The 137802-nt window shown below is 48.9% G+C and overlaps 8 protein-coding genes across 20 annotated transcripts; 6 read left to right on the top strand and 2 right to left on the bottom strand.

The window, feature by feature from the left end:
- Positions 1-2553: 2553 nt before the first annotated feature.
- Positions 2554-44166, top strand: SLF2 (SMC5-SMC6 complex localization factor 2). Of its 2 annotated transcripts, none has more exons than XM_059899976.1 (20): positions 2554-2794; positions 5390-5433; positions 5942-6666; positions 8012-8069; positions 12235-13220; positions 14206-14276; positions 16989-17111; positions 18088-18255; positions 19385-19487; positions 22557-22632; positions 23434-23575; positions 27787-27889; positions 28819-28995; positions 30137-30234; positions 30818-30905; positions 34033-34164; positions 34603-34680; positions 36350-36436; positions 38377-38445; positions 40856-44166. In XM_059899976.1, exons 1-20 carry the CDS (start codon positions 2655-2657, stop codon positions 40889-40891), a joined length of 3504 nt encoding a protein of 1167 aa, XP_059755959.1. In that variant the 5' UTR covers positions 2554-2654; the 3' UTR covers positions 40892-44166. The 2 variants fall into 2 exon arrangements, with proteins under 2 accessions (XP_059755959.1, XP_059755958.1); XM_059899975.1 differs by having other exon boundaries at positions 12232-13220.
- A 5002-nt stretch (positions 44167-49168) lies between these two features.
- Positions 49169-62745, top strand: SEMA4G (semaphorin 4G). 2 transcript variants are annotated; one of them, XM_059901006.1, is made up of 16 exons: positions 49169-49263; positions 52269-52747; positions 52842-52990; positions 53257-53319; positions 56040-56138; positions 56260-56353; positions 56503-56616; positions 56806-56975; positions 57059-57228; positions 57494-57638; positions 57767-57989; positions 58396-58511; positions 58653-58813; positions 59014-59075; positions 60453-61505; positions 61632-62745. In XM_059901006.1, exons 2-15 carry the CDS (start codon positions 52624-52626, stop codon positions 61277-61279), a joined length of 2517 nt encoding a protein of 838 aa, XP_059756989.1. In that variant the 5' UTR covers positions 49169-49263; positions 52269-52623; the 3' UTR covers positions 61280-61505; positions 61632-62745. The 2 variants fall into 2 exon arrangements, with proteins under 2 accessions (XP_059756989.1, XP_059756988.1); XM_059901005.1 differs by having other exon boundaries at positions 58653-58828.
- Positions 62746-63264: 519 nt separating this feature from the next.
- MRPL43 (mitochondrial ribosomal protein L43) lies at positions 63265-64481 on the bottom strand. The gene is made up of 3 exons (XM_059901009.1): positions 64297-64481; positions 64099-64205; positions 63265-63985 (listed from the first exon to the last, which is right to left on the bottom strand). The coding sequence occupies exons 1-3, from the start codon at positions 64425-64427 to the stop codon at positions 63759-63761; spliced, it is 465 nt and encodes a 154-aa protein (XP_059756992.1). The 5' UTR covers positions 64428-64481; the 3' UTR covers positions 63265-63758.
- Positions 64482-64542: 61 nt separating this feature from the next.
- TWNK (twinkle mtDNA helicase) lies at positions 64543-70633 on the top strand. The gene is made up of 5 exons (XM_059901007.1): positions 64543-66391; positions 66585-66825; positions 66961-67068; positions 67377-67518; positions 68601-70633. The coding sequence occupies exons 1-5, from the start codon at positions 65149-65151 to the stop codon at positions 68919-68921; spliced, it is 2055 nt and encodes a 684-aa protein (XP_059756990.1). The 5' UTR covers positions 64543-65148; the 3' UTR covers positions 68922-70633.
- Positions 70634-72832: 2199 nt separating this feature from the next.
- Positions 72833-82457, top strand: LZTS2 (leucine zipper tumor suppressor 2). Of its 4 annotated transcripts, none has more exons than XM_059899120.1 (5): positions 72833-72968; positions 78264-78713; positions 79346-79993; positions 80558-80815; positions 81635-82457. In XM_059899120.1, the coding sequence occupies exons 2-5, from the start codon at positions 78306-78308 to the stop codon at positions 82316-82318; spliced, it is 1998 nt and encodes a 665-aa protein (XP_059755103.1). In that variant the 5' UTR covers positions 72833-72968; positions 78264-78305; the 3' UTR covers positions 82319-82457. The 4 variants fall into 4 exon arrangements, with proteins under 4 accessions (XP_059755103.1, XP_059755104.1, XP_059755102.1 ...); XM_059899121.1 differs by lacking the exon at positions 72833-72968 and adding an exon at positions 74122-74142; XM_059899119.1 differs by lacking the exon at positions 72833-72968 and adding an exon at positions 75634-75760.
- PDZD7 (PDZ domain containing 7) lies at positions 80004-102142 on the bottom strand. 4 transcript variants are annotated; one of them, XR_009497867.1, is made up of 17 exons: positions 100534-100917; positions 96698-96838; positions 96219-96393; positions 95524-95700; positions 95140-95287; positions 93871-93931; positions 93056-93463; positions 92346-92543; positions 90704-90754; positions 89918-90093; positions 86805-86896; positions 86588-86679; positions 86365-86436; positions 84845-85432; positions 84429-84529; positions 80956-81094; positions 80004-80058 (listed from the first exon to the last, which is right to left on the bottom strand). XR_009497867.1 is itself a non-coding variant. In XM_059899115.1 (16 exons), exons 1-16 carry the CDS (start codon positions 100763-100765, stop codon positions 83792-83794), a joined length of 2928 nt encoding a protein of 975 aa, XP_059755098.1. In that variant the 5' UTR covers positions 100766-100917; the 3' UTR covers positions 82829-83791. The 4 variants fall into 4 exon arrangements, 3 of the variants coding, with proteins under 3 accessions (XP_059755098.1, XP_059755100.1, XP_059755101.1); XM_059899115.1 differs by lacking the exons at positions 80004-80058; positions 80956-81094 and adding an exon at positions 82829-84007; XM_059899117.1 differs by lacking the exons at positions 80004-80058; positions 80956-81094; positions 84429-84529 and having other exon boundaries at positions 85304-85428.
- A 248-nt stretch (positions 102143-102390) lies between these two features.
- On the top strand, positions 102391-110670 carry SFXN3 (sideroflexin 3). 3 transcript variants are annotated; one of them, XM_059900153.1, is made up of 14 exons: positions 102393-102598; positions 102685-102797; positions 103394-103569; positions 104046-104228; positions 104727-104890; positions 105548-105722; positions 106054-106148; positions 106482-106557; positions 106941-107026; positions 107241-107368; positions 107548-107597; positions 108461-108510; positions 108978-109025; positions 109299-110670. In XM_059900153.1, the coding sequence occupies exons 5-14, from the start codon at positions 104730-104732 to the stop codon at positions 109393-109395; spliced, it is 966 nt and encodes a 321-aa protein (XP_059756136.1). In that variant the 5' UTR covers positions 102393-102598; positions 102685-102797; positions 103394-103569; positions 104046-104228; positions 104727-104729; the 3' UTR covers positions 109396-110670. The 3 variants fall into 3 exon arrangements, with proteins under 3 accessions (XP_059756137.1, XP_059756136.1, XP_059756135.1); XM_059900152.1 differs by lacking the exon at positions 104046-104228 and having other exon boundaries at positions 102395-102598; XM_059900154.1 differs by lacking the exons at positions 104046-104228; positions 107241-107368 and having other exon boundaries at positions 102391-102598.
- Positions 110671-126487: 15817 nt separating this feature from the next.
- Positions 126488-131310, top strand: KAZALD1 (Kazal type serine peptidase inhibitor domain 1). 3 transcript variants are annotated; one of them, XM_059899494.1, is made up of 6 exons: positions 126488-126839; positions 127737-127776; positions 128184-128752; positions 129896-130056; positions 130137-130284; positions 130469-131310. In XM_059899494.1, exons 3-6 carry the CDS (start codon positions 128236-128238, stop codon positions 130561-130563), a joined length of 921 nt encoding a protein of 306 aa, XP_059755477.1. In that variant the 5' UTR covers positions 126488-126839; positions 127737-127776; positions 128184-128235; the 3' UTR covers positions 130564-131310. The 3 variants fall into 3 exon arrangements, with proteins under 3 accessions (XP_059755477.1, XP_059755476.1, XP_059755475.1); XM_059899493.1 differs by having other exon boundaries at positions 126491-126592; XM_059899492.1 differs by lacking the exon at positions 126488-126839 and having other exon boundaries at positions 127631-127776.
- Positions 131311-137802: the final 6492 nt, after the last annotated feature.

Genomic DNA, 137802 nt, shown 5'->3' with positions numbered 1-137802 from the left:
AATCTCTAATTCAGTCTTGTCTACTTTATTCATCATCTTCTTCCCCCAGCCCCACCCCAGTTTTTCTCTCCCCTGGTCTCCTCACGTGCAAATACCTGGTTCTTTAACATCTTTCACCTGGTGTACAGATTCCAGGCCATCTATTTCCAGCCCACTACAAAGTAATGTGTAAAAATCCCTTACATTAACCATGTGTGTGCACACAGTGTATGTACGCATGTGTGTATACACATACACAAACACACACAAATTCAAAGTGAGAGAAGGGATATAAACACATAATAGACCGACCAGCACTATTTGGTGGGAGGTGGGGGGGCGGGGGGGGGGGGCGGGAAGAGCCTTAGTAGAGGCTCCCGGCAGTTCCGGTTGGTATGTTGAGCATATTTCACCCTGCAACCCAAATCTGTATCATTCTCAAACACAGTTTAAACAAAGAAGAGCCTTAATGCTTATTGAGGATTTGGATAACTACTTCACTGTTAGGAAGAGATTTTTTAAATTGTGTTTTCATTATGACTCCATCTCCATTTATTGATCAAGGGATTTCTTGCCTCACTTAACTCCATAATCTGTTGCTCAGATTAAGAAAATCCGAAAACTATTGTTTGGTAGCACGAGTATAGACTTTAAAGCGACACCTTGGAAGCTGGATGATTCAAATACTATAATCCAAGAAAAGCAACTAATTGATTATGCAGAACATGTTTTTATGCATCTCTTTTTTATGATCTAAGCATGCAATGAAATGAATCAGATTAAATGTTTTGTAGATGTGCTGTTATAGAAACAGGAGCTTGCTAGTGTAGTAACATCCAACAGAACACGATAAGACAAGAGATTGGAAATAATATGTGTGAAACGTCCTTAATAAACAAACATATAAGTCACTATTCATTCAACACATTTTGAGCATTTATTATATTCTTTTTTTATCTAAGAAACAATGCTAGGTACAGTAACTTCTCAAGTATTAGGAGCAGAAAAATGCCCCTTATTTCAGTATTTCCTTTGTTGCATCCCTGCTACCTAGTATATACCTATGGATATATACTTTGGGGATGAATGAGAGACCTGTACGTTCAGTTTACCTTCTATCCTCCACTTTGCCACCCTGTTAGCCACTTTGTTCCTCATTAATTCTTCCTCCTGAAGGCTAACGGGGAAGGGAAGGAGGTGAGCTTGAGGCCAGTCAGGCATGCTTAGCTAGCAAAGCAGTTAAATCTTGAGTACAATAAACTTTAAAGACCCGTCTAAATTCCGTGTCATTTAAGATTTTGTTCCATCCAACTGATTGAACAGGCCTGACAGTTAAGGCTTGAACAACCTTGAGATTGATATTTTGGTTAATAGTTATTATAATATCTGATCTGTCTCTGGAAGATTTTGTAGTAAGTTAAAGTGTAAGAGTCTGTCTAAAGAACAAGGGAAGGGAACATTAATTTGCCCAGTACTTATTACATGAGAGACTCTGAGCTGTGCACTTTGCATTGCTTACCATTTTTATGGTTTACAATTGCCCAGAAAAGTAGAATGCCCATTTTATAGATGTGGAAACAAGCTCAGAGATACTCTGACCAGCCTCTCAGTTTGTAGGGAAAACGCTAACAGCCTCCAAAGCACAAGCCCTTTGCAAAGGAGGATTGGAGGCTGCTGGCAGTTTTCACTAAACTATGCTCTCCACACTTAACATGGGTAATTGAAAGCTGAGCCTATGTTCCTTTCAGAAATCTCCCAGGAATCTGGCTGCAGAGGTTTTATGGATAACTCATTTCAGCAACTGAGAAACAAAATGCGTTTGTGGAATAAAAATAGTCTTTATTTCAATGAGGTGTTTTTTCTTCTTTAAAAGAAAGAGAAAAAGGAGCCACCCCCAGCACTTAGCAAGAATCCTCACAGAATGAACAAGTCTTCAGATTGGGCTGTGCAGACTACCGAGGAAATGGTGACAGCATCAGGGCACTTTGGCCTAAGATGTTAAAGAGAAGATGTAATGAACAGCTGGGGATTTCTGAGGCACAACTGTGTGACACTGGAAGCCCAAATGTTGGCCATCTTCATTGAGGACAGCTACCGAGCTCCGGGTTTGCCTCCCCCCTCGCCCTCTTCAAGATGGGTGTCGCCAGCTGCCGCAGCGCGCTCTGCTACCCGCGCCTGCCAGCGCCTGCCCGCCCCCACGCGCCCGCCGAAGCCGACGCGGCCCGGAGGCCGCGGCGCCCCCACCCACGCCCCCCGCCCCCCGCCCCCCGCATCCCCGCGTCCCCGCGTCCCCGTCCCCATCTCCGTCCCCGTCCCCATCTCCGTCCCCGTCCCTGTGCACGTGATGGGGGGCAGTCTTCCTTCTCTCCTCCCCCTCCCCGAAACCCCGCCTTTCCCTGAGAGGCTGCGGCTTTCTATTGCGCCACGACAGGAATGACCGCCGTGCCAGCCAATCAAAACGCGACGCTTCAAGTAAGACCCGCCCCCTGTTGGTCCTCAGGTTCCTTCCCGCTCACACCGGAGTCACTTCCGAAGAGAGAGAACCGCCATGAAGAGAGAAGGGGGTGCCGCCCACCTCTGCTCCGACAGCCTCCCCGAGTCCCAGCAGCAAGACGGCAACCACGCACCCAACTTCTCCAGCCACAGCACATGCCGCCGTCGCCAGCGGCGCCGACATGACAAGGCGCTGCATGCCCGCTAGGCCAGGTTTCCCCTCATCCCCAGCCCCGGGGTCGTCGCCCCCGCGCTGCCATCTGAGACCCGGTAGTACCGCCCCTGCTGCAGCGGGAAAGAGAACAGAGAGTCCTGGGGACAGGTACCGTGCAGAGGGCTTGAGAAGGGGCCGGGGCGCGGGGGCAAGGGTATGAGGGAGGACTGCGGACGGCCGCTCTTCCAGTTCCCGCCATCCTCCGCGAGCTCAGGCCTCCGCGTCCGGGGCCTGGCAAACCACCGCCCCGCCTCCGCGCGGGGGCTGCTGGGAGCTGGAGTCTCCTTTTCTGTAGTTGGGACGCTGTTCTTGGTCTAGTGACCACAGCCTGGATGGCTACGGACCACCCGCCTTAGGTAGAACGTGATTTTTGTCCTTTACTTTAGCTGGACCCGGGGCCCTGACTGCTAAATGCATATTTAAGTGGTTTTCTGTACGCTCTCAGTTTTACTGATTCTAGTGGTTGAATAGTATAAGCCTTTTCTGTATTGTGGGTGAAATTATGTAAGATGTGATGAGGGAAACCCTTCCACGAATTGCTTTAAAGTCCACTATGCACGATAAGTCTTAATTTAAAAAACATACAGATTTGGAATGTGATATGTTTTCTCCTTCAGTAACTTTACGCCTCTCCAAGAGGCCAGGTTTTTTTGTAAAGATTTTGTGGGAGCTATGTAATGAGATGGGGAGTTTAATCAAATGAAATCCTCTGACAATAAAACATGTTTAAATTCTCTACGCACTTGGTACTGTCTTTTTTATTTTAAGTTTAAAAGCTTGTAACATAAGTTTAACAGTAAATTTATCTTCTAATATTGTGGTACAGGTCCACAACCCCTTATCTTAATTCAGAAAGCTATGAAAATCGAAAGTTTTCAATAAGTTTGGCACCACATCTAACTTGGCAGCCAAACCTGACCAGAACTAATGGAAGGCTATAGATGGTCTTTATCTCATTAGGTGTGAGTGTTCGTAAGTTTTGTTGGAGAAATATTAATGTGTTTGCTTACAGGGTGCATTCTCAGACCCCACTGGGGGCTTTACATAATGCATCTAAAAAAAAAATTTAGAATTCTAAAACACATTTGGCCCCAAAAGTTTCAGATAAGGGTTTGTGTGCTGTTACAAATAATTTTTTAATTAGTTATAATTAGTTTAATTAGTTATAAATAAGTAATGGACCTTTCTGTGCATATGAACTTAGGGGACTGTTCTTTCTTGAAAGTCACATTCATGGTTATTTTACAGGTTTCTTGTATGTTTTACCCAAAGCCATTTTTCTCTTAGGTGTATTAACCAAAAAGATGTAATACTTTACGGAAGAGATACAGAGTTACTTTTAGTAATTAACTTAAAAACATTCAGTATTGTTTTGAGTTAATTAGCTGCTTTTTAGTCCTTTCTCATCTCTCTTTACTCAACCAGTAACTGAAGGCATCATCCTTCTCCCCTTTGCAGACCTCTAGTATTTCTTCTTTTACCCTCTGATATAATTTATTTTATGAAAAAAATGCATACATTCCCACTCATTCATTTCATAGCTGCTTAGCTTTTCTACCAGCATCTCAAACAAACATTGTGGACTCTCAGTAAACCATTAAGAATGGGCATTGCTATTCTAATGTGGCAAGTAAAGAGTACAAGATGTAGAAGAAGCATAACCTTCAAAGGACTTGGATTGTTCAAGTTTCCTCTGAGCATTCCAAGCTCATAGTGGACAAATATTTAGGGAAACTCATCTACTGCTTATTTTCTTTCAGCTAAAATGAATACATTTTAGCAAAATTTGCCAGAAAGGTGATTTGTTGCTCAACATACAATAACATCCCTCTATGCAGCTGACAACTCTAAACACATGAACAAATCAGAATACAAATTATGGTAATATGGTCCTACTTCACTTTGTGTTCATTGTAGGATGCAGAAACCCTTAAAAATTAAAACAGTTTGGTTTTTGTTATTGTTAACTTTCTCCTTTTTCTCTGTTTTGTGTTTTTCCCAGGCAACGCATTATTTTCATAAATATCTTAAGAATTCTTAGTAAAAAATTAAGATTTTGAAACACTATTCATTCCAGTTTTTGCTGTTACTTAGATTAACATCTAACTGTAGTGTATAAAGAGTATAGTGTAAGGTTAGAACTTGATCCTTTCTTCCTTTTGCCCAGTACACTCTTCATCTGCCTCTCCAGACCAGCAAAATCACCCATATTTGCCATTCTACCATCTGCTCTTGTTATGAGTCTGTTCAGGTTTTACTTAGTTTTTATAATCTCCATTATTTGTTCAGCAAACATCTATTGAGCATTATTTTGTACCTGGCACTGGAGATATCAAGGAATAGGATCAGATACCCTCAAGTTCTTTTCTTCTCCCACACAGCAGCAAGCTTTTTAGTCCTAGGAAATACTCTACCAATTCCTTAGATCCACACTCCAGTCTTATCATTTTAGTACTATAGAGTATATAAACCTCAATACTGCTTTTATAAATTTACTCCTACAGGAAGTGCTGAATTTAATTTAAAAATTTTTTTATAATCAGCTTAGCAAAGCATTATTGTCATTGTCAGAACTTGATTAAACCAGATAGTGAAATTCAGCCTATAGTCTATAAATCTACTAATATTCTCCACTTAATCTGAATTATTGAAGTTTTAATATTTGCTAATGTGATCCCATATTAGTTATGCTTTTATTTTCAGGAAGCAGTCAATTATAGATTTCTTCAAACCAGCTTCAAAACAAGGTATGTATACTGTTAATGCATCTTTTGTGGGATCTTTTGGGGAGGAAGATGGAGTCAATTTTTAAATCTACTCTAAACTCTTATGAATTTGATTAAACATGGTATTCAAAATAGAAAATATAAAGAAGATGCAGTGTTGTTTACAAAGATAAGTTCTAAACATCATGAAGAAACTGTTTGCTGTTACGCTTTCTTAATTGAAAATATTCCAGTCAATAATGTTCATAATGTATACTATTTCGATTCTGTATTAAAGTAACTTATTTCATAAGTGGAGCTATAGGGAGCTTACATGATGTAACAAAAGGGAGCTTTGTGAAAGTAAGGCTATTAAATCATGTCTTAATTTCCGCCCCCAATAATATGTGTATCATTTAATTATCAATTTGAAAACTTTTGTGATAGCTTAATATTTTAAGTATAATAATTTATAATAAATATACAAATGTAATAGTTTGTGCTATTTTTAATAACATACAATGTGTATGTGTTTTAATTGGCTATTTAGATAGACATATGTTGGATTCTCCACAAAAATCGAACATCAAATATGGAGAAAGTGGATTGTCCATCAGTGGGACAGAGCAGTTTGAAAGGAAACTATCCTCACCAAAAAGATCTAAACCCAAAAGGGTGCCATCAGAAAAGAGCCCCGTCTTAGAGGCATTCATGAAAGGTGTTAAAGAGCACCATAGAGATCATGGTGTACATGAGTCACGTCAGCCTTGTGTGTCACTGGCCACCAAATGTCCAAAGGCAGTTACAAAATACGTTCCTCCTTCATATCTCTTGTCAAAAGAGACGAAGAAAAAACATCAGTCTCCAGAGGGAAGGAAGTCACATTTCATTCATGAAAATAGCAGGGAGAAGAATGATGGAGATCGAGGCAAAATCAGTGCAGATTCTAAAAAGCAGGCCGCGGTGACAGAAGCTGACATCTTCAAGAACAGCTCCAGAAGCCTTAGCAGCAGGAGCAGCCTATCCAGGCACCACCCAGGAGAAAGCCCACTGGGAGCCAAGTTCCAGTTGTCTCTAGCTTCTTACTGCAGAGAAAGAGAACTAAAGAGGTTGAGAAGGGAGCAAATGGAGCAGAGAATCAACTCAGAAAATTCTTTCTCAGCAGCAAGCACTCTTTCCTTAAAATCCTCTAGTATAGGAAGAAGATGCAAACCAAGGCAGGAACAGAGTAAACAGAATGATGTCACAGCCGGAAATAGTAATCTTTCAAACCTGGTATGTGCAATAAATGCTGAATTAGCTTGGCTACTGTTTTATCGTATTTAGAATACTAAATCCAAAAATGTTTGATAATTGTTAAGAAACAATTTGGTACCTTTTGTTAGGGAAATACTGATACACAGTTTGTATAGAAGCTAGTTTCATTAAATTTCCTCCAACTGTCCGTCGAACTTAGTAAAGCATTGTTTTTTGCCCATAATTTTTTCAGACCAGGAACAAAGATCTTTCTTAATCAGGAAAGTAAGCATTTTTTTTAAGACAAGTACAGTCATTTTTAAGTTAGGCTGCACTGAAGGGAGATTCTTAAGGGAATGGAAAATCTAAAACAACAGGAAATGGTTTAGAAGAGAGGTTCTCAAAATGTTCTTGTACTAGCAACATCAGCATCACCTAGGAACTTGTTAGAAATGCAGATTCTCAGGCCCCACTCCAAACCCAATGAACCAGAAACTGTGAAGTAGAGTCCAGCAATCTGCAATTAACAAGCCTTCCAGATTATTCTGCTGCACTTTAAAGTTTGAAAATCACTGGTTTAGGTTATATGTCTTAAGTAGTTGAGTATAGGTCTTAGAAAACTTAGAATATGATGAAAACTATCCAGATACATCTTAAGCTCATCAAACTTCTGTTTTGAGAATTAGCATAAAAGGTGTTCCTGTCCCCTGGAAAGTCAAGTTGTTAAGTACATCTGTATCAGAAAGCTTCTCTACATACAGAGCAACTAAAGGAAGATGAGATATCAAGAAAGTGCTATGTTGATAAGATACTATGAGATTTTAAAACCAGATGGACCAAAAATAAACCAAACTATGACATTCTAAGAGTGAATGGAGTTGTATTTTATACTGCTGGAAAATTATATTTGTAAACTCATGGGTTTGTTTGCAAGGAATTTGGTGCCTTTACCAGTGAGATTTGCTAATGATCAATAGAAGTTAGTAACATTTGGTCCATTTTCATAACATTTCAGTGTTTGGTGGTGTATCAGTACCTAAACAGAAGTGTTGAAGAGTGAGTTGTAGCCATTTGATAGGCAAATGTTAGGCTATTTCTTTATTAAAATAATAGTAGTACAGTGCTCTAATATTAATCTTGAGCTATTAATAAAAATTTCTAAATTTACATTATGAAAACTGACATTTTTACATATACAAATGTACTTCATTTTTATGAAGAGACTTAAGAATTTGAAATATTTTATTATAGAAGTTTGGGTTTACCTCCAAATTTCGTGCTTGCTTTATTCAGTCTAGAAATCTGTGTTTAAATATTATGAAGAAAAGTTCACATTCTTGACTGCTCCCAACTCCTAATTAATTTTTTCTCATTTTGCTAATAGGAAAATGGACCTCTCTCAAGAAAAAGATCCTCTTCTGATTCATGGGAACCTGCTTCAGGTAGAATCAAAATTTTCAGAATTTTAAGTAAATTTGCATCTTAATGGCACTGTTTTTTACTTAAATTTGTTTAAATATGCAGTTTCCTTCCTAGAGGTAAATTGGGTGTCTCAGATTAGTTAAAAGTTTGGTAATGTTATATTCAGAAGGAATAGTTCTTGAATTCAGTATGTGTAAACAGTGGTTTGTCTTGGCTCTTCTCTGCCTTCTTCGAGAGTTCCTAACAATGTGCTTCTCATATTGGTACTCAGTGTTCTATTTCTGAATCCTTGGCTACATTAAGAAGCATAATCTTAAATTCTTGGAATTATGGACTGAAGTCTTGATATTATAGATGCTTTGTTTAAGTTTGAAACTGTTATCAAGGTCCAAAACTGTTTCTTAATATTTCAAATACAAAGGTCCCTTTTTAATATCAAATTCAAGGACACCTACATGATATTAATTTGTACTTTCAGTAACTGTTGATTGAGAAAATACATAATAACAAACAGCTACTGTTAATTCAGTAATTGTTAAAGTATTCTTTTTAACTAGAAGATAGAACAGTGTAAAATTCAGACACTGCAGAAATGTATAACATAGAAAATGAAAGGCCCCCGGAAATGCCAACTGTTCAGAATAGTCTGGTGTGTCAAATTTCTTTTTCTGCTATAACTGCAGACTTTGAAAAATGGACTTTACAAATTTCCACAATCAGTAAGATACATTGGACGTACTGATAATAGCCAACATTTATTGAGCACTTACTGTGCACCATGCTTTTAATCATTTGATTCACATCCTTATAAGGTGGTTACTTTTAGAGATGAAAAAACAGGTACAGAGGGACAGTTCTGACTCATTCTTCTTCAGGTTTCATGTAAAACTTTGTTTTTTATACATTGTAGAGGTGTACTGCATTTTGACCAAGTGATCTTGAGTCTTAAAATCCAACTGCAGCCAAGGCTGAAATCATATTTTACTGTTGTAGAAGGACCTTCTAGGATAAAAGAATAAATTTGAGGTTTTATGTGTTTTTTTTTAATTTTTAAAAATTTTACAGTGTCGTTGGTTTTAGTGATCAAATTTTAGTGGATTTTGACATTATAGTACAAGAACAGTAATTTCTCAGCCATGAGCCATGAGATTGCTCCTGTACTGTGTTACATATTTGTAAAACTAAATAAATGATCACTTTGCACTGAGGTGAATGGAAAACAAAATGTCTTTAGGCTACCTCTGCTAGTATAAGGGACCACTGGTGGTGGTGTTGCCACCAAGCTGTTCAGCATTTTTTTCTCTGATAATGACTAAGATAAAAATTCTCTTCAGTTCATGGGTTTGCAGATTTCATCAGTGGTGACTAAAGTAGTTTCCCATACACTGTTTCCTGCATTCTTGAAGACTGCTTGAAAAGGATGCTTTCTACATATTTTCAGAGGCAGGTTTAAGATAATTGCCTTCACTTGCATTTTATTTCTAATATGTTTGCATGTTTTCATAATCCTCATTAATAATTATGGTGTTGTAACCTTAGTAAACATACATTTATACTTCAGTTGAATATCAACAGAATATAAAGGGCATAAGGGGATTTTTCACTCTAGATAACATGAAGAATGTTTATCTTTATATGATAGATAAATAATGAATAGATATTAATAATCCAAATATTATGTTATATTTATATTACTGCTAATTACACTTAACAGTTGTGGTGATACACATAGTCACACATTCATTAATCACACGCAAGTTCAGGGATTTCAAAAATGTTGGTAGGGTAGGCATTTAGCTCTTTGGTCTTCCAGAGCCCTGTCCTTTGGCTGAATTCTGAGGACCAACTTAATCCCTCCCTAGTTTATTCCATAATTTATTAATAACCAATCCCCTATTGAGCATTTGGATCTTTCCTTTTTTTCTTTTTACAAATTCAGTCCCTATCTTATCTGAGTATTTTATATATTAATAGATATTTGAAGTGTTATAAAACAAACATTCAGCCTACAGGTTGTACAAGAAGTATGAAAAGAATCATGAAATGTTTACAGTTACATTACTGCCCTAGAGAGCTTGCAAAAGGAGACCTGTAATACCAATTCACCCTCCTCTTAACACTAGATGTTAAAAGCTCTTAATAAGCTGATTTTTCGGGCTTCCCTGGTGGCGCAGTGGTTAAGAATCCGCCTGCCAATGCAGGGGACACGGGTTCGAGCCCTGGTCTGGGAAGACCCCACATGCTGCAGAGCAACTAAGCCCGTGCGCCACAACTACTGAGCCCGCGTGCCTAGAGGCTGTGCAGTGCAACAAGAGAAGCCATAGCAGTGAGAAGCCCGCGCACGGCAGTGAAGGCTAGCCCCTGCTCGCTGCAACTAGAGAAAAGACCGCACGCAGCAACACAGACCCAATGCAGCCAAAAATAAAAAAAAAAAAAACACCGTCACTTAAAAAAAAAAATAATAATAAGCTGATTTTTCCTAAACTTTGCACACAGTTTTTCTTTCCTCCTAGGTAAGTCTTTACTTCTTAAACAAAGCAGGAATTTCCCCTCATTACTAGCTGTGTATAAATTGTCTGTCTTCTCTAAGGAAATGGAGCAAAACTCAAATTAGCAGCTCTGTAGCTTTTTTGTAACCCCCAAACTTAAGATAATCAGTGTAAGTCTTCTCTTTTTCTTAGTTACCTGATTTCTCATCCTGCCCTATAAGGGACCTCTGTCCTTTTTTATAAGACATTTAACTCCAGAAAACTTAGCGGGCATGGAATGATTTCTCAGGTAATAAAAGTATCTGTAGAAGAATGTAGATAGGAGCATTTGTTTATTAATTGATTTATCATTCTTATAAATTGAGTTTTCCAGAGTATGTATTGATCAGGTTATGCAAATAATTGCTTAACTCTTGAGGTTTTTTGGTTTTTGTTTTTTAAATCAAGCTGTTAAGAATTTGGGGACATCTGTCCATGTGCAGAAAGAACTTGATTTAGGGAAATTTGATTTTGAGAATACTAGTTATATAAATAGTGAATTTTTAATGAATAATAAATTTTAAGAGTGAATTAATGAAACATCACATTTTTAAACACAGAAATTTTAAAAAACTGGTTAACTCAAATATATGTGCTTCTGGATGGAGCTCCTAACACAGAGACAAGTTGTATTAGTTTCCTAGGGCTGCCATAACAAAGTACCTAAACCTAGGTGGCTTAAAACAACAGAAATTTATTGTCTCATGATTCTGGAAGCTAGAATTCCCAAATTAAGGTTATCAGCAGGACCATGCTCTCTCTTAAAAACTATAGGGGAGACTCCTTTTACTTGCCCTTCCAGCTTCTGGTGTTTGTCTACAATCCTTAGCATTCCTTGACTTGTAGGTGCATCACTTCAGTCACGTGGCATCTTCTTCCTATGTGTCTTCGTATTATCTTTCTTCTGCATGTCTTTCTCCATGTCCAAATTTCCTCTTTTTATAAGGACACCAGTTGTATTGGATTAGGACTTACCCTAATGACCTCATTTTAATTTGATTGCCCCTATAAAGACCCTATTTCTAATTCAGGTCACATTCTGAGGTTCTGGGAGTTAACACTTCAACATATCATTTTGGGAGCTACAGTTCAACCCATAACACAGCTGAAGACTAGAGGGATACATGGGAAAGAAAGTAAACAATTTAATTGTAGGGAAAAAGACTTAGGGGAATTTTTTTTAATTGAGAAATTAAAATTTTTCTGCCTTCAACTAGTTCTTGTATATGTATTTTAAGGTACTATAAATTTAGATGTAAAAGTGTTACATTTCTAGAACCAGGTAGGCTTTAGTCTAAGAAAGAGTATATGCACTTTGAGGAAAAGTGCCTTTAGGATCCTTTCCTTGATACAGATAAGCAGTTTTTTAGTGTTTTGGGGTGTAACATCTCTAATTCTATTTGGTAAACTTTTAATAGCTTTTGAATGAAAATGAGCATTTGTCATTAGCTTTGGACTAAATTTCATGGACACTACTATTTATCAGTTAATAAATAAAATATTAACTCTGTTTCCTCATTCCATATGTGGTTAATCTCAGCCTAAACTTTTAGAATTTAAACATTTTGTCAGGGTATTCTAGACACTTACTGAATAAACTTTAATAAGATAGGAAAGTATACTTTTCACTAATCTGGCAAAAATTAAATTTTAGCAGGCTCTAAGCAGAATAAATTCCCTGACAAAAGAAAAAGGAACTCTGTGGACTCAGATCTGAAAAGCACAAGAGAATCTATAATGCCAAAAGCAAAAGAGTCCTTCCTTGAGAAGCGTCCTGATGGACCACATCAGAGAGAAAAATTTATAAAACATATTGCACTGAAGACACCTGGTGGTGTATTGCGCTTGGAAGATATATCCAAGGAACCGAGTGAAGAAGCTGATTGCTCCTCTGCAGGCTTGGCACCTTCAAATTCTGGGCACCATTCTTCCAGGAATAGTGACCAAATTCGTGTGGCAAGTACCAAAGAGACTAAGATACAGAAACCCCACTTATCTTTACCTCAGGAAAAGTCTGCAGTTAAAAAAGCTAGCAACCTTCAGAAAAATAAAACTGCTAGCTCTGTGGCATCACAGGAGACAAAACTTCTACCTTTACTTTCCCATGTTCCAAGTGCTGGTTCCTCCCGGGTTCCGTTAAATGCTAAAAATTGCACTCTTCCAGTTCCTAAAAAAGATAAAGAGCGTTCCTCATCTAAAGAATGTTCTGGGCATTCTACAGAGTCCTCCAAACACAAGGAACACAAAGCAAAGACTAATAAGTCTGATTCTAACGTATCTACAGGGAAAATCTGTGGGGGATCTTTGCGTTCAGAATATGGCACTCCTACAAAGTCTCCCCCGGCTGCTTTGGAAGTTGTGCCATGTATTCCGAGCCCAACAGCAGCTTCAGATAAAGCCCCTTCAGATAAAGAGAGTTCAGGAAATTCCAATGCAGGTAGCAATGCACTGAAAAGAAAACTAAGGGGTGATTTTGATAGTGATGAAGAAAGTTTAGGTTATAACCTAGACAGTGATGAGGAAGAGGAAACATTAAAATCACTGGAAGAGATAATGGCTTTGAACTTCAATCAGACTCCTGCAACTACAGGAAAGCCTCCTGCTCTTTCTAAGGGGCTTAGATCTCAGTCATCAGACTATACAGTAAGTAGTTTTATGACACTTATCTTTACTTGAGAGAAAGATGGATTGACTAGTGAAAGAGGGATAGATTGTTAGAACTTACTTTAAAATTCACTGTTTGTTACAACTTACAATTAGACTGAAAGCGGTATAGTTCTTTTTTGGTTAATGAATTTCCCATATCTTCAGCTTTATAACTGTAAATCAGTGGTCTCCAAACTTTTTTTGATCACACACACTTTTATTAGTAAAAAAAATTTTGAGCATGTACCCCAATATATATGTATACCTATAGATTATATACATGTACTACTATACTACTATGTACTTTCTAAAGCATATGAAGAAAACAGAATTTGAAAGGAAGAAGAAAAAAGTATTTTCCTATATAAGTTATATAGAAGTTACAATAGAGTAAGTTCTACTGGAGTTTCTATAGAAGTTCCATATAAATAGAAGTTCTATTATTTTCTTCCTGCACCCCAATGGATCACCTTGCACACCCCCTGCTTTGGAGACCACTGCTGTAAATGAAGGTAGAGTGTAGAAATGTTGTTAATTGTGGTGTGCAATTTTATTTATAAAGTGCTTCATTCTATCTTGGGAATAAGCTGAATTAAATTCTCATGTGCGTAAAATTTGGTGGGGAAGGTGTTAATGTTTCATGGTAACACCTAAAAATTAGTAGTTTAATTCCACTAAAATAGAATTTAAAAATAAAGACAGGGTAGCTGTGGAGCCCTTGGGTGTTGACAGTCAGTTCCTAAGGCTAGCACGGTTTTTATAAGTAGTGCCTTTCCTAATAGATGGTAAAATCAAATTGCCTGCAGTACAAAATTCTAGATTTAAAGCATGATGGTGAAAATTATCTTTTTAAGAAAGATATCCTCCTGGCCCAGGTTATTGAAATAGAAAACATTTTTTAGTGTTCTGAATAATTTAAAACATCCCAATTCTTCTACTAAGATATGTTATAAAGTATTCCCAAATTTTCTTCTTGTTTTAGGAACATGTTCATAGTGGAACTTATACAAATACTTTAGAGCGTCTAGTGAAGGAGATGGAAGACACACAAAGGTAGGTTAGCATCGTGACTATCTTGCTAAATTTAACATACTGTTTGTTTATATGGCTGGCTTTTAATTTACCTTAAAAAAACATGAGAAATGAGCATGTATTTTGTGCTAGTGCTGTTACAACAGTTTTGCTGTCAACTATGTTAGAAATAAGGTGTTCTTATTTACAGGCTGAATCAGAAGATCCTGGTTTTTATGGCATACTGCAATAATTAATAGTATGAATTCCTTTCTGCTTACCACAGCTGGTATCTGGTAGCTGAAGTTCTTGATCAAAAGCATGGGTAGAAATTTTTTTTTGTATTTTTTTTATTGTGACAAAAATATATAACATAAAATTTACGATTTCAATCATCTTTAAATGTATAGTTCACTGGCATTACCATATATTCGCATTGTTGTGCAACCATCATCACCATCCATCTCTAGAACTTTTATTTTCCATCTTCCCTAACTGAAATTTTATACCCATTAAACAATAAATCCCTATTCTCCCCTTCCCTCTAGCCCCTGGCAACTACTACTCTTTCTGTTAGTATGAAATTGACTATTCTAGGTACCTCATATAAATGGGATCATACAGTATTTGTCCTTTTATGACTGGCTTATTTCACTTAGCATCATGTCTTCATGGTTCATCCATGTTGTAGTATGTGTCAGAATTTCCTTTTTTTTTTCTTTTGAATTTTTGAATTTTATTTACTTTTTTATACAGCAGGTTCTTATGAGTTATCTAGTTTATACATATTACTGTATATATGTCAATCCCAATCTCCCAGTTCATCCCACCACCACCACTCCCCCCACCACTTTCCCCCCTTGGTGTCCATATGTTTGTTCTCTACATCTGTGTCTCTATTTCTGCTCTGCAAACGGTTCATCTGTACCATTTTTCTAGGTTCCACGTATATGCGTTAATATACAATATTTGTTTTTCTCTTTCTGACTTCACTCTGTATGACAGTCTCTAGATCCATCCCCGTCTCTACAAATGACCCAATTTCATTCCTTTTTAAGGCTGAATAATATTCCACTGTATGTATGTACCTCATTTTATTTATCCATTTATCTATTGATGGACACATTTGGGTTGCTTCTGTTTTTTAACTACTGTAAATTTTGCTGCTATGAACATGGGTGTACAAATTATCTCTTCAGGTACCCACTTTAAGTTCTTTTGGGTATATACCCAGAAGTGGAATTGCTGGATCATATGGTAATTCTATACATAATTTTTTGAGGAATTGCTGTACTGTTTTCCATAGTGGCTGTACCATTTTATATTCCTACCAGTAGTGCACACGGGTCCAGTTTCTCTACCTCCTCACCAGCACTTGGTTTTTCTGTTTTTTTAATGATAGCCATCCTAACAGGTATGAAGTGGCATCTTCATACTTGTTAAACATTTGTATGCCATCCTAGTCCAAGTTTTGAAATGAATATAACCAGAAGTGGTATTTCTACATCAAATTACTCTTTTGAGGAAGAAGTTTAGAATTATTACTGATACCCCCCCACCACACACACACATACAGAAATCAAAAAGTTTGGGAATTATAATAACCCCAATGAAATTTATGTAACTAGTTGCAAACTGCTTTTGCTTATGAAAGGGGAAAAATAATATTCCTTATTAGTTCAAAGACTATCCTTGAAACGAATGCAGAGAAATTCACTGAAACCTCAATTGGCTTGAAGTTGGTATATATGTGTCTTTAAGTAGCTAAGCATAGGAATTGCAGACAGTAAGTGAGGAGTATTCCCCTGTCTGAATTTAACTAGAGCAATTTGTCTCTACTATAAAATTATTATTATTATTATTTTTTAGCCTCACTGTGCGGCATTTGGGGTCTTAGTTCCCCAACCAGGGATGGAACCTGTGCCCCCTGCAAGGGAAGCATGGATTCCTAACCACTGGACTGCCAGGGAATTCCCGTCAACTGTAAAATTCTTTAAAAGTTTCATGAATTCATGTGATTTGTGATGTCAGATCTGAAGTTGCTTATTTAAAATTGAACATTGCACAGACCAAAGGCAGAGGTTCTAGTTTGATCTGATGATTAACTCTTTCCTGTAGTGATAGAGCAGTGCCTTCACTGGTCATTTACTGTTGTATTATACTTATCTACTGTGGGGCTGGAGCTGGGAATAAGGACCTTGGTTAAAGTAACTTAATCTTGGCAAGCAATATAAGCAAGGACTCCAGAGCTAAACTCTCTGGCTTTGAATCCCAGCTCCTTACATTGTGAGCTTGAGCAAGTTAGCTTTTCTAAGGCCTGTTTCCTCGTGTATGAAATGGGTAATAATCTACCTCATGGAATTGTTGTGAGGGTTAAAAGAGTTAATACATGAAGTCCTTGGTACACTGTCATAGTAACTGCTTAGTAAGTGTTGGGTGTTGTGATAATCACAGTGACAATGGTGATGACTACTGCTTCTAGAAAGCCTAGTTAACATTATCAGGTTGTTGGTCTACTGGAAGTCCAGTGAGCATTAAAGATTAGAGGGATAATCAAATCAGTGGTGTTTATTCTTTGTGATTTTTCCTCCCCCGATCTCTAAATGATTTGGACATCATTCTTGAAGTCCTAGCCGTAAAGAAATATTCAAATCTTTTAATAAGAGTTTTCTTTGGTGCTGCTTTTAGACATACCTTAAAAATAAAAAAATCTTTAGTTTAAGCCATTTATTATAACATTCTTTTGATTCTCAGGCTAGATGAACTGCAGAAGCAACTACAGGAAGACATAAGGCAGGGCCGAGGCATTAAATCCCCAATCAGAATTGGCGATCAAGACAGTACAGATGATGAAGATGGCCTCTTAGAAGAGCACAGGTATGTGGGGAATATAGTAAATAACTATATAATATCTTTGTAAACGGTGGTGTATCATAACTAGACTTATCATGATGATCATTTTGCAATGTATAGAGGTACAAAATCAATATAATGTTGTGTAATAGGAACTAACAGTGTTGTAGGTCAGTTATACTTCAAAAACAAACTCAAAGAAAATGATCAGATTTGTGGTTACCAGAGGCAGAAGGTTTGGGGGAGGGAGGGATTGAATGAAGGTGGTTAAAATGTACAAACTTGAAGTTATAAGATAAATAAGTACTAGGGATGTCATGTGCAACATGAGAAATATAATTAACACTGCTTTATGTTGTGTATGAAAGTTGTTGAGAGAGTAAATCCTAAGAGTTCTCCCCACAAGAAAAAAAAAAAATTTCCTATTTCTTTAATGTTGTATCAATATGAGATGGCGGATGTTCACTAAACTTGTGATAATCATTTCATGATGTATGTAAGTCAAATCCTTATGCTGTATATTTTAAACTTAAACAGTCCTGTATGTCAGTTATACCTCAATAAAACTGGATAAGTACATAAATAAAATCAGAGGAAAAAAGAGCACAGGTACAGCATTTTTCATGATGTATGCTGTATTAAAAATACATTTTAAAATTTTGTTTTCGTAAAATAAATGGGCCATTGATGGTTATTTACTCTGTGAATAATCTATGATGGGTTTTTAATCCATCTGAGGTGGATTTGAAAGGCAGATTTTAAGGCCAAGTTACATTTTTTGTCTTTTCTCCTATTCTTTTCACACAGACACATTTAGTGGCTTTGGACTATAACTATTCAATACTAGCAAAAAGTGGGAGAGCAGAACATGTGTTCTCATGTTCGTCTTCTAATGTGGGATTAATAGTGGTCCTAAGAAAAGGGTTTTTTGCACCCTATCTTTAAATACAAAATTATATGCAGTATAACTGTTCAGTATTCAATAACTTCTTTTTTTCAGAGAATTTCTAAAGAAATTTTCAGTTACAATTGATGCTATTCCTGATCATCATCCAGGCGAAGAAATATTTAATTTCCTTAATTCTGGAAAAATTTTCAATCAGTATACCTTGGATTTAAGAGACTCTGGTTTTATCGGACAAAGTGCTGTAGAAAAGCTTATTCTTAAGTAAGTATGAAAATAGACATTTTACTTTTTCTTGTATAAAAATTGAAAGATTTCTGACTGATGTAATCTTCTGAAAGGTTAATTTCTATTCTGACCTATCCAGTTTCCTCATCCTCTTACTTATTACTGTTGCTCTTTGTGTTTTATTATTTAGTTATAGGAAGCAGTGTAAGATAGTCACTTGGCATATTACATGCCTTTATTAGTTAGGGTTAAGATCAGTATCTAATAACAGGGACTGTCAAAATAACAAGGCTTAGGGAGGCGCAAGAGGGAGGGGATATCAGGATATATGTATACATATAGCTGATTCACTTTGTTATACAGCAGAAACTAACACAACATTGTAAAGTAATTATACTCCAATAAAGATGTTAAAAATAAATAAAATAAAATAACAAGGCTTAAAACAAGAAGTATATTTCTTTCTGATGTGGAAGAAGTTCAGAGGTAGGAAGTCCAGGGCTGGTGTTTCACCATATAATCTTTCTTCCCCACCATCCTTAGCACCTGGTTGCTTCAGGTGCTACTGGAGCTCCAGCCTTTAAATTCCCAGAAACCCCACACAGCATTTCTACTTATGGTTAGTTGGGTAGAACTTAGTCAACATGGCCACACCTAGCTACAAGGAAGGCTGAGAAGTGATTTTTATTTCAGGCAGCCAGTGTGCCTAGCTAAAAACCCCAGGGTTCAGTTACCAAGAGGAAAGACAAGAATAGATGTTGGGATTAACAGTCTCTACCACAATACCCAAACTGGTCTAATTTCTCTCAGTACATGATAGCTCAGATCCAGAGAGATCACATTAATTGTGGTGCTGAGTTTTATGGAAGTACAAACCCAAGCTGGCAAAAGCAGACGATACTCTGAGACTTGATAGGCTCTTCAACACTGCCAGCTACTGTAGATTTGTCCACCAGATAAATCTGGAGCCAAGCCAACAGATTGGTTCAGCTTTAGGCCACTGATTGAATTTCTAATGAGTAACCCATCCACATTGGGGTAGAGTCCACCTCCACGGACTGCGATGGTTTGCTTGCTCATTTCCCTGATTATGTCAGATGTGGGTGGTAGAAGTTTCTTGCCATTGAAGATAACAGTCATATTGCTTTCACTGTATTTTTTTCAGATCAGGAAAAACAGATCAGATTTTTTTGACAACACAAGGCTTCCTTACCTCTGCTTATCACTATGTCCAGTGTCCTGTACCTGTGTTAAAGTGGCTGTTTCGGGTAAGAGAAATATTTGGGGGGTATAGTTGCCTCTTTCTATATTTCGCAGTCAAAAATAAACTTTTAAAATATAATCTTATTTGCACATTACTAGAGAAAAAATCTAGCATATCAAACCCATGATTTTAGTGGGCTAGAATGAAGCAAAAAGAGTCGTATAAAGAGATTATAAAAGGAATGCTAATGCAGATAGTGTGCAGGATAGGCAATAATGCTAGTTGTGCCTAAGACGTTTCATCACACTGGTAAATCACTATTGTAGTTTGCTTTAGAAGAAGTCTTCTAATGCTTGCGTACCTGGGGGGATTTTTTTCTACCTTTTCCCCCCATTTTTGTGGAGGTGCCTACATACATTTTTAGGATTTGACTTGTATACTGATATTTCTCCATTCATAACTGGGTACGGGGAGTGCAAATCCAACTGAATATTTCTTTTCCCCATTCATATTTAACTTTTAAATCCACTTAAATAATTAATTTTGTACTATCTACATGGTAACTTTATAAATATCAGTGGTATCAGAGAACTGTAACTACTATATATGTGAAGTGAGAAGTGGGGAAAATATATGCAGTTTCTAATCTGGGCTTTAAGGTTACATTTCAAAGAATCTCATATTTGCAAGAACTAGATATTCCAATATAGTTTTTCATTCATTTTTCATATAGCTGCCATGTTTGAGTGCCAACTGTGCCAGGTGCTGGAGAGAACAGCAATTTAAAAAAATCATTGTTTCTGATTTCATGAAACCCACATTCTCGTATAGAGGAGATAGACAATAAACAGGTGTGTGTATGTTTATAGATATGTCAGATGGTAAATGGGCGAAGGGCATTCTAGGCAGAGAGAATAACAGGTGGGACAGACTGTGGGGCAGGAGCATTTGCTTCCAGTGGTTAGGAGCTCACTACTTGGATCCCAGTGATTTTTTTTTTTTTTAAACAGTCCTAATTAAATCAAAATTTGCCTCCAAATGGTTTTTTAAGTAGTAGTACTAATTATCTTTTCTATAGCTTCCCGCAGTATGCCTCATCTGTCTAACAGTCCTTCAGTTAAACAACTATCATGACCCTCATCACTCCCCACACTAAACTTTCTCGAGTCACTAAATATCCAGTCCCTTTACCGATCACCTTTCTGAATGACCTTTAGCTTGTCAGTTTCCCTCCTAAAGTGTTCCTCCTTCCCCCCCAGTAAATGAATATATGCTCCAGATAAGGTCTTTCCTACCAGCAGTTTCCAGCAAGGCTCTTACGCATCTACCCCCGCCCCCACATACTTATGTTTACTGCGATTCAAAACTTCATTTGTTGTCACACCAGGACTTCATTATTCTCTAATTATGTAATATATCTTTTCTTAAACTTACAAGTAGGACTTTGCATTTATCTGTGTTTTCATCTTGTTGGTGTGGGCCCATCATTATAGCCTTTAAAACCCTAATGATGACATACAAGCATATCTTCATGTAAGCAGCTTTTTGTACTCTTTATATTTATTCTTTGAAAAGCAAACTAATAATCATTTGTTAAGTGCTTTTTCTGTGTAAGACACTTTGTCTCGTTTCTCCTTTTCAATTCCAAGTCCATTTTTCATGATGGAGAGACTTACCAACTTCTAATTTTTTTTTTTTTTATAAAGTATGTCAGAATTCATTTTAATGCTATAGTCCTGATAGTTTGAAATTTAAGTGTTAAAATGTAATTGAAATGTTTGCATCTTCATGATTTTATCATGTGTCTAAACATAGTTGACCAGAAAGACAATGTGAGCAGAATATGTGCTGTTTTATAACTTTTTTTTCAGGTAACAATAAATTATTGAGTATTTTCATTTCAGTATAGACATGTTATCATTCTTTTTAATGGCTTTATATTGTATACTATATTGTAATAGTAATAGTATTCCTTTGTAGTGCTGTACCATGATTTATTTATTTATTTAACCCAATCTCAATTGACAGACATTAGATTGTTTTATATGTATGTATGTATCTCTTTACATATTTATGTATCTTCATGTACTGTATTGCCCACCTTAAAATTCATCACCCCCCCCACAAAAAGATTCTTATGCAGGACTTGTCCTGTGTCCAACATGCCTTTGAATGGTGCTGCCCCTAGTGGCAGAGTGTAATGACTCAAACATCATAGCAAAGACATTTTTTCACATAGGTTGACTTCAAAATGACACAAGTTATATGCCTGATTGAAACCAGAGTTTGGACTATTCACCCTTATATTTTAGATTTAAATTTATTATAATCATAATCCATGGTTTCAAAACAAAAGAGAAATAGAAATACAACATGTTTTTCTCTACAAAACCACTTTAAAATAACTTTCAATATGTTATGATTTTTTAACGTCTTTTAAACTTGAGATTTTGTTCCCAAAAAGTTGTCTTATAAAATTACATTAATTATATGCTTCTGTATATAAATTCCTGTATGTTAAAAAGGCTGAGTAGATCAAAGTGTAAGGACAATGACTCTGCATAAATATTACCAAATGACTTTACAATTTTTACCAAATTACACTCATGCTGGACATACTCCCTCTTCCCTAGTACTCTTGTGAACACTGGGTATTATGAAAACTCTTAATCTTTACCAGTCTTGAAGTCAGCTGATGATATCATGTCATTTTTCTTTGCATTTCTTTGATTACTAGTGATACTGAAGAGCTCTTTAAAATATACATTGGTCTATTAATTTGTATATTTGTATCTTTTCAAATATTTTTACTAGTTTGTGGTTTGATTTTTGCCTGTGATGTGATCAATTTAGTAGCCTTCTCCTTTATGGTCTTTGGGTTTCATGGCATAATATGAACTAGAAAGGTATTTTTGATAGTTTTTAAAGTTATATTTATCTAATTATAGATGAAAGTTGTAAAAAAAAAAAAAAAAACAAGCAGCATGTTAGAATGGAAAGGGCTCTGACTTACAAATCAGACCTGGATTTAAATTCCAACTCATGTATTATGTTGGGTGGAGTATGTTCATCTCTCTGAGCCTCTTTGCTCTTTCTTCTCTCTTAATACTCTATCATTTATCTACTTTGGCAGATGATGTCAGTTCATACAGACTGTATTGTGTCTGTGCAGATTTTAAGTACATTAATGGAAATAACAATAAGAAATGGTGAGTTGATAAATTTATTGTGATTAACAGTGTGAATTATTGGTTGCTTTGTACATGATCTCTTTCATATTACTAAACAATTAGGATATTTGGATATATAGAATAAAAAATTATTTTTGTAATATAAAGTCTTTAATAATGAAATTAAACTCTAATAAAAAATGAGTGCATTTTTCTAGTTGCATTGAGAAAAAGGGTATAAGATCTTACAAGTGGCATCCCTTACCTAATTTTTACCAAGACATAGCTTACTGTGCTGGATAAGTGGAAATAGTTGCAAGTTCATTTAGCCAATTAACTTTGATGGCTTTTTGGTGAGCAGCAGTATTGTACTGATTATGCACTGAGAAGATTGAACGTATCCACTGCAGAACTATGACACTTGCATTCTTACCTTTGAGATCCCTTATAATGAAACAAGCATTGTGATTTACCTTTTTCACTTGTTTTAAGGCTTGGGACTGTATAGGCACTGAACATGGTAAAATCTTTGTGTTAGCAGTAGTTGGTTTTTCACTCTTGTTATTTTCCAGTCTTTTGAAAATGTTCCTCCTGAGTTACACACTTTTATCCATCACTTGCAGGTATTTTGTTCATAAATGTCATTTCCTTCACATTTATTTGAAAATCTGTAATTCCTATATGATCATTCTAAATAACTATATGGTTAACATATCATTACCAGCTGCCATTTCTATAAAATCATAGTAATAATCCATGTTTCATGTGCAGACTGTCATCTTGCAACTATGGGTTTGTGAACCCAGGATTTGGGATAAAATATTTTCTTCTGTTAACTAGATACCTTCAGTGATTCACCAGTTTGGCCTTGGATTCCGTCATTGTCTGATATAGCTGCTGTGTTTTTCAATATGGGAATTGATTTTAAATCTTTGTTTCCTCTGGAGAATCTTCAGCCAGACTTTAATGAAGATGATCTAGTGTAAGTGTTCTTTTCATAATTAACTCCAAAAATTGTCTTTTAAACAATTTATATATAAACAGTTAATATTCATTTGATAAATTCAGTATTCATTCTTGATTTTTTTTAAATCTTAAAGTTGAAATGGATCTTGAATTAGATATATTCTTTTTTTTTTTTTTAATTTATTTATTTATTTTTGACTGTGTTGGGTCTTCGTTTCTGTGCGAGGACTTTCTCTAGTTGCGGCGAGCGGGGGCCACTCTTCATCGCAGTGCGCGGGCCTCTCACTATCGCGGCCTCTCTTGTTGTGGAGCACAAGCTCCAGACGCGCAGGCTCAGTAGTTGTGGCTCACGGGCCCAGTTGCTCCGCGGCATGTGGGATCTTCCCAGACCAGGGCTCGAACCTGTGTCCCCTGCATTGGCAGGCAGATTCTCAACCACTGCGCCACCAGGGAAGCCCCTAGATATATTCTTAATATCTAACTTAATCTAAATGCCATCAGTATGTTTAACAGGGAAAACATGGGAACATTTTTTAAATTAAAAAAATTTTTTTAAATAAGACTGCCCATTGTGTTTACCATTATTTTGGAGCTACTGACCAAAACAATTAGACAAGAAAAAAAAAGAGATATAAAGATAGGAAATGAGTTGGTGAAAGATTCATTATTTGCAGAAAAAGTGATTTAATGTATACATAGAAGCCTAAGAATCAACTGAAAAGCTATGGCAAACCAGTAAGAGAATTTGTTATGGATGCCAGGGTACAATGTTAATAAAGAGAAATTAGTAACCTTCAGGTATATGAACTGTAGCTAGTTAAAAGATACACTTCATTTGCAATAGTAAGAAAAATATATTAAATACCTTGGAATAAACTTAAATAGAATGTGTGTGTGTGTGTGTGTGTGTGTGTGTGTGTGTGTGTGTGTGTGTAAACATTACTAAGAGACAAAAAAGAAGACCAGATAGGAAAATTCAACATCATAAATACATTAGAGCTACCCCTAAGGTAAACTGTGAACTTGATGAGATCCTAATAAATGAAACTAACACAACATTGTAAATCAACTATACTCCAATAAAATTAAAATAAAATAAAGAAATGCCAGTCAGATTTTTGTGGGGACGAGGGGAGTTGGGGACTCTACAAGTGATTCTAAAGTCATGTAGAAAAAATAATACCCAGGAAAGTTTTGAGAAAGAAGAGTTTTGAGGTGGGACTGACCTTAGCAGATAATAACATGGGACAAATGCAGGTATTCATAGCTCCATCAGTGGAACAAAATAAGTCCAGGGCCAACTATACTTTATACGAGGATTTTGACTTTGCAGCAGGTGGGTGCCCCGACCCCTGCATTGTTTAAGGTCAACTGTAGGGGCTTCCCTAGTGGCACAGTGGTTGAGAATCCGCCTGCCAATGCAGGGGACACGGACGGGTTCGATCCCTGGTCTGGGAAGATCCCACATGTCGCGGAGCAGCCAAGCCCGTGCACCACAAGTACTGAGCCTGCGCTCTAGAGCCCGTGAGCCACAACTACTGAGCCCGCGTGTCACAACTACTGAAGCCCACGCACCTAGAGCCCGTGCTCCGCAACAAAGAGAAGCCACTGCAATGAGAAGCCCGTGCACTGCAACGAGGACCCAACACAGCCAAAAATAAATACATACATACATACATACTAAAAAAAAAAAAAAGGGTCAACTATATAAGAATGGAACTCTGGTCACAGACAAAGGCTTAATTTCAAATTAATAAGATCAATAACCTATTAGAAAAATAGACAAAGGAAATAGGCAGAAAAAGAAAAGAAATTAAAACAGTTCTTAAACTTTATGAGAATATTCTCATCTTCACTTTTTCAAAAAAAAAAAAAGCAAATTTTTGTTGCTTGGTATATCCAGAACCAAACTCTTCATCTCTCCGTTTCTTTCCACCCCATACAGGATCCCTCCTTGTTGCTCAGATGTAACCTGTATCTGAAAATATGTTGGACAGCAAATTTTCACATAAAGGCTGTATTCCATCATCCATCCTATTCCATTTAAATAGGAAAAATAATGCGTTCTCAGACCATTCAAAAACCCCAAACATGACCAAAATACTCAAATACCTATATTTAGAAAGTTAAAATACTATTATTTAACATTTAATGAACTGAATAGTATGTGGTGATTTTGTATGTTGTATGCAACAGATTTGTTTTCCTTTCTTCACTGTAGTGAACAGGTACTGTAGTGGAAATAGTGAAATAAAGATATATAATTATTTCATTAAGACATAATAAATGCAAATAATATTTAGCAAAATTGTTTTTTTGATTGATTATTTACCTACTGAAGAGTTGCCTCAGTCAGGTTTGGGAGCTGGGAGGTGGTGGCTGTAAGTCACCACCGTTGCTGTGTAGTGGTAGGCGAAGATGAACACAGGTAAGCAAGAGTAAGCTGGTGAAGGGATGAGCGAAACATAATCAAATACCTGTTTAAACAACATGAGCACAAGAGTGAATTCTGTTGAGATATCACAACTCACTCTTTTCTCACTAGGACTCACATGCAGCTTATCCATTTTTGCTGGTATATATATGTGCATATTCACAGTAGCAAGTTTCTATCCAAATAGGAGGTTTGGAGTGAAAAATGTTTAAAAGTTGTTAGAGTAAATATTCAGGTAGGGAGAGTAAGATGTTAAAGGATACTAGGACAGTTCTTTTCTTTACCATTCTGCAGGAAATACAGACCTAGTCCTAACCTCTTTCTAGTCTGTATTCCATCAATTGTCACATCCCTGTGTTCCTCTTCCTCTACCTATCTCACAGCTATTCTTTCCTTTTCGTTCCCGGTGTCAGTCTAACTCAGATCCTCGTTTCATGCCTAGCCTGGCAAAAATCTCCTTTCCCGTGGGGGCTTTACACCTCCAAGATATTTATTCCTTTCATTGTTAGAGGATTCCTTTTATGAAAGCTTGTTTCTCCACTATTAAACCTTTACACCTGTATTTAAGACTCTACAGTTGACTCTGACCTGTTTTCTATTTTGTTCACCCTTTTGTTCTAACCAAATTGATTCTGTTGCTGTTCCTCCACATTAGCCGTTGCTGCATTGGATCTTCCTCATGCTAGTCCCTCACCTCCATCCTCAGTGTCTACTCACCAAAATATTATCTGTCTCACTTGCTGAAGCACTGTTTATAAGAGTAGAATTACCAACATTACATATTGTTTACTATGTGCCAGACATGGTTCTGGGGGCTTAATATATAGTACTTCATTTAATAGTCACTACAACTACTAGATAGTATTTTCATTCCCATTTACAGGTGAGTGAGGCACAGAAAGATTAAGTAACTTGCCTGAGGTTGTATAGCTAGGAATGGACACAGGACTACTGAGCAGATATTTTAAAAAATAAGAAAGTTCTTCCCATGTAGTTACAGGAGTATCTGTAAGACGTATTAAGTGACGAAAGAGAGGTGCACAACCGAGTGTATAGTATGCTACCATTTGTATTAAAGCAGTGGGGAGAGGTGTATTCATATTTATTTGTATGTATATAAAATGCCTGTGGGAGGAAGGACTAAAACTAGTAGTGATTGTCTGTGAGGAGGGGAAATGAGTGGCTGAAGGCCTAGACTGGGAGGACAATTCTCTTCAGCACACTGTGCCTTAATTTCTTTTAACTGTTTTTTTAACCATATGAAAGGGTTATTTATTCAAAAAAAATTAAACAAGAAAATATTATCTATGTTTTGAAGGCCAAATTCATGTGTCTCCTCTTCCATGAACCTTCACTGATTCCTCAACCAAAATTGGGGTGCTTAGAATTGTTTATATTGCTGTGGAAGTTTTGTTGGGCCACTTATGAGGCCTTTAAATATTATGAGTTCTTTGTAGTCAGAGCCACCTTCTACATAGCTCTCTGACACCAAGAGCAACAGAGAGAATGCCTCATAAAAAGTAGCTGTTCAAGGGAAAACTAATGCATAGAAATCACCTGGAGTGGAGATAGCCAACTGACTCGGATCTGACATGAAGGGACTTTTGAGGTATAATAGAAATGTTCTATTTCTTGATTTGGATGGTGGTTACACTAGTATACATATCATCAAAATTTTAAATGTGTGTATTCCTTTTATTGTATGTAAATTATACCTCAGTAAAACTTTTGTTGTTCAGTACTTCTCACAATTTTGTGCCTAATTTCACATTGCTTTATTCACTCTTCCATAGTTCTGAAACACAGATGACACTGGGGGTGAAAGGAAGTGAAGATTCATCTTGTAAGCCAATATTTTCATCTCTCCCTGAAACCAACATTTTAAATGTGGTCAAGGTAGGAGAAAACTCTTTTTTGTATGTCTTTAGCACAGAGCTGGAACCACTTAGTTTTTTGCTTAATGGTTTTAAAACAAAATCAGGGACTTCCTTGGTGGTCCAGTGGTTTAAGACTCCATGCTCCCAATGCAGGGGGCCCAGGTTCGATCTTAGTCAGGGAACTGGATCCCCGCGTGCCACACTGAAGATCCCACATGCAGCAACGAAGATCCCGTGTGCCACAACTAAGACCCAGCACAGCCAAATTAAATAAAAAAAAAAAAAATTCACTAGTGTTTTACCATGGGATTTCTAGTCTCTGAAATTTCTTAGCAATAATCTTCATATTAAAGGTTGTTTTTGCTGTTTTATTTTTGTTTTATTTATTTTTTGTTCTGTTTTTTGGCCGCACTGTGCGGCATGTGGGATCTTGGTTCCCTGCTTGGAGTCTTAACCACTGGACCACTAACCCTAACACAAACCAGGGAAGTCCCTTATTTTTGTTTTAATATTAGGAACGAAAGGGAACTTTGAATCAGTTATGTGATTAAAATAGTTCTAGGAATACCTTTACCAAGAAGCTTTTTGCTACTAGTAGTTTTGAAACCAGTAATTTTTTAGAATTAGAATATATGAAGAAAAAAATTGTTACTTACAGTATAACTTAGTGACCAAGAATTAATAACATTGTTAAAACATTTTTAGTGGCTGAATCAAATCAATGATATTGAACTGTTAAGAAAATTCTGAAAATTAAAAATGGGGAAGAAAACACTTATCAAGTCAACTATTAACATGAGTATTTCTTGCCTTCTTTTTCCTAGACAACTGATGTTTCAATTTCTATATAGTTCTCTTTTGCATTTTTTGTTAAAAAGTTTTTATAATGTAAACTCTTCAAGCAGAATATATCTCCTTAAGTTGTTTTGTCTCTGATATGTGTCAAAGTTTCTAGGCTTGTGTACATCTATACATCCGGAAGGTTACCAGGATTGTGAAATAATGTTACTGATTTTAATGTTGTTTAAAATGAGTCTGGAGAAACAACTGAAACAGATTCCTCTAGTGGACTTTCAAAGCCTCCTGATAAACCTGATGAAAAACATCAGAGATTGGAATACAAAGGTAACATTACTTAAAATTTTAATATTGTTTTTTGTATAGCATCACAATTTGACTTTCATAGTGCGTGCAGAATTGAAAGTTTCTAACCTCAGTTAAGATCTTCAGCAGATGAAAAATAAACTGAAGAAACGACTGTCTGTGCTGGCACTGTATTTAAATTCATGAAACTGAATCTTTTCTAAAACTGCAGTTAATTCATTCCACAAAAAATGTGTTATGTTTACTGGGGATTTACTGTGGGGCAAGCATTAATGCAGGTGCTAGAGATAAAGCTGTGAAGAAGAAGAGCCCTTGCTCTCCCAGCACTTCTATTCTAGTCAAAGGGTTAGGTTATAAACAATGTAAATGTAGATTATAATATCATGTTAAGTTATAATAAGTGCTACAAATTACAGTAAAGCAGGACAAGGCAGGGATGCTCTACTATTTCATATGAGGCAGTTAAGGAAGCCCTTTCTGAAGTGACCTTTGAACAGAGACCTAAATGAAATGGTAGAGTGAATCATACATACAGCAAGAATTTGAGTTGAACTTCTGCAGCCATTGGTGGTAAACATGTATAGTTTTTGTTAGGTTTTTTAAAATTATATTTTTCAGCCTTTTTTGGTGGAAAATGTCAAACATGCAAAAGTAGAGAGAAGAGTTTAATGAACCCCTAAATACTTATCACCCAGCTTCAACAATTATCAAAACATAATCAATCTTATCTCTTACCCTCATCCCATACTTCCCTTCCCTACTCGGATTATTTTGAAGCAGTTCTGTTAGACTTTAAATACTGGAATAGTTGAGGATTCCTAAAATTCAAGAAATCCCAGGTCAGGAACATGTATTATCTTGTGCAACTCTCATTATATACCTTTGGAAACTGGTATGTGTACTTAGATTACCTTATTCTTCAAAGGACTGTTTAAATACAGATAGATATGATGTAGCACAAAACACAAAAGCCAAATGAAATTCTGGTAAATATTCAGTCTATTCTAGAGTTTAAGATAAAACTGAATATGTGTACTCCATGCTGTTTCTAAAAATGAATGCTTTTTATAATAATGCTTCATTAAGAAGGAATGTGGATGATCTGTTAGATATTTGATTCCACTGACCTATTTGAAAAATCTTGCTCACTGTTTGTTTTCAGGTGCCTGAACTCTGTCTGGCCATAAATGAACTCTCCAGCCATCCCCACAACCTTCTGTGGTTGGTACAGCTGGTCCCTAACTGGACATCACGTGGAAGGTATTGAAAAGTGAGAATTAAACACTAAGAAAAATGTGTGTTTACATTAATGAAATGCTTTTAGGTCCTTTATTTCCTTTAATCATTCCTTGAATGTTAAATCAGAGTGTTTTATTTCATATTCAGTTGTGGGAAAAGGCATTGACAGCCTGATTCTGATACTTAGATCAGTTTGTAATATTCTTGATTTTTGATTTTAGCTTATCTGATAACTTAATATAGATAGCATATACCATGAAAATGAATCAGTTTGTTTTTTGTTTTTTTGTTTTTTGCTTTTTTTTTGGCTTTAGTAAAAAGAAATCCCAGCAGTAAAATAGATTTTCTAACAGTAAATCATCAGGGTCAAAGATAAAGGCTCTTAATGGTTTTCCTGAGCTTCAGGCAACTTTAACTTTGTGTACAAATATTTTACATGAAAATTTTACTGTTCTAGTATAGCTTATATATTCTTGTATAGCCTTCTCTTGAAACATTAGCTAGCTATGTTTCGAATTACAAGAACTTCTTTTGGCAAACTTCATTTGCTTCTTAAGCAGTATTGATTAAACACATTCTAAATATTTTAAAATTCTAATTTCAGGCAACTGAGACAGTGCCTCAGCCTAGTGATTATTTCAAAGCTTTTGGATGAGAAACATGAAGATATCCCTAATGCGAATAATCTGCAGGTATAAATAACATTTTTGTTTTTTTTTTTTTTTTAAATCTTTCAAATTCCTAGTACATTTATTTTTATTTATGTATTTATTTATTTATTTTTGGCTGTGTTGGGTCTTCGTTTCTGTGTGAGGGCTTTCTCCAGTTGTGGCAAGCGGGGGCCACTCTTCATCACGGTGCGCGGGCCTCTCACTATCGCGGCCTCTCTTGTTGCGGAGCACAGGCTCCAGACACGCAGGCTCAGTAATTGTGGCTCACGGGCCTAGCTGCTCCGCGGCATGTGGGATCTTCCCAGACCAGGGCTTGAACCCGTGTCCACTGCATTGGCAGGCAGATTCTCAACCACTGCACCACCAGGGAAGCCCTTGTTTTCTTTTAATAAATGGGAGAGCTAGTGATGTGTAGAGAAAATTGATGGATCCTACGTCAAAAGTACTGAGGTTAGAGCCTAACTCAGGCATAATACTATTCATGTAATCTTTAGCATGGTACTTAACTAATGAGACCCTGTTTCTTTATGTGTGAAATAGAGACAGTATCACACCCTCTACCACATAGGATGGTTGTGGACAATTAGATGAATTAATGTATAAAAAGTACTGGGAAAGGGCTTCCCTGGTGGCACAGTGGTTAAGAATCTGCCTGCCAATGCAAGGGACACAGGTTCGAGCCCTGGTCCGGGAAGATGCCACATGCCGCAGAGCAGCTAAGCCCGCGAGCCACAACTACTGAGCCCACGTGCCACAACTACTGCAACCCGCGTGCCTAGAGCCTGTGCTCCACAACAAAGAGAAGCCACCGCAATGAGAAGCCCGCACACTGCAACAAAGGGTAGCCCCCGCTCGCTGCAGCTAGAGAAAGCCCGCGCGCAGCAATGAAGACCCAATGCAGCCAAAAATAAATAAATAAATAAATAGATTTATTTTAAAAAATAAATAAATAAAAAGTACTGGGAGAGGGCTTCCCTGGTGGCACAGTGGTTAAGAATCTGCCTGCCAAGGCAAGGGACACAGGTTCAAGCCCTGGTCCGGGAAGATCCCATATGCCACGGAGCAACTAAGCCCGTGCGCCACGACTACTGAGTCTGTGTGCCACAACTACTGAAGCCTGCACACCTAGAGCCCGTGCTTTGCAACAAGAGAAGCCACCGCAATGAGAAGCCCACACACCACAACGAAGAGTAGCCCCCGCTTGCCACAATTAGAGAAAGCCTGCACGCAGCAACGAAGACCCAACACAGCCAAAAATAAATAAAATAAATAAATTAAAAAAAAAAACGTACTGGGAAAATCATAATGTGCTATATAAATATGACATTATTTAATTAGTTCACCTTGTCAATGTTAGCAATTTTATCACAAGATTAGAAATTGCAGAACTATTAAACATTAATTGCATCTTGTACCTATTTTAATATTAAACAGTCTTTAAATTATAGAGCTTAAATGTGGTTGCCCAGTAGTGAATATATCTTGTATATATGAGTGTGTATAAACATGTCCTATAGAAACCCCACAATGAGAAGTCCTGAAGGCTTTTTACAAGCATAATAGCACTAATGGGGTTATTCATAGTTGAATCTGAAAATTCAACACAGAACCTGATCTAGATGTGGTGTTCTTGTTTGAATTGCAGTTCAGTACAAGATAGTCCGTTAGGTCCTACAGATTAAGAAAAAAAAAGTGAATAACATAGAGACTCTGACCTTGAAAACATAATGTAGTGGTTGAAACAGAATTAAGCAACCATTGTGGTACAGTGTAGCAAGAACTGTGATGGAAGTATGCACAAGGTGCTGTGGGACAGAGAGATTGAAAAGGTCAGCTGGTTTCTACATTAATAGAGTTGATGTAGATTTCATTCTAGATTTTTTTGGGGGACCACACCTGAGCCACCAGGGTAATTAGCAAATAGCTCTCAGTCCTTTCAGTGATATTTACTGCCATCAAAAGGGAATTCTTGGACTTCCTTGGTGGCACAATGGTTAAGAATCCGCCTACCAATGCAGGGGACACGGGTTCAAGCCCTGGTCCGGGAAGATCCCACATGCCGCGGAGCAACTAAGCCTGTGCTTCACAACTACTGAAGCCCGCATGCTTAGAGCCCGTGCTCCGCAACAAGAGAAGCCACCTCAATGAGAAGCCCCGCGCACCGCAATGAAGAGTAGCCCCCGCTCGCTGCAACTAGAGAAAGCCCGCATGCAGTAACGAAGACCCAATGCAGCCATAAATAAATAAATAAATTTATTTATTTAAAAAAGAGAATTCTTTTCAGAATTCAATAATGCTACTCACGGGGAGGAAGATTCAACTCTGCTGCCTTTCAAATAATTTCTCAAAGGAAGTCCTCCCTTTGACCTCTATTGTAATGCCATTTGGTCTCCTCCTTAAGTTTTCATCCTCAATTACAAGTACTAAATCTTTTTTTTTTTTTTTTTAATTTTATTTATTTATTTTTGGCTGTGTTGGGTCTTCGCTTCTGTCCGAGGGCTCTCTCCAGTTGCGGCAAGCGAGGGCCACTCTTCATCGTGGTGCGCGGGCCTCTCACTATTGTGGCCTCTCTTGTTGCGGAGCACAGGCTCCAGATGCGCAGGCTCAGCAGTTGTGGCTCACGGGCCCAGTTGCTCCGTGGCATGTGGGATCCTCCCAGACCAGGGCCCGAACCCGTGTCCCCTGCATTAGCAGGCAGATTCTCAACCACTGCACCACCAGGGAAGCCCCACAAGTACTAAATCTTTAATATCCCTTTTAGGGAATTCCCTGGTGGCCCAGTGGTTAGGACTTAGCGTTTTCGCTGCTGGGGCCTGGGTTCAATCCCTGAACAGAGAAATAAGATCCTGCAAGCTACATGGCACAGCCAAAAAAATAAAATAAGATCCCTTTTAAGCAACTGGGGACTTTTTTTTTTTTACTCTCATTTTATTGTAGTGAAGTTTAATAGTACAAAAAAGTCACATGACCTTGGTGGGTCATTTGGGGACTTTTAAGTAAAGAAGTGAATATCACTGGACTATAAGAAGCTAAAGGGGCAAAATTAGAGAAGGCAAAATGAACAGAGGACACACTGAAAAAAAAATAGCCTAAGAAAGAGCAAGTGTATTGCCTAGTATTATTCAGTGTCTCCTCTTTCTTTTGATAGATATCAGTCTTGCATCGCTATCTTGTGCAAATGAAGCCTTCAGATTTGTTGAAGAAGATGGTCTTGAAGAAAAGGGCTGAACAACCAAATGGCACTATTGATGATAGTCTTCATTTGGAACTTGAAAAGCAGGTATCCACGGCTAGATCAGCTCAAAAGAGTACATATGAGCATAACCAATGACAACTTCCTAACCATAGACGTTTCTGGGTTTAGAGACTAGATACATTCTAGCAAACACAACTATATAGTGAATGATATTTTTGTTTATTGCTGTCATGAAATTCTTCAGTTAACTTGAGGATTGAGGTAAAAGGATGGTTGTTGGTAATTTAATACTGAGAGTATTTTTTGTAGCCCTTTACTAGGGCAGTCGTGAGGTGGTAAAAGGAATGCACTTGAGTTAGAAATCAGAAACCTGGGATAAATGCTTGGCTTTTCCTTACTGACCAGCTCAGTTAACTTTAGCGAATCCTTAATCCTTCCTAGGCAGCTTTCCTAATGTATAAACTGGGATGACATGTATTCTAGCTAATTCATGGGTGTTGATTTTATTCATTTCTCTACCAGGCATATTACCTGACCTACATTCTTCTTCATTTAGTCGGTGAAGTTAGTTGTTCTCACTCTTTTTCTTCTGGACAACGGGTAGGTATTTTTTAGTGTTTTTTGTTTTTAATAAGTGTCACTATTGATGGAATAAATGAATATTCTTTATATAGGAGAAAACTTAATAAAATAACTTATCAAGTTACCTTTGGATTCACTATAGAAATCCCAGTGTACACTGGAAAGAGAGAAGTAATAGTAACCTTGCAGCCATGTCACTGACAAAAATTATTTGTCTGCACATGTTAGTTCTGTTTACTGGAGTGGAACTTAACTGTGATAACTTGGCAGTAGTGTAATACATTAATAAGATATCAAGATCACCAAATACCAAATGGGCTAGCTCTTAGCTGGTTTCTTCCCATCTCTGCTCCCACTCCACTTCCTGTTTCTTTAGAAATAATGTTTGCCTTCAAAATTAAACTGATGGTAAGTCAGGCTACTTCAGATATGCATTTCTAAATTATCTCCCCATGTTAAGATTTTCATTTTGAATTATTTTATTCTTCCTGTTCTATCATGTTCCATACTCCTGGGGAAAGTTCTTGTTTAATTCTTCATGTTTCACACCTTAGGTAATCCAACCCCTGTTTAAAACTTTGTATCTCCTTAGGCATGATCAGAAGGACACAAGACTGGTTCATGTCTTTTTATAAACACTGCTGTACATAGAACTATGTTTGCTCTCCTGATTGGAACCTAACATAGTCATCTATCTGTTCTTACATATGGTCTTTACATTTTTAAATTATTTTTTTCTGATTAGAAAACAATCAAGGATTATTGCTTTAAAATTCAATTATTATAAAACCATATAAGGTAGAAAGTGAAAGACTTTATAATCCAGTGCCCTCCTATAAATTTCTCCATAATTTATGCATATACTAACATAATTATTTTTTTAATGAGGTCATGTTATTCATATTATTTGCAACTTGTCTTTCTTTTTCCCCCACTGTAAATTACTGGCACATCTATCTAATAACTGTAGTATTTCAAAACCTTTATGGATGAACATTCCTTTCTGTATGATCACATGAACCTTTGGAACCTTTGGAAGCATTACATGAACCTTTGGAAGCATTTCTCTAGGGTAAATTCCTAGAAGTAGAAATGCTAGATCAAAGGTTATAAATTTTTCAAATTTTAATTATTTTAAAATGGTTGTTATCACATTTCCCCCCCAAAAAATGTCCATTTACATTCTCACCTTAGTATATTCAACCTTAGTATATATATATATGAGTGTGACTGTTTTGGACCATACACTTCTAAAACTTAAGACACTTAATTTTTCAAGGAACTACCACTAAACCTCCTTTTGTTCATAGAGAAAAAAATAGGTTAGCTGTTACTTGAATATTTCATTAGAGAATGTGTTAATGGAAAGACTCTTAAATTTCTAGGCACTACTTCACAGTCTGAATTCTAGGGTTGATTTTCATTAATGTGCCTTAATACATAGCAAAACAACCTTTATTTTTGTGTATATTTTATGCATTAACTAGCAATAAACCATAACAGTCTTACTGTGTGGCAGTTAGTACTTTTTACTGATATGACTGCTATTATGTTGGATGGTTAATATTAGAAATTGCTAAGGTAGATTTTTTAAAATGATTGTTAGCTGTTCTAGCTATATGATCTTTTCTTTGTTAATTTGTAATGCTTCAGAGTTGTTTTCATCCCTTGCATTTGTTTTACACAGAAACACTTTGTGCACCTCTGTGGGGCTTTAGAAAAGCATGTTAAGTGTGATATTAGGGAAGATGCAAGACTGTTTTATAGAACTAAGGTAAGTGTGTGTTTTTCTTACTTATTGTTAGTTTTTTGTTTGTTTAACCTTGGTTTCATTAATACTTGAGTAAGAAAAGCATATAAGCCTCTCTTTAAGAAGGAACATATAAGATTAGAGATATGACTTTCTCCTTTAATAACAAATTAACTTCTACTAAGTACTTCTAGCTAGATTGAAAGTAAAGGAGGGGAAAAACTCTCAAAGCAAATACATTTTAAGACAAGCCGAATAGAAAAGCTGAATATATGAGTATGGAGTTAGGAAAGCAACTTTGGTATTAATAAAACAATTTGACGATTTTTCCTGAAACAAAACAGGTTTTTCTGGAAACTTTTTCTTCTAAGGATTTTTTTTATTCTAAATCATCTTTTAGCTTTTGTAGTGTAGAGCCGATCCATTCTTGCCATTTGTGTTTGGATAGTTTCGGCTTTGTAACTTTATATTTTACATTAATTAGCTGTAAAGGTCAGATATTTCAACAATGCTCATTTAGATTTAGTATCTGTATTTATTTTACTAGATTTAAGTTAAATAAAAAATGAGCAACTAATGAAATTGTATCAGATTGCAGATTTTCAAATACATGTAGGGGATAGCTCTTTGCCTTAGAGTGGAAACTGTAGTTTCAGAAGCACATTCTTTTGAACATTAAAGTTACTGGCCCATAGAACTTGGTGGTAGTGGCTACTGCTGACAGACGTGCTAAGGGGGACCACCCAAGGTTTTTGTTTCTTAAAGCCAAGAGGCTGGGCATAGACTGCTGCCAGGGCTCCTCTTACTTAGAGCAGAGAATGACACAGAGGTCTGTGGCAGTTGCTTTCAGGGGATGGTCCTGCTGAAATAGATGAATTGCATGCTTCTCCACAAGCATCTGGTAGAAAAGGTGGTGATTGTTTTAGAGAAACCGAATCTGCTGAACTCTAAATGGAGAAAAAAGCAGACCTTGAAATTTACTTTATAAACTTAAAGCAACTATAAAATTCCTGACCTGTTTAAAACATTTTGTTGTGACTTCCCTGGCAGTCTAATGGTTAAGACTCTGCGCATCCACTGCAGAGGGCATGGGTGCGATCCCTGGTCAGGGAACTAAGATCCCACATGCCATGTGGCACGACCAAATAAATAAATTAATTTAATTAAATAAAATATTTTGTCAAGCAATTATGTCCAGGAACTAACTGAGAGTCTCTAATGTGGTAGGAGTTTAACACAGAGACTTGCTAAACCTCCAAATATAGGAATAGATCAGGTATTTAAAGAGGATTCATAGTGTAGTCTACCTTTGAACAACACGGATTTGAGTACTGATTCTGTCCAAATTGTTTCAGCTTCCTGCCCTTGGGTGAGTCATTTATCACTTTCTTTGTTTTTGAGGCAGAGAGAGCAGTATGATTTTCTGCTGTGCGGGGGCTTGGCACCACTAACCCCTGCATTGTTCAAGAGTCCGCTGTACTTTGCAAAAACGTAGAGAGGCTTAGCATTGAATTTTGGATCTCCTAATAGTGTGAAAAGGAACAAACGACAACCCTTTTTTGTGGCCTTGAGTCTTTCAAATAGAACTTGGAAGGCAGGGAACAGCCAAAGCTTTGGGTCCTGTAACAAAGGCCACTCTTCAGCATCCCTTTGTGGGTGTTCAAAAGACAGCAAGTTGAAAATATAAGTGTCTTGAAGGCAGGGAGTATGTTTTTCTGGATGATCTTTAGTAACTAATGGGAAAATGGAGTCCTAAGCATTCAGTATTTTAGATATGGTGATGAAGGAAGGTCTTAGTAATCACTATGACTTGAAGGCCCCTCCAGAAGTTGAGGAGTTTATTCTCTCTTAACAGAAACCACATTGAGTTGTCGGGTGTGGGTCTGTCACAGCTATGAGGTCTTTTGTATCAAGCATTAAATTGTTTTGCTCTGATCCCTTTTCCCCTTCTTGATATTTTTAAGGTAAAAGACTTGGTTGCCAGGATACATGGAAAATGGCAGGAAATAATCCAGAACTGTCGGCCTACTCAGGTGTCGTTTTATTAAACAGTTTCATTTATTCTCAGTAGTTTTGCTAAATGTTATTTCTTCATACTATTCAAAAACAGTATGACAGAGCACTTGCTTCTAGGTATCCTAAAATGAACTGAAAGCCCCAGTATAATATTTTATGTATGTTTTTAAATTTTTGTTTGCTCTTATATTCATTAATTTATTTCCAAAGGTGTTTGACCCCATTTTAAAATGTTACATTGCATCAGATGGAGGTTATTTCACGTGGAGTATTTTTCTTAATGTCTTTATTAAGATAAAATTCACATATCATTCATTTCACCCAAAGTGTACAGTATTTTTTAGTATATGCACAGAGTTGTGCAATCATCACCACAATCTAACTTTAGAACATTTTTGTCACTCCAAAAAGAGATCACATACCTGTTAGCAGTGACTTCTCATTCCCAACCACCTGCACTCCCGTCCCTACTCCACGCCCTAGGCAACCACTAATCCACTTTTGTCTGTATAGAGTTGCCTGTTTTTTATATTTCATACAAATGGAATCATATATGATGTAGTCTTTTATGACTGGCTTCTTTTATGTAACATATTGTTAAGTTAGTCCATATTGTAGCATGTTGTATGTCCTTTCTATTGCCAAATAATATTTCATTATATGGATATATCACATTTTATATATCTACTTATTAAATGAGTTGTTTCCACTTCCTGGCTGTTATGAATAATGCTTCCATGAACATTTGTGTATAGGTTTTGGTGTAAATGTATGATTTCAAATGAAAACATTTTGGGCATATACCTGGGAGTGGGATTGTTGGATCATATAGTAATTCTGTGTTAAATGTTTTGAGGAACTGCCAGACTGTTTTCCAAAGTGGCTTCACTGTTTTACTTTCCCACCAGAATGTATGAGGTTTCTAATTTCTCCACATTCTTGCCAACACTTGTTATTATCTGTCTTTTTGATATAGTCATAGTAGGGGATTGGACATGGAATGTCATTGTGATTTTAATTTGCATTTCCCTAATAACTACTGATGTTGAGCATCTTTTTATGTGTTTATTGGCCACTCATGTAGCTTCTTTGAAGAAATGTCTGTTCAAATCCTTTGCCCATTTTTAAATTTTCTAATTTTAAGAATTTTCCATGTGTTCTAAATACAAGTCCCTCATTAGGTATATAATTTGCAAATATTTTCTCCCATTCTGTGTGTTGTCTTTTATTGTTTTGATAATATTTGTAGAACAGAAGTTTTTCATTGTGATGAAGTTCAGTTTTATCTTTCTTTTTCTTTTGTCACTTAGGGTTTTGGTGTTATATCTAAGGAGACTTTCCTTAAGAGGGGCATTGTTTAAACACCTGATGTTAAGTTTGCCATCCTGCTTACTTACAAACCAACTAATATGGGATTGTCTAAAATGCTTCTCGAATTTTATTTATTTTTAATTTGGCCACGCCATGTGGCTTGTGAGATCTTAGTTCCCAGACCAGGGATTGAACCTGTGCCCTTGGCAGTGAAAGCACAGAGGCCTAACTGCTGGACTGCCAGGGAATTCCCTGCTTCTCAAATTTTAACGTACATAGGCTTCAATAAGGAACTTGTTGAAATACGGATTTTGATTTAATAGATCTGGAGTGTAGCCTGAGATAATTCTGCATTCCTAACAGGTTCTCAGACTGATGCCAATGCTGCTGATCCGGAGACCATACTTTCGTTAGATAGGGCCTAGAAGTTGCTCATATTTTATATAAAAGTAGCAGGAACACTGAAGATGAGTTAAGAAAAGCAGTCTCGCTGTGTTATGACACTTTGACTCTTTTGCTGTTGGTGTTCTTCATAAGATAGAGAAGTCTTTGAGAAATCTTAAGTTAACGTTTTGTTGTTCTTGTTTTAGTTTTTAATCTCAGTAGACTTTTTTTTTAGGCCTGCCATTTTTGTTGATGTAACATTAAAACAGAAAAGAATTTAATACCAAAACTTTGTATTAATCAGCTTAACAGGGACTTCCCTGGTGGTCCAGTGGTTAAGACTCCGCACTCCCAATGCAGGGGCTCCGGGTTTGATCCCTGGTCAGGGAACTAGATCTTGCATGCCGCAACTAAGACCCGGCACTGCCAAATAAATAAATAATTTTTTAAAAATCAGCTTAACGTTTTACTTAATCTTTTTAAATATGTCCCTCCACATGTGTGTGTTACTGAGGAAAACATCTTGTACTTACTTATACTTTAAAAAAATTTTTAGACTATAAAATGTGAAACTTGAATCTGATTACCATAAATTTTCAGAGCAATGTATAATATCAAGACTTTATTACTTTCATTATCAAAGCCCATTGTCTGATGATTAGTGGTTTTATAAGGATTAATTCATAATCTGATTTTCCTTTATTCTGTTTTTTTCCCCCTTCCCTTTTCTAGGGGCAGCTTCATGACTTCTGGGTACCAGATTCTTAACAGGAGTTGCAGCAGAAAAATTATGAACCAAGAGAAATTCAATAAGAGCCTTTCCTAAAGGAGTAGAAAGTAGTACAGAACCCAGTGGAAGGCTAAGAAAATGTTCAGCAGATGTGCTACTTGAATATCTAGTATGAAGCTGGTAATGAAGAAATTGCCATTTCTGAAGCAGATACGAAATGCGATCTGCTTAAAAAGGCAACCGGCCTTTTAAAAGAGCAGAATCCCATAACAAGAGGGGAGGGGTGGAAGCAGCTAATAGTTGCATGTCTAACCTTCCCCTGTTAACTCTTGTTAAATTGTAAGCCAGTTATCTTTTTTGTTTGTTTGTTTGGATTGTATTTGCCGCACTTGGATAATCACAGAAAGGATGTAAGAAAGGGTTTGGATGAACTTGAGGAGATGGACATGGAAACCAAGATCAAGTTCCAGTTGGTTTAATTTTCCATCTTGGTTATTTTACGACTCAAAGGGAACGCTTAGAACTGAGTTTACTAATAGAAAGCATAAATCTCTTCTGTTACTCCTGTAAACCACTGGCGGGTTTTAATCCATGCATTTTTCTTGGCTATTCAAGATTATAAATCTGTTGGGTTTTTAAAATACATCAGAACAAACAGTTGAGAAACAGAAGTTTGGTATATTGTCAGATCCCCTTAAGGGGAAGAGTTTAAGCTATAAAATAGTGGCTCTGTTTTTATTCCAAAACATACATATGCAGTTTGTTTTGGATTTTCTTTAAGTGCATATATATATATATATATTTTTTTTTTTTTAATACTGGTTAAATTTTAGAACCTTGGCTAAATCTTAGAATTCTGGCCCTTTGTAGCCATATTACAAAAGTCTATATTGTAAAACCTTAAAGATCTGGACAAGTTTCCAAAAACCTTACTTTCATGAGTATATAACCTTGGCAGAGACCTGAATGGCATTTATTCTTTGGTACACTACGCACGCGTGTGTATGTGTGTGTGCGCGTGTGTGCTTGTATTTTAAATTTGTTGCACTTGAAAACCACAGCTGCTCTAAATTCTTAAACACTGGAAAGCCATCCTTTGGTTTAAATGGTGGAGGGTTAGTAGAAGTGCACATGCTGGTCTTAGCCTAAGGGCCTTTTGAAGCCTTAGGTAGTAATAGCCTCTTACTAACTAACTGAAAAATTCTTTTGTTGACTGAGTGTCCCTTTTAGGAGGGTTTGTTTCTTGAAAGATAATGCCAGCTTTGTTTTCCTTTCTTTCAATATTGACTTGGATGACACTGCTCTCCTGAGCATTCTGCCTCCTCCAGTTGTGAGGGAAGGATGATGGAGGGGAAGGGAATTGGGCTTGACGTTCATGGTTTGAGAGGGGAGAAAATAAATTTTTTGAAATAGCTTTCTACCTCTAAATTGAGGCTTAGGAGTAAAAACCATTTTATCTTAAATTTATCATTTAAAATAGTATCTAACTTTTGAGCCCATGTCAAGCATTGAGCAGTTAGAGACTTTATAGGGAAGACTAAGTTAATCCAGTTCCCAAGAACCCAGGCTGAATGAGGCTTCAAGAGTCAGACCAACAAAAGTTTTATTCTGTGTTGAGTTTACTGGTAAGAATATTATTATCTTGATACTACCTCTCAAGGGTATTGTTAGAAAATGCCACTTATGGTTAATGAGATAGATATAAAGAGTTATATTGACAGAAGCTTGAAACTCTGGCATCTATCTGCCCAACGATGGGGGCTTTCACTCTCTGTAATTTAATACTTTGTAGATACATTATTTGTGTGTAATTTTATAAGTGTCCATATTTTTCTCATTTTGCATTGTGTAAAGTGTACAATATCTCAAAGTATAAAATACTGCTTATATTGCTTGTAATTACAGTGTGTAAATATTTTCTAATTGTGTACATTGACAGGGGGACAAGTGGGTTATTCAGGTTTTTTTTTTAAGTGACCCTTTTGTATTGCAGTTTCAAAGGATAACTGCCCATCAAATTTAAAACCACTTTGATACATGTTTATTTAGCAGTTCCAATAAGAAAAGTCTCTATTTTTAATTGTCTTTCTCCATTAGAGAAAAATACTTCATCTGTCCCTTTAAAATCAATGGCCAAACATCAGTTTGGACCCTTGTATTTATGACTTTGGTAGGTGTCTTTAGTCTCCAGGTCATATTCCAGCCAGTATTTGCATTGGGGTTCTCAAAAATTTTTGTGAGTCTCTTTAGCACAATTAGCCCATGGTTTTTCTCCCAAATTAAGTATTATCCTTTTCCCTCTGAGTCCCCATGCTTTGTCTCCCTCCTGCTGCTGTTGCCCAGTGAATGGGATGGTAGTGGGGGAGAATATGTTCATTGCACAGAGAATGTCAGGCCACTTTTTTGGACTTGGCAAACAAAGCTTGCACTGAGTGGTGGTGTGTTTGGCAATATTACTCGGCCAAAAATCACCTTGTCTAATTTTCTGGATATGTATGTCAAACTTATTACCCTTACTGCAAGCTGAAAAATAAGGTACTTGTGTTTATGCTTCTGTGTGTAACTGTTTGCCTTTTCTAAACTGCTTTTCTTGTTATCCTAAAATATAATTCTGTTGGTTATATCATGTTAAATGAAGAGGCTTTCCATGCACAAAATGCATCTATGTAGCAGTAAAGTAACAGCATTTGTACATTTTCTGTCTATCTCCTGAGGGCAATGGTGCCTTTGTCACCTTTTAGAAGGCTGGCATTTTGTTTTTGTTTTGAAGTACAAGTAATAGCTTGCTTTGGACTTCACAAAAATCTCCCCAGATGCAAAAGAAAATGGTGTGTTGTCATCCAGGCTCAGTTGGAGCATTTGTATTTTTATTTCTGTCAAAACAAGTATAGTTGGTGGGGACTGGCCAGTAATAATGTGTGGAATCTTTAAACCAAGAGTAGTTTTGAAATTTAAAAAAACAAAAATTTAAGAGGTGACCCATTAACAAGTGACTGAGTTGGAGAATTAGGGGAGGACTGTTCTGGTTTGTCTCTAAGGAGACAAGTTAGGGTACAGGTGGCTTGGGCATGTAGAGCATGATCTGCAGTTATTTCTTATTCATTAACAGTGTTGGTGCACCTCCTTATCCGTGTGTTTGTTTTCCCTGGGCAGTCCTATCAGCCAATTAATCCACCAGCTTTTATGAAGTTTACAAGTAAATGCAGATTTCCTTTTTCTTTCCTCTTTTTTTTTTTTTTAATTTTATACTATTTACATCTTGTTTTAAGTCCTATGAATGTATGTGTCTGTTATTAAAATGGCTTTTTCTTCACTTTGGACAAGTGTTTAGTAATATTTGTTTGGGAGTGGGGATGGTTAAGTATCTGGAATGTCCTGATTCTTCCCCTGCCCCACCTAGTTTTTTTTTTGTTTTTTTTTTTAAATCTTTTATTTATTTTATTTATTTATTTTTGGCTGTGCTGGGTCTTCATTGCCGCACGCGGGCTTTCTCTAGTTGCAGTGAGCGGGGGCTACTCTTCGTTGTGGTGCGCGGGCTTCTCATTGTGGTGGCTTCTCTTGTTGCAGAGCACAGGCTCTAGGTGCGCGGGCCTCAGTAGCTGTGGCTCGCGGGCTCTAGAGCACAGACTCAGTAGTTGTGGCGCACGGGCTTAGTTGCTCCGCGGCATGTGGGATCTTCCCGGACCAGGGCTTGAACCCGTGTCCCTTGCATTGACAGGCGGATTCTTAACCACTGCGCCACCAAGGAAGTCCCCCACCTAGTTTTTAAACTGATTTCTTCCTTTCTTCCTCTTGCATTGGATTCTCCAGTCAGTTTTTTAGCTTGATGTTTCCTGTTTCTGGAATACATAAAGCCATAGTTGTACATAGTTCACTTTTATATAACCCAATTAATAATTTGCTGCATACTTTGCAGTCAGGAATTTGGTAATCTCATTTTTAGATTACCTCATTCACTATGTCCATTCAACAACTGTTGAGTACCTACTGCATGCTAAGCACTCTTTTTAGGATTCGGTGGTAAACAATACAAACAGAGCTGTCATGAATCTTACTTTCTGAAATCCAGGTGAAAATATTTTCTGTTATTAGGCAAAGGGGACTGGAAAAGAATTCCCTCGGCCTGGCTCCCTTGTTCTAGAGCTCAGGGCAAAGAAAGGGGAAGCCATACAGTGCAGAGGCAGAGCTTAGGACCACTTCCAACCTGCCAGGCAGATACAGCTCTGGATATGCCAGCTGAGAGGAGACATAGGTTGAGACCTCCTCACAGGAGAAACTGTTCTTACGAGCTCAAAGAAGGGCTGGGCATGGTTGCCAGAGGCTTGAGTTCCAGAACCATGCCAGTATTTCTTTCTCCCTTCTGACAGGCTGGTTAGGAGGAGACCAACCCGCCTGTGAGCACTTTTCTCCAGACGTGGGATGGAGGGGTAGGGGGCAACAGCCTAGGCAAAGCAGAGAAATTGCCTTAAATACTTACTGGGAGACAGGCAGTATAGCCTTTACAAGTTAAGGGCTTTGACCTTGCCCTTAGTCCTGACCTCAGATCCCAGATTCACCATACCAGCCATGTGATCTTTGACAAGTTACTTAGCTCCTCTGAGCCTTAGTTTCTTCATCTGTTAAAAGGAATAATAACAGTGTCTACCTCAGGATTAGTGAGGGCTAAATAAGCTAATTCATGAAAAGTGCTTAGCAAAGTGGCTGGCATATAGCAAGAACTCAATAAATGATAGCTGTTATTATTTAGCTCTACTTTGAGGCTCTTCTCAGATGACAAAATTGATCTTGGCACTTTGGGGTTCACTGACATCTGAGCAAACCATATCTCTTAATATTATAGTGTATGTGTGATTATTCCTTCTGATACAGGGACCTCCAGAAGCTGCTCTGTCCAGCTCTGTCTCTGCTGGCAAAAAATTGTGATTTTTTTTTTTTTTAAACCCAGCATGCTAAAGCTAAGAAAGGAATGGTGGGTGGTGATTTTCCATCATTTGTGGACATGTCCTAACACTCCCTTTTCCTTGCTAACCATTCCCCAGGCTGGAGTCAAGAGAGGGCAAACCAGAAGGCCCAGCTTTGGGTCTGACTCCAAGACGACTGGCTGGGAGGAAAACTTAACAGGCAAAACAGGCTTCTGAGGCACAGTGGGACAGACTACAGCATTATTGCACTGGTGACAGTGCCTACAGAAGAAGCACCTCAGCTGTATGTGTGGCCAAAATAAAGATCACACCACCTAAAGGGAGAGTACTGGGCAGACCAGAGCTGGAGATGGCAAAGTAGGAACAGAAATGCTGCCACAGTGAACAGGAAGCAGGACAACTTGACTAAGCCAGAGTTCTCTTGCCTCAGGGAACCTCTGCTCAAGTTTCAGGATTTCATACCCACCCCCTTCACCTAGGATCTCTGCTACAGTGAGTAAATGCTCTTTGCAAAGCCTGGAGCCAAACGCTGGTGTGTAGGTGGCTGAGGACAACCAGCACTGCCCTCTGCCACTCTCTTACAGCGGAGTTAGGGAGAATAGCCTAGCAAAAATAAAACCCATATTTGTGTTCTGTGTTTCTGAAGTACACCAGAAGGTTTTCAGATGGGATCCTCTCATAGCCACCCTATGAAGCAGCCAGGGTAGTGACTTTAGGGGTAAGTAACAACCCACTCAAAGAACGACCTTCCTATGTCCCAGGATACAGATTCATGGCTAGGTTAGGATTAACTGCTTGGTTTGATTTTGAATCTCTTTCACTGTCACTATCCCCTCATTCGTATTTTATCAGCTTGATTTGTAGAGAGGAGTATTGTCAATCGAAGGGGCTTCCTATAGAAAGTTCCATTAATTGCTGTTACATCTGATCATTTCATTAAGTTCAGAGATTGAAGTGGGAGGACAGCAGAGAGAAATGGATTTGGTCTGAATCTATCTTATCAGAGATAGCGAAGTAACTGCCCAGCTACAGTTTAGCAAGTGCCATGCTGGAACTCAACGCTGTGATTTGTACATTCCGTTCATTTGAAAATGTGTGAGGTTCTGAATCGGCCATCAGAACACCTTAGAGGAGAAAGGCTTGCCTCGTAGAGTGTACGCAAGTGGGATGCCAAACCGACCACCAAGTCACTTTGGCCTTCTTGCCACCTCCTGAGGTATCTGAGGTTGGCACTGAGTTCTGTGAGAACATGAGGAGCTGTGTCCCTTAGCCCACTGGCCCCCTGCAGTTTAATTTCTCTCCTGTCTGGTACCATGGGGCTAGCAGTCTTCCTGCCCTCCCTCCACTGTCCCCCAACCCACTTTCCCACAAGGACTGCAGATATATATATATATATATATATATATTTTTTTTTTTTTTTTGCAGATATATTTTTCATAGCCATGTCTCTCTTGGTCTTCCCAGCTTGGACTTCCTTACTCAATCCATCAGCTCTTTTTTAGGATTTTTTTCTGTAGTCTTTTCTGCACTACTTGCTGACTTTTCCCTTCTGTTTCCTACTAGGAACCTTCTCATCTCATCAAATCAAACTCACTTTCCTCTTTCATGCCCCTTCCTGTCTGCCTACTCCCCCAACACTCATCTGTGCACAAACTTGCACACTTCTGCCTTTGCTCTGACAATTCCCCTTCAGGTTTACCCTGCTTCCCTCTTCTCAGGCTTTTCCAGTCCTGATTTCAAGGCAAGTTGCTTAACCCCTTAGAGCCTGTTTTCCAATCTATAAAATAGGGCTATTAATCCCTCAGGGTGGAATGAGGCTACAATGAAAAAAAAGAAGTTGGACACTCTTTGTAAAAGTTTGTGTACATTTTATTTATTTATTTTGGAATCTTAGTTCCCCAACCAGGGATGAAACCTTTGCCCCCTGCAGTGGAAGCGCAGAGTCCTAACCACTGGACTGCCAGGGAATTCCCTGTGTATACTTTAATATAAACATCTCTCCCCAGCTATCTCCCCCTCCACATACACACACATCCTATTTACAGAGTGCTGGGGTGGTGGAAGTGTGACGTGGGCCCTGCTGTCTAGCAGTCTGCAGTCACACACAACCGCACAAACTACGAGACTGTATGTGATGAAGTGCCAAACTGAGCTTTGGGGAATTCTGAGAAGAGGGATGACATGTCTTTCCCAGGGTCCCTTCAGTTAAATAATGGCAGCTACTTTAATCCTGTTCACTCTCTCTCAGGCCAGTGCTCATCTGCCTATTCCCCCACCCCCTGCTCCTCCAGAGCTCAGACTCTTAGGCAAATATGATACTGTTACCTATGACCCTGTGGCCCTCATCATTTTGGTCTTATTCTTGGGCCCATATCAATACTGTCACGGATGAGAGAGGGAGGATCAGGCCATATCATGGCTAGAGCTCAGGTTTGATTCAAACCCTAGAGGGGGATTTAATAGGTGGTGGGAAGGAAGCATGGCCTGAGTTGAGGGGAAATTGCAGGGCCAGATGGCATGGGAGGACTACCCTAGCGGAGTTTAAGGGAGTTGGGGAATTGATTCTGAGGAGGCTTCCTAGATTGTTGCTGGGTAAGATGATTAAGCCTAGGCAGAGCAGGATATTTGCCTAGGAGGAGCTCACTGTAAGATCTGGAGTAAGAATGATATTCAAGATGAGCTGTAAGGTAAGGAGCTGAGTGACCCAGTCCCCGAGGAGGTGAACCCCAGTTACATCTAAGATTTGGCTGAGTGGATGGGTGCAAATGGTTGTGGCTTATTTAATCAGAAAAACAGCATTTTCTGTGTGCACTTCTGGTCAAGCTGTTACTTCATCCCTCCAAGCCTGACCCCCTTCACCTCCTCAGACCTCAAGCTGAAAGAGCAGGCGGCTGGAGACCCTTGAGCTAGGAATCAAGACACTGTTCTGTGGTGAGAGCTGCCCCAACTCTTGGTCTCCACCTACTCTGGCCCTCTGCCCTAGGCAGAGAGCAGAAGGAGGTGTCAGGAGCACAAGAAGTGAGCTCCAGATTAGAGGACTGGCCAGAGGGCCTTCGGAGAGTTAAGCCCCGAGAGGAGACGTGTGCACATCTCCAGGAGCAGTCAAGTCCAAGGGGTTCTAGGGCTGAGGGGTGGGAAGGTAGAATCAGCCCTTCGAGGGCGCACGGGGTGGTGAAGCCACTACCAGGGGGCGTTACCGGGGCCGCGGCCCTAGGGGGCGGGGCACGCCAGACACCCGAGGGCAGTGTGTGAACCCTGACCTATAGTGTAGGGTGGGGAGCGCCCTTCCCCGCGATCCACCCTGTTGGCCCCGCCTCCCTGGCCCCGCCTCCCTGGCTCCCGCCCCACCCACCCCCGGCTCCGCCTCCACCCCTCCCCTCCTGCGGCCGCGGCCCCTTCCTCCAGCCGCTGGTGCTGTGGTGCTGTGGTGCTGTGGGGCCGCGGAGCCGCGCACCGCCGTCTCTATGGCCGGGGATCTGAGCGCAAAGGTGAGAGAGGCGTGGAGTGCGGGCGGCGGCGGTGCCCGGACCGGGGGGCGGGGGCCAGGCCAGGCCTTCCCACGTCTATTAAACCCGCCAAGCTGGGCCAGGCCTTCCTCACCGCCAAGTCCCCTGGTCCCGCGTAAAGGCTCTAGAGGGGCGCGGGCCAGGCCTCGGGCCGCGCTGGGCGCAGACCCGCCACCGCAGAGTCGGGAACTGGCGTGGGGCGGGGGCCCGCGTGGCGAACAGTGTTCCCTGGGATCTGGGTCACGTCTCCCAGCGTCTGGCTGCATCGAAGGAGAGCTTGTCCTCGAGCTGCAGCAGTAGAGACTGAGGTTAGACCTGAGGAGAGGAGAGAACCGCGGACTGTCCAGGATGGAGGAGAGAGGGGGTAGCGGGGGAGGGGCTCTCAGGCCAGGAGGGACCGCCATCCTACTGGGCAGAGGGAGATACCACCTACACTAGGCAGGTGGACATCTGGGATGAAGGTCGAGAGCCTGCCCATCCTACACTGATCCTGTTTGCGGGGTGGCTCCCCTCCTCAATTCCCTCCGCCCTAAGATCTAATAGAGGGAAGGTGGTCAGAGTTCAGGGGGCTGGCCCTGGGGGAGGAACCCAAGCTGTGGAACTGGGGGTGGAGTGTGGGATGTGGACTGGAGACCTTGAAGCCTTGTTGCCACTGGGGGAGGGGGGTGGCAGCTCCGCCCCCCCCCCCTTTAGCCCCATCCTCCCTCCCAACAGGTTAAATGGGGGCTGAGAGCTCCTGCCCAACTCCCATATCTAGAACTGCAGTATACATGGGAGTAGAGGAGGACTAAGTTACACATTCCATTGCATCTTTACTTTGCTAAAACTAGGGGCCTCCTCCTGCCTGGGTTAGGTAGCCCCTCCCTCCCTTACAGAGCAGCCTTGACCCATGCACCCATCCTATTTGAGCATGCGAGGTCAGAAACTTCCCCCATCACTACACACACACACACACACACACACACACACACACACACTCACAAACACATACTTGGATTCTGGCCTTAGAATTGGGACTTTCGGGAAAGGAGGCAGGGTTCTGCTCTGCATCTCACCCCCAGTGGACACTGGCAGCCTCCAAGCCTGCAGTGAGAACTGGACCCCTGTGTGTACATATGTTTGTCTCTGCGTAGATGTAACTGTGTGTTTGAGGACTGTGTGCATACGCATGTAGTTGATCCTTTTGCAAACATGACGGTGCCTGACCCACTATATCAATGGGTTTTTGTGTGCATGTCCCTACATGTACATGTGTATGTGCAGGACCTTCCTGTGAATAGGTGTACAATCCTTCATAGGGACATGTGTGGGTTTATAACCCTCCTTGTTAACCCTATAGGCTGGGTGACTTGCTGAACAAATGGGCATGTAAATACAACTTTACGTGTAAGTATGTATAAACATGTGGCAGGCCCTTTAGGTGAACATATGTGTGCACAAACCTCCCTGTGAATGTGTGTGTGCATGACTCTCCTGCAAGTACACGTGCTCACAGCCCTCTGATGAATATGTATGTGTGTGTGTACCTATGTGCATGCACATCACCCTCCTCTGGACATATGTGACTCGTTTAAACCTGTCTAAGTGTGCCATGCACCACACTCTGAGTGGCTCCTCTGACCTGGGCTGTGTTCTTCTTGCCCAATTCTAGAGGCTGATCCCTCCTAGCCATAGGGCTCCCCCACACCCCCGCTTCTGCACTAAGCAGACAGGAGGCCCAAAGGTAAACAGGTGTGCCTCCACAGTGAGAGGTGGGGCATGTGCTGTTTGCCTGGGGCCTCTTGCTGCCCCAGCCCCCACACCAGGGGCCCATGCCCCTTCTGTGAGCCTGGCACTCTCCTCAGTCTACTCATACTCCATTCTCCCCTCTCTGGGCTCTGCCCACCACAGTGGTGACCTTTACCTCTTGAAAAAACCCTCCAAATTCCTGTTCTCCCTCTGGCCAGTTCCCAGTCCCTTCCCTCTCTTCAAGGCCACATAGTTAATATTTGACCTGGAAGGAAAGGGAGAGGCCAGTTGCCCCCCTGGCCTTGTCTGATGAGATTGGGTGGGTCAGGTTTTTCTCCACCCCTAGCCCAGCCAAGCCTCAGGAACTTCAGAGATCAGGCCTATTACAGAGATCATATCAGACCTGCCACCTATCCCAACCCCACCCCCAGCTGGTTGGCGTGAGGGAGGGTCCAGGTGTGGGAATAGTCTCCAAGATGTGCCAGGAGAGGTGGCCAAGAGCTCAGGGATCCTATCGTTCACCTTTTACATGTTGCTCATGTCTCAATTAAGTGACCTTGCACACTAGAGGCTCCTGTACAGGTATTACAACTGTACAGCGGCGGGGGGTGGAGAGCAGAGGGAGGCAGATACACCCCGAGGTGCCTGTGAGTGCCTGTTTGCAGGTAGGGGCACGTGTGGATGCTTAGCCAGAGGGTATAGTACAGACTCGCATGGGCAGGGCAGAGATGTGCACCCCCTTGTAGAGGAATGCCGAGGAGGAGAAGTATCTAATTAAAGAGAAATTCCAGAGGGAGCTTTCAGGCCAGGGAAAAGAAAAAACAAAGGGAAAACAGGACAAAATAAACAAAGGCCCATTAAGCATCTCTGCCCAGGCCTTCCTGCATAAGGCACCCCCGCAGGCAGCAGGGGCAGCTGCTGCCCGAGTTGGGTCTCCCTGTTGGGAAAAGGCACTCTCCCTAGGAACCCGAGCTCCACCAAGATGGAGGCCTAGCCAAGCTTCTGACTCGGTCAGAGGAGGGCTATTACCTCGGGTTTGGGTTGAAGGGAGTCTAGGGTCTTGAAAGCGGACAAGTTCCACCCAACTTCCTGCATCAGAACAGCGAGGGGGACAGAATGGCTGAATCCATCTTCTTGTGGGAGTTTCGTAGATGCTGGGCCTCCTCCCTTTGGTACCACCTGAAGTCTGAGGGTAATGCTATCTACTTTCCATCCACACACAGATGAAAGGGCTTTTTTTCCTGTTTTTTTTTCTTCAGAAAACAGACCTCAGAGAACCAGGACTAGCCCTGCTGTCGGGGCAGGGTGACCCCATCAGTGACCTACAACCCTTCTGTGACCCCACAACTCCCTCTCACCATGGCGTTTGTATTTGATGCCGACAGGCAGCGTGTAATCCATCCCTCCTCTTGACCTCTTACCTGGGATTCCATGGCCACACAACCCTGTGATTCCATGTCTCCCCAATTCCAGGACCCTCCCTGGCCCCATGACTCCTGACCTTCTAAGTGACCTCCCTGGACCTTAACCCCTGTGACTGTTCTTCCCATCATCCCCTTAACTCTGGCCCTGGCTCCCCTTGGGGGTCTCGTTGGTCCGGGCCTCCCCAGGAAGATGTGGGGGAGGCTCTGGCCCCTCCTCCTGAGCTTCCTCACAGCAACTGCAGTCCCTGGACCTTTGCTGCGGAGACCATCCAGAGAACTAGATGCCACCCCGCGGATAACCATCCCCTACGAAGGTTAGACATCCCCAACCTCGAAAGGCAGCAGGAGCCAGGGCTGGGCGTAGGGAGGCAGCCCCAGAGCTGGGCTTATAGCTCCCCCTCTCCCCAGAGCTCTCCGGGACCCAGCACTTCAAGGGCCGAGCCCAGAACTACTCAACGCTGCTGCTGGAGGAGGCCTCAGCAAGGCTGCTGGTGGGAGCCCGAGGCGCCCTGTTCTCTCTCAATGCCCACAACATAGGAGACGGGACTCACAAAGAGGTCAGCCCCTGGAACCTGGACCACCAGAGGGTCTCCAGCTTCATCCAGCTCCTTGGGACCTCAACTTCCTGGAAACCCTGTCAGCCTTCCATAACCTCCTGGTCAGACAGCACTGCCCTTCCTGGCCCAGGTCTCCCTTACCTCCAATACTCTTCCTGAAACTTACCCCCGCCCTGGGGTCCTATCACCTTGTCCCACAGGTAATGGGGAAAGGCAAAGGCATTGGGTTCAATGCATCAGCCAATTCCCTTTACCGCCCCCTCCAGATTCACTGGGAGGCCTCCCCAGAGATGCAAAGCAAATGTCATCAAAAAGGGAAAAACAACCAGGTATGTGGTTTGCCCTCTCCCCAGCTCCTTTCCTCTTTCTTTTCAGTGGGGGATGTCAGGGTTGGTGGGGACACAGATGGAGAGGTACAGATCAGCCAGTCAGTTGCAGCAACCACAGTAAGCACTGTACGTGCCACTGGAGTGGCAGGCCCTGGGAGCAGTATTTTTTTTTTTTTTGGGGAGCAGTATTTTTAATCCAAACGTCTGGTGACCTACTAGCTTGGTCTGAGACAGCATCTTAATCTCCTCTGGGCTCCCAAATAATAATCATGATAACAATAACTAATCTCTAGTAAGTGCTGACTTAGCTATTATCTCATTTAATTCTAAAATAATCCTATGAAATAGTATTATCCTCCATTTTACAGATGAGAAAAATGAGGCTTTGGTCAAGGAATAGCTCAAGTACCCAGTTTTCCGTGGAGGTGTATTAGTGAAGTGTCAGCCCTTTCTGGCTAAAGAACAGGGTGTCTGCAGGGGTCCTGTGTCTGGCTATGTAACATCCATCTGGAGAGCTTTTTACACAGTGGGTTGGGGTTTTTTTGTTTTTTTTTTTTTCTTGGCCACGACCAGGGATCAAAGCCACACCCTCTGCAGTAGAAGCACAGAGTCTTAACCACTGGACCACCAGGGAGATCCCTGGAGAGCTTTTTAAAAATACACATTCCCAAGGCCCACTGGCCTGGGGATTCTGATTCAGTGGGTCTGTGGTGGTGTCGAGGCAGCTGCATTTAAAGAGGCGTCTCCAGGAGATGCCATCAAAGGCTGCCTCTTAGTATAACATGGGTAGAAAATGGGGTTGGTGAGGCAGATGGAGCCGAGTTTATGGAGGGTTGTAAACACCCAGCTGGGGGTTTGGATTTTATTCTAGGACAATGGGCACCCTCACCATTTGACACTTTAGAGAGTCTCAAACTTTAATGTGCAGTGAATCACCTGGGTGTATTATAAATGCAGATGCTAACACAGTAGGTCTGGGGAAGGGCCTGAGATTCTGCAATTCTAACAAGCTCCCAGATGAAGCTGACACTGCTGGTCCCGAACCACACTTTGGCTTTAGAACATTTCCCAAAGCATGTTCTGAGGAGCATTAATTTTCAAAAGAGATGTTTAATATTTAGATGAGTTTGGGAAATGCTGCATGCTCAATCCCACAATGCACAGCAATACCCTTAAGGCTTTGAGGAGTCCTCAGTAAAGGTAGGTTTTACCTGTGGTTTCCTACTTATTTGACCACAGAATTCCCCCTCCCAGCTCCCCCGTTTTTTTAATGTAAACATCTTGGGGAAACACTGTTATAAGAATATTTATCTGGTCCCAGGCACTAGATGGCTTAAAACAGAGTGAGTCTGGAGGCACGAAAGGCAGTGAGGAGGTTGGGGGCATCATATGGGTCAGAGGAGGGAGGCCTGAGCAGGCTTGTGGAGAGGAGGGATGGATGCCAAAGTACTGCACCTAGTGAGGGAGTGGGATGAGACAAAGAGGCCTGCATGGACTCAAACCCTGGGTAATAGGCAGGAGGAGAAATCATTAACAAGGCAAAGAAGTCAAGAGGGTGGCAGCTTAGGGCATTTGATGGGCAGAGGAGGCCAGTGTGGCTGCAGTAGGGTGAATTAGGCCAGAGGAAGGGGTAGGGCCCTATCATGTAGGGCCGGGAGCATATGGGACCCTATGTTCAGGACTCTGGTGAGTCACTGAAGGGTTTTTAAATACAGCAGTGACATGATCTGGTTTACATTTTTTAAATATGCCTTGGAAAGTGGGTTGCAAGAGGGTGCTGACTGGTAGAATCTCTCTGGAAGGAAAATCCAGACAATGGTAACAGCAGTCTCCTTTGAAGGCAACAAGGATAAAAAGGAGACTGTTTACAACATATCCCTTTCTACCTTTTGAATTTTACACTGTGTGCATGTATTCCTCATTCACTGAATAAATAAATGGTTTCTGTAAAGAGTGGCAGAGAGTTGGGAGAACTGCCAGGTGGTCGTGTAGCTGCCCAGGGAAGAGGTGATGGTGGTAATTTGGACTAGGGTGGTGGTAGTGGAGGGGGAGTAGACCAAGTCATGAAACATGTAGGACAAAGACTTAATCACAGAGAGAGACTGAATGTGGGGGTGAGGGAATGGGAAGCAGCAAAGATGACGCCTGGTTTCTGGACTGAGTATGGGATGGACTGATGAAGTGAAGTGGGAAAGACTGGATGAACAGTTTTAAGAGGGAGGATGCAGGTGAGGGAGGGGAGGGGATGAGCTTGGTTTCTGACAGCATGAGTTTGACGTGTCTGTGGGGTATCAGGTGGAGCAATGGCTGGAACCTGGGGGTAGACTGGGTAGTGCCACCCCGAAGCAGGTGTGGGAGCTCCATGACTGGGGGACAGTGCTGAGGAGATGTAAGAGAGAAGCATCTTAGGGTGGTGAGAGCCCTTGGAGCCCCCGAACTGGGGGGTGCAGGGGACTACAGAAGATGCAGGAGAAGCCAGCCAAGTGTGTCAGGCAATCTAAGAGATAGCCAAGGGAAAAGGGGTCATGCCCCTGGGAGACCAAAGGACAGTGAGTTCCAGGGAATAGTCTGTGTTCTGGGCAGTGAGAAGGCCCACCAGGCTCTTGGAAAGAACTATTTGTCCTGTGGGTGGGGGCAAGAGGCAGACCACAAAGCTGGCCTAATGGAAGCAGTCTCTAAGGAGGCCCAGGGCTCACAGCCCTCCCCCACCTGTCCCACAGACCGAGTGCTTCAACCACGTGCGATTCCTACAGCGCCTCAATGCCACTCACCTCTACGCGTGCGGGACTCACGCCTTCCAGCCTCTCTGTGCAGCCATTGTGAGTATACCTGTCCCTGCCCTGATTGCTGGTCCCTGACCCTGGACTGGTCTGACCTTCGGCAACAACCCTGGCCTATCCTCAGGATCAATGACTTCTGGCCCTTCCTTCACTCCCCCAGGATGCTGAGGCCTTCACCTTGCCAACCAGCTTTGAGGAGGGGAAGGAGAAGTGTCCTTATGACCCAGCCCGTGGCTTCACAGGCCTCATCATTGGTAAGCATGCCCTCCTCCCCACATCGGCCCCTCATCCACAAGCATGCTGTTTGTGGGACATGGATCTCGTTGCTAGGACTTGCCACCCATGTGTTATGTGTCTTGTTTTGTGTGACATGTCTCTCATGGCTGGCATGTCCCTGCCTCAGATGGAGGCCTCTACACAGCTACTCGGTATGAATTCCGGAGCATCCCTGACATCCGCCGGAGCCGCCACCCGCACTCCCTGAGGACTGAGGAGGCACCAATGCACTGGCTCAATGGTTAGGAGGACGAGGCACAGGATGATGGGGGGCAGGGGACTATTTCTTCATCTTTACTCCCTTGGGCAGTTGACCATCCCATCCCCATATCCCCAGGTGATGGTGTCTATTCCTGTGTGTTGTTGAGTGAGGGCGGTTGGGGGAGATCCCAGCCTATCTCAGAAGCCACCTGAACTGCCTGACCCACAGATGCTGAGTTTGTGTTCTCTGTCCTGGTGTGGGAGAGCAAGGCCAGTGCAGTGGGTGACGACGACAAGGTTTACTACTTCTTCACGGAGCGTGCTGCTGAGGAGGGCTCTGGAAGCTTTGCTCAGAGCCGCAGCAGCCACCGTGTGGCCCGTGTGGCCCGTGTGTGCAAGGTGAGGAGGACTGAGGGCAGGGCCAGGGTGTAGAGGCTGAACCTCTGACCCTGGCCCCTGACCCCATGCCCCTACCTCCCCAGGGAGACCTGGGAGGGAAGAAGATCCTGCAGAAGAAGTGGACCTCCTTCTTAAAGGCGCGTCTCATCTGCCACATTCCACAGTATGAGACACTACGTGGTGTCTGCAGTCTGGAAGCTGACACCTCAGCCCGCACGCACTTCTATGCGGCCTTCACGCTGACCACACAGTGGTCAGTGCAGGGACAGTGGGGAGGCAAGGAACGGGGACAGCATAGGGGCTGGAGCAGAGGTCAGTGAAGATGAGATAGGATCCACTGGGGGGAGGCTGGCTGCAGACAGAGAACTTGAGGCACATCCAGTGGCCTACTCACCCTCAGGAGAGGCCCTGTGGGCCTGGAGCAGGGATTGGTCAGGGTAACAGTGGGCTCCAGCCCACGCAGGTGGGCAGGCTCCATTCAGTGTGACTCAGCCCCCTCCCCTGTGTCCCGTCTCTAGGAAGACCCTGGAGGCCTCAGCCATCTGCCGCTACGACCTGGCCGAGGTGCAGGCTGTCTTCGCAGGCCCCTACATGGAATACCAGGATGGTGTCCGACGCTGGGGCCGCTACGAGGGAGGGGTGCCAGAGCCCCGGCCTGGCTCGGTGAGTGCCCAGGCCTGGGGTCAGTGCTGAGCAGACGGGACCCCTGAGAGGGGCAGGAGGTCTAGCCTTGTGGGGAGGACGGGCAGGTGGCAGAGTCCTGAGGTTCACCACCCCGTCCCCCACCACAGTGCATTACAGATTCATTGCGCAGCCGAGGCTACAACTCATCCCAGGACTTGCCATCTCTGGTCCTGGACTTTGTGAAGTTACACCCACTGATGGCTCGGCCCGTGGTACCCACACGCGGACGGCCCCTGCTGCTCAAACGCAGTGTGCGCTACACACACCTCACGGGGACACCTGTCACCACGCCAGCTGGACCCATCTATGACTTGCTCTTTCTGGGCACAGGTGCTTCTGACCCCTGGCCTGAGCCCTTTGGTGACTGCTGGCCTGAGTCCTTGATCCCTGTTGACCTCTAGCCCCCTGGATGACCCCTGATCACAAAACCCTGATGACCATTGATGTTGATTCTTCAATGAACACTCACTACTGGTCCCCAATGACCAATAGCTCTTGGTGATTGCTGACTCCTGTCACCAACCACAGTGACATTTGACCCTAGTCACTAATGCTTCTAAATCCAATAATTCTTGCCATGACTAGCTTGGAGTTCCCAATGTCCAGAGGGCCCACTGCTACTGGCCGAATCCTTGTCCCTGACCTCATGACTCCAAGCTGCTCCCATTAGGCTATTGCAGGGGGCTGAGAGTAGATTCCACTGTTGGAGTCTGACCTTCTGCCATTCTCATACCAGCTGATGGCTGGATCCACAAGGCAGTGGTCCTGGGCTCTGGGATGCACATTATTGAGGAGACACAGGTGTTCAAGAAGCCCCAGTCTGTGGAGAACCTGGTCATCTCTCCGACGCAGGTAGCCCCTGACTCATGACCCTCAATATTCCGGCCTTGCCAGAATAAGTGGAGGGAGTGGGGAGGCTGGGCAGTGGCTGTGTGTGTGTGTCTGTAAGTGGGAGTGGGGTGTTGCCAACCAGCTGTCCTCTCTGGCTCCTAGCATAGCCTCTACGTGGGGGCCCCTAGTGGAGTCATCCAGCTATCACTGTCCAGCTGCTCCCGCTACCGCTCCTGCTACGACTGCATCCTGGCCCGGGACCCCTACTGTGGCTGGGACCCCGGCAACCATGCCTGCGTGGTGACCACCACCAGAGCCAACAGGTCCCAGGGTAGCAGGTGGGAGGCCATAGGGGGGTGTGAGGGTCCCCTTTGCCCAGGGGATCAGGGCCTGAGGGGTGGAGGAGGGCCTGCCAGCTGCAGGGAGTAGAAGCCAGTTGTTGGTAACAGCTTTACTGACCCTTCCACTGGGGAAACTGAAGCCCAGTTCTCCTTGTTCATAAATCCCAATCTTCTGTCTCCAGGACAGCACTGATACAGGACATAGAGAGAGGAAACCGAGGCTGTGAGGGCAACAGGGACACAGGTAAGTGACGTCACGGATGTGTGTGCGTCTGGCTGCATAGCCTGTCCTCTTTACCATTTGATGCTACTTGTATGTGCATGTATGTATCTGAATGGCTGTGTCTGTGCTTTCAGCGAGAATGACCCAGCACAGAGTAAATACTCGACAAACATTTGTTGCAAAAAAAAATTGTAAATAAGGAAACAGGTTCAAGATGTGAAGTTTTTTGTCACTTCTGGAGCTTACAGCCAAGTATATGCACAGGCAATCAAATGATCACACAACCAATTAATTACAATTATTTTCTTTGGTTTTTGTTACAAAAGGAATAATTACAACTATGACAAGGGCTTGCCCCAAGGAAGATCAGATGACCGAGCTGATAACTGAAGCAAGAGCAATAATCATAATAATAATCATAGCTAATATGTACTGAGTACTTACCATGCGCCAAGCACTGATCACTTACATCAACAATTTCATTTATTCTCAGAGCATTCCTATGAGAAAGGTGCCATTATTACCATCTCCGTGAGGGGCAATCTCTCTGGGGCACAGAGAGAATAAGTAAACTACCCAAAGTTAAATCAGCTATTAGGCAGTAGGGTCTGAATTTGAACCTGACCCCAAGCAGGCTGCCTGGAGTTTGCGCTTTTGATCACTGTTATGTTCTCTCCCCCAAGTTAACAGGGCAAATAGAGGGCATGGGGAGGGGGATGACACCCAAGTAGAGGGAAGAGCAGGCAGAGCAAGCTTGGTGTTTGAATAACAAGAGAAGAGGCTGGAGAAATGGGCAGGACTGTGTTGAGGCAGGGGAGTGGCATGATCAGCATAGTGTTTTTAAAAGGTTACCGCACTGCTGCATGGAGAATGGATTAGATGGGGGCCAGCAGTTGGGGAAGGAGAGACATGAACAGGTCTGAGATAGATTCCGGAAGCAGAATCTTAGTGAGGGTTAGACAGAAAGGTGAGGGGGAGAGAGAGCCAAGGGAAACTCAGGTTTCTGGGAAACAGCTGGTAGCACCATACATGGTGATGACAATTCAAGAAAAATACCTGGTGTAGGCTGGGAGGGAAATTTTGGCCTTGGTTCCTGTGACATGTCCAAGAGATGCCCAGCATGTGGAAGGTATTCAAATCTGATGCTCAGAAGAGAACTCTTTGTTGGAGGTAGAGATGAGGAATCATTGGCAGATGTCAGGAATTGAAACCACTGAGAAGGGCCAACGTGAACCTTGTGTGGGAGCATGAGCACAGAGCTTAGTCAGTTGTCACCGTAATTCCAGATTCTGTGCTTGGTGCTGGGGACCTAACAGTGAACCAGCTGGCTTGCCATCTACAATGCCTTCCCAGGACAGGCAGGCAATGACCACTTCTCCTGTCCCCCGCTCCCTCCAGGGCCACCACCACCACTGAAGACCCGTTCTGTGCTCCGGGGTGATGATGTCCTATTGCCCTGTGACCAGCCATCCAACCTGGCCCGGGCCTTGTGGATGCTCAATGGGAGCATGGGCCTGAGTGATGGGCAGGACGGCTACCGCGTGGGTGTGGATGGGCTGCTGGTAACAGACACACAGCCTGAGCACAGTGGCAACTACGGCTGCTATGCTGAAGAGAATGGCCTCCGCACCCTGCTGGCCTCCTACAGCCTCACAGTGCGGCCAGCCACTCCTGCCCCTGCTCCACAGACCCCTGCAATGCCTGGGGCACAACTGGCGCCTGATATGTGGCTGCTCTATGTGTTAGCCATTGCTACACTTGGTGGCCTCTGCCTTATCCTGGCTTCCTCCCTCTTCTATGTGGCCTGTCTTCGGAGAGGTGGACGAGGACACCGACAGAAATACTCACTGGGTCGGGCCAGCCGGGCAGGGGGCTCTGCTGTGCAGCTGCAGACAGTGTCAGGCCAGTGTCCTGGAGAGGAAGATGGTGATGATGGGGAGGGGGCTGGGGGCCTGGAAGGTGGCTGCCTCCAGATCATCCCCGGGGAGGGGGCCCCAGCCCCGCCACCCCCGCCACCCCCACCGCCACCAGCTGAGCTGACCAACGGGCTGGTGGCACTGCCCAGCCGGCTGCGCAGGATGAATGGCAACAGCTACGTGCTCCTGAGGCAGAGCAACAATGGAGTGCCGGCAGGGCCCTGCTCCTTCGCAGAGGAGCTCAGCCGCATCCTGGAGAAGAGGAAGCACACACAGCTCGTGGAGCACCTGGATGAGAGCTCTGTCTGAGCCCAGCCTCCCAGGACAAATGCTCTTCCAAACCAGCCTGCCTGCCCCAGGCTGGGCCGCTGCCTCCCCAGCACAGACACCCTACCTTCATCCCCGCAACTCCAGGCCCTTCTCCCAACTTTGTGATGTCCCTGTGGGGCTGGCCAGTCAGGCCCAGTCAAAGCCCCCTTCTCAGTCTCCACGGACCCATCTATGAGCAGCCCAGGCCAACCGGTGCTCCTCAGAGGTAGGTGCTCCCTCAGGCTCTGCAGACCCAGACCCAGCTCGTTCCCTTTTAACCTAAGCACTTGGGAGGAGAGGATGCCATCCTCCTGCCCCATTCATCTGCTCAAACCCTTCTTCTTTCTCCCAGGCAGGGCTCTGCAGGTCCAGATGGCCTCAATGTCACCACCCTCTGCATGGCCCTATGTGCTGGATGGTCCTGAAAACAGACAAGACCTCTGCCAGCCACCAGAGCCACCTGAGCCCTGTGTACATTCACCTGTGCACGCGGAAGAATGTCTATCAGCTGGGCTGCAGGGCCCACACCCCCACTTCCTGGTGCATTCTTGTTTCATCCCTTCTTCTGGACTTTGGGTACCCTCCCAATTGCCACATCCCATCCTACCTAGTCCTCTCCTGCAGTCCCAGCCCCATGTGATGACCTCTTTGGCAAGAGCTTGCGAACAGGCCAGCCTGGGGAGGTAAGACTACTGCATCATTCCCTCTTCTCCCTTAATGTGCAGCCCTTGTAAGTCAGCCTCCTTACCCCCTTAGTCACTCTCAAGAGTGACAGAGACAGTTCCAGGCATGGTCTTCCTCATGCACATGTGCTTACATTTCCACTCACATGCACCTTCTGAGCCTCCCCTTGCTGCTTTGGACCTGTGTCTGTTGGGTTTGGTCCATGAACATTTCAGAGGGAGAGCTCTCTCCCATTTAGCTGTCCTCACAGACACTTCCTTAGGACGGGTGACCAACACTGCACTCAATGAGCCAGCCTCCCTTTTGGGGACCAAACATTTGCTATCCCTAGACCAGAGCAGGGGGAGAAGAGATCTGATGTCTCACCTGGCACATGAAGCCCGTTCTTGGAACTATGCAAAGGAAAGAGGCTGGGAGTTTGGATGCTTGGCTCCCACCCCTGTCCTACCTCACCGGGGCACTTTCAGGGTCCAGGGGCCTCTGAAGTCTCCAGGCCCATATGGGACAATCAAAACCTGACTGAGCTCCCCCATTCCCCTTGGGTGAGGATGACTGTTATTTTTGTAGCTGAGAACGTGGAGTCCCACGGATTTTTACTGCCCTTCACCCAACCTCTCCCCCCTCTACCCCACAATGAATGTATTTATTGTAAACCGGCTACCATTCTTTAGGAATGCCCCCGCTCACGACCCAGGGAGGCGGGAGAGGCATGTGACAGAGTGGGGAGGCTGGGCTCAGTTCCTCCCCCCACTGTTGGTTAATAAATACCCTCTTTCCCCACAGCTATGAGTGGTCTGCTTGGTCTAGACTGGTCTTCTCCTGATCACCAGGGGACAGGCTTCTGAGCCTATGGTAAAGGTGCTACAGGGTTGGCTTTGCTTCCCATAAAACCATTTGCAGAGGAAATTGGGATCCTCAGCTTCCATCCTGACTGTCCTGGGCAGGTACAGTCCTTTTTTAAAGGCTCTCACTATTTATTGATCATGGTGATAAAGGGATGACAAACAAAATTACGACAGTTCAACAATTCATACAACAGTTTCTAGGTTTTTACCTCCTGGCTCTTTTTCTCACCATCTCCCCCCGTCCCTCACCTCATTTTTAGCTAAGCCTAGAAGTTGCTGCCTATTTATCAGCTGGCCTGAGAATCACTCTCTCCAAGGGTCAAGCAAGCCTAGATTAATCACATGGCCTTTGATACTACACCATTCTGAAGAGTTATTATTCATTTTGCTTCTGGTTTTAAGACAAAAAATGGCATTATAGTTTAAATATGCACATATTTTGAAGTAGACTTCAAGTGTGACCTTGACAAGTTTATTAACATCAGTTTTCTAATCTACACACAAACATTCACAGATATAAAGGGCCTAGCCCAATGCCATGCTCACAGCAGGGTATAAGGTACTAGCTCTCTCTTGGTCAATGGCTGCAAAAACAGGACATAAGGGATTCTTCAGAAGCCAGCCTTAAATCCTCTCACTGTGATTTGAGATCACTATTATCAATTTGGATTTAAGAAATGAAGATCCAGTAAAATCTGAAGACTCTCGGGTTTCAGAGATGTCAGCTGGATCAGAATTAGGAGACTCACAGTCACTGCCCCTCACAGTGGACATCAAAAAGAAACAGGCAGCTCTTCTTTATCCTAAGCAAAAGCTTTGGCGTCAGCTTCCCCTTTGGTGGGCTCCATCTGTCTCCCGTGAACCAAACCAGAAGGAAGAACCACCTCTACTGGGGTCAGTCCAAACCCGGGGGCTGGAGTAGGCGGAGCAACTCTTCACTGTGTTAGCCGCTAGGCTGGGGCAGGATCCTGGACCTCTCGAGGGCGCAGCCCGCCCAGCGTTGTCGGTTTGTTGGTGAACGGATGCCACTGGCCCTGGATGCTAGGGCTGTCCGTGTGGAAGGGCTTGCGGATGCGGATCACGTCCAAGCCCGACTGGTCCGCCAGCTTCTGCACCAGCGTGGCGATCTCCTCGACCGACTTGCAGTGGATGCTCTCCTCGCGCACAGACCCGTTAACTGGCCGAAGGGAGGTGGGGATAAGAGGAAGCGGGTCAGGGGTCACACGAGCGGCAGGCAAGCGGGCCGAGCCCCACGACGCCTCCCTCCAGCCCTCGTCCGGCCCCACTCACGGTATTCGGCCACTACTCTGGGCACGCAGCACGGCCGCGGGTTCACGTATATTACGACCCCGGGGTTCCTGCGGGCGAAGTCGGTCACCTCCCGTTCTACGAACTCCCTGAGGGACCGGAGAAGGGTGAGCAAGGTGACCCCCTGACCCGGGGCAACCTCGGCCTGGAGTCGCACCTCCGCGCCCTTCCCCGGCTCACCTGGCGCCGCGGGACGAGGGCGCGTCACGGCTGAGGCTAAAACTGAGACGCTGCAGCTGCTGCACGTAGCGACCCAGCCCGTTGTGCAGGACACTGGTCAGGAAGCGGCTCGCGCTCCCGCGCGCCGTCATGGCCGCAGCTCCGAAGCCGTCGAGCCCGGCCTCGCGGTGTGGGGGCGGGACTAACCCGAGGCTTCCTCTTCCGGGAACACTGGCGCCGCGGCAGTTTTGTTTCCGAGGTTGTGGCTAGTGGCGCGAGTGACCCATGTTGCAGGCGACAGGGGCAAGACGAGAGTGGTGACTCGGGGCCGGGGTCAGGAGCGGCGGAGCTCATAGCAGTGGAGCCGAGAAAGCCACGCGGCGGTGGCGCGGCAGGCGTCCCTCTGAGCGCGGAGCTCGGCGGGAGCGAAGGAGTGGCGCTCAGGTTGCCTGATGTCCCCTTGAGTGAAGGAGCGGCGGAGCGGTCCTCTAGCAGGGGACCCAGAGGAGAGGGACTACGGAAGGGACGCAGGCGGCCGCAGAGATGAGGACGACGAGGAGGGGCAGTGGAGGGGCGGTAGTGGCGAGGAGATGATCGAGAAAAACCGCATCGGCGACGGGCGGCGCGGAGGGGAGGCGGCGGGGGGAGCAGCTGTGGAGGATCTCAGAGGTAGGGAACCGGCCAAAGGGACGCGGACGTGAAAGGGCCGTGTCCTCTGGCATAGATGTGAGGTGGCAATGTAGAGGGGCTGAAGAGGATTCAGAGGGAGAAGAGAGCTGCGTGCAGGATCCTTAGGGTCTGACCTAGTAGTGAAGGCACCCGAACCGGGCACCTAAGGCATTTCAAGCAGTGACTTCCCCCGCTTGACTAGGAATGTGGGTCCTCCTCCGAAGTGGGTACCCCCTCCGTATCCTGCTGCCACTGCGTGGGCCGTGGATGGGGTGGAGGACCCTGCCACGAAGCTTGGCCCTGGGCCCTCCTCGCAGACGGTACAGGAAGGAGGCTCTCGCCGCCTTGGAGGTACCAGTGTTGCCTGTAACTGCAACTGAAATCCGGCAATATTTGCGGGCCCATGGGATCCCCTTCCAGGATGGGCACAGCTGCGTGCGGGCACCTAGTCCCTTTGTGGGGGCCTCGAAGCTCAAGGACGAGACTGGTGCTGCCACTTCCTTCAGCCTCTTCATTGACAAGACCACAGGTCGCTTTCTCTGCATGACCAGCCTAGCAGAGGGAAGCTGGGAAGACTTCCAGGCCAGCGTGGAGGGGCAAGGGGATGGGGCCCGAGAAGGGGTCCTGCTTAGTGAGGCCCCAGAAGCTGAGGACAGTGAGGAGGTCCAGAGGATCTGGGACCGAGCCGTACCTCTCTGGGAGCTGCCTGAACCAGAGGAGGCCCAGCTGGCTCGCGTGATGTTTGGCCTCACCAAAGTGACAGATGACACACTCAAGCGTTTCAGTGTGCGCTATCTGCGGCCTGCTCGCAGCCTTGTCTTTCCTTGGTTCTCCCCTGGAGGTTTGGCATTACGAGGCCTGAAGCTACTAGGGGCCAAAGGCCAGGGTGACAGAGTGCACTATGTGGAGACCACCATTCCCCAGCCTGGTGCCTTCCACAACCTGTTTGGGTTACCACTGATCAGTCGTCGAGATGTTGAGGTGGTGCTGACGAGTCGTGAGCTGGACAGCCTGGCCTTGAGCCAGTCCACAGGGCTGCCCACCCTTGCCCTACCCCGAGGGACAGCCTGCTTACCCCCTGCCTTGCTTCCTTACCTCGAACAGTTCCGACGCATTGTGCTCTGGCTGGGGGATGACCTTCGGTCCTGGGAAGCTGCCAAGTTGTTCGCCCGAAAACTGAACCCCAAACGATGCTCCTTGGTGCGGCCTGGGGACCAGCAGCCCTCTCCCCTGGAGGCTCTGAACCAAGGCTTAAATCTTTCTCGTATTCTGCGTACTGCCCTGCCTGCCTGGCACAAGTCTATCGTGTCTTTCCGGCAGCTTCGGGAGGAGGTGCTAGGAGAACTATCAAATGTGGAGCAGGCAGCTGGCGTTCGTTGGAGCCGCTTCCCCGACCTCAATCGTCTCTTGAAGGGACATCGGAAGGGCGAGCTGACGGTCTTCACAGGTGACCCTTTGGGAAATCACTGCTTGGGCAGGTTTGGGGGCAGAGGGTCAGATGACTGAAGCATGTGGGTTTGGGCTACAGTAAATGTTGAAGAGGCGCCTTCCCCTCCCAACTTTGAAGGCTCCGTGCGTGTCTTGGTTTCAAGGGTAGGGCTTTACTCCTCACCCGGGTCTGTGTTCAACCCCCCATGCAGGGCCGACAGGCAGTGGAAAGACAACATTCATCAGTGAATATGCCCTGGATTTGTGTACCCAGGGAGTGAACACGCTATGGGGTAGCTTTGAGATCAGCAACGTGAGACTAGCCCGGGTCATGCTGACACAGTTCGCTGTGGGGCGACTGGAAGAGCAACTGGACAAATATGACGAGTGGGCCGACCGCTTTGAGGACCTGCCCCTCTATTTCATGACTTTTCATGGGCAACAGAGCATCAGGTGAGATTCCCAGGCCTGGAGCTTTCAAAGAATAGGAGGGTGGGAGAACAGACTCGCAGCAGAGTTTTCTGACTGCCATGGTCTGGAGATTACTTGTAACTGACTCTTGAATTCATTGTCTCTTCCTCTTCCCAGGACTGTAATAGACACAATGCAACATGCAGTCTACGTGTATGACATTTGTCATGTGGTTATCGACAATCTGCAGTTCATGATGGGTCATGAGCAGCTGTCCACAGACAGGTGACATCCTCCTCTTGTCTAGCTGTAACCCACTTAAACACACATCTTCTCAGGCAGCTGGCCTTTGGGCAGACACACTGTACTCTTGCTTCCTGACATATGTGCAGGAACATACCATCCCATATGTATTTCTGTCTTTGTAGAGGTGTGGGGTGTGGCAGTGGGAAGTATGGACAGGGACTTAAGTGTGAGTCCTTGGGTAGAGGGAAGTAGAGTGAGGTTGTGGTGGTTTGCGGGGAGATGTGAACGAATCAGGAGTATGTGTTTGTTCTTGTCCTTCTGTGTCTGGTAACCTCTTTGTTGGGTAGGATTGCAGCTCAAGACTATATCATCGGGGCTTTTCGGAAGTTTGCCACAGACAGTAGCTGCCATGTGACACTGGTCATTCACCCCCGGAAGGAAGATGATGATAAAGAACTACAGACAGCATCCATTTTTGGCTCAGCCAAAGTAAGTGGGCTTTAGAGGAGCTCAAGCTATGGAAAGTAGAGGGGGCAGGTGTGACCAGGGACAGCCCTCATTCGGCCTTAAATCATCTTGACTGTCCATCTGGAACAGGCAGGAGGCAGCTTGCCTCTGGGGCCATGACATGAGGAACACATGTGCTAGAATACAAAGGCTGATAATGGTTAGTCCTTTGCCCTCCTTGACCTCCAGGAACTCACATATTCTATGGGGAAAAGAGGGAGACAGTGAGGGACTTCCCTGGCGGTCTGGTGGTTAAGACTCCGTGCTTCCAATGCAGGGGGTGCAGGTTCGATCCCTGGTCAGGGAACTTAGATAGGATACGCCACGTGGCACAGCCAAAAAAAAAAAACGGGGAAAAAAGGAGACAGTGATTACAACTCAGTATGATAAGAGCTATGATAGGCAGCACAGGTATTGCGAGAAAAGAGAAAAGGCATCTGAGTCAGCCTGGGGGGAGACTTCCTAGAAGACGTGTCAACAGAGGTTGGGTTGGGTTTTGTCAGACAGTAGGTGTTAAATAAGCAAATAAGTGTGGGGCCTTCTGGGCAGCGGGACCAGCCGGATCCTGGAGCTTCCAGTGGTACACTGAGTGCCTATTACACGCCAGGCCTGGGCTGGGCACGGGGAATACAGGGCAAGGAACACAAACTATGTGCCACAATTGAACAGACATGGAACTGGGGAAGAGAATAACACAGAAGTGGAAAGATGGTAGTGCCTTTTTTATTTACAGGGATCAAGAATGGTCTCTCTGATGAAGTGTAACATTTAGACCAGGACCTAAATGATAAGGAGCTCGGGTTGAGTAGGCTGTGGAGCCAGAAGTGTTAGCAGCAGAGGGAACAGTGTGTACACAATCTGGGACAGCAAAAGGGTTGTCAGGGAACTAAAAGACTCAAGTGGCCCCAGCATTCTGGTCAGTAGTTCAAAGAGCTTTGGTGATGGGGGAAGTACTTTTCCCTTCCCCCATTCTTGATATTCCTCCCTGCACCTTCAACCTGCCTTTGTGCTTCTCTTATATGTCTTCTCACTGCTTCTTCCTCCTTCTGCCCCTTTTCCCCCAGGCAAGCCAGGAAGCGGACAATGTTCTGATCCTGCAGGACAGGAGGCTGGTAACTGGGCCAGGGAAACGGTATCTACAGGTGTCCAAGAACCGCTTTGATGGAGACGTAGGTGTCTTCCCACTTGAATTCAACAAGAGCTCTCTCACCTTCTCCATACCACCAAAGAGCAAGGCCCGACTCAAGAAGATCAAGGATGACAATGGGCTAGTGGCCAAAAAGCCCTCTTCTGGCAAAAAGGGGGCTGTGCCCCAGATCTCTGAGACTCACTCTGACCAGGTCCCCAACCCCAACAAGCCAGACCTCTCCAAGCCTTCAAGGTGAAGGCATTGCAGAGCTGGACGCTGAAACGAGCCTGCCAGGACAGGCTGGGGTGGAGACTCTTTCTTAGTCCTCTGCTAGGGCTGCCTCTGTCCTGTAGTTGTGAGCTATGGGCCCTTCTCAATCTGAGGGGCCTAGCCTAGGGCAGGGTTTCATTGCAGGAGAATTCAATTTAGCAAATATTTGAGAACCTACTGTGTGCCAGGTTTTGTTCTACATCCTGCGAATATAGCACTGACAAAACAGATGAGGTCCCTGCTTCCACAGAACCTGTAATGTGGTAGAAGAGACAAGATAAGCAATGAACAAATACATACAAAACATAGTTTTAGATAGTGAAAAATGCTCTAAAGGAAAAAACAGTACAGTAATGTGATAATGCTTACAGGCTAGTTTAGATTATGATCTGAAAAGGTGTCTCTGAGCAGAGGACATTTGAGCTGGGGCCTCTGAAGAACTAGGATTGAGCCATGTGAACATCTGGAAAAAGGAATCCAGGCAGAGGGAAAAGTAAATACAGAGGCCCTGAGGTGGGAATGAGCAAGTTGAGGTAAAAGCAGTGGGGTCAGGCCCCCTGAACCTGGAGGGGAATAGGGCACTTCTTGCCAAAACTCCAGCCCAGGCTTTCAGAGCCAAGGGGTGACATGGTGGATACCAATCTCCTCTGCTCCCCACTCTGGAGCCTACCCTGAGGTGGTGCTTACTACCATTGGATCTAGGTGCTCAGCCCTTATAATACCAGGGACAGCCGCAAAGGTGGAAGCCTGGAAGAGAGCCATGGAAGGGAGCTGTGAGCCCAGGGTGCCTGCCATCTAGACACTCATTCCATGGTATGCTGCCTTGGACTGCTGGAGTGGCTGCAATCATGACTTTTTGTAGAGCCTTTTCCAGTTTTACTGAAAAAAGTTTCCATTGCTTTTGTTTCTGTGCTTTTTCTTATTTGACCACTAGGTGTCACCCCAGTCTTTAACTGGATTTTCCTCTCACTTTGACTTGGGAGCAGATAGGTCCCCTCCCCCACCCTGTCTGAGCTGCGCACTCCCAAGAAAGCAGGGGTATTAAAGGGTCTTCATGCATGCACACCCTTATATCTCTTTGTGGCCTAGGGAAGACTGGATGGTGCTTCTTTATCTCTGTCTTCCCTGAGGATCTCCATGTGATCCCTGGCAGAGGTGTGGGTCACTGGGCCCCATGCCTAAGGCTTTGCCTGACCAGCTGTCCCTCTGTGACATGAGCCACTCACTGACCTCTCATCGTGGACCCAAGCTCAGCATATTCTTATCTGGCCACCCCCCAGTACATTTCCCTCCTCTTGTACCCTCTCAGCTTTTCTCTTATGTTAGTGTGTGTCAGAACTGGGGCTCTTGTTTAAAAATGCAGAACCTATTTTTTTAACATCTTTATTGGAGTATAATTGCTTTACAATGGTGTGTTAGTTTCTGCTGTATGACAAAGTGAATCAGCTATATGTATACATATATCCCCATATCTCCCTCTTGCATCTCCCTCCCACCCTCCCTATCGCACCCCTCTACATGGTCACAAAGCACCGAGCTGATCTCCCTGTGCTATGTGGCTGCTTCCCACTAGCTAGCTATTTTACATTTGGTAGTGTATGTGTGTCCATGCCACTCTCTCACTTTGTTCCAGCTTACCCTTCCCCCTCCCTGTGTCCTCAGGTCCATTCTCTACGTCTGCATCTTTATTCCTGTCCTGCCCCTAGGTTCTTCAGAACCTTTTTTTTTTTTTTTTTAGATTCCATATATATGTGTTAGCATACGGTATTTGTTTTTCTCTTTCTGACTTACTTCACTCTGTATGACAGTCTCTAGGTCCATCCACCTCACTACAAATAACTCTTATTTCATTTCTTTTTATGGCTGAAGGAATCGTCATTTTTAAGAAACCCTGCTGGAGATTGTAAGATAACTTACCCAGAGACCTGTCAGAAATATTGCTAAGGGACTTACCTGGTGGTCCAGTGGCTAAGGCTCTGGTGCTTCCAATGCAGGGGGCCTGGGTTCAATCCCTGGTGAGGGAACTAGATCCCACATGCCGCAATTAAAAAAAAGAGATCCCACCTGCTGCAACTAAGACCCGGTGCAGCCAAATAAATAAATATTTTAAAAAAGAAAGAAAGAAATCTGCTTCTAATGAAAAAAAATTTTTTAAAGAAATATTGCTAAATGGTGACACTTTCCCATCTCACTTTCTCTGATATCCTAAAGTCTGTTTCCCTTTAGATTTGCCTGCAAGCGTGATGAGAACGCAAGATGTTCTAAGGGGGCTGGGGAGAAGCCTTTTGTAAAGGGTGGTGGGGCCAGTGGGGTTCCTGCTTCCTGAAAGCAGGGCTGCTTTATCAAGGTTTCCCTGTCAACCTAAGAGGGGGCTCTGGAACCCTGTGGAATGGTCTGGGGTCTCTGGTCTGTGGTGTGTGAAAACTGTGGCTACAGTTGTCTCCTGAAACACCCTGGAGCAAAGCTGTTCTCTGGGGGGAGGGAGGGGGGACCTCCTCCAGGGCCTCCCTTCTTGGGGGTCCCTCCCAGACTGGCTGGAGCCAGGCCTCCTAATCCTGCAGTAATCATTCCCAGCCGCTGGCTGGTCTAGGCCTCAACCAGGGTCTATAACGTTGAACATCAGCCATGCCTTCCAGAGGCACACCACCAGGTCAGTCCTACCTATAAGGATGTGGGTTCCATATTCTGGATGCCTGGTGTGTTCTCAGGAAATCCTTTAGGGATTTCCATTAGGGGACTTTTGTGAGGTCTCTGTGTGAATTGGGGTTAGAGGGATAGATACACACGTGCCTGTCTTGCCCCACCCTCCTAGCAGATACCCCCCACACTGCACAAACCAGAATGGGGGGGGAGGGGAAGCTAATGCTCCCCCAGCCCCACCCCCTATACAAACACATTCCATTCCACACCTGCCTTGAACTCCTCACATCAAAATTAGCCCAAAGGGTGTTCAGGAGTCCCTGGAGACTAGAAAGCAGTAGTTAATCCCTGGGTCCTGTGTAAGATCCCTGGGAGTCACTGTCCCTGTACATAGCCAGAGTGAATTGAGGCAAATTGCCTGTGCCCAGCTGGACATTAAGAATCTTCCTGAGAGCTGAGGAAGAGCCTGGCCCAGCAGAGTCCAGCTGGATTTGCAGCCTTGTCCTCAGATTCATTGTCACACTCGCCTGTGAGGGGCAAGCCTTGGTCCTCCGTCCCTTTACTGGGAATGGGTTTGAGAAGGGACTAAACTCACAGGACTCCTGCTGCCCAAGTACTCAGGCTGCAAATACGGCCCAGATACCTGTAGACATCACAGGCTGCCTTGAGTGCCATGGAGGGTGGGAGCCCTCGGTGCCTCCCTGCAATACAGGTTAACTTCCTGTTTGTGCCTGTGGGTGGAACTTTATGAGCCTGAGAGAAACCTGGCCATACTCCGTAGGGGCCAGAACTGGCAAGCCTGCTCACCTGGGCAGACACCTACTCCAGGGGAGGGGGAGACGCTGGTTCTGCTCGGGCAGCCCCAGCCCCGAGGTGTGTGTGAGGAAGGGCGGGGTCTGTTTTGGTGAAACCCGAGCCTTCTTTGTCTGATTCCCAGGGGTTTCCCCTGTGTCTGGGGGGTGGGCTGAGAGTGGACCAGGGTGGGCTCCCTACAAAGCAGAGGAGGGTGGCAGTAAAGCCCTATAGCCAACTTGGTTAGGGCAGCCAGGTAGCTTAGCTTGGCTGTCGCGCCACTGGCCCCTTCGTAAGTCAAAAACCAAATCCAGTAAGCTGTGAAGTCAGAGGCCAGAGGGGCAGTCTTGGGCCACCGTTGAGCCACAGCTGGGCTGGGTACTGGGTCGGCTGTTGAGGGGGTGCTGCGCAGACCACTCCCCTGCCGGGGTCGGGGGCGCGGCCTTAGCCGCCCCGCCCCGCTCCACCAAGCCCGGGCGGGCGGGCGCTGGGAGTCCGCAGCCCGGAGCGGGCTTGGGAGCCGGCGAGTCTGCGGCAAGGAGCTACCGGCTCTGGAGCAGGAGCCGGGCGGAAGCTGGAACGGCGGTGCAGGTGGCGCTGGGTGAGTGAGTGGTGGGGCCGCGGAGGTGCAGGAACTCTCGCCTGCCGCACACCCCCGCCCCGGAGCGAACTTTCCCGATCTGGGGAAGCTGGGGATTGGGGTTGAGGAGGGGGGTCCCCGGTCCGGGGGCCGCAGGCCAGGAGTCTGAACAGGGAACCTACACAGAAACTCACACTGACGGGCCCACACACGCGTGCACACAGACACACGCGTACTGGAGACACACGAACACACGTGCATTCCGGGGCGGACGCGCCCACTGAGTTAACGCTAGTAGTCCGTGGAGCAGCGCCACTGGCCCGCGAGGACTCCCAGCGGGCAGGGCGCGCTGCCGTCGCGTACTTGAGGGGGGTGGGAGAAAAGGGCCGCCCAGTGACCGCGGATGGGGGCGGGCCGGGTGGGACACCTCCGGAGGTTCCTGCTCCCCTGCAGCCCGCAGGTGAAGACTAAGACGTAAACAGGCGCTGAGCACGTGATCGCTTCGCGCACCAGCGGGCTGTGCTCCCCCCACCCCAGCCTCGGGGCGGGAACCTCCCTCCGCGGTACTAAGCAAGTTTGCCAGATACCTTGCCGGACTGTATTTCATTCTCCTGGAGGTGATAAGCCCTCCCCCAGGAATGGGAACACAACGCCCCCTGGAGTTGGGGTAGCGCAGGAGGACCAGAGACTGTTGCGCTGGGGTGGGGTTACCTGGGTTCCTCGTCTTCCTTCTCCGGAACATGGTGCCCCCATCCCTGAAAGTATCCCTGAAGGGGGTGCTATTCTGGATGGCAGTGTACAGCAGCCCCCGCCCGGTCCTCCAGCCCAGGGAACAGCTGCGGGAGCGCCTGTGGGTCCCCTTCCTACTACCACTCCTCCTTGCAGAACTGGGAGCTCCTACCCCCAAAGTAGTAGCAGAAGGCCCACTCATGCAAGAGTGGGAGTCCCCCTTCCCCAGAGGATGCATGAGCGTACACATCCCCTCAATACCAGAGTGGGCCTATCTCCCTCTGGTAGAAGGGAGGACGGCCCCCCTGTCCCCAGGGAATGAGGTAGTGGGCAGTGGCCCTCGGCTTCCCTCCCTGCCCCACCCCCCACCTCTACACACACGCTGAGCCCAGCTGCTGCCTGAGCTTCTGGGCAGGCTGCCAGAAAGGGGAGGAGGCTCCTGGTGTCCCAGGAGGCTGGGATCAGGGTAAGGCCAGCAGAGGGGGTCTCCACGGGGGGGTGCGGCTCAGTCTGTTCTTGTGAGGCAGAGGGTCTAGGGTGAGCCTGAGGGTGGCTGGGCTATGTTTCCCTTTCCAGGGAAAAAGAAAGAAAAACAACCCTTTCCATAGAGCTAAAAATAGAGCTGAGAGCCGGCCAGGGCTGTGGCCTGGAAGGGGGGGGAATGCTCCTTCCTGGGGTAGAGGAGCTCTGGCGGGCCTTGGCCCTGGGGGGCGGGGTTAGGGGGCAGGAGGCTGTCCTTGCCCAGGGGTGCGGGCATCAGCTGACCTGACTAGGTCACAGAGACCCCTACGGGCAAGTCTACGTGTTAAAATGTTTGTGAAATACAACGTGTATGTCTAAGTAGTTGTCTTTGTGACTGTGAATAAGACTGTCAGTGTGAAAAATGCTTAGGAGACGAAGTGTATTTAAGATTGTGACTGGGTGCGAAGGAACTCGAGCTGCGAAAGCTTGTGCACAACTAGGCGTGTGACACCGAGTGTACCTCTGTGAGTTGGCCTGAAGATTATGGAAAGAAGGGACATGGAACCTTGTGATGGACGAGACAGACTGTGTGATTGTGGCTGTGTGAGACTGAATGTGGGAAAGATCGTGTGGGTGTTAAGACAGTGTTGTTTGCCAGAGGGTGAGAATATCCCTGACCCTGAGAAGTCAGTGGAATGTTTTCGGCTGTGAGGCTCGTGTAGGCTTGGCCTGTAAGTTTGGACCAGCTCACCCCAGTGACTTTTGGGGGCCCAGGGGCTGCCTCTCGAGCAATGACCTCTCTCTTAGCAAATAACTCGTAGGGAAAGTTGGGGAGCACAGAGCCGCGCTCGGGGAAGGCCTGGGCTCTCGTGGGAGAGGGCACAGTGCTGGGGAGTCGGGTAGGGACCCCCCAAGGGGGGTCTTGGGGGTGACTGGGCGTGTTCTCCGAGTAGGCCGCTAGGTGGCGCCGCCTCCGCAATCCAAGCGTGCCTCCTCCAACCCGCTGCGGGTGGGGCAAGCACCCACCAAACCTCGGCCCCCGACTTGTGCTGGGGCGCAAGGCCCAGAGTGGGGGGCAGCTGACCCTCGGCCTCCCTCTCTGGACTCCGAAGCCGGAGAGTGTGTCGAGGGCGGGGCGGGGTTGGCATCGACTAGAGGAGCGGAGGGGGAAGGGCGGCCGCCGCGGCGCCTGGCCCTTTGTGCTCGAACAATGATCAGCAGCCGCTGGCCCCGGGGCTCGTGTAGGGGTACAGGGTGACCCGCCGCCGCCTAGTCCTGAGCCGACCGAGCCCCCAGACACACAACCACCACGCTTCGGAGGCAGGGAACCTGAGTCCCGCTGCGTAGCCCCTGCGTGCGTGCGCCTCGCCGGACACGCGTGACGCGGGGGACCTACGCTTATCCGCGCCCCGGGGGCGGGGTCGCCCCTCGGACCCTCCCCCGCGCTGCACCGCCCACTTGGGCCGGGCGGGGCCTGGGCCGGGCCGGGCCAGGGGCTCCCCGGAGGCGGGGCCGGGCCGGACCGGGCCGCTCCGAGTAGCGGCGCGCGGGCTGGATCCGGGCGGCGCGCCTGTGGAGCGCTGGGGGCGGCCCGGGGCTGAGCATGGAGCAGCGCGGTGGAGGTGAGGGGGGGCCGGGGCTGGGAGGCGACCTGGGGGTGACCCCAACTTATGCACGGCGGAGGTCCCGTGGGGAGGCGGCATTCCACAGCTGCCCCCACTTTATGGAAGCGGCGGGGGTCGGAGGGGGGGATGGATTCCGGAGGGTGGATTGGGGGCTCCCGGCTTCCGGTCTCGGAATGGGAACTCGTGATTCCAGACTTGATCTCGCTGGATGGTCTTTGGAGTTTGGTGAGGGGGAGACTTTCCTGAACTCTTCTGCCCCCAAAACAGGTCTGTGGGAGCTCGGACCTAGGCCAGACCTCCCTCGGACCCCGGCTGGACCCAGCCCTCAGCAGTCCCCGCTGGGCGGGGGGAGTGTGTGCTGTGCCGGAGCGGTTTCTCAAGGATGCTGGGGAGAGCTAGGGGTTCCCTGCCTACAGCCACAAACGCACTTCTCAAAATGGAGCCTCCACTTGCCCCTCCTTCTCTCTCGGGCTCCAAGAGCAGGAGACTGGCTGGCTGGGCCTGGCTTTCCAGACGCCTGGCGCTGGCTCCCTGGGTGTCTGGCTCTCAGGGCCCAGTTCAGTGTCTCTTCTGGGTTTAGGGGCTCCTGGCTCCGTGGGGCGCAGGGACCCCGGCTCACTGGGTCTGCCTGACCCTGGGGCCTCTCTCAGTCTTTGTCTCTTGTCTTCTGGGTCCCTGTCTGAATCTCTCTGTCTCCTCCCCTCAGTTTCCACTTTCTCTGTGCTCACAGAAGTGGGGAAAGGGAGACAGAGATGCCAGCCCCCATGGCCCCCTAAGAAGCCCCTTCCCCACTGTTTCCTCCAGGCCCTGGAGTGGTCTGGGCAAGGGCAGAGGAGGGGGTGTTCCATTGGCTTTGCTCAGGGCTGGCGCTTGTGGGGTGGACTCAGCCCCTGCCCCTGCTCCGTGGACACCAGTCACCCCCACCCCCAGCTCCCAGCTCCTCCTTCCTCAGTCTGGACACCTCCCTGGTTCTCCAGATCTTCTGACTTGAGCGGGGAGGCGGGGTGGGGGCGGACTTAACGGAACACACGTAAGAATGAAGGAGAGCAGATCAAGCAAAGACTCATGTATCTCTCCTCTCCCCACAATCCAGTGAGTGACAAAAACCAGGCTCCCACTCACCAGTTGGCTCTGCGTGCCACCCAGGCTCTCACCCTCTCTCTCACATACTCCCATGCACACACGGTGCTCTATACACACTTGTGCACCCTCATTTCCTACTCACACACTTGTGTAAGATACATAAACTCATGTATATATGAATGGACATCTAACCAAATATATTCTCTCACATAGTCACAGTCATACACCACAAATTCACTTATGTATGCATTTGTAACTTTCACATACTTTCTGAGACACCCTATTTACACACACACTCTTTTGTAAGATATGCACATATGAGTTCACATACATATGCATGTATATCTGAATATACTAATGCATCTATCCAAACATATATACTCACACATTCATTCATGATGTTTTCAAACACAGTGCTCAGATTCATGCTCTTGTGCACACAGTTTCACACGCACAAATAAGTAAGATGCATACACTCCTACTCCTACGCAATTCTCTGTCCACTTCTTGGCTCCCGTTCTGCATGATGACTTCAGCAGATGCCTGAGTCCTGGTCTTCAGCCTCAGGACAGGGGAGGGAGTTCCGGGTGGAGACTTGCTGTCCCCTTCCGGGAAGGAGCAGGGTCTGGGGAGGTGGAGCCCTCTTCCCTGGGCTCCAGGGAAATGAGATCTTGGAGCAGCTGCCAGAGGTGATGGTAGAGCTTCTATCCCCATCCCCTTGGGGTTACTCTGGGGAATGTCCAAAGCTAGAAGGTTTCATAGGGGTTGGCAGTGGGTCTGTGTAGGCTTCTTTAGGCCTGACTGATTGGGTGTGGTGAGGCTAGTTGTCATGGAAACAGGCATGAGCCTGCATCCACCTCTTGGAGGCAGGAGACCCCAGAGGGTACCTATGGGCTCCCTAAGAGCTCTGAGTTCTTGTTTGACCAGCTCCACCCTTGCCGCCTGTCTGTGTGGGAGAAACTGAGGCCCAGCTTGGGGAGGCTGGGCACTGCCTGGCCTTAGCTCTTTGTTTCCTAATTACCATCTGAGTTGCTGACTGCACCCCTGAGGTTGCCCAGACTGCCTCTAATGAGGCCACCTGTCCCAGGGGACCAAGGACTGGTGCTGGGAGCTGGTAGAGAGGGCTCCCTCCCTAACTTGAGTCCTGGCCTCTGTGGGGCCCCATTCCTTCATCATCCCTGCTTGGTAGATTCAGTCCTCAGCCCTGTTCAGACCAGAATTGGGCAGTGGACTGGGGCCCAGGGATAATTGAGGTTCTGCCAAGACTCGGAGGGGATGCACTGGGGGGAGGGTATCAGTGCTTGTTACTGATGTCAGGGGGCTGTTTGACCTGGGACAAAGGACCAGGAGGGACTCGAGACCCTATATAGGGAGGGAGCTCAAGATGGAGAGACTGACACCACTGCCCTGCTCACAGGTTTCCCTGGAGGCCCTTGGCCAGGCCTGAGCCTCTGCTGCCATGGCCATTGTGCAGACGCTGCCAGTGCCACTGGAGCCCGCTCCTGAGGCCGCCACTGCCCCACAAGCTCCAGCCATGGGCAGCGTGAGCAGCCTCATCTCAGGCCGGCCCTGCCCTGGGGGGCCGGCTCCTCCCCGCCATCACGGTCCCCCTGGGCCCACCTTCTTCCGCCAGCAGGATGGGCTGCTGCAGGGTGGCTATGAGGCACAGGAGCCGCTGTGCCCAGCTGTGCCCCCCAGGAAGGCTGTCCCTGGCACCAACTTTACCTACATCAATGAAGACTTCCGGACAGAGTCACCCCCCAGCCCAAGCAGTGACATCGAAGATGCCCGAGAGCAGCGGGCACGCAATGCCCATCTCCGCGGTCCCCCACCAAAGCTCATCCCTGTCTCCGGAAAGCTGGAGAAGGTGAGGACCAGCCCTTCCTTTGGGGCCTGGGTGGAATCAGGGGTTCCCTGGAGAAGCTGAAATTAGGAGACCTATTTAGAGGAAGGAGTGTGGGCTCCAGATTCACCAGACCTGGGTTCTCATCCCAACTCTGCCTCATTCTGGTTGTATGACCTCAGGGAAGTCATTTAACCTTTCTGAGTCTCAGTTCCTATATCTGTAAAATGGAGGTAATAGGTCAACTCTTATAGGATTGTTGGGAGAATTACATTTAATAATGTGTGTAAAGTGTTTAGCCTAGTGCCTGGCATGTAATATGTACTCGATAAATGTTAGCTGCTTAGAAATACTGTTTTATACTTAAAACAGTGTGTTTGATTTGAGCAAGGCCCGTAACTCTGCTGAGCCTCCATTTCCTCATCTGTGTATGAGATAGTGATAATATTTTGCTTGTATGGCTGTTATAATGATCTGAGAGGAACGTTTTAAATTGCTTGACATAAAGTTGACACTCAGGAGGCCCTCAGCCCGTGGTAGCAATTGTTATTAATGTATGGGGATTGGGGACCCCGGATGGGAGGGCAGGGGGTATGATACGGGCTTTGAAAGATTGGGCGGCCTTATCCCCATTGTCAAGTGGCACCTCATTTCAGAACATGGAGAAAATTGTGATCCGCCCAACAGCCTTCAAGCCAGTGCTGCCCAAACCTCGAGGGGCACCATCCCTACCTAGCTTCCTGGGTCCTCGGGCCACCGGACTGTCAGGGAGCCAAGGCAGCCTAACGCAGCTGTTTGGGGGCCCTGCTTCCTCCTCCTCCTCCTCCTCCTCCTCGGCTACCGACAAACCCCTGACACTGAGTGGCTGGGCCAGCAGCTGTCCATCGGGGACTCTATCCGACTCCGGCCGAAACTCACTGTCCAGCTTGCCCACTTACAGCACCGGGGGTGCAGAGCCAGCCACCAACTCCCCAGGCGGGCACCTGCCTTCCCACGGCCCTGGGCGGGGGGCACTGCCTGGGCCAGCCCGAGGGGCCCCCACTGGGCCCTCCCACTCAGACAGCGGCCGATCTTCCTCCAGCAAGAGCACAGGCTCCCTGGGGGGCCGCATGGCCGGGGGGCTCTTGGGCAGCGGTCCCCGGGCCTCCCCTGACAGCAGCTCTTGTGGGGAACGCTCCCCGCCACCGCCTCCACCCCCTCCACCCCCTTCGGACGAGGCCCTGCTGCATTGTGTCCTGGAAGGAAAGCTCCGAGACCGGGAGGCAGAGCTGCAGCAGCTGCGGGACAGTCTGGACGAGAGCGAGGTGACCATGTGCCGGGTGTGGTCAGTGGCAGTGACGGGGGTGGCATGGCAGGACATCCACAGGTGCTGGGAATACAAGAAGCATTTCTGTCTGTGCTGAGGGGCAGGTGTCGGGCTGTTGCGCTGTGACCTCATCCCCACCCCAGCTGTCTGGCTTACACTGTAGAGTGGTTGACGCAGCACCACCATTTACTGTCCTTCAGACTTGAGCAAGTTACTTAGCTGTACTGAGCCTCAGTTTCCTCATCTGTAAATGGGGATATTCCTGGCCTCAGGGTTATCATGAAGATTAAGTAGGGTGAAGGGTGTAAAGTGCTTAGACTAATGCCTGGCACCTGGGAAGTGCCACATACATAAGTGCTTGCTATTATTATTGTTGTTGTGTCGCTTTTCATAAAAATAGTTGCTACTGTTGGTATTGTAATTATCGTAATTATTGAATGGAATCTACCTTCCCTGAGCCCAGGACGGGGGCCAGGGCAGTCGGTGATTGGGGAGCTGCGGGTGGCCAGGGCTTGAGGTTTGGGGGAGCCACCAGGACCCAGGCCTGCCCTCTCGCCCGTAGGTGTACGAGGAACGGCAGCGGCACTGGCAGCGCGAGCGCGAGGCCCTGCGAGAGGACGGCGCGGCCCAGGCACAGCGGGCGCAGCGGGCCCAACAGCTGCTGCAGCTTCAGGTGTTCCAGCTGCAGCAGGAGAAGCGGCAGCTGCAGGATGACTTTGCACAGCTGCTGCAGGAACGTGAGCAGCTGGAGCGGCGCTGCGCCACCTTCGAGCGGGAGCAGCGGGAGCTCGGGCCACGGCTGGAGGAGACCAAGTGGGAGGTGGGCCAGACCAGGATGGGCAGGGAGCAGGGCCTTTGGCAGGGGGGTGGAGGTGGGGGTGGGGAGTGGGTAAGCCTTGAAAGGAGGGGCCCAGCCACACCCCCTCACCTGCCACCCCCAGAGGGCCTCCCCTTCCTCACCTTTGTGAGATGAGGCTCCCCCTTTGACCTCCCTTTCTGGGTGAGGGTCTTCTTGGGCCTCCACATTTGGTCTCCTCATTGGTCTGGTCTAAGTGCTCACGTAGCCAGTAACATTCCCATCCACTGCCTTCCGGCCATACTAAGAATGAGAATGTAGTGCTTGCTGCTCAACAGGCACTGTTCTAAGCATGTAAAGTAGAGTGTATCTTCTAATCCTCGTAACAACCCTGTGAAGTGGGTGCTGTTAATATCCTCATTTTATAGGTGAGGAAAGTGAGACCCAGAAAGGCTAGAGCCAGAGATCACACCTAGTCAGTGGCTGAGCTGAGATCTGAACCCAGGCAGTCTGGCTCCAGTGTCTCTGCTTTTCACCAAAATACTGTAGTGCCTCTCAACTGGAAATGTGGGCACTGCCCTCAGTTGCTTCCACTCCTGCCAAACCCGCCACCACCCAGTCCCCAGGGCGCTACTGCTTCGTGATGGTTTAAAGACCCCAGCTTTGAAAGCAAAAGATCTGGGTCTATATTCCACCGTAGCCAATTAATAGCTGTCTCATTATACCCATCTGTAAAATGGGTATAATCAAACCACCTCTCCCCAAATGCCCAGCATGATGTCAGGGCCTGACACCCTGGGAGAACACTTCTCATCATCCTTTCTGACTATCTCCCACCCCCAGGTGTGCCAGAAGTCAGGCGAGATCTCCCTCCTGAAGCAGCAACTGAAGGAATCTCAGGCAGAGCTGGTGCAGAAGGGCAGCGAGCTGGTGGCCCTACGAGTGGCACTGCGGGAAGCCCGGGCGGCGCTGCGGGTCAGTGAGGGCCGGGCGCGGGGCCTCCAGGAGGCGGCCCGAACACGGGAGCTGGAGCTGGAGGCCTGTTCCCAGGAGCTGCAGCGGCACCGCCAGGAGGCTGAGCGGCTGCGGGAGAAAGCTGGGCAGTTGGACACCGAGGCGGCCGGACTCCGGGAACCCCCTGTGCCTCCTGCCACTGCTGACCCATTCCTCCTGGCAGAGAGTGATGAGGCCAAGGCACAGCGGGCAGCAGCCGGGGTTGGGGGCAGCCTGCGGGCCCAGGTGGAGCGGCTCCGGGCGGAGCTACAGCGGGAGCGGCGGCGAGGCGAGGAGCAGCGGGACAGCTTCGAGGAGGAGCGGCTGGCCTGGCAGGCGGAGAAGGAGCAGGTGATCCGCTACCAGAAGCAGCTGCAGCACAACTACATCCAGATGTACCGACGCAACCGGCAGCTGGAGCAGGAGCTGCAGCAGCTCAGCCTGGAGCTGGAGGCCCGGGAACTCGCGGACCTGGGCCTGGCGGAGCCAGCTCCCTGCATCTGCCTGGAGGAGATCACTGCCACCGAAATCTAGGGCCTTGGCATCCAGCTCTGCGGGGAGGTCTACTGAATGCAGATGGTAGCCTCAGATCCACTGAGGGCCCCGAAGTCTGAGGGCCCCGGGGCCACTTGTCCCCTGGGATCCAGGCCTCTGGGCCTCTGTCAAGGACTCGGGGCTGCCCTATGACTTGGATGAGCAAGATCAGACTCCTTGAAGGTTCCTCTGTTCACTGTCACCAGAGGCTCCTACTCACTCAACCTATTTCACTCACCAACTACTGCCATTGCCACTCTGCCAACCCCGTTCACCCCCAGCGCTCCAGCCCACCCGGCCAGGGGGCTGGGAAGAGGAAGGGGCTCCCTCATCTCCACATTCTCCCCATCACACAGCCAGAGCGAGCCAAACAGCGCCAGCTGCTCCAGATGTGCCTGCCCCCAGCCTGCCCATTTTGGGGGACAGGGCTGGGAGTGGGGTCTGATCCCCAGGTTCCAGCTCTGCAGCCTCTCTCCTGGGGTAAGGGGGCTATAGTCAGACCAAAGGAAGAACTCAGAAATGTCTTGTTTATTTGTATTTGTGACCAAGTGGCCCCTCCCCCACACCCAGGTTTATGGCCTTGTTTTCACTTGTATATTTTTCACATTGTAAATTTCTTGTACAAACCCAAAGAAAAAAATTAAAAAAAATTTTTTTGTTTTTAGAAAAAGATGAGTGTGCTGGATAAAGATTACGGGAACTTGTTTGACCCCCACGCCCTCTTTATTTGCTGGCTATTCCCCTACCCCTCATGGAGGTCTTCGGGGGAGAAAGGGTGATAGGGGAGGGACAAATCCAGCAGAAAATCTGAGGTCCTAGTGGACCACAACATGAAATGGGCTCTTGGGGTTTGAGAAACTAGAAAAGACTCCCATCCTGCCCCTTGCACAGAACACTGCTTGGGGCTGGGGGCTGGATGCAGTGACCCCCTTGAGGGCCCTGTCTGAGAGTGCCTGTCCCTCACGGGGGGAATCATGAGAAAGTGCACACCAATCCTAAGCTCCAGACCTGGGGTTTCCCAACCCCCTTCCTGTCTTGGGCGGTTGGGGGTAGTGAGCTGGTGACAGAGCTGCCCAGTAGCACCTTGTCCTTGACACCAAGTTTATCTGGAATGGGCAGAGCCTTAGTGACAACGGGAGGGAGAATGTGGGGGGAGAGGACCTGAGCCACCAGTGTGGAGCTTTGGGAGTAGGCAAGGCAAGCAGGAGTGGGAGGTTCTTGAGGCCCGAAGAGGTTAGTAGGTGAGGTCCAGGGGATGGCAGGAGGATTCTCTGGGGTCAGTGGGAAGAGTAACGGGATAGCCGGGGAGAGTCTGGGATTAGTATCAGGAGGCTGGAAGACTGGAGAGGGCACTGGGCTGGGGGTCAGCTGGAGAAGCCTGGCATTAGCGGGAGGGGTCTGGGTATGGGTGGAAAGGGCATTAATGGGAGGTTCTGGGAGCCAGTGGGAGGTAGCTGGAGTGCCATCAAGGGGTCAGCGGGCAGGGGAATGGTCACCAGGAAGCCGCTGTTCAGTGAGGGCTGATGAGTCGGAGGGTAAGGGCAGTGGGTCGGGCCTGGGGACCCTGACCACAAGCTCCATGGGCTCCCGAGCCTTGTTTCGATAAGCCCGGCGGATGGTGTCTACTGCCCGCTGGTGGGTCACCTGCTCCAGGCTCTCTCCATCCACGGCCACAAGCTCAAAGCCAGCCTGGGATGGGGGTGGGAGAATCACAGACCTCCCTCCTCAGGTCAACCCCACACCACCACCCAACCTCTCACCTCCACCAGCTAGGACACTCCTCCCCATCTGGGCTCTGGGCGGAGGCGATGGACAATGGGACTTTTGTGTCCAGAACCGGTTGGGGGCAGGGTGGGGTGCAGACAATTGCCTTTTGTCCCTTGGGGCTAGCGGTGTAACAGGATGGGCCACCCTCAGGCGCAGGCTGGCATGAGGGGACAGATTTTTCCCTAGGTCTGCTCATCCTTCAGGCCCAACCCTGCTGCTCCCAAGCCTCCTCCCATGACCTGGTCTAAACATGTCTGGCTGGAAGATGAGCATGTACCAGCCCCACCCCCTGCCAGAGTTCAGCTCTGGGCCTAGGGAGTGGGCCTGGGTGCCCTTCACCCACCTGAAGGGCCCCACTGAGGAAGGCGGCGCCCCCAGGGAAGATCTTTTCTATCTTCACCATGGGCTGCACCTTGGACTCAATGCCCCCAGAAATGCTGATGCCTAGTGAGAGGGAGAAACACTGGGTTACTGTGCAGCCACACCCCTAAAGCCCAGAGCTCCCAGGAGAACCCAGGACCCATCCCCAAATAGAGAGCCCCCAACTTCTCCCAAACCCCCAGATTCTATTACTACTCAATCCTCAACTCACTCTAGACCCCAAACCTCCCAAATATGGATCCTCCCAACTATATCCTAATACCCCGATTCTTTCCCTAGTCCCAGGTCCCCTAGTTATACCCCAAAACCAAGCCCACCAACCTCACCCACACCCAAGAGCCCCCGCCCCCCAGCAGGCACAGTCCCGCCAGGACTCACCCAAGGACTGCTTCATCTTGGATAGCGTGATGGTCCTCAGCTCCCCACTGGGGACCTTTGTGGCTGCCTCCTCGGCTGTCCCACCAGTTCCGTGCTCAGAGGGCCCTCGACTGCCCCCTGCCTTGGCCACCTGCCCATCCATAGGTCGTGGCAGAGGAGGCCTGGCCTTCCGAGGCTTGTGGTAGCGCCCGCTGGCTGTGCTGGGAGTGGCGATAGGTGCCGGGGATGGGGAACGCCTGCGTCCGGGGGACTTGCCTCTGCCCCGGCTGCGGCTGCGGCTCTGGCCTGGGCCCTGGATCCGGCTCTGCTGAGGGTCCTCTAGGGTCAAGGGTTCTGTCAGCAGCCAGTTAGGCCTCGGGGGCCGGGGAGCCACGGGGGGTGGCTGGGGAGGGGGTGTGCAGGCGCTTCTGCGTGAGATGAAGGCATCTACTGGCACATCCTGGAGAGGGGGGATCCCTTTGTGAGGGTGGCGGGAGGCAGAGGCACCCAGGGAGACCTGGAGGCCCCCCAGACGCCCCCTCAGCTCCCCATCATCTTCCTCCTCTGAGAAGCCGTTCACAGGAAGTAGGTAGAAGCCTCCACGACTGTCTGGGGAAGAGGGCCAAGGTCAGGCTGCCTTCTCCTCAACAGCCCAGACCACCTTGCCAGACCCCAGTCCTTGCCTTTGTTGGTGTAGGGAGACCCAGGCCTGGGTTTGCTCAGGCCCTGTGGCAGCGTGCCCGGGTTCTATTGCAATAGTATTTTAAAACTTTCTATTGTAATAGTTACAGTTTTATTTAACTATTACAATAGAAAGTAAAAATATGACTCCCACACCAAACTGGTAATTTCTCAGAGGTTATTGCATAGAATGAGATGATTTTAAAAAATGAGTGGGTTTAAAACCAATTATTAAGGGGCTTCCCTGGTGGCGCAGTGGTTAAGAATCCTCCTGCCAGTTCAGGGGACACGGGTTCAAGCCCTGGTCCGGGAAGATCCCACATGCCTTGGAGCAACTAAGCCCATGCGCCACAACTACTGAGCCTGCGCTCTGGAGCCTGTGCGCCACAACTACTGAGCCTGCGCTCTAGAGCCCGTGAGCCACAACTACTGAGCCCGCGAGCCACCAACTACTGAAGTCCGCGAGCCACCAACTACTGAAGCCCGCGCGCCTAGAGCCCGTGCTCCACAACAAGAGAAGCCACAACAATGAGAAGCTTGCGCACCGCAATGAAGAGCAGCCCCTGCTCGCTGCAACAACTAAAGAAAGCCCGCGTGCAGCAACGAAGACCCAACACAGCCAAAAATAAAATTAATTAATTAATTTTTAAAAAATTTTTAAATTATTAAGTAAATAATAGTACAGATGGTGAGTGGACATGATGAAAATGGTTCTGGCAGACGAGGGATTTCCTTCAGGGAAACACACGTACCTCTGAAGCCGCGACAGCCCACGTGGGGACAAGGATGGAAGGTTCATTCTCCCTCCCCCAGTCCCCTTGGGGTGTGCCCCCTCCCCGGGCTCTGGGACTCTGACTGACCAGGCACAGGAGTGATGAGGTGACGCTTGGGCGGTGTGTCCTGCCGGGCTGGTCGCAAGGCAGGAGGCCAAACTGGTTGGAGAGGAGAGCAGGTCAGGAACAAGGCTCCCTGATGGACCCAGCTGAAAGAGCCCAGGCAATCTCTGCCCCTCTCCACTGGGAGGCCCCGCTCCCAGCCCCACCTGCGGCTCGGGATCCACAGTCCTGCCCCCTGGCTGCTGACCTGCCTGGCTCTTGAGGGCCTCAAAAGCCTCCAGCTCCACAGGCATCACCATGCTGTCGAAGCGACCCAGGTCTGTGGGGGCCACCACACCCCTGGGGGAGGGCAAGAGATGAGGGGTGGTCAGGGCTCAGTTCTGGAGGCGCCTGGAGGGACTTCAGCCCTGGAGAGGTTAGGGGAGGTATCGGGGATCCCCTTCCTGCCCCCAAGCCCTCCCCACCTGATGTCCCTCAGCAGCAGCAGCTTCGCAGGCCTGTCCAGAATGGCCAGCAGGGGCCTCACCAGGTCCTCCACGCCGCCCTCATGCACATACTGCAGAGAGAGGCACCACAGGTCAGATAGCAGCGGGGACTTCCAGAGCCCGGTGAGGGGGCATGCCTGGGCATGGAGGGACCCCATGTTTAGGAGAGGTTCTCCCCACCCCCGGGCCGTCTTATCTTGGTGACTGGGTGGAAGCCTGCAATAATAATGACGGAGTTGTAACAGCAACAACAATAACAGCTTTGGGCCTTTTTCTAGGCCTCTTACACATGGTCCCTCATTTAGCAACCACTCTGAGAGAGACGTCAATTATTCCCGTTTCACAGATGAGGGAACTGAGGCTCAGAGAGAAGGACGTTGCCCCAGGCCACACAGATGAGGAAGTGTGAAGAGGGACTGGAACCTGAGAGCTCTGGCTCCTGCCTGCTGTGGTACCGGAAAAGGATATGCAGGGCGTGGACTCTCCTCCCCACCCCACCTCCTGGGCTGAAGGAAGGAATTTGAGCCAAAGTCTAGGCTGTGCGCCTGGCTGTCCCAGCTTGTGTCTGCACAGACCCACAAATTAGGCTTTGTTCAAGGCTGGAATGGAGACTCTGGGGAAGGGTGGCCCTATAGAAAGCCTCTCCAGTCAGTACCCAGGGTGGCGGAGGCCTTTCTGCCTGGCACTGCCCGGATGCCACCAGCCACACCCCACCGACGCAGACAAACTGGCAAACTGTATACTGGGAGCCACCCAACTTGGACAGCACACTGCCCCCTAGTGCCATGAGGGACACACATACTGATTCCGGGACACACACAGAGCATCCCAGGCGTGCACAGACACAGGGAAACAGCACACCCTGGTGGCCAGAGTGAGACATTCATAAATATCTGGAAATTCAACTGTGTGTGTGGCCCTAAACCACACACAAAATTACAGGGACCCACACTTACAAATATGGACAATACACCCCCTTTCGTCTGGAGAGAGATCCACGTAATTGCACAGAACCAGTCACATATGTGCACACACTTCAAGTCCACAAACCTGTGTTCAGCATCCACTAAGTGCCAGGTCCTGTACTGGGCAGTGGGGACACAACGACAGAGAGCCACATGCTCCAGTAAACTACAGACCACTGGCGATGGGGCAGAGGGAGTCTCAGAGGAGGGTGGGAAGATCAAAGGAGGCTGCATGGAGGAGATGGCCTTTACACTGACTCTTAAGGATAAATGCAGGGAAACAGCATGATAGCTGGCAGGAATAGTGTGGAATAATGGGTAGATAGAGGTTGAACTTGAACATGGGGTACATGGAGGGCCTCCATATAGGCTGTACAGTTTGTGACTACAGTGTGAGTAGTGCCCCTAGAGTCGTGCAATTCATAGGCTGTATAAACCAGTGTTACATGTTATACCAAGGGAAGAGGATGTGATGTGGTGACCATGGGAAAGCAGAGGTTAGTGAATTGGGGAATCAAATCAGGGAGGGCCTTGAATGTGAGGATAAGGAACTTGTACTCTATTCTGCCAAAGATATGAGGCTGCAAGGGGGCTTGGGGAGTGTAAAGTGATCCGAGAGGTGGTTTATAATACCTGGTCTGGCGGCTGTGGGGAGATGGCTCAGAGGGGGAAAGAGAAGGGAGGCTTGGGGTTCGGGACCACACATCCAAGTCACTAGGGGAGCTTTACTAATCATTCCAGCCAGGACTCCACCCCGAGGGTCTGATCTCTTGGTATGGGTGGGGCTTGGGTCAGGCTTGGGTGGTAGGCATTGCTCCCTAGGTGCTCTGGGGCACAGAGAGAGTCCCTCCTGGCCTGAGCAGGGTGGGAGGAGCAGAGGGGTGGGGGAACAGGAGCCGACCAAAGAAACTGACACAGAGCTCCACCTAGTGACCAGAGCCTAGAGTTGCAGGTTCACAGAGGCTTGGTACACACAGCCCTACTTGGCGCTCAGAGCTCAACTGAGTTTAGCCCAGAGGCCTTTAGCTGCCCCCCAGATGCACCCCCATATGTAGCTCTGCTGTAAACCAAGCACTGGCAAAAGGATGCATGAATTAGTGTGACTCAGTCTCCAGGTGACATACACACAGATACAACCGTACAGTTAAGTCAACACAAACTCAGGTACCCCAGAGATTAACAAATGCACATGTCACACAGACATAACACAGCCCCACCCTGACCAAGGTGAGGGAGTCGGGGGAACCACAAACAATTTCCTGAAACTCCAGCTTGCCCTGGTATACAGGATCACGTGTGCACTCATGCAGATCCAGCACAAGGAACCCATCACAGGAAACCTGCAGGTTCTTGAGACAGAGGGATAGGAGAGGGCCTTCCAATCCTCCTGGAGGGCATGGCCTGTGCCTCCTGCAGCCTCCCCAACACCCAGGCTACAAAGACTCCCTCAGATCTACCCTCTACCCCACCGTGGGGCCCTCTGCTTCTGTCTGAAGTTGAACGAAACAGAACAGCAGTGCAGGTGTTGGGGGAGGCTTGGGGTATGTTGGGAGGACAAAAGATTACTGACTTGGGTAACAGGGGAGGGCGATTGGCATGAGGCCAGGCCTGTTGGCTGACCCAGGAGTGGAAGGAGGCATGAGGGGTGGGGAAGCCTGGGTTTAGAAGAGAACAGAGAACAGAGCAGGTGACTGCAGGGACTCAGGTCCCAAACTCATCACATGTCTGGTCTGGCTCCTTCTCTCCTCAGCTTAAATATCACCTCCTCAGGGAGGCCCTCCCAGACCATGCCATCTAGTTTGTGCCTCTTAGGTTATTTTCTCATGTTCTTTTTCTTCACAGTACTTCACATGATTTGTCACTATGGGTGCTTAGGTTTTAGTTACTGTCTATCTTCCCTTCCTGGCTGTGAGCTCAGCGTGTGTGTGTGTGTGTGTGTGTCTGTGTGTCCATGTGTCTGTGTGACTGTGTGCACTCACGAGTTACAGGGGTAACTTCTGCTTTTACTTACCACTGGCCTCACAGCGTCAAGCCCAGATACTGGTCAATAGATAGTGGCCTGAATGAATGAAGGGCTGGGAGACTGAGTGACCATGTACTAGGGCTGGGGACGGGCTGGAGGCTCACCCGGGAACAGTGGCGGGTGACAGCCAGCACCTCGTCGTCAGTCAGCAGCCGCCGGGCCAGGTCCTGAATCAGGGGCCTTCGGCTCTCCCAGGCCTGCACCCGCTCATCCACGTTGGGCAGCTGGCTGGAGGGGCTCCTGGACCTGGCAGAGAGCAGAGCCCGGCCCCTCTCCCGGTCTGCAGGGCAGGAGCAAAAGGGTATGATGAAGGAGCCAGAAGCCATCAGAAGAGGAAGCAGGGGGGCTCCCCTCAGTGGGGTCAGACCCCAGAACAGACTGGCTAAGGGGCCCATGTACCCCCGATGGAATCCCAGCCTAGCCCAGATGCTCCCCACCATGGTCTCCCACACAATCTGCTCATCGTTGGAGCTCCAATCCAGGCCCTTCAGCCCCCAACACAGACCCCTATCCCAGGCTGTTCCTTACTGGAGTCCTAGCCCAGTGCCCCCTGGGCCCCCTGAACATGCACTGTCATACTCATCTGTCCCCATTAGAGTTCTAGCAAGGTTACCTCCCTCATCTCTCCAAAAATCTGTCTTTGGGGAGACTCAACTCAAGCTCCCATTCCTCAAAAATGCACCCCAATATCTGTCTGCAACCCTATCTTTCTTAGAAAGTATAGTCCACTTCTTTTAGCTGCCCCCCAATGTGCACCTTCCCATCTGTCTGATCCCCTGTGCTTGACCCCAGCTGAGTTTAGCCCAAAGCCCCTAAGCTACTACCCCCAGTATGCACCCCATCTGCAGCTCTACTGTAAACCAGGCTTGGTAGAGGGATGCATGCATTACCACGTCTCAGCCTCCAGGTGACAAACTTCTGCACGGACCCCACTCCCCCTGCTATGAAGAAGAAAGAGGCTCAGTTGCAGCCCTGGTCCCCAATCTGAAAATGGGGTTTGGGGGCTCAGGACTGGCTGGATCACTGGCTGGAATGGAGCCTTCAAGGCTGGAAGGTGGTAGGACCGGGAAGCAAGAGGCCAGGCTATTGACGAGGGTCTTGAAGGCCATGCTCAGGCCAGGGATTCATTCACAGGCAGTGGGGAGTGAGTGAAGGCTTTGGATCAAGAGAGGGTCCAGTCTGCACCCTGCTCATGGAGGTTCATTTGGAAGCGAATGAATGGAGGGAAGAACCCCAAGGGCAAATCACCTACCTTCAAGGGACAGAGAGAAAAAGAGGAGCCTTTGAAGGAGAGAGAGGAATGGCCAGAGAAGTAGGAGGAGAACCAGGAGAGAGCAGGGCCCTGGGGGCGTTGGAAAAAGAGATGGGTTTAGGGAGGGGGCTGGCCTGCCCTGATTTGAAGGGATTGTCTCTCCCATGAGACTGTCACCTTGAGACCCCAGGGAGGGGCAGGGCCCAGCCCCTCATCCCCTGGTTGTTTTTGCCTACCCAACCTCCTCTCCCCCTTCTGGAAACAGCACCCTGATTTTACTTGGGGACCACCCCATCCCACCCCACCCCCCATTCTCAGTCCCTGTACTCCAGGGTGGACACACGACCCAGGCTGGCCAATGAAAGCACCCTCTCTCTCTCCCAGGTGACAAGTGATGTGTTGGGCATGTGATCCCAGCTGGGCCAATGAGAGCCTGGGACTTCAGCTGGAACTATTTAAGGAGAAGCTCTTCCCCTTGGGTTGCTAAGCGACAGTGGCCTTCTTACCTCCAAGTGGCAAAGCCAGCAAGAAAATGAAGCCAACCCAGGGGAAAGAGGAACCAAAAGATGAAGGGGGCAGATGTCTGAGGAGATTGTTTAAACGTTTAGACCCAGCTTACACCAGTAGCTGAGCCAAGAAGCGCCTTTTAAAGCTAGCTTGAGTTGAGTTTCTGTTACAGGCAACCCCGATAGTCTCAACTCATCCATTTTTGGTCCAGTCTCTGAATCTCACCAGAGAGATGAGAAACCCTCTGTAAGGGTCCTTAGGAAGCCCCTGACATGAGTGAAGCCTGTCTAGGCCTTCCTGCCTGGCCTTTGATCTACAAAAGGCCTTGCTCAAGATGTTTCTAGAACTGGGTAAAGCCTGTGGAGCTCTGGCCAGGGGAGGTGAAGCCAAATGCTCTAGGAAAGGAGTGCCCTGCCTCCCCTCAGCGCCAAGATCACGGGGATCTGACCCAAGGCTTTCTCGTCTATGCTGTGACTCTCATCAGTTTTCCCTTCTGTAAAATGGGAAGATGAGGCAGTATAACAAGGACCATTATGTTTTCTGAGCACCTTCTGTGTGTCAGACCATGTGCTAAGTGACTAACATACACTAATTCACTTATTCCTCATTATTCCCAAAGAAATAGGTATTATTACTCTCATTTTACTCATGACGCTCGCAAGGTGAAGTGGTGGCTCACAGCTAGGACGAAGTGTGGAATTTAAGCTCAGACCTGCTGGATGCCAGAGTGGACTTTTCCTCTGTCCTGCCTGGCTGACCTGCCCAGTACTTACCTTTCTCCAGGTCCGGGTGGGGGCGGGGCTTGGCCGTGCTCCCACTGTCCAGCGTCCATGCCTCTCTGCGCCCGTCCCCTGCCAGCTGCCCCTGCCGCCCTCCCTTGAAGAAGAGGTTCATCAGGGTCTTGGAGCGCTGCAGGGCCCCCTTCTCCCCAGGGGACCCCGACTTCTCCTTCCTCCGCTGTTTCTTCTCCTCTGCAGACACGAGGGAGCACCCGGGGGGCTGGAGGGGTGGGCAGAAGGGAAGGACGAGGGGCAGGGGTGTGGGGAGGGGCAGAGAAAAAGGAGAGTAGGGGGCAGACGGGATCTGCAGCCATGTGGGGAGGTGGGGATGAGCACGGGGCTGGGGTTCCTCTTCCAGCTTTCTACCCCTCCCCCACCCACAGCTACAGATATATGAGGAGTGTGTGCGTGTGTCTGTCTGTCTGTCTGTCTGTCTGCAGACAGGGCTGGGAACTCCAGGATGGAGGGGCTGGGTTAGGGCTGGTTTGGGGCCCAGGGCTGACAAGCTGGGGCTGGGGCTGAGGGTAGGTTTGGGGCCCAGGACTAGTTTGAAATGGAGCCCAGAGCAGGGTCTGAGTGTATTCTGCAGCTGGCGCTGGGGCAAAGCCTGGCTCAAAGGAAGGTTTGGGGCCCAGGACAGGGTACGGGACAGGTTTTGGAGCAGGGGCTTTGGAGAGAGCAGCAGCCACCCATCCCCCACATACCCCACAAGGTCAGGTGGCTCTGGGAGCGGGTGATGGGGGGCCGGGGTCGGCTGAGGGCCAGGAGCAGAGCAGTTTTGGGGGACTCAGAGAGCGCAGAGTCAAGGCGGTGGGCAGGCAGGGGGCCGTCGGAGCGGATGGCCGTGTCCCTGAGGATGACTGTGGGCCGCACGCTACACCAGGTCTCCACGTGGCCCCCCGCGTCTGGCTCCGTCTGCATGGCCGTGTCTGCCCGCCCCCGGCCTGGGCCCCAGCTTCCCGGCTCCTCAGGGCCCAGGCAGACATCCATGCAGTCCGAGGGCAGGGAGCTCCAGCCATCGGCCGAACTGCAGGGGGCACTGGAGGCGAACGAGGAGGCGCTGGAGCTGCTCTCCGAGGCGGGCGACAGCTGCTGCAGCACCCCGTTGCTCACTGCAGGCAGTGGGGAGGGCAGGGGCGTCTCAGCGATCTGGCGGGGTGGCTTTGGGGCCCTGCCGGGGCTGCAGGCCACCCGTGGGCTTGGCGGCAGGGGCTAACGTTGCGCGGCAGCAAGGTTGTAAGCATGGGGTCTAGGGAACCAGCTGCTCAGCCGTCCTGCCACTGACTGGTTGAGAGATCTTAAGCAAGTCACTTCTTCTTCAACCAACCCCTGCAACTCCAGACCCCAGGAGAGCCTGTAAAGGAACCGCAGCTTCTCGGAGGAGAGCCCAGAAACGGCTCTGGGCGTGTGAAAGTCCTGAGGAGATTTTGGTGCCCCTGCCCACTTATTCTTCAGAGATTTCAGCCCCAATTTAGGGCCTCAGCCCCTTCCTTCCAACCTTGGAGGCCTGGCTACTTACATCGGTCCAGCCAACAGTATTCAGAAACCATCTCCTTGTAGGCAGGGTACCGGCCGGTCTCCTGGGGAGGGCATGGTGGGCACAGGAGGGCACAGGGGAGTGGGTGAGAAGGGAGGGTAAGAATGGAGGAGCAATGGGACAGGAGTCAACTTTTCAACCTGATTACTTTCCTCCGAGCTCATCATGTTCTAGCCACACCAGCCACTTTGTTTCTGAACGTGCCAAGTTCCTCTATACTTTTTAGGGCCTTTGCACTTGCTGTCCCTTCTGCCTGGATTCTCTTCCTTCAGCTCGTCTTATGGCCAGCTCTTCAGGTGTCACCTCCTCAGAGCTGAAAGGTCCTGACCCCCCTGGCTAAAAGAGCCTTCCCAAATTACCCCATCCCACCTCTCCGTTAATTTCCCTACAGCAGCTGTCACAGTCCGCATGCACCTAGTTTGTCTGTTTCCCTCCAGTAGCAGAGACCTTGTCTATCTTGTTCACTGCTGTGACCCAGTACCTGGCATAGTGGCTGCCGTGTAGTAGGTACTCAAAAATATTGAATGAATGAATGGGGGCAGAGTGGGAGAGAGGAGGAGTGTTTGGGATAATCTGAGAGGAAGGAAAGGGAGAAACGGGATGTGGGAGAGGTGGGAAATAGAGGCGGTGCAGGGGGATGGCAGGGGAGGCACTGAATGGTGAGAGGGAAGAAGTCTCGCAAGGGAGAGGATGGAGGCAGGGGCCAGGGTTGGGTGCTAGGGGAGAGTGAGACATCACCTCCTCCGGGAGCCAGGGTGAGAAGGACTTGATCCTTAGGCAAGTGTGAGACCCACATGAATAATGAATCCAGGCACATCCCCTGAAATCCAATCTCTGGCTCCAGCGCAGACCTCCCTGCCCTGTGCCCTGAGGATGCCCACTACCCAGGTCCTGCCCAAAGCCACAGCTACCACCCCCTTTCTGGGCAGGACTCCTTTCTGGGTGGAGGCCCCTAGACCTCCACCACTCATCAAAAGGGGCACTGGCCTACGCATCTGGTGGGGAGCTGGACAGAAAGCAGCCCTCCTACTGATCAGCTGAGTAACTGACTGTGATTCCTGAGTTATGTCACCTCTCTGAGCCTCAGTTTCTTCTTCTGTGAAATAGGTATGAGGACAATGCCTGCCCTACCTCTCAAGAGGCTGTGGAAAGTCATAAGCTGCACAGCGATGGGCAACATTAAGTGCTAGAGTGGTCTGGGAAGTCCTTCCTATAGTCTAGCTTCTCCTTGTCTCCCACAGTCCTGCCCACCTTGATGGTCAACATGATGTGTGTTTGGCCCTTCAGCACCTCCACGGCTTGGCTGTGGCTGATGTCGTCGAACCTGACACCATTGGCCGCCAGGACCTGGTCCCCCACCTTGATGCCGTTCTCCTCGGCCAGTCCACCATGGTCCACTCTGGGGTCAGAAAGGAGGCATTCTGATAGGCCACCTGGCTGCTCTCCCTCACCCTATTCCAGACTCTTCACTTGGATACAGGGATACCCCAGTCAAACCCCTTGACCCTTCTCCTGGTGACCCCCGACCCCCTCTCCAGATCCCATCCCTGACCTAGGTCATTGGCCAGGACTCACTTGCTGACCCATCACCAGGTTCCAGCCCAACCCCGTTCCATACCCTGCCCCAGCCCTCACTTGGACACATAGATGCCCAGGCCAAACTCCTTGCCCCCGCGGATGTTGAAGCCCAGGCAGAAGTCGTCAGAGGTTGTGTAGAGATGGACGATGCGCCGTGCGCCGTCCTCTGAGCCGCTGTCAGAGGGCGTTGAGCTGCACTTTTCCACCACCAGCCGCCGATTGACCACATCCACCCTGGACAACAGCACGGGGCCCTCAGCCTGGGCCCTCATCCACCACCGGCCACCCCCTCACCTCCCAGCAGTCAAGACAGTTGCATAGGAAAGGCAGGGCTGCCTTTGGGGGACTCCCAGACCTGAGATCTTCACTGGGACATAGATTTCATCAAGTCAGGGGAACCACGCAAATCTCTCTTTATTGAGCAGCTCTAACTGCCAGGCCCCATTTCAAATCCTCCCCGGGCCCCATGGGAGAGGCCCTGTACTGTCCCCAGGCTCACAGCCGTAGCATGGAGGGGCAGGGCCACTGGGGTCTGAGACAGCAGAGTGTTGAGAGGAGGGCTTGGGGAAGGAAATGGCCTTTTCTCATTTCAAGGTCGGGCTGTCGGATTCCTGTGTTTCCAGTGCCAGGGAATGGGAAGAGCAGAAGCCATACTAGCCAGGCCCCCGGCTGAGCCCTGTGCCGTGGGCCTCTCCCTCCACGGCTTTGGGTGGTGGTGCTGGGGTGGGTGGAGTGGGACCAGGCCTGCTCACCATGTGGTCTTCTCCTTGGAGAACTTGATGCCTGGTACGCGGCCCATGCGCCTCACCATCATGTGCAGGCGGCTGCTGCCCGTCAGCACCTTCACAGCACTGCCCATCGTGGTGCTCTCCAGGCTCAGCCCATTCACCTCAGTGATCTTGTCACCCACGCACAGACCAGCCCGCTCTGCACCAGGGGAGGGGTGGCTGGCATAGGCCGCTTGGGAGAAGTCCCCCAGGTTGAGGCTGAGCCTCTCCCATCAGACTAGGCTCCCTGGGGTAACACCTCTTTGATGAGATTGGGATCCCCAGGTAGGGTCTGAGTATCTGTCATCAGACAGGGACCTACCTGTTCATTAGCCCCTTCCATCTCCCCATTGGATCAGGCCCTCCAAAGCTGAGGGCCCTCTCCTCTTATTCTTGACAACAGCATCTCCACACCCCACCAAAGTGGGGGTCACATCCGAAGCCAGGACCTGGGCCCCACTCACCTGCACTGCTCCCCTTCTCCACTTTGCTGACGAAGATGCCCAGGCCGTGCTCAGAGCCGCCCCGCACACTGAACCCCAGCCTCCCAGCTGGACTCTTCTCCACTCGAACTGCATGGATGATGTCACTTTCATCACTGTTGGCTGTTGGCGTAGGGACACAGGCATGACTCCCCTGCCCATTCTGGGCACAGAGGGCCCCTGGCCTCCCCAGCTTGGGGCCTGCGAAGGCTGGGTTGCTGGGCACCGGCACCCAGGGCCCTAAATGAGGGGGTAGGTAGCTAATTTCTGAGTCCTCTCTGGGTGATTTTGAGACCATGGGCCAGGGAGGGTGTGGGAGCAGGCAGGACAGGACTCCATGCTAGAAGACACTGTTCTCCTTTCCTCATAATGCAGGGTCTGTGTGTGTGTGTGTGTGTGTGTGTGTGTGTGTGTGTGTGTGTGTGTGTGTGTATCTAATCCTTACTAAGCTACCCATGACCACAGGCCTGGGATAGGCCAAATTCTGAAAAATCCTGCCACTCTGAGAGTCAGATGGACGGGAAAGATGTTCAAGATTCCATTCTACGAGGCACAGCTGAGGGAGTCTGGGCTCTCCAGCTTGCAGCAGAGACGAGTATGGTAAGTCTATATTCAAATAGTTGAAGAGCTCTTCTATAAAAGGCATTAGATGTTTTTGTCTGTGTAATCCATAAGGCAGAACCAAGCCCATGCAGTGGAGTTATATGGAGGAAGATTTAATAAGGGAAAGCTTTCTAAAACCTTCAGTTGGCAGACAATGGAATGAATTTTCCAAGAAAGGTAGTGAGTTTCCCATCACTGGAGGCATACAAGCTGATACCTAGTAAGTCCCTGTCTGGGATGTTGTGGAAGGATCCCTGAGGCCCCTTGTATCTCATAGACTCTGTGATCCTGGAGGTGAGGGCTCTCACCCTCTAGAGCTAACTGAGTTAGCACCCTCTAGGAGCTAACTGACTACATGAGGAAAGAAACTCAAACCACCATGCCTCAGTATGTGCCCAGAGCACAGAAGTGGTCCTCTCCATCAGTGATGGGGAAAGTCAGAGGAGGGGGTCCTTAGGGACTGGAGCTGTCAGGGAAGGTTTCTTGGAGGATGGGATTTGGATGGGTGGAGGGGAAGGGAAAGGCACTGATGAGGGGATGGAGTGAGCAAAGGCTCAGAGGTGGCCTTTTGGTTAGAGAAAAGTGAGGGGACTGGAGGGGTAAGTTGGGTTCCAGGTGGGAAGGTCAGAGTTCTTGGGGAAGGCTTACTCAGAGGTGTTTGAGAGGAGAAATATCACACACACACACACACACACACACACACACACACTTCTATTCGATCTAAGAGAAAACAGGTTACAGTACATGAGCAGGGCAGCTCAGGAAGTAATCCCCAAGGGCAGCCTGTAGGTGGGGACAGTGCAGGACAGAGGTGTGGGAGATGCTGGGGCTTCCTAGCTGATTCTGTCTGCACAGGTCCCAGGACTTTCTCAGCCCAGACAAGGAGCCTTTTGCTCTCCCGCCCTCCAACCTTCTTTCTCCTCAGTCTCTCCCCGGGGGGCCTCCCTAGGGCCCTGGGCCAGGGGGATGTCAAATCTGGGGTTTTGAGCCTAGGAGCTTGGGGCCTCTGAGGAGGGAAGATCCTCTACCTCCACTGCCCTAGCCTGGGGCCACCAGGCATCCCTCCAGGCACTCGGCAGCCTCCTCACTATCTCCTCCACTCCTGCCTCCTTTAATCCATTCTCTACACAGTGGCCAGAGTCAACTTTCATACTAGATCATGCCTTTCCCCTGATTAAAAACCTCAGTGCCTACCCCTGCTTCTAGAAGGAGATCCACATTCCTTCCACGCCCAATAAAGCCCTCCCTGGGCTTTGCTCTGCCCACCTCTCTACACTCACCTCTGGCCACCTTCCCCAGCCTCATGACCTTTCGCCACAGTGACCGCCTTCCTGTTCCTCTCACCGGCCAGTCCTTTCAGTGTTCCCTCTGCCTGCGATGCTCTTGCCCAGACCTTCATAAAGCCACTTCCTATTTCCACTTCCTCCTGGCTCAGACACCACTTTCTCAGAGAAGCCTTCCTGGACAACCCTACCTAAGAAAGTCCCTTCCCCCTCCTCCCAGGTAGTCTCTGTTCGAATGGTTCTCAAAGCGAGCTCTCCAGACCAGCAGCATAGCAGCACCTGGAAAATTATTAAAAATGTGAACTTGGGGGTTTTACCACAGGCTCACTGAATCAGATTCTCTGGGTGTAGGGCCCAGTAACCTATCTTTTAACAAGCCCTCCAGGCAATTCTGATGTATTCTGAAGTTTGAGAACCACTGCTCTATCATATCATCCAAATTAGTACCTTCAAGATTCTTACCATCCTTTCTCATCATTTGCTTATTTGTATATTATTTATTCTTGCTCTCTTTTCACTGGACTGTAAGCTCAATCACGGTAGGGACTTAGTAATTCTTTCCACCAATGTATCCCCAGTATGGTGCACTGTGCTTGATATTTGCTAAGTCTTTTTTTAATCAATGAAATAATAAGTGGAATAATGAATAAATGAATGAATTAGGAGAGTAAGGAGAAAGGGCTGGTTGGGATTAAAGATAATACCATTTCTCTGGGACCCACTGAGTTTGAGGAGCTGGTGGGAACTCCTGGATGATATGGGTGGCAGTGTTCCCCTTCCCACTGTGTCTCCCTTATCAGTTAACTTTAGGCCTCTGGAAAGTTCTAAATATTGATAATAACATGGGGGAGGGGCTCCAGGCTGTGGTGAGTTGGGAGATGTTTGTGCTCAGGCAGAGGGGATGATTCTGAGCTCACAGGCTCCCAACCCAGACAAGCCAGCTGGCTGGAGCAATGCCCCAGTCCTTCCATTGCTAGGGGATGCTGCTCTCCTGGCTGCACTAGGGCACTGGGGTGAGGCAGAGGGAGAGAGCACCATGGAACTTCTGGAAGAGGATCTTTAGAGGGACAGTGCATAGGCCTGGCATCACAGTTGGGCATGGAGTACGTGGGCATGTGAGGGGGAGGTATGACGTAGTTCTTCCAATACGATGGGACTTGCAAGGGCCGTGCTACAGTACCTCCTCTCTCCCCCTCTGTGTTTCCTAGCTTATCTGGCGACTTCTGCTCCATGTCCAGAATGACTCGCTGCCCTGCTGCTCACTGGAAGTGGAGGCCGAGCTTGGCGGATGACGGGGGTGAGCGTGATGGGCCCCTGGTGCAGGAAAGCCTGCTCCCTGAGCAACATGCTCTTTCCCTGCCCTGGTGCCCTGCGTAGGGGACAGAGGGGCCCAGCTGAGTCAGCGGGAAGGAGCAGGCTGAAAAGTCCAGGCTGGGATCCAGCCAGGGGAGCCCTGCTGGCTGAGAGAGAAGATCGGGGCTGGAGATACTTATCTGGTCCCACCCACGGAAAGCCCAGGCCCAGGGGGCCCCACTCCCCTGCTGGTATTCAAGGTCCTGCCTTGGTCACCGGCTCTTTGTCGCCTCACATCTGTCATTGCAGCCAGGCTGTCTCCGAAGTGCCCACCCATCATATTCCATGCTTTCCATTACAGCCTTGTCTGTGCTATCTCTGCCCCACCACCAGCTGCTGTCATTGCTCTGTCTCTAAGCCCTGCTACACTGGAAATTTCTGGAAGGTGAAGATTGAGCCTTATTTCTCTGCAGGTTCCCACAGGACCTAACGAGAGTTGGTATACAGTAGGTGTGCAATGAAACGTTAAGCAACTACATAAGATTAGCTGTCCCCCTCCCTCAGGGCCCAGACCTGGGGCTCCCTCCCTATCCTCAACCCTCCTTTTCTCCCCACTCTTTGGAACATCTTCCACTTTACCTCTGTCTCCGTCCTCTGCACCTGAAGCCTTTAATTCTGTCTGTCCAGCTGGACGTTGACTCCTCACAGCCCAGCACAGAGCTGGGCACACAATGAACTGGTTGATGAAGAATGTCCTTCTCCATCCTGCCCACCCCCCAAAGTCATACATGAATGGGTCTGGAGAAAGGAAGAGTCCATAGGAGTGAGGGGCCAATTTATTACTCTGCCTTGCTTCCTTGGGGGCTGGCATACCACACCCCCCTTCTCTACCTCCATGCCAGACCTCCCACCTCTGACCTCTCCACAATCCTGGAACACTAAAGGATCGGCTTAAAGGTGAGAAAAGGGTAGATGAGGAAGAGTCTATGGGATACCAGAGGCCCTCTCTCCCTGCATCCCTACGATTCCCATTTCTTGAGTTCCCCCACCCACACTGGCTCTGCCTTCTCCTGCCTAGTGCCTGCTGTCCCCTACCCCCCCGCCCGCAGTTCCCGGGCCGGTGGCTGGGCCCTGCTCCCACCTTCGATGGGGGAGTTGATGAGGATGACACGGCCCATGGGCGATGAGGCTCGGATTCCGCGGAGGGGCCCATTCAGCAGCCGCCGTTGCTTTCTCAGCAGGTATCGGGTTGCAGAGCCTGACTCGCTGCCCAGGTGGCCTCGGGAGGACAGGGAGCTCAGAGAGCCAGAGCTTAGGTCTCTGAGGCCCACTGGGTCGAAGCCCACTGGGAAGCCATGCGCCATGGTGGCTAGACTGGGGTGGTGCCCTACAGGTCCAGAGGGAACCTGCTAGCCCTTGAGAGGAGGGCCCCGCGTGCCCCAGGCTCCATGAGCCTTCTGTGCGGACTGGGATCTCAGGGACCTGGAATCCCCGAGCTCTGCTGCCTCTCAGGAGTGTGTGCTCCAGGCCTGCACAGGGAGAGCAGGGATTGGGGAAGGGGTGTGAATGCTGCTCCCGCTGCCCCCCCAGAACTTCCACCCCACCCCCTGCTTGGAGCATCCTGCCTCCCATGCCTTAGGCCTCTCACCTCTCCCACCCCCTGGCCAGAGAACTGCCCAGTTCAGCCACCATTGTGGACTTCTGGAGCCATTTATACAACAAGGTGGGTGAGAACCTCTCTTTCACCCCTAGTTCCTGCTCTCAGCTGAGTCATCTACTCCAGTAGGTCCCCAGTCCTCAGTAGAGGTTGAGAGAGTGGAGATGAGATTATTGCCGGCCCTAGGGCTGCAAGCAGTGTGAGAGAAATTTGGGCCGGGACAGTTCTCTGAACCACCTCTCTTGTGTATGTGGGTAGGGGGCCAGCCCCAGGAGCTCGGGCCTCGAGGGGCTTCAGAACCTGGGACAACTGCAGCCAAGGGCCCCAGAGATCCCCAGGCCCCAGGCTGCGGTCCCCTCTGTCCCCCCTTCCCTCCCGTCCAAAGAGCGGCGTGAACCTCTCCCAGCCTTGGGGGAAGGACCTGCTGGCGAGAGCCCCCCAACATCCCGCGCAAAACCTGGGCCAAATCCCTCAGAGCAGCTCCGGGACCCAGAACGCAGCACCCTACCCCCGGCTCGGTCCTCCCGGCCCCCCTCACCTGCTCGCGCGTGCTGCAGCCGCCAGCCTCGCCCGCCCGCGGGCGCGGGCGACAGCAGCAGCAGCAGGGGGATCCCCGCCCAAGCCCCGCCGAGGCTGCAGGAATAGGGCTGCCCAGCGCAGTCCCTGGCTCCCATTGGCTGGGAGGGCCGCCAATCACTCCCTCCAGCCATCTCCCTTGGGTGCCCCGGACGGCCGTTTGTAATCTGGGCCTTTGGGTTCTACCCGCTCCACTTCGAGTTCTGGTGCCCCACCCCACACCGCGAATTTAGGCCTTGGGTCTCAGCTCGCCCGGCTCCCGCTACCGGTTCAGCGCAGGGGAGCCCAGAACCACGTCTTCTCCGGGCCAAACCAGCTACCAGGGCTCATGAAATTGCCACCCCTCCGCGGTCACCCCTGAGGCCTCAGCGAGGGAATGCCACCTGGGCAGAGCGGGGCGTGAGCCTGCGGTGGGCAGGAGCGCGGGCTGGCACCTGGGTGTGCAGCACGCATGCTCTGTATGGTGACTGGGTGAGTTGGGAGTGTGTGTGTGTGTGTGTGTGTGTGTGTGTGTGTGTTTGAGCGCTGCCTTCATATGCATCCTCCTTCTATGTCAGAAAGTGTCTCTCTGGCCACCCAGTTCTGGAAAGGACGCAAGGCAGGGAAGCTGGTTCCAGGACACTAGAAGGAGGAAGAATCTTTCTGATCCACTTTCTTGATGCAGACAGAGGTACCGTGAGCTTTCTGCCCCTTCACATCCGGGGCAGGGACTGCGGCCAGGGTCTGTGATGCAGGGGTAGGGATTGGGGCATAAGGAAACTGGGGACCCAGTGGAGCTAGAGGCTATACAGGGGAGTATAGAGGGGACTGGGGAGGAGGAAAGGGCTGGGGACACCGAAGAGGCACAGGCACGAGCAGAACCGGACTGTGAAGGGGTGAGAATGCCAAGGTGCTGCGAGAGGACCTTGAGGGAACCGGGGTAGGAGACTAGGGGTCCAAGTAGGCAGAGGCCACTGCCAAGGCAGCCATCAAGTAAACAAGGCGATGGTAACCCGAGTCCCTCCGGGCGTACCGTCAGAGGATGCCCCTCCACGACGCCCGCCTTCGCCCCGGGCACCTAGACCCCCTGTTGCAGAGGCCGGGTGCCTCCCGAGGCCAGCCAAGGGACTGCAAGCAAATGGGGCAGCTCCTCCCCTCCTCTCTCGGGCTGGGGACGTGGCCAGAACTGATCCCTGAGCCCGGATTGGCTCTGGGAGACAGCGTAGGGCCGGGTCTCAGTGGCCCGGGCTGGGGGCGTCGCCCTTAAATGACACCCATCGCCCCCAGGCTCTGCCAATCCCTGGCCTCGCCGGGCGGATGCGCCAAGGGAGTCCCCCGCCCCTCAGGCTGGCGAGCGTCACGCGTGACGTTACCCGTGATGAGTGTGAGGGCGGGGGCGACGCGCGGAGAGGAAGGCGGGACTGAGAGCTGCAGAGGACGGGAGCCCAGGAGCCTAGGAAAGCGTGAGTGCTCATTGTGCCGGGCGGGGTTCGGGGGTCAGGGGAGTAGGGGCTTGAGGGCTGGGAATCAGAGAGGAAAGTTGCCTCTGTCCTGCGAGATTCAGCATCTTCGGCTCTAGGGCACGAGGGGAGGTTGGCTGGGGAGGGAATGTCGGAGTGAGACTCTGTATGGTCACACATTCAAGTGTCTGCAACTGATGGATATGAGCTGTGTGTGTGTGTAAGTAACGGTCTTTGTATGCAGGGTGTGTCCACCCTGTTTGCAGGTCTGTGTAGGGCGTGTATGCTGGTGTCTTTGTGTGTGGGTATGTGAATGTGAGTGTGTGAGAGGGGAGGGTGTGTCTGCCTGTGAAGGAGGAAGTGTGGTTGGAGAGGATTAGTCATTCTGTAGGATTTTGCCCAACGTGGCTAGATGAATGCTTCAGGCTTTCCTCTCTGTGCTGAGTGGAGGGGTCACTCACTGAATCCTGCTCCTTTAGAGGCAGGTAGCTCAGGGAGAGGTGGATGTGTGTTCGTGCCAGCCCTGCCCAGCTAGGGAACAAGGAGAGCCTTGGGCCATTCAGTGTGAGCTGAGGAAGATGGGTCTGGAGAGGGGACTGTGCATGCCCACGAGCACACCTGCCTGGCTGGCATCAGAGTCCCCTGTTTGAGATCTGGAATAGGTAAGCCCTGGAGTTGCCAATGAACCCTTGCTCTCCTCCAGTCAGGGCCTGGGGTGTGAGATGGCTTATGCTATCTTCCCAAACAGCCTTGGGGGTTTGTATGTAGGTCTCAAGGCAACTGGGGCCTAAAGCTGACATGAACGTGGATGTGTAATGCATATAATCTGCATTTTTGTGCATACAGAGCACAAGAGTAGCTGCATGGGATTAATTGCTGCTCATGCGTCAACCACACACATGTAAATCCTCGCTCATGAAAATCTGTACCAGGCCAGAGTGCAAGGACATCTGTTTTCCTGGCCATGTTCTCTAGTGGCCCAGGGGGGCTGGAACATTGCCTAGGAAACAGCTCCTCCCCACATCCTTGCTTACCTATCTAGAGTCATCTTAAGCTCTAGAAGGATTGGCAGGGACCAGGGCAGCACCACCAACGTCTCCCCCATGTGGAGTCCTTGGACCCCTCCTTGGAGTCCTCTGACTTTGGTGCCTGCCCTGCAGAAAATGGGTGAGTTGCCCTTAGATATCAATATCCAGGAACCTCGCTGGGACCAGAGCACTTTCCTGGGCAGAGCCCGGCACTTCTTCACTGTGACCGACCCCCGAAATCTGCTGTTGTCTGGGGCACAGCTAGAAGCTTCCCGGAACATCGTGCAGAACTACAGGTGACCCCCAACCCCATTTAACCCAAGGGCTCATTCCCTGCTGTTAATACAGTACCTTTTGCACCTGTCTCCCCTAACTTGAGCGTGACCCTCTTCCACTCCTCCACCCTCTCACTCCCTTGCCCTCTCTGTTGGAATCACAGACAACTAGGGCACAGAACTTTAACTTAAAGGATTTCAGGGTGTTTGGGTTGAGGAGGTGGTGTCGATATTTGTGGGTAGGGGGCTGCTCTGTGTTTCACAAACCCTCTACAAGGACCTGTCCCACTGCTGGGCCACCCTCTGCAAGGGCAGAGGGGCTCAGCTGAGTCCCAAGGAAGTAGGAGGGCAGCCTCCTTGTCTCCAGGAGGAAAAACTCATGCAACACCCCAGCCATTTTTGACCCATTGGAAACCACCATTACCCAGCATTGACCTAGCATTTGGGCAGAAACAGAAGGGCACCCCTCCTTGTGTGGTTAGAAGGGAAATAGAAATAGGAGCCCTCCTTCTGGCAAGAGTTGATTCTTCCCCAGAGACAAGTAGTTCCTTTGTTTTGAGATTGGGAGCCAAAGTGCCTGGTCCTCTGCCCAGACTTCCCCTGAGCTGGGTGGGCAGGGCTTGGGAGGGCAGATCTGCCCCCTAGAATTGCCTGTTTCCTCCTTGCCAACCTCTGCAGGGCTGGTGTGGTGACGCCAGGGCTCACCGAGGACCAGCTCTGGAGGGCCAAGTATGTGTACGACTCTGCCTTCCATCCGGACACAGGGGAGAAGGTGGTCCTGATTGGCCGCATGTCAGCCCAGGTGCCCATGAACATGACCATCACCGGCTGCATGCTCACCTTCTACAGGCAGGTCCTATCCTGTGTGTCTCCTCCCTGGGTGCTCTGTCCAAGCTACGGTGTAACTTGATGACTAGGCACTTCCTCTCTGGGTCAGTTTGGGCAGAAAATAGTAGGTGGGTGAGAGCTTGTGTTAGAATCCCTTCCATTCCTCAGAACTCAGCCCCCGGGGTCCTCCCACCCCAGAGACAATGGGTGTGTTTGTGTAAGGAGGGTCATGCAGGGGTCACCAGAGCACGTTCTAGGGGCATCAACATTGGCCCTCCTGAGGGTTTGGGGTTTTATTATCAGTGTCCAAGGATGTGGGACACTGTGGAAGTAAGTGTCTTTGTTCCCTCAGGAAGACCCCAACCGTGGTGTTCTGGCAGTGGGTGAATCAGTCCTTCAATGCCATCGTTAACTACTCCAACCGCAGTGGCGACGCTCCCATCACTGTGGGGTGAGAGCTTGTTCCCTGGGACTCTTCTCCCGGCCCTCCATTGCTCTCTCTTGTTCCCCTGGGCCTATGCAGCCAGTGGCTCAGCGCCCTCCTCTCAGCCTGCCCCCTACTCACTTTCCTGGCCTGACTGAGGGCCTGAGGTCTTGTATATGCTTTGGGGGACCCAGTCCTCTTCAAGGGTAGGGATTGGGGCTTCCAGACAAGTCTGCACTGGAGCAGGGGAGACGTTTCTCTGCAATGAGGCCACCCTCCCACACCTCATGTCCCTGAAGCAAAGAGCCACATGCTGGACTGTTTACCTCCCACCTTGTGTCCTGGCTCTTCTGCCCACAGGCAGCTGGGAACGGCTTACGTGAGTGCTACCACCGGGGCTGTGGCCACGGCCCTGGGACTCAAATCCCTCACCAAGGTAAATCCCCCCCATTCCACTGCCCCCCCAGTTCACGCTTTATCTGCCTCCTTCTTCCCTACCACTCCTCCACCCCAACCTACAGGCTCCCCATATCTCTCCTCAGAGTTCCTTACCACCCCATGGCCCTTAGGGTCACTAAATCAGCGGTCCCCAACCTTTTTGGCACCTGGGACCGGTTTCGTGAGAGATAGTTTTTCCACGGACGGGGGTGAGGGGATGGGTCAGGTGGTAATGCGAGCAATGGGGAGCGGCAGATAAAGCTTCGCTCGCTTGCCCGCCTGCCACTCACCTTCTGCTGTGCGGCCCAGTTCCTAACAGGTACCGGTCTACGGCCCTGGGGTTGGGGACCCCTGCACTAAATGACATCTTTCCTCCCCCAGCATCTGCCCCCGCTGGTTGGCAGATTTGTGCCCTTTGCAGCTGTGGCAGCTGCCAACTGCATCAACATCCCCCTGATGAGGCAGAGGTGAGTGGCCCCAGCTCCTGGCGTGTGCACGCCCAGGGTGCATGTCGGCACACCAGCCAGCCACACGAGCTGCTGGGCCTAGTCTCAGTCTGGTGCTGGGATCCTGGGGTGGGAGAACCAGCCTTTGAATTTAGGCTGTCTGAGGGGACTAGCTGCCTGTGAGAGCATGGCAGGTCAGATTTGTGATCTGACCCCCACCCCCTTCCCTTCTCAGAGAGCTGCAGGTGGGCATCCCGGTGACCGATGAACAGGGTCAGAGGCTTGGCCACTCCGTGGCCACAGCCAAGCAAGGAATCTTCCAGGTGGTGGTATCAAGAATCTGCATGGCGATTCCTGCCATGGGTGAGGCAGGAGTGGCTCAGTGGGGCATGGGCGGCTCTAAGAGAAGGGGGTGCCATTATCCGGGGGGTTTGAGGACTCTGGGGGGAGTGGGAGGAGCTGCAAAGGGGGATCGCCCCTTCCTTAGGGTCCTGACTTTCACTCTACTAACTCCCTCCCTCCTTGCCCTGCTCTCCCCTCAGCCATTCCCCCCGTGATCATGGACACCCTGGAGAAGAAAGACTTCCTAAAGGTAGGTCACTCTCACCTCTCCCGTCCTAGAAGTAGTGGTGACTGGGGGCAGAAGTGACTGGTCCCCAACTTCCTCTCCAACCTGACTTGAGTCTAAGACTTGCTACCTGTTTGCCCCACCCCTGTGCTACCCCTTCCACCTTCATTAATTCATTCAGCAAGAATAAATTGAGCTGGAATGAAGCAACACTGAGGGTGCAGGAGGAGAAGGGAAGGGAAGGAAAGAAAGGGTTTCTGTCCTGAAGGAAGCTGGTGTCACTCCAGAGACCTCTGACACACATAGGGATGGACTATCACAGCCACGCTTGATATCATGCTCGTGCTGTCAGCTACAAAAAACATTGAGACACACACACAGGCTCGCCCGCACACGAACAGGATGGAGAAGCAAGGCACAGTGATACAAGCTCTGGCTCATTTATTGAATCATTTATTCGCAAATATTTATTGAGTGCCAACCATGCACACGGAGCAATAGATTGGTGGCCTCTAAGGCTGGAGCAAATCAAGAAGGGTGTGCAGAGCAGGAGATGTGTTTGGAAAGGGACAGATTCACTCAGTGGGATGGGAAGGAGGGAGTGGAGGGTTAGAGGAAGCTTCCTGAAGAAAGCAGCTCCTGAAGGAAGTGTGGGAAGCGATTCTGAGAGGTGAAGATGGGTGGTGGGACGCTAGGGAGGGTGTCAGCAAATGGGCCTGGCTGGAGTGGAGGGTGGTCAGTCCCTGTTATGGGACTGGGGGGAAGAAAAGGGCCACATGTCAGAGGCTCAAAGGCAGTGCTGATGGGATAGAGCCGTGGTGGGTGAATGTGTAGGGGTGAGGGGGGCAGGGGACACACACCATTACATTCTCTCTCTCTCCCCACAGCGCCGCCCCTGGCTGGGGGCGCCCCTGCAGGTGGGACTGGTGGGCTTCTGGTAAGTGTGCAGGGGGTTAGCTAGAATGTGTGGGAGTGTCCTTTCTGTGGTGGATGTGGGTGGGTCTTATTGCTTTTAAGATGTTTAAATACATCATTCATTCATACATTCAGCTGGTAGGGGTCATGGACACCTGTAGGGCATACTGTGTGTGTTAGGAGTGATCTCTGTTCTTGAAGGTCAAGAATCTAGTCGAACGGGTTCTACATCTACCATGGAAACCATGGAAATATACCTTTTGGTACCAGCCCAGAGTTTCATGCACATTTAATTCCTGATTCTGTCACTGGCTGTGGAGCTCTGGGTCACTGCTCTGGAGGCTCTTTCCTCAGCCAGAACCTAAGGTCATCGTTGGCTTTAATCAATCTCCACCCCTAGGGGCTGTCTCCAGAGATGGGGTGGGGTGCCGGGAGGGAACACTCTTAGATCAGAGCTTCACAAACCTTTCCAACACTCTTCTCCCTCAGCCTGGTATTTGCCACCCCCCTGTGCTGTGCCCTGTTCCCCCAGAGAAGGTAAGTGTTGCCCCCAGGCTTGGCTGGGGGCTTCAGACAGGTCTCCACATCTCTGGGAGCAGCTGATTTAGTTTCCTTCAGTGTGTTCCAGGAGGAGGCCTAGCAGGCATTCAACTTATTCTGGGGGTGGGGGAATGACCGTGATCTGGGCCTCTGGAAGTCGAAGGAGAAGCTTCAGCAGCCTGGGAGGAAGAGGGGTGGTGATCGGGGGGCACCCAGCTGAGGGCGGTGGGCTCAGGGGACATTCAGCCTGCCTGCGCTGTTCTGTTGCAGCTCCATACACGTGAGGAGGCTGGAGCCGGAGCTGAGAGCTCAGATCCATGAGCAAAACCCCAGTATCGAAGTGGTTTACTACAACAAGGGGCTTTGAGGGGGCGTCAGCCTCTGGCCTCCTCTCTCACCTCCTTGGGCTGCTGCTTTAGTGGAGCCTTGCCGTCCCTGCCACTTTTCCATCTGCCTGGTACTGGGCGGGGGCCTGGTGTGGGAGCAGCCGTTGAGACCAGCAATCCATTAGGCTGGGAGAGGTGCCCCCATAGCCTTTTTCTCTCCTCTGATTTCAAAGAGCAGGGTCACATGATCCCTTTCTTCTGCGCTAGTGTGTCTACATATGTACATATGTGATACGTGTGTGTACAGGCTGTCCTGGGATATCCTCATGTCTGGCTTCCCTTCTTGGCTTCCTGTCACCTGCCAGCCGGCCAGGCTACAGGACTTTCTCGCCTAAACAGTTCCACCAGCCAAGTCATTTCTGATGGAACCTTGCCCCTTCTGGACACAGGAGGAGACCCAGGATCTCAGGACAGAGACTGAGGGACACTAGCAGGCTAAACTGGGCTGAATCCTTCAGATTTCTGCTTCCTGGCTCCCGAAGCTGACTCAGGAACTGGGATGGCAGAGGACGACATGTCGGGATAAGGGAGGCAGGGGGCTTATCGCATTCCCCACATCCTGGAACGGGTCATTTCCTCTCCTCTTCTCTGCTAGAACAAAGGAGTGTCAGTGTCCTGTACTGCTCTTGCCATCTCCCCATCTCCCCCACACTGTAGTACGGGCATCTTTAGGCACAATCCTAGGAGTTCTTGGGCCGCTGACATCATAACCTTAAGTCCAAAGTTACAATCCCAACCCCCTCCCCTAACCAAAAAGCCACGAAGGCAGAGCAAGCATTCCTGTTTAAGAGCCCCCACTGCACCCTCTTACGGAGGGACACAGCTTGGGAACGGTGCTTAAACTCCACAGGTGTCTGAGTGGCTGTAACTAGGACACCTCAAGGGCAACTAGGCCCTGAGCGTATGATCTCAAGACAGGGAATTTTGTGTTCCACTGATCTTGTTGGACGTTCAGCAGGATCCTGATCTTAGTTCCTTCTCTTTCTTGAGGCCTGGCCCTGCTCCCCCGCCCCCCCCACCTCCAAGAGGAGGAAGGGCCCAGGAGTCAACGGCTGGTCCAAAGGGGAGGTGGACTTGGGGATGGAATATGTGCTGGTGAATTCACGGAGTGCAGAGCTGGACCATGACTCCAGCTCCTGTGACCTCTGGCTGAAGTGGGGTGAAGGCCCCAGTGCGATCCTCTAAGAGCACTTTCCTGCTCCCCCAACCAACCGCCACCAGTAATAAAAGCTATGGTGCCATTGTTACTCAATAAACCGAAAACCTGTCTACTTCTTGATCTTCACTCAATTCCATGTCCTGAGTGCCCAGGAAGAGCTTCCTGCCTGCGGCCTTCCCTTTTCTCCCTACAAAGTTCAGGTCTTAGTCTCTTCCCTCCCCTTCTGTAGGGAGCCTCAGCCCCCAGCAGAGGGAGCTCTGAGATTAGAAAAATCAGTCCTCCATCAGCACCCAGAGTACTAAAGAAGGAGGGATGTGGGTAGATGCCTCCACCTTCTATTCCCTCAGCAGATGGAGTGCTGGCTTCATTTCCTTCTTTTCTGGCCGGGGGCGGGGGCGGAGATGCGGGTTTGCTGATCACACACCTACAAACCAACTCAGGGTCTGGGCTTCTTGGTTCCCTTCAGGCATTTGGCGTGGGGTGGTGGCCTCTGGGAGAGGAAGGCTAGAGGGCTAAGGACTGCCTGGCTCCATCAGAGAAGTTGTTAGGGCACCAGCACACCTCTGCACCCCTACACTCATTGATGCAACACTGGAACAAGCCTGGTCGGTACCATTTGCTAGTTAACACCCCTTTCCCCCATCCCAGGGCCCTCTACTCCCTCCCGGCTTATGAGCCCCCCCACCCTTTTTTTTCTAGGAAAAATAAGGCCCAAAGTCCTGTTCATGCCTATGTACAACTGGTGAGAGCTACTATTAAACAGTGTATAGTTGTCTTTTTTTTTTTTTTTGGCCGTGCGGCTTGCGGGACCTTAGTTCCCTGACCAGGGATTGAACCCGCGCCCTCTGCCCTCAGCAGTGAAAGTGCAGAGTCCTAACCACTGGACCACCAGGGAATTCCCCCAATAGTTGCCTCTCTTACCAAGCCTCGGCTTAGGAAGATTCAAAAGAATAAACGTGAATGAATCTATAACAAAATCCATTCCCTATTCCCTGCAGGAAATACCCTTCATCTCCCTTTTTTTCAGCCTAAAGCTCTCACACTAGGTGGTCAGGAGAAATCTTTAGGGCTGAATGGTCCCACAACAGCCTCAAGTGACCTGTTACCCTGGCCTGCGCTCACTCGATCCTCTTAGGAAGTAGTTTACTTGCTGGGCAGTGGGGGTGACACCAGCTACTGCTCATTGAGTCCTTCCCTGTTGTGCCAGGCAGGCTTACTGAAGCCAAGTGCTTTAAGTTCATTGTCTCCTTCGATCTCCACAACCACCCCTGTGAGGCCGGACATGTTATGTCCATTCATAGCAAGGACACAGGCTTATTAAAGACATTAAGAATGTTGCCCACAGCTACACAACTATGTGGTGGTGGAGACAGGATTCAAGCCAAGTTGAGTGACTATGAAGCCTGTGCTATGCTTCTTCCTCACCTGCCAGCCGAACTTTAGGTCATTCTCCTACTCCCTTTGACATTCCAGGACATCTCCCTGGGCCCAGTTTGTTTACAGGCCAGCAAAACTGACAGGCCCACAAGTGTACAGACCTTTTACCAAAGCCACCGAGGAGTTTCCAAGCTTGAGGGTTTTATAGCTGAAGGAGTAAAAGCAAAGATTCCCATTCTTGATTAACTATGGGAAGACATTTAGAGAACCAGTTTCAATTCCATCCTGTTCTGCCGGGGAACAGTGCCTCCCACCAAGCCCACCTGGAGCCCTGGGTCAAATCTTGAAGGCTGTTTCTGAAGTTACAGCTTTGGCCTTTGGCAATCCCCTTGAAAAGAGGCCTATGCACTTTTACTGGAAAACCTAGGTAAAAGAAACCCACTTCGGGAGTGAGGTGCTGGAATTTCTGTAAAACAAAATCATTAAGAACATTTAATAACAATTATCTGTGCTCTGCAGATAATACTAAACCACGTCAGAGAGAAGGCTGGCCAGGGCACCAGTGGGCCAGTGAGAAGGAAGGCTTTCCTGCCATCTTTCATTCCTAGTTCCATACCAGCTTCTCAAAGAAAAAACGGTTGGTTTAAGCTAACTTCACAGGTTCTCTAGGGGCAAATCCTAGCCAGGCATGTTTTCCAGACTGCCTCCACGTGCTTGGAATTTTCCTTGGAAGTCAGCATTTGGGTAGAGATAGCACTGTTCTCACAGTTTAATAATCGGCCCCATTCTTGGGCCTCCTCTCTTCCTCCCAGTGCTCAGACTCCAGGAACCTTCTCTGGGAACCTGCATCTGCATCCTTGGCCTTCCTCCCCAGCCTTCTTCCTCTCTCCTGGCCTACGTTCTAAGGGAAAAAATGGCTTGGACCTGGAGGCCTGGCTTACCCTGGCCATAGGGAGGGGACCAGGTGGCCATATCCTGCCCTTTTCCTTGGTCACTGGGGCTAATGAGGCCGGCATCTTAAGGACAGGTGGTTTGGGCCAGCTTTAGCTCAGGCCCTGTGGACTCATGCCAGTCAGACTATCCTAGTTCCGCCCTGGCTGGTGTCCTAAGAGCCAAAACCAAGTCCCATTTCCTCCCCGTCAAGCTTGTCAGTCTCAAGCCAACCCCGCCCCTGGGCCTGTTAGTCATAGCTGAGCCACGCCCCTCATGGGGGACATAGCCAGTCAGAAGCAGCGTCCCGCCCCTGCTTGGCTTCTGTCAGTCAAAATTCGGCTGGCTGCACCTCCTTCCCGTTTCCCGGGCAATGACTTCAGCGCCGCAGGCCGGGCATACGATTCACCTCGCCTACGATTCACCTCGCCTACCTGAGCCTGGAACATACGTCAAAGATCCGCTTCCTTGATGACCTCGGTCCTGAACCGTTAAATCCGCCAAATCCCCTCCCTACTTTCCAGTTTCGAAATCCAAGAGCATCCCAGGGCCCACCCTTTGACTTCCGGCCTAGAAATCCGCGAGGTTATTGAGGAATCACGCGAGGCCCCTCCTGGGTCACAAGCCCCGCATTTTTCCCGTGGCCTGCGAGGCTCTTGGCCCTGCCTCTTGCGCCTGCCGTGGTCTCTCCGTCTCTCCACCCCTGTATCCCACAGTTCACTGAACTCTGCTAAGTGTGGCTCTGTGCCCGGCGCTGAGTAGAAATGGGCTGTTGGGTGAAGAGGGCCTTCCCATCTGCAGGGACACAGCCCCGTGCAGGGCAGCCATTAAGGCACCTCTCTCGGTCCCCTCTTCCTCAGTCTCCCCACACGTTGCAGTGATCTCAGGTCCTGATGCCGGGCAACCTTTTGCTAGGAATTGTGGAGGAACCTCGAACCAGCTGGATCAGTCTCCAAAAGACAGCTTCCGGGGCTGCTCCCTTCTCTCTTCTTTTATACACATCTTTTTCCTGACTGGCAGTCCCGGCTCAGGCTGCCGGAAGGACAACAGCAGCCTCAGCTTCAGGCCACAGCCTCCTCCAGCTTTCTCCTTCCAGTCTTCTCAGACCAGCGACATTTGGCAACTGAATAACTACCAGGAGAATGGGGGAGGAACTTGGAATAATTTAGGCTACTTACACAACTCTGTCCTCCTCCCATCCCCATACCTCCAGTAGGAAAATAACCCCGTGCCTGTAACACACACACAGCTCCTTCAGGGTAAAGTGTTTGCTTATGGAACAAGAGTTTGCTATTTTAATCTATAAGTTAACCACCCATGCTATTTTCTGACTGAAGACCTCCCCTCCCCTATCACCAGCAAATCCTCAATTGACAACTTTCATTTCCCAGAAGGAGCACCACTGGTTTGGGTTATAATTGAAGTTATTTGTGGAAAGCAACAGAGAATGATTGTGGCTGCTTCGGTAAATGGAGGGATGTATTGGAAGGATTCTGCTGTAGCTCTCAGAATCAGACGTGGAGCTAACCAACCAGGCCTTGGAAAAGGCAAGAAGCTGGGCAGTTCTGGAGGCCTCAGCAATGGGAGTATATGGACACTGCCATGAAGGTAACAGCTTCAGCCAGCTTCAGTCTCTCCGTTCAAGTTTGAAAAATTGGTGCAGCTTAGATCAGTTGTCTACCCCTAGGAGGTGGCCAGAGGTCAGGGTCAAGTTGCAAGGACACTGCACATCATTACTTCAGGTACACCTCTGTGGTTGGGGCTGTTCTCAAAGAAGGGCAGTTGTTGTGAGCTGGGACTTAAGTTTTGTTTTTGTTTTTTATAATTACTGCTCTTCATTTATTTATTTATTTATTTATTTATTTATTTATTTATTAACATCCTTATTGGAGTATAATTGCTTTACAATGGTGTGTTAGTTTCTGCTCTATAACAAAGTGAATCAGCTATACATATACATGTAGCCCCATATCCCCTCCCTCTTGCGTCTCCCTCCCTCCCACCCTCCCTATCCCACCCCTCTAGGTAGTCACAAAGCACTGAGCTGATCTCCCTGTGCTATGCGGCTGCTTCCCACTAGCTATTGGTTTTACATTTGGTACTGTATATATGTCCATGCCACTCTCTCACTTTGGCTGGGACTTAACTTGATTGGTATTTGCTACACCATGTATTCCTATTGATCCTGTACAAATGATTCTCTCCAGTTTAAATGAAAAATCTGAGGGCAGGCAGCATTTTATTGTGATATTCACTTTTTATTGTGATGAAAAACTCATAACATAAGAACCGTCTTAACCGTGTTTAAGTTCAGTAGTGTTAAGTATATTCACATTGTTGTGGAGTTGATCTTCATAACTTTTTCATCTTGCACGTCTGAAACTCTCTACCCATTAAGCAACTACTCATATCTTCACTTTTATATGCCCACAGCACCTATAATAGTGCCCGAACCACAGTAGGTACACAATACATGTTTCCTGAATAAATGAATGTGGAATCCAAAAGTGCCCTAACCCCCACTCATATGTTGGTCCTAGGTTAGTTTACTAACCGGGTGGTTCTCAATCTGTTTTACTCCTCAACAAACCTAAAAGATATGACATATTCACAACAGAAACAATGGCTCACAGCTTTAGTGATTTTTGGCCTTGAGGATGGGGAGCATGTCCTCCCAACGAGGCATGTCAGAATCTTGGGGGTAGTGTGGCTTGAAAAGTCCCCTAGGCAAAATGAAGCTTGTCCCTAGAGATGTCCCTACATATGATAGCCAGCAAGAGAAGGAGCTCAGCCCTCCCTCTTCTGTGTCTCCCTAGGAGTCCTAAATGCAGGGAGGTGAGGGAGAAAGTATCTAACATGTAATCAGAGCCACTGTCTCCAACTGTGCTGTCTATCTGCTTCCTTGCACATGCCAATGCCTTTTCCTTTTGGCAGTTCCCTGTGGTGCTGACCTGCCCTCCACCTCTGCCACTTCTTGGGGAGGGCACCGAGCTGCCATCATTTAAGGCATGCTGGAAAGGAGACACCTTCACCTCATTCTTGTCCAGTCCCTATAGAGTAGTCCCACGCAGAGTTGCTGGTCTCTGGTGATATAGTTTCATTGTCACGACCTCCTTTCCAGGGCACCAAGGTACAGTGGGGTGGAAGGTGGTGCTGGGTAACAGTGATATAAGACTAACACCTGAACCCCCAGGCTGTCAGACTCCCCTCCTTATATCTGACCTCTGAGTTGTGGATAAGATTCAAGTTCTTTTCCTGTGGCCAAATCAGATGACCTCTGTTCAGTTGTCCCAACCTTTCCAAGACCACTAAGGAGGCTTGTTGCTTAAAGAAAACAGGTAGATTCCCTAAGTCTGTGACTTCCAAACTGTGTACTGAGGCACCCCAGAGTGCCACAGTGAACTCATAGGACTGCCAGACATTTAAAGTTTTTGAGGGAAATCCGGCAATACTCGACATTTGCTAGACACTGCACAAACTACTAGCTTGAGGTGGTTCACAGTTTCAAACTTAGTTTGTGCTACATCACTTTCAATGATGTCTTTGCAAAACTGGGTTTTTGATGGTTGCTGTGACAAACAGCAAGAATTACACAAAAGTCAGTGTGGAACAGGAACTGGTGGCACTATCCAAGCTGATTCCAAGTTTTGAGAAGTTATGCAGAGCCCAACAGGACACACATTCCATTCATTAGTAATCGAACTTAAGAATAATGTAAAAATATTCTTTTTTTATTCCAATTTATGTGTGTTAGTTTTTCAAATGGCTACAAAGGAGTTAGGATGTAAATATTTATTAAATTGTTTGGACCTAAGTACTTTTTTTTTTTTTTTTGGCCGTGTTGGGTCTTCGTTGCTGTGCGCGGGCTTTCTCTAGTTGCGGCGAGCAGGGGCTGCTCTTTGTTGTGGTGTGAGGCTTCTCATTGTGGTGGCTTCCCTTGCTGCGGAGCACGAGCTCTAGGCGCACGGGCTTCAGTAGTTGCGGCATGCGGGCTCAGTAGCTGTGGCTCACAGGCTCTAGAGCACAGGTTCAGTAGTTGTGGCACACAGGTTTAGTTGCTCCACGGCTGTGGGATCTTCCCGGACCAGGGCTCAAACCCATGTGCCCTGCATTGGCAGGCGGATTCTTAACCACTGCGCCACCAGGGAAGCCCTAGACCTAAGTATATAAAGGGAATTGTTAGATATTTCTTTTGGCCTAGGGTACTGTGAAAAAATCACTGAAAAACTAAGGGCTCCATGAATGTAGAAAATTTGGGAACCCCTGCCCTAAATGAATGAAGGAAGAAATGAAGGAATGAGGGAATATCACTGGGTTGCATTTGGGTCTCAGACCTGCCCTCTGTAAGCTCAGCAAGTACTGTGCCTCTGTAGGAAACTTTTTCTTATTAAATTCTTAATAATTGCTTCTGGGGAGTTCTAATCTTGTTTCAGTGATACAGGTGTTCACAATGTGATCAGAGGGTGGTAGAGTGTCCCTAGGGACTGGGGATGGTGGTGGTAACTTGGAAGTCAGAGCCGCGTTGACCTGGTCAGCTCAGAAGATCAGAAGCAAAGGAGAGAATGGAGGCTGAGGACAGTGGGGCACCGCCTTGACCGGCTCTGCTCTGCACCTTCAGCTGGGTTGCACCAGGTAGCCCAGCCTCCTTGGTGAAATCTCCAGAGACCTGCCCTACACTACGCCCCCTGGAGGCCACACTGGGTCTGTTGGACAAATGGACGCGCTATCTCTTGGCCCCCGGAAATCTGGGGCCTTTGATCCGCCCCCATCCCCGGGGAGGGACGGGGTGGGTGCCGCTGGGCCCCCATGCAGGTCTATGCTTCTCTCTACTTCCCCGTCCGCATCCTCAGGTGACTGGTGGGCGCCTTCCCGGCGCGAAGACTGCAGAACCGGCGGGTCCCTAGCGCCCCGGCTCATACATTAAAGATGCGGAGGCGCCGGGACTGCGGTGCCACAAACATGAAGACAAATTTTTAATCCCGAGCAAGAAGATGCCGGGAGATGGTGGGCACGGGAGAAAAATGAATTAGGTTTTTATTATGTGTTTTATTATGCTGTAATTGAACAGGATTAGGTGAGAATACAATATATTTCTGATGCGGCTGGAGCGGGGAGCGGGCGGGAAAGAGGCTGACAGCGAGCGAGAGACAGCGAATCCCGCAGAGAAGCCGGGTCTCCAAGGCGCGGCGGGCCCCAGGGGAGGGCTGAGGAGCGGCTGCGTGGGCGACCCCCTCCCAACCCCGCTTCCCCGGGCAGTTTGGATCTGGATGCGGGTGGGGGTGAGGAGGGCTGCCTTGGGCGTATTGGGTTAGCGACAGGTCCCGCTAGCATATGCTGGAGAAGGGGACGGGCTTGAGAGTTGGAGGACTGGGAGCTCACAGACCCGCCCCAGAAGGGAAAGTGAGTCACAGAGGGGGAAGGGGCGCAAATATGAAAAGAGGAGGCGCTCTGGAGCCATGGGGTCACGGATGCCCGCGAATTCACACTTGCTCCTAACATCTACCCCCTGCACACGTCGGGCACAGGCCTCGTAGGTCAGCAAACATCGGAGCGCCCACTTTGTGCCCGGCCCTTGCTTACGGCGGGGAGACTAGGGCTTTCAGACCCTCCACCTCCCCGTGTACCCCACCCAACTCCTGTCACCTCTGAAAAGATCCCTATCTACGCAGGTCTAACCCAGCACCTTCCCCCCAGCCCTGCGCCCTCAGGAGGCCTCGTCAGATAAAGGGCGCCCAGGTGAGCCCCGGAGCTGGGCTTTCGGGCGGGAATGGGCGACCCGTCCTCTCACCCCCGGAACCGCCTCCCTCCCCGAGCTCCCTCTCGGTCCGCCGCAGCCCCGGCAGCTTCATTAAGGGCCGCCGCCAGCTCCGCGTCTCACCTGCGGCAGCAACCCCTTGCGCTCCGCCAGGGACCCGCTCCTGGCGGTGATGAAGAGGCCCATTAGCCGCTTCTACCTTTAGGGCGGACTGGGCCGCTCTCCCCACCTCCCAATTAGGACATTAGAAACCGTCAACCAAGATTAATAGTTGCCCGGCTCCGGGGCAGGGAGATGAGCCCAGATACGGCTGCAGCGCCGCTCGCTCCGCGCCGGGCCAAACTTGTGCGGGCCGGGCGCACCACCCGCCGCCGCCATCCCTCCTTCCACCTCCTTTTCCGCCCCCAGGCGTCCCTGAGGCTATCGGGTGAGTCCCACAGTGGGGTCAGGAGTGTCAGAGACCGGAATTCTAGGCCCTGCTCTGTCTCGGGCCCGGGCTTGTTCTGAGGCTAGGCGAGTAGGGGAGGCAGGTGCACCCTCTTCAGGAGTCTCCCCCACCTCCCCCACGGTTTGATTGAAGGATTTCTGATCTTAAGTGATGGACTGACCTTCGCTTTCTCGGAGAGGCTTCCTTGACCCCCTCTCCGCCAAGTCAGTTCCTTGTCTTATTCTTGCTCATTTCCCCGTGTCATATTTTTCAGTATATGTACCATATGTGTGCTTTTACCTTTATCTGTGTGATTATATTATTGTCTGTCTCCCCCACTGGACTGGGGGCTCCAGGGGGAAGGGACCATCGCTTTGCTCACCATGGGCTCTGGAGCACCTTCAGTAATTGTGTGTTGAATGGATGAGTGGGCAACAGGTTTGTTCTTTGTGTTTTTTATTGAAATATCTGTTTCCTGTGTAAACTCCCCCACCACCTTCTTAAGCACCCTCACAGCACCTGCACTCTTTCTCCTAATTTGTATTATAATTGTAACTTATTTCTGTAATTATCAGTTTGATGTTTTCTCTCCCTTGAGGTCATAGTTCCTGGACAGCAGGCAGGAGCTGGGCACACAGCTGCCTGCCAGCTGGGAGCTCAGCACTTAGTCGGTCAGATTATGGTGCCTGAGGACTCAAGAGCTTTAGAGCTCTTCCAACTCCATTCTTTTGAGGATTCCGTGGCCTAGAGAGGCAAAGTGACTTGCCTGAGGTCACACAACCAACTAGAAGCAGAGCCAGGATGAAAACAACTCTTCTCTCCAACGCACTGTGATTTTTCTCCAAAGGTCACATCATCTGGGATCCTGAGGAAGCCCCTTCTGAATTCTGAGGTTTCTAAGCGTTGAGGAATCTGTGGGGTGGTCCCAGGTGTCTCTTCCTTGGTGATGGTGGTCACCCAGAACTAAGCCTTTCCCCCTTCCTCCAGGGGTTTGGGCCCCAGATGCACCCTACACTCTGTGTCAACAGGGGCAAATTCTTTCCATTAAGTCTCGACTCTAGTTTCTCTTCCTTGGATGTAAAACAAGGGGAGTCTCATCTCTCCAAGCCTGGAGAGTTGTGAACTCTCTGATCTTCCTCTCCCATCCCCACACCTACTCCCCACCCCTCAGCTCCAGGGGGGGAAAGGACTTGGGGGCAGAAAATGAAGGCAACTACAGAGGAAGTACTAAGACGAGAGAGTGGGGGCCTGAGTTCTTCCTCCACCTCGTCACACCCCTCGTGTCACCTCTCTAGAATCCACATACGCTAGGCGGGAAGGGCGGGACTGGGTTTGGGGATGGAGACCAGATCGATACTTCACTAGGTTTTGAAGACCGCAGGCTTTCACCTTGCAGATAATGAATGGGGTGAGCGGCGGTAAACTCTCACCGACAGAAAGGGCTCCCCCGGCCTTAATGAGATAATCAATACTTGTTCTCGGCTTAATTTCCATCTAATTGCTCTTTAACGACGCCGGATAATGGGCCGCCTCCTGTGAGGAGAGAGCTGGCTGGGAATCCGACCCGCCTCGGACTCCCGCCCCTCCTCCCGCGGGCGAGGTGCCCTCGCTCAGGTGGGATGCGGGCGCACCCCGCTGCCCCGGCGGGGCTGGAGCTCCCTCCGCCGGCCTCCTCGCCCGGCGCTGCCACCTGCCTGCGGCGTTCTCGGCCCTCGCAGGGGGCGCTCCGCGCCCTGGATGCGGGACCCCAGCCAAGCCGCCGGGGTCAGGGCTCCGGGCCACCCATCTGACTGGGCCGCGGAACCGCTCGGTGCCCTCGCCCCCTGACGGCGCCTCATCCTCCCTGCTACCCGCCAGGCCGGGCACGTTGCGGCCCAGCACCCAGGCCGAGCTGAGACGCCTTTGGACGCGACCTTTCCTCCTTTCCCTTCCTACCTCCACGCATTGCACGTGGCCGTGGTCCGGAGGCCTTGGGTAAATTGCTGTGTGTCTGCATCTAAGAAGGGCTCCGATGCTATTTTTCCCTGTGAGATAGCTGGCTGCCTCCTGCAGAGGAGCCTCGCTGGTCACCACAGACCGACCACTCAAGCAAGGAGGGGAGAGGGACAAGAATGAGGAAGGCTGGGGTGGGACCCCTAGGCCCTATGGCTCAGGGGCTCACACTGCCCCCCAGCTCAGAGAACCACCTCATTTCCAGTCACCATCCCCTCCACCCCAGCCACCTATAGCCAGGAAGATTCCTGCCAACACTAGCAGTTCAGGTATCAGCTGTATCGCCTGTCACCTCCCACCCGCCTGTCTCAGCACTAGGAGCAGCTGGAGGTTCTCCCCAAGGCCTCTAACAGGGGACTGACCTGCCTTCCCCCTACCACCTCCCCAGAAGCCCCAGCTCATCTCTGTTGTCTTCTCTTGATGCCAGCCCTGAAGCACTTTGGCCTCAGATGCCCAGATGCTGTGACCAACGAGGTTCCCCACCACCTCCCCACCTCCTGATCTGCCGTCTGGGCACACACTCACCTGCATTTCTACAGTTTGGCTCCTGAATATAGGGTGTTTAAATTATAAAACACCAGCTGCAGTTCTGGCTCCAGCTGCACTGGAGTTAGGCTGACAAAGATACAGCGATATTGTCAGGATAACGAACGTGATGGTTAGAATCGGGCCTTGGATGTTGGCAGCCCCAGGTTCAAGTCTTGGCTCTGTTGTTTACTGGTCAGTGTGACAGTGGGCAAATTTACCTACAGGTCTGAACCTCAGTTTTCTCATTTAAAAAATAAGGTTAATAATACTACCTTTGTAAGTTTGAAATAAGCTGATGTATGTAAATTGCTTGCCACAGTGCCTGGCACACTGGAACCATTTGATAAGGGGTAGCTATTGTTATTGTATGTTAGAGCTGAAGGAACCATCTAGTTCGAGGATCATAAACTCAAAGGCCACATGGGCCAGCAAGAATCTTTCTTATAAATGTATTTACTTATTTATTTTTGGCTGCGTTGGGCCTTCCTTGCTGCGTGCTGTGCGCGGGCTTTGTCTAGTTGCGGGAAGCAGGGGCTACTCTTCATTGTGGTGCACGGACTTCTCATTGGGTGGCTTGTTGCGGAGCACGGGCTCTAGGCACGCGGGCTTCAGTAGTTGTGGCAGGTGGGCTCAGTAGTTGTGGCTTTTGGGCTCTAGAGCACAGGCTCAGTAGTTGTGGTGCACAGGCATTGTTGCTCCGTGGCATGTGGGACCTTCCCAGACCAGGGCTTGAACCCGTGTGCCCTGCATTGGCAGGCAGATTCTTAACCACTGAGCCACCAGGGAAGCCCGGCCAGCAGGACTCTTATATGAGGGAAGTAAGCCTGGTTGGGACTGCGGTGAGCTGGAGAGGGTCAGCCCTGCCTGAAACAGCAGCCAATGCTCATCTTCAATGGTTGCAGGGTAGACTAGATTCCCTGGGTTTTCTTTTTTTTTTTTTTCCCAAAAAATCTGACAGCACTAGGAGCTTAGATATTAGCTCCAACTTTTCTCACTTCCTTATCTCAGCACTAGGAGCAGCTGGGGGCTCTCCCTTAGGCCTCTCTGAACATCCTGGCCTAATGACCCCAGCACCTAAATTCTGGATTTTTATATAAAATTTCTCATTATTTAAATATTGGCAATTAAGAAAAAACCCCACTGTGCCAAATACAACATGTTTGAAGGCTGAATTCATCCTCGTTTCTCAGAACAAACTGAGGTTCAGATGGGTCACAGCTGCTGGCAAAGCTGACTGGAAGCCTGGATTCTATGTTAAAATAAGAACTTCTCGGAGGCCCTTCTTAGACTGTGGGGCGTTTTAAGCTGCCTCCCACTGCAGTACCGCCTGCTTTGCAGACAGCACCCAGCAGCTGGGCCAGTGTTAGCACTTGACAGTTCCCAACTCACAAGACTGATATATGGCAGCCTTCGCTCTTGTGATAAATCCAAATTCTTTAAAAATGTTGTAGAGGGCAGTGTGACAGCAAGTCAAGTCCCAGGACCCCAAAGATTTCAGTCCCTTAACTTAAAGCACCATATTTCTACACAATTCTTGAGTTGAGCTCAACTTCCGTGTGATTCTACTCAACAAATTCCCCACTGGGGTGTCCCCCAGTCAGGGGACAGAGCCAGCAGCAGGCTTGCCAGGACTAGTTCACCTGATCGTCATCTTTTGGTACCTCTCTTCATGTATCTTACTCCTGGGGAAAATGGTGGAAAATACACGAAGGAATTGGGGATTTGTGAGGCTGTGCATATCGACACGTAAGGTTTATGGACTTTTTTTTCTTTTTTAAGGTTTATGGACTCAATAACATGCTCAAAGGTTTATGCTGAGCCTCATGTTTCTTCTTTCTAGCCCATGTTCTTTCTTTTTTTTTTTTTTAATTAATTAATTTATTTTTATGGCTGTGTTGGGTCTTCGTTTCTGTGCGAGGGCTTTCTCCAGTCGCGGCAAGCTGGGGCCACTCTTCATCGCGGTGCGCGGGCCTCTCACTATCGCGGCCCCTCTTGTTGCGGAGCACAGGCTCCAAACGCGCAGGCTCAGCAACTGTGGCTCACAGGCGCAGCTGCTCCGCGGCATGTGGGATCCTCCCAGACCAGGGTTCGAACTCACGTCCCCTGCATTGGCAGGCAGACTCTCAACCACTGCGCCACCAGGGAAGCCCATGTTCTTTCTAACATGTTTGTTCTGATAGTACCGAATTGCCCATACTGAACAGAGATGGCAGTTGTTCTCTGCTCAGCATTATACTTACCATATTCTGATGCTCTCCTGGAGTCTAGGATTCTCTGTGTGATTTGGTTGCCTAAACACCAAGTAGTTCCTGGCTTACTGTTAAGTTCTCTCTATTTTCCATCAGCCCTTGGGAAAGCATCCCACCATTTTTTCCTTGGAATTCTAGCATACATTTCCCAGCTTCTTCCTTGGCTTCAGGGAAACAGCCAGCTCAGGAGAGTCTTGGATATTAACCTATTGCCCAACTCCCCACAGAAGCCAACGCTAAACTGTGTTATGTCTTAAGAGCAAAGGTTGAAAGTGGAATGTAAGCAAGGATACTGTCACTAACAAATGTGGTTTGGGGTCCAAGAACTTTTCCTGGTCCATATGGTCTTGATGGGGCTCTCAGACGGAAGGCCTCCTCCCTCTACAGAGGTTATCTTAATTTTGATTCCCCAGAAAGCAGAACCTAAGACAGGGATTGTTTGGGAGGTTATCCCAGAAAACACAGTGAAGGAGAGGGGAAGTGAGAAAAGGGAGGAAAAGTAAATAAAAGGTGCATCAGTGAGGGGGAGCCCTTCTGCAAGCCTGGAGAGAATACAGCACAGAATTATTCCACTGAAAGGAAAGGAAGCAGGGGTATTTATCCTCCAACTCCTGGGCCTCACTGGCTATGGCTTGCTCCTGAGTTAACTCTGTGGCATTTTTAGACTGCCCTGCTAGCTGAGTTCACTCTAGGAGCCAGAGGACTCCCTCAGGTAAAGAGACCCATGAGATGGTACAGGAACTGTCTGCAGGTAACATTTGGGGTGGTCAATGGTAAATGGGTGGGGCATCGACTGCACCTGCTGCAGGGGAGACACGCTCCAGGCTGGTCAGGCCTCAGCCACGTAATTAATTCCTGTTGAGCACATCACCCCAGCAGAGTCAATAACATATTTCCCTGCAATTTGATGTACTGATGCTTTTTCTGGGAGCCATAAGTATAACGTAGGCTGGAGCTGCTTATGGAGTTCACCAATTTGTCGTAGTAGGTAGCTACAAGGTATTCCATCTTAATTATTTATGTTGAGACTTTTTTGACTTAACTGATTCTAATGTTCACTGGAAGCACAAATTCCTCTGTATCCATTTCTAACGGGTCAATCTGGACCATCTATTTCACTTCTGCTTTTTCCAAAGTTGCAACCCTATAATTTTCACTAGTTGTGTCAAAATAGGGTTCAAGAAGTGACAGGTTAGAATGTGTGGGTCCTCCCAAGTAATTTCTTACCAAACTGATCCTTTATGCTGTTTCATCTTATGTTGTTCATTTGTCTAGGACCCATTTCATTCTGTCATTATATTTAACAATTATCTCATGGGTCAGTGGCTGAAAGAAAGTAAAGGTATGATAACCGTGAACTCCAGGCTATGGTTCACAGTGGAAAGCAAACTATATTCTATACCCCATTCCTTCTTCAGTACAAGCATCTACAGGAAAGAGTAAGGAGAGGAAAGAGGCAGGATTATCTGTTCTTCAACAAATTTTAACTTCACCCTCCTCACCTGAATCTAGTCTCCCTCATGCCGATGCAAAGGATGCTGCCACCTGGCTTCTTTCCTTGCAGTAGTCACATCATCTGAATTAAGAGAATCCTTTTCCTGTGGCCCAACAGTTTTGCATGATCCGGTCAAACTGAGTCAACATTTTCAAAGTATGAGTATGAAAATTTATTAAATTTATTTATTTATTTACTATTTACGATGCGAATAGATGTTACTGAATGTGTTTTGGAGCCTTAGTGGATAAAGTGTCAGATGATGGGGATCTGGGAAAGTATCTAAACTTTCAAATTGTGTCTTATGCAAAAAATTCCCTTCTAAACATATTTTTACAATATGTGGAGTTTTCCTGAAACAAATCTTTACTTAATAAAAGAAGATCTCCTGTAGAGTCAACAACTTCGGTGCCTACTGTATGCATGGTCCTGTTCTCGTCACCAACCGCAAGACCACCAGAGGGCGTTCGTTCCCTGTCTAGCCAGCCTTCGTCCGCGATTCCGAAAATCCACGTTAAACTTGACTTTCACACTCAGGAAAAGTCTTTCACATTTAATCCACAAATATTTACCGACAATTTACTGTGCTGCCAGGAGAGGGGCTAGGTTCACAAGATACAGTGGTGAGTTAGTCCCAATTCCTAATACCAGACGCAAAGAGCACAGCAGAGACTGAAAGTAAACAACCGGCTACAACAAGGTGGCTAAGTGAAGAGTTTCTAGATCTGTTGAGTTTGTTATTTAAATATTGGCTCCTGGTTTTAGAAGCCGATAACAATTCATTAAGAGATCCCGTATTGCTTCCTTTCTGTAACCCGGACATCGATCTCAGCCCTCATGGTACTTTGTAAACCAGAGCCAGAGACCTGTCCTTGGGTGGCTCCATTAGTCAGCTCCGCAATTTCAAGTCCCCCATCCCCCTTTTTTTTCAGGGCTTCCCGCAGTTCTCTTACAGTTCACTTCTGCCCCAGGTCGACACTCTCAGTTGCCCCCCAGGGCCAAGGACAAGGAATTACCCACAACTATCAGCCTTACCGGGCTCCACCCATTCTTTTTCCGATTTAAAACCCGCGGGCTTTTCCTGTTCTGAATTCCTAGACTTCCTTCCTGTTTTGACTCTCGCGACAGTTACGAGACCTCGCGTGAAGTTTGCTTCCCTTCACTCTTCTGCGTTTTAGAGATTAGGGTGACTGTGTATCTGGCTACGCCCACCTCAGTAGAGCCCTTCGAGGGAACCCCTAAATGAAGGGGCTTGGCTGCGTTCAGGTCAGGAGAAAGAGTCTCTGACCGCTTCCGAGCGCTCGACTCCCCCGGCACCCGGTGCGCATGCGGAGCCAGTCCTCCTGGGCGGTCCAGAGGCCGAGGCCCGGCCCCCAACTTCGCGGTTGATGGGAGAGGCCGGTGTCCAACCCGGGCCAGGTCCTTCCGGACCGAGCCTGACTGAATAATGTCCCCTCCCTGGCTGCAAAGCTCAGTCTCCGCCCCCTACAAACTGGACTGCAGCGGGGTTTCTGTAAGCCGCTGAGGGCAGGCCGGGGCGGGGCCTGGCAGGCCCCCGGTACGGAGGAGGGCGGGCCTCCAGGAATGTTCTCCTCCCCGCCCCCAGCCCAAAGTGCCACGGTGGCGCCGGTGGCGGCCTCGAGACCGAATGCCTCTGGCCCTAACGGCCTAGCAACCATAACCTGTAATTCTGACCCGGAGCGCTGCCCACTGGGGAGGCGCCCCGCCCACCTCTCCCAGGGGCCGCCGGTCGGCTGGGACCTCTATAATCACCCGGCTCCTCCTCGGGTTGAAGCACCTGCCGGATGTGGGGAGGGAGGAGGAGGCCAGATGTGAGGAGGCAGAAGTAAACGCCGAGTCTCTGGTCCGCGACTTGGTGGGGAAGCGGGGTGGACAAGCCTGCAATCGTGCCTGGGCTGCGGGGAGACGTTGGTTGGCTCTGCCCTGCAGGAGCGCCCGACTTGGCACAAGAATTCCTACCTCCTTGTCATTTTGCAGCTGCTCTAGCGGATGGGACTGTAAAGTCAGATGGGACAGGGCCTAGCCTTTCAACCAACTCTAACTTCCCAGCTACCCCCGACCCTCCCATCCCCTACTCCGAACCCGCACTCCACCCCATCTCTAGTCCTTTCCCAGCTTGGGTGTCCGGTTACTGCTGTTCTGTTCTTACTGTGAGTTTGGACCAGGCTAGGGGGAAGTGGCCCAGGAGGGTCCCGTGCGGCTGCATAAAATTGGCAGCTTCAGAACTAGGGGAGGGGGTGGGGTATGCAACGGCGAGGGGCGGGGAGAGGGGGCGGAGGAGCTGCTCTCTGAGTGCAAGTCCGTGGACTCTGTCAGAGATTCTCAAGTCGGAGCAGAGGTGGCTGGCGGGCCCACCCGATTCCTTTCCACTGCCTGCTTTTTCGGACAGGAGTCACGGCTGCTCTGAGGGGCATAGTCCCGGACACCAGGTGAGCGCTCTGGGCCCCAGGGCATCACCCCACCCCCACCCCAACACACACACCCTCCCCCGCCCCACCCCCTTTCCACTCTTATTAACAACTCCTTCCTCCTGGGACCATCCATTCCCACCCATCTCTAGGGCAGGAAGCTTCGAAGTTGGATGGTTTGTGGTGGTGGTGGTAGTAGTGGTGGTGCGGGCGTGTGCTTGAGCTTTATCACTCCCTCCTCTCACCTCTCCCCAACCCCCAAGAACAGCCCAATCACTTACCACCCAGCGTAACTGGATGACCCCTCCTATGACCCTTCGACACTTGACTCCAAGGTAGCAGGGGAGGGGGCAGTGCTAGGGTCCAAGTTGGTACGAGTAACAAGGAGGTTGCTTCTGACCTCCTGACCTGGTTTCCCTCTCCGGCAGGGTGCCACGCACGCGCTGAAGCCCCTAGTGCTCTCAAGGCTTCCAGCTAATCATGCCCCAGCCGCCCGCAGCTGCCTTGCCGCTGCCCGTGCTGCTGCTGCTGCTGCTGCTCCTCCTGGTGGTGCGGACGCCGTCCCCGGCTGGCGCGCGGCCATCCCTAGGCCCCGATTACCTGCGGCGCGGCTGGCTACGGCTGCTGGCGGAGGGCGAGGGCTGCGCTCCCTGCCGGCCAGAAGAGTGCGCCTCGCCGCGGGGCTGCCTGGCCGGCCGGGTGCGCGACGCGTGCGGCTGCTGTTGGGAATGCGCCAATCTTGAGGGCCAGCTCTGCGACCTGGACCCCAGTGCCCACTTCTACGGGCGCTGCGGCGAGCAGCTTGAGTGCCAGTTGGACGCTGGTGGCGACCTGAGCCGCGGAGAGGTGCCCGAGCCGCTGTGTGCCTGCCGCTCGCAGAGCCCTCTCTGCGGTTCCGACGGCCGCACCTACGCTCAGATCTGCCGCCTGCAGGAGGCGGCCCGCGCTCGGCCGGACGCCAACCTCACCGTGGCGCACCCAGGGCCCTGCGAATCGGGTACGCACGGCCCGCGACCCCGACCCCCGGCACTTGGGTTTCCTCAAGGCGCTGCTCCCCGGTCCCCGACGGCGTTGGTCTCTGGCCAGCGGAGCGAAAAAGATGACGCCAGGGAGGCCTCGAGTCCGTTATAAGAGTTTGCTCTTGGGGCTGGTCCGCAGAAACCATGCCTGAAGGTGCGGGCCCGGAGCTTTGTCAATAAGCAGCGTGCGCTGGGGCGCGTGAAAGCTCCAGACCCGGCTGGCAGAGACCAACCCTCTGAGAGAGCAGGCACATAGCCAACGCTTGGCCTCAAAATTGAGAGAGTGAAGAGAGACTCTCAGACTTTGCCCAGACCACTAGAATTCAGGCAGGGAAACTTGGGTTCCTGTGAGATGCAATCAGGTTTCGTTTGGGCGGCTCCGTAGAGCCAGTGCTTAGTTAACCTAGTCTCCGGGCCTCTTCCCGCCCTCCCCTTTACTCTGCGTTTAGGGTTTAGTGGAGCAGGGGGGCTTTTCTAGCTCCTCCTCCCCCATCCCAGCGGGCTGAGGGCTATTCAAGCCTCAAGTTTTCTTTGGCAGCTCTAGTAACCTTCACTTCCTGAGCCCCTTTGAGGGGTCTGGCTTGGCTGGGGCTGCTGGGAAAATAAACGCTCTGTGGGAGGGTCCCCCCCACGACCCCAGGCTTTCTGCCTGCTGCCCAGATTGATTTCAGTGTCCTTGCCTTTACCAGGTGGACTGCCCCCCCCCTCCAGGGTGGGGTGGGGGAAGGGCTGATCTTCAGGCCTTTGGCAGCAGGACCTGGTTAGAGAAGGGGGAGGGTGTGGGGGAGGGAGGTGTTGCTTACAAGTCCAGCAGGGTAGGGGCCTAGAGGGTGGAATGAGGACAGGGGAGCAATCAGGGACAGAGTGTGGTTGCCAAGCTGAGGTGTGGGTCTCTGTGCTTGTTTGTGCATCTTGTCTGCCTGTGATTTCTGTCGCTGTGTTCCCACCCTTGTGTGTACCTGCAGCTACATTTGTGTATGTGTCATGTCATGTTTATGGATGTGTATTTACTTCAGCATATATGTGTTCCCTCACAAACACATTCAAAATGGTTTGTATATGGGGTCCTTGCTGGGCTGGATGTGCCATCCTGTTCTTAGGCCTCCTATCTCCACCCCCAGAGCCCCAGATTGTGTCACACCCATATGACATTTGGAACGTGACGGGGCAGGATGTGATCTTTGGCTGTGAAGTGTTTGCCTACCCCATGGCTTCCATCGAGTGGAGAAAGGACGGCTTGGACATTCAGCTGCCAGGGGATGACCCCCACATCTCTGTGCAGGTAGGGACAGGGAGCAGAGGCCTCCCCGGGGCAGCCCACGGTCCCCCTAGAACGATGCTGCTGACTCCTCCTGGCTCCAGTTTAGGGGTGGACCCCAGAGGTTTGAGGTGACGGGCTGGCTGCAGATCCAGGCTGTGCGTCCTAGCGATGAGGGCATCTACCGCTGCCTGGCCCGCAATGCCCTCGGCCAGGTTGAGGCCCCAGCTAGCCTGACAGTGCTCACACTGGGTAAGGGAGAGCCCTGAGCTCTGGGGGCTGGGGGAAGGTGGTGGATTCATGCCCTTGAATGTGTGTCCATGTGTGTATATGCATGTGGGTACACACACAAGCATGGCTTTCTCACAGACTGGGATACATGGGCACTGACAGCCCTCTTTCCTGTTCTCTCTCCTTTGTCCCCATGTGTTTGCAGACCAGCTGAACTCCACAGGCATCCCCCAGCTGTCATTCCTGCACCTGTTTCCTGAGAAGGAGGCTGAGAGTGAAGAGGCCGAGGATTACTACTAGGTCCAGAGCCATGGCCCATGGGGGTGGGTGAGTGGGGATAGTTTTCAACCCTGCTCTTGAAAAGATCTGGAAAGGGGGAGCAGGGCCCCTTCACAGATTGCTTTAATGCCCTTAGTAGGGGAGATGTGATGGTGGTGGGAGAGACAAAAGTTGGAGGGTAAGGAGAGAGGCAGAGACTAGGGGAGGTGGGATGCAGAGGGGCCCATGCAGGAGGTGCTCTGGCCAGGACAGTCTCCTGTGTGGACCAACCAGGCATTAGGCAATAGCTGCCTGCTGGTCTCTAGGCTGAGTGGGGGGTGGGCGGTAGGGGTGGGGAGCTGACACAAAGGGGTGCAGACACCAGGATCCTCTACTTTCCAGCAGCCCTCCCTCCAGCTCTGCTCAGCTAGTCTTCTGACTGCCCTTCTGCACAGCTCCTGCTGTTATTTTCCTAGTCCCCAGTCTTTGCCTAACCTCAGTCTACCCTTTCTCGAAACTCACCTTCTAGAAAATTTCCCTCTTTTTAAGTCCCAATTGCACGTACTAACTGCAATCCTCTTTGCTGTTTGCCATCTGCTGTCCAGGAAGGCACGATGGAGCGTGGTTTAGCTCAGTGCAGTAAGATGGGCATTTGGGCATGTCTGATTTTCCTGTCATTCTGGGAACTCCATGAGGGCAGTACCATATATTATACCACTTTGTACTGGACGATGCCTAGCACAAGACTAGGCACAGTAGGCACACAATAAAGATTTATGAACAAACTGAGACAGATGGTTCATGCAGATTTGCACACAGAGACCGCATTTCTCCGGGAGGCCTCCCAGGGTAGTAGGACTCTGGCTTCCAGAAGCTGTAGGTCCTGCTCTCTAAGCACATGCCTGCCAGATGTAGAGGAAGCTTGAGCTGGGGCCTCCCACCGCCCCAGGCAGGAAGGTTGGAGCCATCTGGTTGGGAGGGAGGGTATCCCCCCAGTCTGCACTCCATTGGGGCTGGTCTAGAGATAGATTGCCTGCCCCTCTGTCCCCTCCCCAGGCAGAGTGAGAAACCAGATCTATGTGGGTAGGACCCAGTATGAAAGCATAAACTGGATGGAGGAGGGGAGAAGTTTGGTCACATGTATGGGCCGCACCCTAGGATTTCCCTACGAAGCCACCCATTTCCCAGCCGAACCCAGACAAAATCATGGTAAGCTTGTTTTCTCGTCTGCCCCAACTGTGACATGTCTTCTCTGGCTGGAGGTCCCTCACAGCGCCGTACTGTTTCGCTCCCGAAATCTCTCTCCACATTCCCCTGACCTAGCCCAGGGACACTGGTGAGGCGTAGTGTTTATTGACTGACTAAAGGAGAAAATGAAAGCTTAAGTTGGCGAGGCCAAGACCCCCGTTTGTGGGTGTCGAAGGCCTCCTACGCGCCTGGGTTCCACCTGAAGCCTGGCGCCACACAACGGGAGAAGTCGCAGTTGGCTCGGTGTCTGAGCTTGTCCTCTGGGGCCCAACGCAGGGAGCCCGGCCTCTTGGGAGGGGCGTGGCCCGGCCCCCAACCCAAGGGCTTGGCTGCCCCTCCCGCAGAACCTCAGGACTCGTCGAGAGGCTAAGCCAGAGGACGGCTCTCGTTGCCGAGTCCTGGCTGGAGCCCCGAGTTTCCAGGAGCAGCACTCAACAGCTCGAGCGGGTTGGATACTTGGGGCGAATTCTAAGTCGACCGCGAAAGTAGGGATAGGGATGTGAGCGGTATGGTGGGGGCAGGAGGGTCAGGCCGTTCAGCGTCCGGCCCAGAAGGAGGTCTGCTCTGCGCTGAAAGAGGGGACTGAGGGGACTGGGGTCTGGGTCCCGCAGCAGCCAGGGAATCCGCCCCTGACTTGTTCTTCGCTGGCGACTCCCAGCCAGCTGGGCTCGAAGGCGCCCCCTGGCGGGCCCATCGATCCTACCGCACCCACTTGCAGAGCAGAGGCTCCGCACGATCCTAGAGGGTCACACGCGTCCCCCAGAACCCGTACTCCTCCATCACTTTTGCAGACTTTACAGGATGTTCAGGTGCAGCCTCGTTATAGCCTCAGTTTCTCCCTCCGCGGTGCTGCAGGTTCAGGCCCCACAGCCTTGAATAGGAGGAACCCCTGCTGTGCACCCCCCCCCACCTGCTCCAGCGGACCGGCTTTAATAACGTCGCTGGAAAGTGACACGCGATTTATTATTAAAGAATTGCTGGGACGGGAAAGGTTTAATAAACGCGCTGCAATGCCGAGGATTATTCACCGCAAATAAATGAGAGCGCGGGCGGCGTTTTAATAAATAATTTCCCGCCGCTCCCGGGGGAGGAGAGGGGAGGTGGAGGGGGAAGCCGAGCTGCTGCCAGAACTCCCGGCTTCGCCTCCCCACGGGTTTCCAAGCCTTCCTCGCGTTTTTCGTCCTAGGTTGCTCACACCCGACGTATGAGGTTCCAGTAGAGCTGACTCGCAGTGGTCTAGGTCTGGAGGCAGGAGAGGCTCTGCCCCATCCTACTTCCCCCATCTCCGGGATTTTAAATAGTTTGCCTAAGATGAGCAAATGCGCTTCCTTCGAGCTCTGAAGTCAAGACTGGACCGGGGCAGGAAGGGTTAAACCGGGACCAGCCGCTCCCAGGCCGAGGGTACTAAATCCCAGGGCCTAGTCACTCTCCTCCCAGCTTTTGGCTGACCCGGCTGGGCGTTCCAGGCAGGATGTGGGGAGTAAGCCGCCAAAGGGGGCTGTGTGTACCGGTGTGTAGGTGCTACAAGTGTCCAAATGACCCCGACTCACTCCTTGGGCCATTATGGGGAATAGGGCCACTGAAGCTGGTTGCTCGTTGTTAGTTCAAAGGCTTCAAGGAAGGGTCCTTGAGCCGCGCTGGTCTGAGTCGAGGGAGTCCAGGTGAAGCCCAACCGCTAGCTCTTTGGTGAACGGGGTGTGTGTATGTGTGTGTGGATTTGAGGGCTGAGCAGAACTGGAGCCCCAAGGGGGAGTCCACTTCTCCAACAGAAGCCTGGAGGCCCAAGAGGATGAATCTGATTTCAGAGAGGGAAGAGATTGCAGGCTTTGGGCACCAAGGACAAGCCCATCAGTCTTGTAGGTAGGGGACAGGGCAGTGCCTGGGGTACACCGGGTCTGCAAGCTTTGGGCCTAGGCGGAGAGAGACATGTCTGGAGACACCTCTGGCAACACTTGGGAGAACAGGAAGTGGTGAAAGAGTGCCATCTGGTGGTTATTTCTGGTTGTAGCAGCCAAACCTGGGCTTAGGGTCTTGAGACAATTAAATTGACTGGAAAAATTTGAGTAAAAAGGTGCTTGATTTGTATTCATATATGTATGTGAAGGTGCACATGTATATGTAGTATATATGTGATATCTATAATATGTTCATACTATTTATGTGTATGTGTGTCTACATGCACTGTGTACATGTATGTATATATATGTATGTACATCACAATATGTTATGTATGTAGATTATCTAAATGCAGGTATATGTATGTAGACAACCATGTAGGTACATATATGTATGTGTGTACATAAACACTGTATATATGGATGTGTTGTTATATGTGTATATAGCTGTATGTATACATTTATTTGCAAGTACCTGTTCTATTATTTGCCTTTCTTTCAACAAATATTTCTTTTTTAAAAAAATTTATTTTATTTATGTTATTTTTGGCTGCGTTGGGTCTTCGTTGCTGCGCGCGGGCTTTCTCTAGTTGCGGCGAGCAGGGGCTACTCTTCGTTGTGGTGCACAGGCTTCTCATTGCAGTGGCTTCTCTTGTTGCAGAGCACAGGCTCTAGGCACGTGGGTGTCAGTGGTTGTGGCATGTGGACTCAGTAGTTGTGGCTCGTGAGCTCTAGAGCGCAGGCTCAGTAGTTGTGGTGCACAGGCTAAGTAGCTCCACGGCATGTGAGATCTTCCTGGACGAGGGCTCGAACCCGTGTCCCCTGCATTGGCAGGTGGATTCTTAACCACTGCGCCACCAGGGAAGTCCCCTTACATTCTATTCTAAGATGTGCATGTGAATTAATTATATACATGTATGTTTACAGGATTGTGTGTGCATGTATATGTGTATGTATGTATAACTCTGTTTACGTATATATGTGTGAGGAATAGACAGGCTTAAATACTCTGGTGGGCTTGGAGATTCCCTGGTTTTTTGTTTAAAAGCTTAGGTCCTGTCACCTAAGACTCTATTTCTAAGTGTGTAGGCAGCTGAGGGCAGAGGGAAAGAGGCTGGAGACATAGGCTGATTACCTCCTAGGATATGTTTTGGTTATTTCCTCAGCCCTCTGAATGACTAGGTTCTTTCTAAACAGGGAACAGCTAGGTGTCCACTTAGAGTGATGGAATGTTAATGGAGATCAATTCTCACCTCTCTGCTCAAAGCAGAGCACCTTAGGAGGAAGGATGATGGGTTGGGGATGGGTGGGAATGGAGTCTGGGAGGCTGGGGGTAGGAATAGGTTCTCGGAGGGCAGTGGTGGGTGCATTTAGAGACTGGAAGAGATCCAGTCTGGGAGGTAGTGATGGAAGCTCTGGGACTCAGCTGCAGATAATGGGGGTGATTTGAGAACTCTTGGGGGAAGGATGAGCTGGTGGATAGCGATGGGGCCTGAGGGGAGTAATGAGGTCAGGATCAGGGATGGAGTTGGGAGGGTATGGAGGTAGAGGCTCTGGTGGCAAGGAAAACCAATCTTGGGATGGAATTTGGAGGCCAGCTCAGATGGAGTCATCCCTCCCTTTCTCCCACCCCTCCCTTCTCCATGCAGGGGCCCCTAATGTTCTTCTCTAGTCCTCTCTCCTCAAGCTGGGTCCCAGATGTGTGGGGGGCAGAGGAGAAGAGCTTAGGCTCCAGAGCTTGGCCTGGATTAGGTGACTCACTGGTGGGCAAGGTGAGGCAGAACTCTCAGCACCACGGTCCCATGAAGCCCCGTCCCGGCCACCTGGCTCATTGCCTGCTCAGCTGCCGTTACCAGGTTCCAGTTTGGGCTCAGCCCAGGGGGTTCAAACAATGGTGACCTGGAAAAGATCACAGAACATACCCTCCCCTCACCACACACACATTCCTGGGACTGAACTGGGAAAAAGGTGCTTCTGGATCATTCCTTCCCTCCTTTTGCTAGATGTTCTCCAGACACAGTCAAGGCCAGAAGTCTTCAGGTGCCATCCTCACTCTTGGTCTGTGGTAACACCTCATTCCTGTTCCCTTCCTTCTCAGCCTCCTGTGCTGGACTACATCATCCTAAAACCAGGGTTTCTGTCCTTTCATTGCCTCTCCTCCCCTTCTTCAGTCCTTTTCTTCCCAGGGTTGAGATCTTAGGTCCCTGGACTGTGACTGCACTGGTTGAGGGCAGGGGGAGGGGCTGAAGATACAGGCTGGTTCCTGGCCTGCCTTTATTTTCGATATTTTCTCTGCTATCTGGGCAACTGAAAGCTCTCTGAAGAGGGTGAAGAGTTATGAAAATCAGTTTTGGTGACAAATGTTGCCCCACAATCACGTTTCACCCTGTCCCCTTGGTGGGCAGCACCATGGGAGGCAGGATGGACTTTAGGGTACTGAAATGGGGTCATGAGAAGTGATGGGGTCTTCCAGGATGAGCGCTGAGAGCTCTAGGGACAATTACTTCCTGCCTCCCCTCTGTCCCCCCATCCCAACCCCAGATCACTAAAGCGGGGCTGGAGAAGGCCCCACAGGTCTTCTGGACTCAGCTGGCCCTCACAGGGGCCCAGGTTTTAACTCCTGGGGATCTCTAGGGGAAGTTGGTCTCTGAAGGGTAATGATAGGTCTTTGGGAATAGAACTGGGGGTCTGTGGTCAAGGATAGGCTGGAGAGGGGACATGAGCTTTTGTGGTACTGCTTTTTAAGTGCATACCTTGGGCAAGTTTCTAAGCTTTCCTTCTTCTGTGTCCTCCTCTGCAAAATAGTGATAAAACATCCTCTGTAAGGGTTGTGATAAGATTAGAGATCTTATAAGTAATGTGTCTGAAACACAATAGGTATTCAACAAATGGTCAATTTCACTGTCACTATTTCTAGGTGGGTGAGCTACATGGAGATGGGGCAGGGTACCTAGCACAGAGCTTCCTGCTGAAGTGTGTGGGTAATTACAGTCTTGTGCCTGCCTGAAAGAGGCCTGAGAAATTGGGTCTTAGGAGGAGGGGAAGGGCTATGGCAAGGTGGGGATGGGTAGGGGCTGGGCTTCCAGAGAGCTTGGCAGCCTTCACCCTCACACACCCCCAACCCCCGCCCTCCTCAGGGAGCCCCTGTCAGAACCCAGGGCTCTAGCTCTGGGCTTGGAGGGAGGGGCATCCTCGAAACTCGCTTCCATCCATCTCTTTTATCTGGGCTGCTGAAGGGCTGGAGCTCCAATGGGGCCTCTGATGGGGAACAGATACAGACCAGGCGGAAGCAGCCGGAACTGTGCTGAGCTGGAGCTGAGGACCAGGCCAGGGGGTCAGTGAAGACAGATAAAGCTCAGAGCAGCTGGGGACTCAGGAGACCCGTGGGGAGGGGCAGCAGGGGCTGAGGGCGGGCTGTGTCCTGGGAGGAGGCGAGGGCCGGAAGCTTCTGATGGGGATGATGTCCATCAAGGGCCTCAAATGGCCAGAGGAGGCCTTTAATGACTCTTTGGGAGGAGGGAAGGGGCAGAGCTCCCCCCCATTCCCAGATGTGGCTACCGGAAAGCCAGGGTGCCTGCCAAGCATGAAGGTTGGTCCCAGGGAGAACTTGAGCCTGAGAACAGGGGGACCTCAAGGTCCAGGCCAGAGGCAAGGCTTCTGGGGGCTGCCTTACCTTTAAGACGAAGATGGGGAAAAGGTTAGTAAGTGATTCTGCGATTTTAGTTCCTGTTTTAATTAACTTTGAAGGGCTTGGGGCCTCCCTGAACGCCAGGGAGAGAAGCAGAGCAGACGTTTATTTTCCTCTTTTTCCTTTTAAAGACAATTTTATTAAAACACTTTGTTTTCATTCTGGCTTGAACATGGGGCATTTAAATGGAAAAGTAATTATTTCACCTCGTTTGCTTATGGTGAGAGGAGAGTCAGGAAAGGGAGGGATGCCAGTGAGGGAACAGGCTGGCAGCTTTGGGCTGGCACATGCTTGCATGCACATGCACAGGCCCTACAGACAGGCACACACAATCAGGCTCACACTCACAGCAGCATCAGTCACCACACAGAGCCTCTCACGCTGGCACACACTGTGTACCCACAGAAAGACACACCTCATCCACACCCTCCCAAATGCAGACACCTCAAT

The sequence above is a fragment of the Balaenoptera ricei genome, chromosome 16, assembly GCF_028023285.1.
Source record: "Balaenoptera ricei isolate mBalRic1 chromosome 16, mBalRic1.hap2, whole genome shotgun sequence".
Classification (NCBI taxonomy): Eukaryota; Metazoa; Chordata; class Mammalia; order Artiodactyla; family Balaenopteridae; genus Balaenoptera; species Balaenoptera ricei.
Note: the sequence above shows the minus strand (reverse complement) of the source record. Positions and strands in the feature narration are given on the sequence as shown.

Coding starts and splice junctions, on each gene's coding strand:
- KAZALD1 (XM_059899494.1), top strand. CDS start 128,236: ATGCCCCAGCCGCCCGCAGCTGCCTTGCCGCTGCCCGTGCTGCTGCTG. Junction 128,753..129,895: donor CCCAGGGCCCTGCGAATCGG/GTACGCACGGCC, acceptor CTCCACCCCCAG/AGCCCCAGATTGTGTCACAC. Junction 130,285..130,468: donor CCTGACAGTGCTCACACTGG/GTAAGGGAGAGC, acceptor ATGTGTTTGCAG/ACCAGCTGAACTCCACAGGC.
- PDZD7 (XM_059899115.1), bottom strand. CDS start 100,765: ATGCCAGCCCCCAAGGAAGCAAGGCAGAGTAATAAATTGGCCCCTCAC. Junction 96,839..100,533: donor TGCAGAGGACGGAGACAGAG/GTAAAGTGGAAG, acceptor CTACGCCAACAG/CCAACAGTGATGAAAGTGAC. Junction 90,755..92,345: donor CCACCCGGACCTGGAGAAAG/GTAAGTACTGGG, acceptor TCTTCTTCATAG/CAGGGGGAGTGGGGTCCGTG.
- LZTS2 (XM_059899120.1), top strand. CDS start 78,306: ATGGCCATTGTGCAGACGCTGCCAGTGCCACTGGAGCCCGCTCCTGAG. Junction 78,714..79,345: donor TCTCCGGAAAGCTGGAGAAG/GTGAGGACCAGC, acceptor ACCTCATTTCAG/AACATGGAGAAAATTGTGAT. Junction 79,994..80,557: donor ACAGTCTGGACGAGAGCGAG/GTGACCATGTGC, acceptor TCTCGCCCGTAG/GTGTACGAGGAACGGCAGCG.
- MRPL43 (XM_059901009.1), bottom strand. CDS start 64,427: ATGACGGCGCGCGGGAGCGCGAGCCGCTTCCTGACCAGTGTCCTGCAC. Junction 64,206..64,296: donor CCCTCGTCCCGCGGCGCCAG/GTGAGCCGGGGA, acceptor CCGGTCCCTCAG/GGAGTTCGTAGAACGGGAGG. Junction 63,986..64,098: donor CAGAGTAGTGGCCGAATACC/GTGAGTGGGGCC, acceptor CCCTTCGGCCAG/TTAACGGGTCTGTGCGCGAG.
- TWNK (XM_059901007.1), top strand. CDS start 65,149: ATGTGGGTCCTCCTCCGAAGTGGGTACCCCCTCCGTATCCTGCTGCCA. Junction 66,392..66,584: donor CGAGCTGACGGTCTTCACAG/GTGACCCTTTGG, acceptor CCCCCCATGCAG/GGCCGACAGGCAGTGGAAAG. Junction 66,826..66,960: donor CATGGGCAACAGAGCATCAG/GTGAGATTCCCA, acceptor TCCTCTTCCCAG/GACTGTAATAGACACAATGC.
- SLF2 (XM_059899975.1), top strand. CDS start 2,655: ATGACAAGGCGCTGCATGCCCGCTAGGCCAGGTTTCCCCTCATCCCCA. Junction 2,795..5,389: donor ACAGAGAGTCCTGGGGACAG/GTACCGTGCAGA, acceptor TTTTATTTTCAG/GAAGCAGTCAATTATAGATT. Junction 8,070..12,231: donor TTCATGGGAACCTGCTTCAG/GTAGAATCAAAA, acceptor ATTAAATTTTAG/CAGGCTCTAAGCAGAATAAA.
- SFXN3 (XM_059900153.1), top strand. CDS start 104,730: ATGGGTGAGTTGCCCTTAGATATCAATATCCAGGAACCTCGCTGGGAC. Junction 107,369..107,547: donor CATGGCGATTCCTGCCATGG/GTGAGGCAGGAG, acceptor CTCTCCCCTCAG/CCATTCCCCCCGTGATCATG. Junction 109,026..109,298: donor GCCCTGTTCCCCCAGAGAAG/GTAAGTGTTGCC, acceptor GTTCTGTTGCAG/CTCCATACACGTGAGGAGGC.
- SEMA4G (XM_059901005.1), top strand. CDS start 52,624: ATGTGGGGGAGGCTCTGGCCCCTCCTCCTGAGCTTCCTCACAGCAACT. Junction 56,139..56,259: donor AGCCTCTCTGTGCAGCCATT/GTGAGTATACCT, acceptor TCACTCCCCCAG/GATGCTGAGGCCTTCACCTT. Junction 56,976..57,058: donor GTGTGGCCCGTGTGTGCAAG/GTGAGGAGGACT, acceptor CTACCTCCCCAG/GGAGACCTGGGAGGGAAGAA.